The 130,991-nt window shown below is 43.5% G+C and overlaps 1 protein-coding gene and 2 long non-coding RNA genes across 7 annotated transcripts; 2 read left to right on the top strand and 1 right to left on the bottom strand.

Annotated features, from left to right (window-relative positions):
- The first annotated feature begins 9,025 nt into the window (after positions 1-9,025).
- LOC135301534 (uncharacterized) lies at positions 9,026-22,629 on the top strand. 5 transcript variants are annotated; one of them, XR_010363281.1, is made up of 4 exons: positions 9,058-9,254; positions 18,846-19,107; positions 21,742-21,792; positions 22,202-22,621. It is a non-coding gene; the product is annotated as an uncharacterized LOC135301534 (long non-coding RNA). The 5 variants fall into 5 exon arrangements; XR_010363283.1 differs by having other exon boundaries at positions 9,059-9,254; positions 18,846-19,046; positions 22,202-22,629; XR_010363282.1 differs by lacking the exon at positions 21,742-21,792 and having other exon boundaries at positions 9,060-9,254; positions 22,202-22,613.
- A 35,762-nt stretch (positions 22,630-58,391) lies between these two features.
- LOC135301215 (uncharacterized) lies at positions 58,392-62,487 on the bottom strand. Its single transcript, XR_010362946.1, has 3 exons — positions 62,375-62,487; positions 59,018-59,177; positions 58,392-58,473 (listed from the first exon to the last, which is right to left on the bottom strand). It is a non-coding gene; the product is annotated as an uncharacterized LOC135301215 (long non-coding RNA).
- Positions 62,488-71,012: 8,525 nt separating this feature from the next.
- On the top strand, positions 71,013-123,008 carry PRKCQ (protein kinase C theta). Its single transcript, XM_064421711.1, has 19 exons — positions 71,013-71,167; positions 86,937-87,325; positions 88,471-88,596; positions 92,844-93,043; positions 94,262-94,322; positions 95,884-96,046; positions 96,636-96,667; positions 96,763-96,848; positions 97,935-98,064; positions 98,706-98,815; positions 99,366-99,483; positions 100,503-100,678; positions 103,743-103,916; positions 112,850-112,941; positions 114,394-114,456; positions 118,007-118,145; positions 121,165-121,353; positions 121,889-122,017; positions 122,648-123,008. Exons 3-19 carry the CDS (start codon positions 88,479-88,481, stop codon positions 122,801-122,803), a joined length of 2,136 nt encoding a protein of 711 aa, XP_064277781.1. The 5' UTR covers positions 71,013-71,167; positions 86,937-87,325; positions 88,471-88,478; the 3' UTR covers positions 122,804-123,008.
- Positions 123,009-130,991: the final 7,983 nt, after the last annotated feature.

The raw sequence follows: 130,991 nt of genomic DNA, 5'->3' as shown, positions 1-130,991 counted from the left end.
TGCTTTAGTGTGTGTGTCTGGACTTCATATTATGGGATAGTGAGCTCTGTGCACAGAGCAGGGAGACAAAACAATTCCTGCTCCAGCTGGGCACCAAGGACAAATGATCCCAATCCCAGCCCAGGAGCACAAACCCCGTGGGCTGCAGAGAGAAAAACAAGGATGGGAGTGCAGGGGCTGCAGCTGGGCTTGGACACTGAACTGCAATGTGCACATGGAGCAGAGCTGAGCCCAGGGAGAGACCCCGGCAGCGCTCGTGCATTTTGGGACCATTTGGGTTCATCTTGGGTGCAGCCCTGGCTGGGCTCTGGTGCTGCCCAAGGTGCATCCATGGAGGAGATCCTTTCAATCAATCCCTACTTTATTCTTTAACTCGATCAAGCCTCTGTTGCAGGTCAGCCTTCCCAAGGCATCAGTTCCCAAACATCTTCCATGACAGAATCCACCCAATCCTCAAAAGTTAACTGCAAGCACCCAGCCCCAAAGGCCTTCTGCTTTCAACTGGGTGAAGGTTTACCCACTTGTGTGGCCCCAAAACCTTTCTCTCTGCAGAGCAGTCACCCTTAGGAGCTCCCCAGGATTCCTTTTGTCTGCTGGGTGTCATTGTCTTTGGCAGTGCAGCCTCCTGGAGGTAGAACTGCCAGGGAGACCCAAAGCAGATCCATGTGGATGGAAATAAAGTTAAATAACTGCTCAGGCAGCACTGGGCAGATCTAAAGGTGACCCCTGTATTACAGCAATTGTCACATCCAAAGGCCACAGGAACCCCATGAGGAAGGAAAGCTCGTGGAGGATGTGCTAGAAATGGATTTATCCTGATTTTGACATTGTAGTGGATGTGAAATGAAGAAAAGGATCATGCTCAGAAGCTGTGTCATAAAGGGAAGCACTGTCTTGTAAGTTGTAACTAAATATGCTTGGATTCAATGATCTTGGAGGCATTTTCCAATGATTAATGATTATATAATTATTTATTAGGGTCAGTGAAAGACTTTTCTGCAGCTTGCAAACACTTGCCTGGAACATCATTTGCAGAAAGCAGCAGTTTTCAAGTTTCCAGATGCCAAACATGCATTTTCCACCCTCCAAGGAAAGATCTTCCCTCCATTGGGCAAATTTTGTGGAACAGAGAACAAAACAGACAAAGAAACAAAAATCAGAATAGACCTAGATATGGCCATTCTGAGATTCATCGATCAAATGATAACTCTAAAAAAGAGCCTTTAAAATCTAAATAATGACCAGAGACCCAAAAGCTGTAAAATCAAAGTAAATGGAAGGTTCTGGAGGGAGAAAGATACACTTCATGATCCCTAATTCTGACATGGGTTGTTACCAGGGAAGATTCCTTTCTGTCCCAGTCCCTCTGGTGTTTCCTACAGGCAGTGATTTAGATGCCAAAAAACACTTGCATTCCAGAAATGTTTTTAAAGATTCTGAATGAAATGAAATTGGAATCATCCAATAAAGCCACAGCAGAAATGGAATGACAGATATGTTTGGTTGGCAATGAAAGGGTGGTTCCTACCCATTCAAACAGTGACATTTCAGAGCAGTCTTTTGTTGATTTGAAGATGGAACTGGTTATTTTTATGGAAGATTTATGTTTTCTCAGCTATATTTTCCTGCCGTATTTTTTTCTATTATTATTTCCAAGCCTCAGATTGCTCTAATCAGCCTCATGTTGTGGTACAGAACCAGTCACCACTTAAAACAAGATCCTCAGCCCCCCCATTGCTCCACCAAGGTTATTTTGTTCCTGGGCAGAGCTCAGAGATGACTTGAGGCTAAAAAGTCTTGATAATAACTTTACATGTAAACTCATATAAGTAATTACAGAAGGAGGTTATAGAGGGATTTCCCAGGTCACCTTTCCACTGCATGAAACCAGGGTCAGTGCAAAGACCTTTGGGACACCATGAGAAGGTGATTTCATCTCTGCCTTGCTGTTTCTGCAGAACACCCCACGTAGCCCAGGTGCTCAGCTGGGTGAGGCTTTGCTGCTTGGGGCTCTCTGATCTCCAGGAGCAGCTGCCAGGTACAGGAAAGGGATTATTTTGATGTGAAAAGCTGATGAAGCCTAAAAATGTCACTGCCCTACCAGACAGCTGTGAGAAAGGAAAGTGTGAGGATGTATGAGAGGAGGCAGGAAAGAAAAAAACCTGTTTACAAGAGCTTGGTGAGTCACATCATCTCAATAACTCAGAGATAGACGTAGTTATGCAAATGTCAGGCATCATGTTTGAACAAAAGGTTACTCACTCACATAACCTGAAGCTTTTACTGCTAATGAAGCATTAACTTCCCTCTCAATATGGGACCATGAGGAATTTAGGACTTTTTATAGCTCAAGTCATGAATGATTGAGCGATATAAAAATAACAATATCCTGTATCTCACTCGTCTGAGGCAGAGGCTTTAGTTTCTTCTTTTCTTCCTACCTGGAGTTTCTAATTGACAGGAAAACTTAAATCTTGATTTTTGTTTGTCACTTTACATTGTGGGACGAGGCAGTTAGAGAACAGTGACAGCATGAGATGCAGGTTGTGCAAAATGCTGCCAAGCATGTCTTACACCAGTGAGAAAGCTGGGACATGGGCAATTATAGACCTGTTTTAGGCACAGAAAAAAATATGTTTTCTAAATGACTTAATTAAAAATATAGAATAGAATAGAATAGAATAGAATAGAATAGAATAGAATAGAATAGAATGGACTATTTGGAAGAGTCAAGAGTCCTACATCAATCAACTAGTCCAAATGTCTGACTACTTCAGGGCTGGCCAAAGGATAAATCAAGTTATTAAGGGCATTTTTCAAATCCCTCCTTAACACTGTCAGGCCTGGGATGTTGAGTACAGGCTCTAGGGAGCCTGTTCCTGTGTTTGGCCACACTCTGAGTGAGGAAATGCTTCCTCATGTCCAGTTTAAACCTTTCCTGGTGCAGCTTTGAACATTCCCACATGTCAACACTGTATTCCAAGGAGAAGGTATCAGCATCTCCCTTCCCTGCTGAGTGTCTGCCAACCAGCACCTCAGATCCCTTCCTGCAGGGCTGCTCTCTTGCCCCTCCTCCCCCAGTTTACCTTTGTGCCTGGTATTTCTCCATCCCAAGTGCAGAATCCTGAATTTGGCTTGTACATGGAATAGAGGCAGTTGTTTTCCAGGAGAACTTCACCTGCGAGTCATTACTTCAGTCCAAACCATGGCCCAGGGGACTGCCCTTTGTGGTCTGAAGCTTTTATGCAAAATCAAATTAAGCACAGCAATTTGCACAACTTGTCAGTTCTAATGAGCCTGAACCATGGGGAATTTTAGAGTTCACTGAGATCTGTGGTTGCTCAGAGGTTTGGGAGCCACTGGCACAGGGAATGCACTGACTTCATCCAATGGCAATCAGTGAGGAGGTGCTGATTTGGAAAGGTTTGTTTGTTTGTTTTTGTCAGATTTAAAAATAAGAAGTAGGTAACAGAAGCTGTCTTTACTCATGACTTTTAGATGACTGAGCCTCACTGCAGGCTCCAAACCTTCCTACCCCTGCAGGGGGATGTAGACAAATCTTCCTGGTCACCTTGTGCAAAAAAAAGAGATCAAATCCTAACCCAACACCCCCTCCCCAGCATGGCATCACTGCTTGATGAGAGCTCATATTGCTGAGATATAGAGTTTGCAGAGAAAATATATCTTCTTTAGCACCTTTGCACTGAAGGTGATGTGTTGGCAGAAGGGAAAATGAAGTGGTAGTTTTAAAGGAGAGATATTAAACAGAAACAGTTTTGAGGGGATAATGATGGAAGGAGAAGGGGGGAAAATGAGTTAGATCTTAGCAGGAGCTACCTGGGTCAGGAGGTTAATGAGATTTTGAGTAAGGCAAGAGGTCTGCACACAAACATATCTGTGTCAGGGACTTGGCTGTCAACCTGCTCAGCCCACTGGGCACACCAAACATTGTGCTCTGAGGCTGCAGCCTCACACCAGCCTGGCTCAGTCTGATAATTGGTGGCTGCAAGTTGTCCCCCTCCTTTCCCTCCTCCAGCTGCCCATTCCTATCCATTCCTTTTGGGCCAGCCCCAGATTTCACCAGGTTCTGCTTCTGGTGTATAAGTGCAGGACTAAATCTAGTATCACCTTAAAAAAGATTTTTTTTTAAAAAAAGGGAATTGGTTTTGGAATGTGAGAATTGTTTTTGGAGCACAAGGTTACCATGTAGTCATCCTAGTGTGATATAAACTTATGCTGAAGCTCAAAAGGTTGTATGGTAGCACAACCCTCCAGTTCCCAGCCCTGCCCACTCCCCTAGGTGGATACTTCTGCTCCTGTAAGCACATAAACTTAAACTTGGAGGTAAATTGGGATTTGTCTGACCATCCATGCTCCTTATTTGTTAGCACATTCCCTGGTGGATTCTTAGCAGAGCCTCAGTTTTAGCAACAGTTTGTAAGTGAAAAAGTCTTGAACTTTATTTGGAGGAGACAAATTTAATTCTGTTGCTGAGAGAGAAATATTCATTTAGACAGAGGTGGCTTAAAAGAGAAATCTCTCAATTTAAAGGTCACTCTCACACGCATAATGTTAGAAAACCTGCACAGGCAAAAGGGAAACCACCTACATTACAGTGATGGTTTCCAGGTTCTTTAGAATTTGCACAGAAACTGTCAGAGTTTCTGCAGGAGGTCAAATAAGAGGGAAAAAGAAGCATTACATATTTTAAAGAGTCAAACCCCAGCAAGAGTCAGCAGTTCAGCAGATTTTCTTTTAGGTCAACATAAGAAAGACCTAATTTGAGCAACACAGAATCAAGCAAGTTTTTGCAGGATGTTTTATCCCATGCTGGTAGGATAGCATGGAAAACAGGGTGAGGGCTGCAGGTTTAGAGAAGATCCAGGGTGGCAACAAAGGTCAAAGCTGAAGGCATCTCCTTCAGAGAGATGAAGTGTGGGGATTCTTTCCGCCTTTGTCCATAGAAAAGTACCCCCAAGATTTAGGTCTTTTACAATGCATGGATCAGCTTCTCAGCATTTGGAGTCTTTGGCCAATTTTTTGTTGTAATGGCTGTTTTTTCTTAATCTGGGTGATAACATGAGTCTGTGACACAGGGAGCAGGGTGAGGCACACCAGTGCATTTACAAGACATCCATTTTCCCTCCCAGAGAGGGAATTAGGCTTTGGAAAAGCCTAATTCAGGGGTTTGGGAATAATTTGTTCTCCTGCCAAACTAAATGGAGGTGACTAAACAAATGCCCAGATTGGATGGGTTAGGTGTACAAAGCTAGGTGAGTCCCAGCCCTAGGAGTTCAGATCTCCTGAGTGGAAGCACTTTTTCTGTGTCCAGCCAGGGAAACGGGACTGGAATGCTGAGGTGATGACAGCACAGTGAGTTCTGGGTCAGGAATGGGGTTTCCATGGTGCACTAACACAAACAGGAATTTGAACAGGAGATAAGTGCCATAAAGCCTTCAAAAAAAGGTCATCTTTAGAGATGGAATGAGCCTAAGAGCTTAAATCCTGCTCTCATCAGCGTTTTTTCCTTAAGGTGAATCACTGTGATCCTCTTCAAATCCATGAGAAGCTAAATGTTTTCTTTAGTAGCCCATAGAAAGACATTAGAGTCAGGCTGTTCTTTAATAGCAATGATGACAGTCACTTAAGAGAAATATTTAGCATTTGCTAAAGACTACAGATGGTCTTTATCTTAGCTAATAGCTAAAACTTGCAAATATTCAAGCAGAGAAAGACCCAAGCTGGTAATTTCTCAGACTCCTATTGCCTGAAGTCCAGAGCCTTGGTCTGAGTAAAGCCAGCTGGAGACTTCCTTCAGATTTTCTGCATCTCATTGAAAAGTTTTAAAATAGAGTAGGAGAGACTGTGTTGATCCTCCTTCACATAATCTTTGTGCCAAGGTAAGATCTTTACAAGTAATGGAGTTACTCCTCATTACTTCTAAGAAGCTGAGTGATTTTATTCATTTTAACCTTTTTCTGGGTGTTAGGAAGTGCCATTTCTCTAGGTATGACCTTTATCTTGATGAGAGTTATGAAAGTTATAGTAAATACATTTTTTACAGTAAATAATTTTAAAGTATCTCTTTATTATATAGTTATACCCAGGCTGTGTAACAGCAACTCAGTGAAATTTTGTCTGTGGTGTCCACTGAGCAATATTCCATCTTTACTTCTCCAGACTGCTCATGATGCAGACTGAGGGAAGAAAAAACAAGTATTTTGTGCTGTCCTACTACACAAGACACAGATCTATCAAAGGTGACACTCAAACCATGAGATCTTTATTGGAGATTCTGACTGCTGGCTACCAAAACCACCTGCTAACCACCTAAGCACCTGGCACTGAGTGTCTAGAGTAGCAGCTGGGAAGACATAAATTATAAACTTTCAAAAGCAAAGCTTTGAAAGTCAGTCTTGAGGCTGTCATGTCCCAGAAACCACAAGAATCTCTGATGCAGAAATGAAGACCCTGAGTGGGAGGGAAGGCAAGGAGTCCGTTCTGCTCTTCAGGAAGATGCTCAGGCTGAGGAGCACAAAAATAACCCTGGGAGTGTCTCTCTCAGTGCCACTTGGAGAGGGCAAGCAGCAGTGCTGCTTCCTGAGAAGAGCTGAGTGCCAGGTGTGAGCTTGTAACTTATACATTCTAAAAATTATCCTCATCAAGGCTGTTCTGATTTTTTTTTCTTTTAAAAACTTCTCCTGTGCTTTGTTGTTGGTAGGAAACTGTAAGAAGTGGCCAGAAGTGAACACAGTGAGCCTTTGGGGTCTTCTGCCTTGTTCCAGTCAAGTGATTCTGATGAGAACACATAAGAAATTATAAGGAAATCATAAGAAATTACTTATTTTGTAATTATTATTACTCATTTTGAGTTATGGCTTAGGAGACTTGGCCAGCTGATTTATCCTGAGGTCTGATAGGAAGATGGGAGCTGGGAGGTCTCCATCACTTGTACTTTGAGATGAACCCTCAAACCACCACAAGACTGGTAGAGATGAAAAACAAAGGCATTCTACAATGGACTTCACCTGGGAGTGTTTTTTCTGACTTGTTCAAGCTTCCCAATGGTACCAAATTAATCTTTCTTGTACTTTCTACCCTGCTAAGAAAGAGAATTTAGGGTTCCTTGTCTCTGCAGTACAGAGAAAATAGAGCTGAACAGTTGTAAGAACAGTTCAACCCTATGACCCAAAAACCACTGGCTTTACTTTTTGGCCACTTGGAAACCTAGTTCAGATTTTGGGCTGAGTTCTGCCCTATTTATATTTGAGATGCAGTAAAGAGAGGCAGAAAAGCAGTGACATTTCCCCAGGGGTGGTTCTTCAGAGTGCACAGGGGTGGTTCTTCAGAGTGCACAGGGGTGGCCTACCCACCTGTGGATGCTTTTATGTATTGGATGATATTGATCATGGATCTGATCAAACTCTCTGCAAAACCTCTGCTCTGAGTGGGAAACCCTTCCCACTTCATGCTTCATCAGGAATTTTAACACACCCTCCCTGTTACATTTCCTTATCCCACAAAGGATTCAGCTGGAGCATCTGCAGCCAGAATTACCCAGGAGGGCACATTTCACACTGAGGGTTTTAAAAGGAATTCCAAACTGTGAGCTGATGCCTCCCGACAGGGGGGAAATTATCATGCACAGAGGTCCCTCCCTGGCTCTAAATCATCCTGCTGAGATGCAGGGATCCAGCCACAAATCCTGTTAGCTCCAGAGAAATCAATGCCTAATGTTTCTATACCTTAAATTGTACACTGCCATGCAGAGCCACACCTTGAAATTGTTTGTAAGTGTATTTAGTTGTACATATAATTACACAGATACATCTAATATATGCATGAATGTATGTGTCACACAGGGTCATCAAATCATTGATATTTTATACTTGTAGAAACACATATATATCTAGGATATAGATATTTGTCCTTCTTTATATATATATATATATATAAAAGCATACATGTAAAGCATGTATAAATAAATATAAATAAAATATATTGTTATATATTAGTATATAAATATATAACAGATTACATATGTTATACATAAAACAATTTTAAATATATAATATGTATGTTTTATATATTATATATACATATAAAAAGATATATAATACATATCTATTTTATATATCTATAGTATATATGGTTAATAGGCAATCTTGTAGAAGTACATGGATATCTACGATATAGATATTTGTCCCTCTTGTTATATATATATATAAGTATACATATAAAGAATATATAAATAAATATAAATAAAATATATAGTTATATATTAGCATATAAAATATAATATATTACATATGTTGTATATAAACCATATTAAATATATTATATGTATATTTTATATATTATATGTACATATAAAAATATATATAATGTAATACATACCTATTGTATATATCTATAATACATATTATTTATAGGTAATCTTGTAGAAATTAGCTTCACTCTTCTGCTTCATAATTTCATGCTGTTGAATTTCTCAGGTTTGTTTTTTTTTTGTTTGTTTGGGTTTTTTGGTTTTTTTTTTAATATGAAGGAGTCTATGGAGAAATTCAAGATCCTTTTGCAGCTGCCCAAATTTAAGTTTTTTATTTTTATGGAGTAGGAAAGTTTGCCAACCCAGGCAGCTTCCCACTAGAAGCACCAGGGAATGGAAATTCTTAATCACTGTGTGCAAAACCAATGGATTTTTGCAATGGATATTTCTCTGGGTCTTGGTTTATAATTTCTGAGCCATCCCAATTAAAGATCTTGTCAGCGGAAATGATGTGTATTGAGCTGATGCCAGTGGAGAAGGATCTCTGCAGCTGAATTCAGCAGGGAAGGATGCACAATCCTGATGCAATTCCCTCCTCCAGAAGCCGCACAGTGTGGAGACTTTTCTAAAAGAATTGCTGACAAGTTTCTTTTTTTCTTTAGAAAGTTTTTCTGCTTTATAAAGAACAGTCGCTTGTTCCTGGTGCTCCCCAGGGTAAGGCTGACACAAGAAGGTTCTGCAAATCTTAACTACAGTTGTGGCATATCCAAGTGATGTCACAGTGCCAGGGAACACACCAAAGATTTCCTCCTGCTTGAAAACTTCTGTTGACACGGGCTTCTGTCTCCAAAGCCTCTTCTGACACCACACCAGTGGTAGCTGCACAGCACAAGCATGAAGGCCCAGAATCCTTCTGAAATACTTATCCAAACCTAAACTAGCTAAGCCATTAGTCTCCAAGTAAAATCGTCTTCAGCTCAGACAGGTGAGACTTAAACTTTTTTATATGCTTCTAAAGTTAAACCCAATTAAACTCAAAGAATGGACATCCTGTGACATCAATTTTCTCATGTAGAAAAGCCTTGAGATATCTGTTCTCTGAGACTGAAGTGCAGGAAAGGATGTTAAAGTAGCGGAAAATGTTTGAATTTCTGTTAAAGTTTCTAAACCTCTCAAGTATTACCCAAATCTGTAATAATTTCACTGTCCTTGTGCACTCAAGTTTGATGTATCAACACAGATGCCTCTGATTTTTCCTTTTAACCTGTGAGTTTTACTCTGTGATCCATGGGTTTATTCTGGTGTGTTAACTGTATAAAAAATGAAAGGTCATTAGGAAGATCAATGTTATATTTAATTGGCCAGAATTTTGCTTAGATGGGATTTTTCCAGTGAGAAAATATCAGGAGTCTATAAATAATGAAAACGAAAGAGAGAAAATCTCGACAAATTAGGCAAAAGACCCAGCTTGTGTTTTCTGCAATTCCATCCATATCAACAGATCACTCCATAAAATCTCCTATTTATAGCCATGTGCAAGAAAGAAAAAAGCGAATTTTAATGACCACAAGGGTCTGCAGAGATCCAGAGTGCAGTGAAGTAAATGGAATTTCCTTCCACAAAGGCAAACAGAGCCAATAGTGGGAGCAGAGGAAGTTGTGTGAAGTTGAACATTTAATAAGCTTGGGATAAGATGATTTCACAGGGACTTCTCCAGAGCAGTGCCCAGGTTCCTGAGGAGCAATCCTGGGATTTAACCTCAGACACCTGCAGGTTATAAGGATCATAACTCTGCTCAGTCTTCTGGAGGTACCTTCAGTCCTTCAGTACTAATAATTCTGGATGTGCTAAAATTAGTAATTCTCACTGTTTTGATCATTCTCTGGCTGCTGGGTGCAGCTTCATCCTTTTTCCACCCAGTACTTCCAACTCATCACTTCCCTCATACATTTATTTATTTCTGTCTGACCATTCTAAAACACCAGGAAGATATGTTCTGCTAATTACTTGTCAATTATTTAATTGCTATTTAACACTGGAGCAGTGCAGTGCTGTCCTCCTCCTGTTTCTGAACATGCTGGGTCACATGCTCAACCTGTTTCTATGTTCTGCTGTTTTGATTAATCCTTCAGGTTGGAAATAGGGGTAGTAACCAGAGTAACTGTAGTAACTACACTGCTCTGATGTAGCACAGAAATGTCTGAACAATCTTCTGTGGAAAGAAAAAAGAAAATCAAGGGGATAACCACTGCCTTTGTGTTTTGCAGCTAGTAATCTTCAACAGTTCATTTTAAAAAATATTAAAAGAAGTTAAGCTGCATCACAAATATCTGGAAGACAAAAAAGCCTGTGAGTTATCATGCACATGCTGGAAGTTCATGGATAGAGGTGCTCACAGGAAGGTCTGTCTTCAGGCTCAGTAAAACCAGTTCAGGAGAAAGCAGAAAACCACCAGAATTGGCATTATCTGAAATTTTCTTTATACTTCATGATGATTCTTTATTATGGTGAAAATCGAGCAGTGATGCCGCTTGGTGTAGTAGAAAATGAGTATAGAGTGAGCAAACTTTTCACATCAAGAAATACATAGAAAGAAGAGAAACAGCAAACCAGAAAATTGAAGAGATGAGATCCTGCAGAGATGTTAAACACAGTCTTTGTTTTGCAGAGATTTATGATGCAGTTTAAGTTAATACAGCTTTTCCTACAACTCAAAAGATACCATAAATACTTATATTGGCTTCCTGAACCACCCTCTCCACATGCAGTTTCTTTTCAGGGATGCAAATTCCCCTGACTGAACCTCTTAACTTCAAAGTGGAATATATAAGTATTCAGCAAGAGAAGCATCTCCAATATTTAGTACTGAAATGGGAAAAAAAAAAAAAGACTGACCATTAAGACAAACCCAGGAAACTTCCAGTTCTTTTAAATTCCATCCTCATCTCAGGCTGGGAGTTATTATCCATGACATGTGTCATTATGTCACATGAGGTTGCCTAGAGTTTTTCTGACACTTAAATAATTAGTTATCTGCTATTCCCAGCTATTTATAGTCACTGTAAATGCCTGTTTTATTGGGTGTGTGTGCTCTTTGAATGGTGCACGAGCAGCTGCTTCAGATGCTTAGCATTTTATATCTTTATATCATACTAAGATCACTGTCTCACATGTCACACAAAGCCAGTGAGCAATAAGAGGCTGCAGCACAGTGAGATTAACCCATGAAAAGACAGGTTTCCCAGGGATGTGGATGGTGTTTCTGTGATGTCACCTGATGGCAAACATGGTCAGTGGTGTGAGGAGGAGTCCCAGCTCTCCCTTGGGTTTCTCAGCAATATTTCAAAAACAAAATCCATCACCCCCCAGAAAAGGATTTTCAAGATGCTATGCCAAGGCTGAGGAGTGCTCGAAGAAGGTGTGGGTTTTGCTGAAGGGATAAATTGATTGGAGAGATAAGAAAGGATGCTGCCAGGAGAAGAGGCTGCATCTCTGTCAGCTTTAATTTACACTGCCCTTGCTGGACTTGATAATTTCTTTGAAAATGCTTCTTAACTCTAGCAAATAAAACAGGCCATAGCTGATTTCTCAGCTTCAGGGAAACACAGTGACACCTGAACTCTCTTCTTCTGAACCCAGAATGGGCCAAGCTCTTCTGTGCTGTATCCACACCCTCCTTGGTGTGAGGTGAGACCTGGTACAGGAACAAGTCAGAGCTAAAACATCCAAACAGTGACTCTATCTGGCCTGAGTAATCTCCTGGACATTTTTAGTTCACTATCAAATGTAGCCTGAGAGACACAGCACTGGAAGGTGATGGATGCTGACCTACAAGTTGCAATCCTTCTCATACCCTTCTCTTAGGACATAAATCCATGTGTTTGTCACCTCCCTTTTCCCACTGCATTTTCTGTGCAAGCCCCAAAGTCCAGCTGAGGTCTTTTCTTTGCCTTTTGCAGCTACAAAAGAAACAGTTTATTCTCACTAATGGTGAGAATTTTTTTGGCATTATTCCCTACAGCAGCAGGGTTGTGTATCCTGGAAAAACAAAGAAGAGCTAAGTGGCTTTGCTGAGCTCTCTTTAAAATAATAAGTCTGGCCACAAAAGTTGAAGAGTGATTGCACCTTCCTTCATCCCAAACATCGCTGCTGCCTCTGGTCCAGTTCCAACAGGGATGGCTGAGTGCCAGGAACATCAAAAAAAAGCATATTAGAGTTGGTTTATAATGAGATTTTTCCTTCATAATAAATTTGCAGGATATTCCACAGCTCTTGTCCAAAATGTGATCCCTCAAGTCCATGTGGGAAACTGAACTGAAGGCAGCCCGTTCCACCCTGCCTTGTGGCCCTAGTTAATCAAAAAATCACTGCATATGACCACATTTTTTGCATACTGTTATTATGGATGCAGATTACCTGATGCAATGTGGAAGCTGTTTATTATCCCCAAGGCCAGAATTGGGATCAGACCCTGTTCAATCCCACCACATCTGTATGATCAGGAGAGGAGCAGTGCTGCAAAACCTTAAACTGCAGCTGCAAGCCAGCAGGGGAAGCAGGCAGAGCTGCCATTCTCTGAAGAGAACTGACAGAAGTTGCATTTTAATACCTGATTTTACACCACTGCTCCGTGTTTAATCAGATCAACACAGATCAGGCTGATCATACTGGGAAAGGGAAAAAAAAAGCCCAACCAGCCAAGAACAAACACTTTTGTTGAAAAACATCAGAGTGTTTGGCAGATTATATAATGTTGCAGTAAGTAACTGCATAGCTTAATTTTATGGTTTCCATAGAAACCATCAAAATGAAAGGTAAGAGTTCAGTGTTCTTGGCTCTGAGGAGCAAATCTCTTCATCGAGACGTGCGTTTGGGGGTGAAGGGATTTCATCTGTCTTGCCTGGCTTTGCAGTGAAGGGAACCTTTTGGAGGCTGTGGAGATGAGGTGGTCTGGGAGGTGCCTGAGCCATTCCCAGCCCCAGCTGGGCTGCACAAGTGCCTGAGATGCACATAGAGCCTCATGCATTTTGCATGTGCTGTGACGTGCTGGAAATCCCAGCTGTGCTCACACAGGCTCTTGGTGTGACAGTGGGCAGCTTGTTTTCCTGTGGAAACTTCTTGCTAATGCAAAAAACATCCATTCTCACCTCGTCCAGGGGGGAAAAAACAAAAAACACTAAAGCTGCCAAGGGTCACTGTAGAAGCAAAGGTTTCTGGCTGTTTCTGTTGGTTTTGGGAAAGAGCAGAGCCAGTTATGCTCTTCTATTTGCTGGGGCTTAGCCCTGCAGATCTCAGTGGTGCTGACCCTTGTGAGTTGTGGATCTGATGCCCTTGGGTGAGATAGTTTAGGTCTATAATTATATTTAATACAAGATGGAGACAGGGCTGAGAAGGGGCTTGGGCAGGTCAGACCCATCTGTCCTCCCATGGCTTTGTGCCTGACATAGACACAGAGAGAGACTGGCAGGTGGAGGGAGAGGCTGTAACACACTGACCCAGCCTCCAGGCAACATGGGCAAGAAGAGGCTCTGTTTCTGTCATAAAATCATGTAATTCTTAAGGGTTGGAAGGGATTTTTGTGTTGTCTCATTCCACACCCCTGCCAAGGGCAGGGACACCTTCCATTGGACCAAGCTGGACTCAGAGCTCAATCCACCCTCGTCTTAAACATTTCCAGGGATCCACAACTTCTCTGGACAACCTATTCCATCAGTTTGTCATTCCTGGTGTTGTGTCCCTTTCTACAGTGCCTGTACCCAGCTCCCCTTTGTTACGTGATGCTGCCAGCAAACAAATAAACTGTTTTTCTGGAACTTTGAAACTCATCCAAACCATGTACACAGGTGGATCTGCAAGGAATTTGGGGCCCAGCTGTCCTTGCCTCTGCTGAGCAGTGACAAATGAGTAAAGCAGCTCACGAGTGCTTCTAGAACCAAGCCCTAAGGGGTTAATTCCTCACTCCAAATTGCCACGTGCCTCCTCACTGTGCATTCAGCTCACTTCTTGCTCTACCCTGTTTTCATCAGAGCTGCAAGCGAGCCACCACTTTAACAAGTTTTCTTTTTCAAATAACAAAATCATGAGGCAATACCACTTATTAGGCTGTGTTAGAACATATTTTTCATGGAGCCAGAAGAGACAGGCTGGCTGTAAGACAAATAGCTGGTCTGGGAGCTCCCCAAGCCATGTTGAGTCCTTCCTGCATCTGAAACCTTGGGTTGGAGCCTCTTTCCAAGTGAACAGAGGAAAGCAGCTGTATTACATTTGCATTCTGCCTTTAGCTGCTGTGAAGCACCTCTCTCCTTGTTAGTGCTGTGCTCTGATATATTTTCTTGGAGTGTGGGAAGTAGATGCCCAAAACCATCTGAGTGTCTGAGCTGTAATACCTACACTTGCAATTACTATTTTAAAAGGCTGCGAAAATTGGATTGAAGCAGATGTGCAAGTATTTTGATCCTTATTTACATAATATATCTGCCAGTCTATCCCCCTGTGTAACTCTGATGGCTGAGAAGTGCAAATCTTTAAATCTGACACAGGTTTGATCAGGGTTTTTTTGCTCTGAAGCCATGTCTTGCTTCATCATTCAGTGTTACTGCACTCTTGTCTCCTCTTCTGCTGCTAACTCTCTTCTTCTTGCCCTGTTAATGTATTAAAAATCCAAAATGCATGATGCTCAAAGTCACACGATAATCTGGTGTAAAAATGTAAAAATCTTAAATGAAGATCAGTTGTGTCCTTTGGCAGCCTCGTGGCTCTGGATGGAGCCTCTGCTCCTTCTCCCTTGCATTCATTTAGGTAGGAAAAGAGCTCAAAGTTCAGCAAGTCCAACCATCAACCCAGAACTGCCGCAGCTACCACTAAATCATGTCCCCAAGAGCCACTTAAATCTCTCTAGGAATGGTGACTCCAGTGCTTGACCATCCTCGCAGTGAAGAAATTTTTCCTGCTATCCAACCTAAATCTCCCTTGGTGGAATTTGAGCCAGTTTCCTCCTGTCCTGTCCCTTGGTGCCTGGAAGCAAAGCCTGACCCCCACCTGGCTGCAGCCTCCTGTCAGGGAGTTGTGGAGAATGTTTCAGTATCAGTTGGGGGATTCTTTTTATCACCTTTTATTTGGAGTTAATCAAAGTTCCTCTTCCAATCCCAGCAAAAACAGCAAGTCTGGTGTTGGATGTAAGCAATGAAGTTATTTCTAGGGGGGGTGGGCCCTGGAACCAACACATCTGTGTGCCAGAATCAGAAACTGCTTCCCTATTTGCACAGAATAAAACAAAACTAATGGGAAAAAATATCTGACAGAAACCTGATGGTGTATCTGTAGCAAGTGCACTTTGCAGCCAACCCAAAATAAACACTCACAATTAGCCTGTTTATAATGCAGAAAGGGTTTCAGTAAGAGATGGTCAGCCACTGGTGCTGCTAAGCATTGGGAACTTTTACTGATCTCCAGAAAAACTCTACAAAGCTGAAGCTTTCAGCAAAATAAAATGACAGATGCCAGTGGGATCCTAGGAGAGGAGAAATGTGCAGCTTTTCTCAGAATCTGTACCAAGTTCTGCAATATTTTCCTCATAAGGATGTGGAAGTCATAATGTTACATGGGGTCAAAAAAGTAGCAGGAAAAACTCATGGGAGAAAAAGGCATTGAGGGCAGCTAAATATGAAGAGTGATTCTGGCTTGTAATACTTTGAGGAGCAAGCTGTTGGAGGGAAAAAGGAATATCTGGGGAGACTACCTCTGTGAAATATCACAAGGGATTTGTGCTTGACTTAGTGGTGGAGATGAACTGCTGTCTCAGGACAGAATTAGCTCTGGAAAAGTGAGTCCTGCACTACCCTACTTCCCTTTAGAAATAGCTTTGAAATCCTCAGAGCACAAAAGGGGCTAAAATGTACCTTAAGCCAGGTGGGTTATCTTAGCCAGGCAGGCTCTTCCACTCACTCCTCGTTTCAGAAGGTCTCACCCAACTAACTCCAAATACTAACTCCAAATACCCACTTAAGAGGTCTCAAAGGAAGGGCACAGATGGTAATGCTGGAGGTGAGAGTGTTCCTGTCTCTACCTAGTCTTGTTCACCCATCAACCTCATTTTATGGATGGGAGGGGTTATTGTCTTCCTCAAGAAATTTCACATGCATGATGGATGCTTTGCCAGGGAAAATTAGATCATATGTTCACACCATCCTCCATGGAATACACGGCCTTGTTGCAAAACATTTGCTGCCAGATATTAAGGCGGGGGATCTCTTCTGCCAGTGGCATTATTAAGCAGCATGGGGAGAGTTTTGCATCCAAAATCCACCTTAATATTGATGTGTTTGTAGGAACAGATGTCTGCTTGCTTCCTGCACAATGTGTTATCAGATTAGAGATTTTACAGCAACAGCCTTAATTAGAAGCATGTTATTATTCAGTACTAAAAGCCTCTTTTGGAGGTGTAAATCCCTGCAACACAGGGATCCAAGCCTGCCTCCTATCCAGTCCATCTACAGCGAGCAAGAGACTTTTGTCCAAACATTTTGCACTTCAGAGATACATATATCCTTATTTTCAAGGTGGGTCTGGGATTGAATCTGATCTTGTCCAGGATGGGAGAGAAAATCAGTGTACAGCAGGGCAAGGAATTAAGATCCATGACCCAGAAGGGCTGGGGATGCTCTGGGAGTTTCCTGTTGTTGAATAAAGTCAACCCCAAGTAAAGGGCCAGTGCTGCACTGTTGGGATGGTAGCAGTGAATTCTTCTTTGCAGGTGGGACTGCCCTGACTTTATTCTGTCCTTGCTGTGAGTATTAGAAAGCTGCTCCCTATTACCTGTTCTTTCAGTCTCTGCAGTTGCTTCTTTGCTTTCTTTCAAGGAACAGTCTCTGGAAGAAAATCTGGCAATAGTGCAAATGATGGGCAGAAAGGAAAGACATTTAACACCAACTAATTCTGTAAGGTAGGGAATAGTGTATGTTAGCTTGAGTAAGAAGCCTTTTTTGTGTGTGTCCCAACTGAAAAGATTTCAAGGCAGGAAAAGTAATTTCCTTGTTTTTCCTGCAGCAGCCAGTAGCTCTAATGCTGTGTAGTGCCTCTAGACATGACCAAAATATAAACTTCAAGACTTTTTTTCTCTTTAAAAACATCAGCTCGGCACATGGATACAAAGACATGAGGAAAATTGAAGAAATGCATCAGGTGACTTGGCAAACTTCTTTTTTTTTTGTTTTATCTTCTTTCTGCGGGTAGGTTTGACAGTTTGTATCATGGAATTTTGTAAGAAGCTGCTCTTAGTTAGAAAGGATGTCAGATGGACATGTGTAAAAGAAGAAGATTCTACTTCTCAAATGGGTTTTTAGCTCAGATATCTTTCCAGAGTTCATTTTCTCAAGTTCAAAAATGCCTTTCCATCTAAAAAAAAAAAAAAAATCCTTTTGACCTTAAGGAATTTATTTGCTGTTGTGAACTACAACACAACTGAACATCAAGAAAACAAAACAAATAAAAAACTTAGGTGAGAAAAAACACCAAAAATATCAAGAGAAGGAGTCAAGAGAAATATTTCTGGAGATGTTCTGCAAAATGTTTTGATCGAATTTGTTACCTGAAACAACCTGGAATCACCAGAAGCTGTCTGAGCATTTACCACTCTAAGATGGCATCAAGAAAAGAGAGTCCAAGCACTGCATGTTGTGTCTGGGTGGGAAGATGGGGATGTTCCTTGGAGGGAGAAAGATTTTCAACCCCATGGGAGCAAATCTTGCTTTGAGGGCAAAAGGTTCCATGAAGTCTGAAAAGGAGAAAAGCCTGGCATGACTCTCAGTCAGAAGGGAAACATCTTCACAGATATTTTCCACATGCACTTTCCAGTCCCAGCACAGAAAGAACAGGAGCAAGTTCCATTGAAGCATTGAGACCTCCAGCCAGGAATGAGGCAGGATTTGCTGTCTCCAAGAGACTTTCATCCTGCAGAAGTCTCTTTTTTCCTGGGGTTGCATAGGCTTGGTAGATGCTCTGCTCTTCTGGATCTTGACCTGTGCTCCTGGTGCCTATATTGAGGTTCAGGTCCAAGGAATGGCTCCATATGGAACCAGGTGAGCCTGAAAAGGGCTCATAGGGAGGTCTGAAGGCTTCGTGGAAACACATATCCTGATCCAGGGCTGAACTGGTGGCCTGAGCAGAGCCAGCTCTGTTCTCAGTGTATGGTTTATCACCACAAGTTATCTCTTGCTGTGTTTATCATGGCAATCTAGACTTCATTTCTTCACTGGCAAGTTTCCAAACCCTGATGTGTTTTCCTTGAAAACATTAAGATTCAGTGCTTACATTGGCTGAGTCCTTGGAAGAATGCTGTCTTCTCCTCTCAAAAACCATCTAAGATATGCTGTTTATTTGATTTTCTTTTCTTGTTTTTAATCCAAACCGGTTTCTTATTCCAAATCTGTGACAATCCTGGTAGCTCCCTTACAAATGCACTTTATAAATAGCCCTGAAGGAAAGCTGTGTTGTCTTAGACTTTCAGAAGAAGCTTGTTCATTTGAATAGTACTTAAAATGCATTTGCATTTCCAAAATGTCTTCAAATGATTTCACAGATGCCAGGAAAGCATCAGCTGTTTCAACCTCCTTCTGACTCCTGCTCTTCATGCAGAAGCTGTGAGAGGAGCAGCTCCATCACTTCCCATCATCCTGAAGCCAGAGGAAAACTGTAGCTGGTGGTTTCTCTGCTGGCCTTGCACTGAACTCTCCTTTCAGAAGTGCTGAATGGCCTCACCTCCCACCAAAGTCAAGGCAAGGTGAAGATGCTCAGCCCCTTTGCTGGATCAACTCCCTGGTTTCCAAGGCAACTGTTCTTGGGTGAGATTTAATGAGAAAGTGAGGACAACCACGAGGCCCTTTGAACAGGCAGGGGAATGCAGAGCTCACAGAAATGATTGTGCTTTCTAAGGGAAAAGGACAGGCAGGTGGATGGAATGGACAATAAATTATCTGATTTTTAATGGGTTAACATGATATTGCAGAAAATTACGTGAATAAAGTGGCTCAATCCCTGTGGAGAAAAGTAAAATAAAAGAGGCATAATGGGAAGAGGGCCCATAAAAGGCTGAAATGGGGGTTTATTCAAACTGTTTGAATAGAAGTGAAAGGAGCAAGTTGCAACCCTTGTTACAGCCTCTTAGCAGCAGTTGGTCTCAAAATGAATTGGAAAAAAATGTATCTGTGATAACCTGACATAGCAAAGCTGGTTGGGTAAGCCCCATAAAACACAGCCTTTATATCAGTGCCACAAATCAGAAGCTATTTGCAAGAGATTTTACAGCAGAGGCAACAGGTACTTCTTGTTCTAATGTCAGGCGGTGTCATCTGTTACAAGAAAAGTGGAATTGTTGCTTGTATCCGAAATGTCTCAGGTCATGTTTATGCTGTCTCATGCATTTCTTCACCCTGGAATTTTCCAGGTTTATTATAAGATGAGTAGACTTACCTTTTAACATCAAGAAAGATCTTGTGAAAATAAAGACCCATCCATCCTGTGTGTGGTGCAGGAAGGTTAAGGAACTATGGACTTCTAATTCTACAAGAAATACTGATATTTTAGTACTTTTCCCATTGTAATCATTCACCTTTTTCACTAGGATAAAGTCTGAGCCTTTTCAATTTAGTATTAGAAACGTTCTTTATTTAAAATCAATCTTGACATGAAAGTAGCTCTGTCCACCACACCTCAAAAGGTTTGAGCAAACTGTAAGAGTAATTGATTCTAACCTTAATAATAATAATGATTTCATGATTTTGAAAACTCTATTTTTGGGAGATGAAGGGAGGATGGTCATATAATATCAACTTAGAGATGAAAAAAGCATTTTTTAAAATTAATTAAGAGATGTTCCAAGTTAAAACATTTTGTATGGCTAATGGGGCATTTATAATGATTTTTGTACCCCTTTTGAATGAAGTACTGGCTCTTTCAGACTTGAAAACAATTATTTCACAACTCAAAAGGAAGTATATATACTTTCAGAAATGCTGAAATAAAATGTGCTAACAGATGCCTGGCTGGAAAAATTTTTAAAAAGAGAATTTTTGACAGAAAGGTCTTCATCTATTCCACCCAATCAGAAATAATTACAGCCCCATTGTCACCCTCTGCTACTCTGGAGTTGGGTTTCGATGAATGAAGTGTTTATAGAGCTTTAAATAAAGTCAGGAGCATCAACCTTGTGACAGAAAGACATGAAGCCATTGTAAAGGAAACTACAGAGCCAGTCTGCCTGGTGATAACCACAAATTTTTGGGGGAATGGTAACTATACGCCACCCTGAGCCAACAGCAGAATTATCCAACTACAATTTCCACCCAAGAGCCACAGCCCTGCACAGGTTAAAACTCCAGGTGCTGCCAAGGTGTAATAAGAGCAAAGATGGAGATGAATAAACAGCTTTTCTATTGTTTTGGTGACTCTGGTACCGCTGAGCCCAGGTAAGATGTCACCTCCTTTGCTTCACAGACAGACCCAGAATACCCAGAGACTCCTGCAGGTTTCAGTGCTCTTTCAATTTGCAGGCCAGGCTTTACCTCCTTGCTTTCAATCTGATATTTCATGTATTTTTATGGAGGGCTCCTTGTTACCAGTTCCACAGAGGGGGTCGTGCTTTAATACAGTCGTTGCAGGGAGAGAAGTGAACAGCTCTCCCTTCAAGCACAGTCCTGAAGGTCACAATTTTAGCATCTAGGAAATGTTTTTTTTTGACCATGTCAGCATTTTTTTTTGCTCATGGTCCTTTATGGATGACTTTAAAACAGTGTCTCCAACCGTAAAATTCCACCAGTGTTTAATCTCATTGAGTATTTTCTTGGATGCCGTAGCTGAGATCACTTGAGTAATTCAGCTTGCAAAGTACGACTGGGAAGGAGTATTTATGGTAGTCCCAGCAAGGACAACCAAATTAGCTGTAGCAGGCAGCCAGCTTGAAGAAGAAATAAAACGAGGGAGCCAGATAATTTGGAACAAAATGTAAAAGACACACAAATCATTTAATAAAGGTTTTCCCCGGAGGAAACTTTCCAAGCAACTGAACACCAGGACAGCTGAGAGAAATGAGGTCAATTGTGTTTAGACACAATGTGTACATTTTATTTTTTAAAATGATCATCATTTGTCAAACTTTATGGGCCAGGTTCTTTCCTCAGATTAGCTGATACTGGAATTTAACTCATTACAATAAGGTTTTGTCTTTAGTAGACAGGAAGGTCTGAGAGGGTGATTTATTTCAAAGAAACTGTAAAATATTCACTGAGGTGGAGTTGTATTGTCTAGAACTGGGAAATAAAAATGGAGTCTAAACAGGATAGAATAACTCTGCTTTCCCAAGAAGTGCAACAAACAAACAACAAATGCCTGTAATTCTTAAGCAGGAGCCTGGGTTAGAGAACTCTCTTGCTTACAGGTTCAACATTACATATTTCACATTCTTCTCATTGAACTAATAGGTCCAAGTCCAGACACACATAATAGAAGCATTGGAGTCCAGAAGTGCAAAGGTAAAAGGAACAAATACCCTCATTCTCAGAGTAAAAATGCCTTTTCCATTTGCAGTGGAAAGGGAGCATTTGAAGACTTGCTTTTATACAATGCTTTTATATTGCATTAGCCTAATAGTAAACTCTGATAAAAAAAAAAAAAACAACAACAACAAAAAAAACCAAACCAAAACAAAACAAAAAAACCCAAAAAAACCCACAAAAAACCCAAGAACCAGAGCTGAAGCTCATTCATCCTCTCTGAAGCTGAGATAACACAATCTTCAGCAGAAAGAACACTGGTATCCATGAGACAGATCTGCTGCAAGATTCCAGCATGATTTTATCCTTTCTGATTTGCATCCTCCTTCAATTGCCCCTCCTCTAAAATGAAAACAAATCAAACTCTTTTTTTTTTTTTTCCATACAGAATATGGGGGATCATATCCACAAACATGCACTGGGACAATCACAGGATGGCTTTGATTGGAAGGGACCTTAAAAATCATCCAGTTCCACCCCCTGCCATGGGCAGGGACATTTTCCACTGTCTCAGGTTACTCCAAGGCCCATCCAGCCTGGCCTTGGACACTTCCAGGGATCCAGGGGTAGCCACACCTTCTCTGGGCATCCTGTAACAGGGCCTCACCACCCTCACAAAGAAGAAATTTTTGGTCTCAGCAAGAGAAACTTGAGAAGTTTATGGCATGGATATATGGATGGACTGGACCCCACAACACCTACCAGAGGGATCAGGCCATGGAGAGTGGGATCCCTGCACAAGTAGAGACATTTCAGCAAGGGAGTCTCCTTGGGGATTGTTCAGCAGAGAGATGAAAAGCTGTGAAATACAGAGCAGACAAAGCCAAGGCATAGCTGGGACTCATTACTGCGAGTTTTTCCTCTTTTCTGGGCCACAGGGAAACAGCCAGTGAGAGTCCTGTTAATTAAAGAGGCTTTGCTGGCCATAAATCACATGGGCATTCCTGGGAAGGGGAAAACTCCTTCATCAGCCATGGATTCTCCTGTCTCCTGTTGGAGCTGCATGGCCAAAGTGGCATGAAGATGAGTCCATGTTTGGCACAGAGGGTGAACTCTGATGGAAATCCATGGAGAAGGGAAGGGTTCTCACAGGGAAGAAACAAAAGCCAACAGCATCACTCCAACCCCACATTCCCCTGTTATTCTCTTGCCCACTGCCTTGTTGAACACGCTGTGTGTGCGTTTGTTTTCTCTTTGAGGCCCATTTTTATTTAATGCCACAAAGATGTGCTGCTTGCAGAGAGCAGGAATCCTTTGAACGTGTAATTAGGGATGAGGGGGGTACTCTCTCCCTCTGCCCACAGACTCTCAGCTCACATCTGGGTGTGCCAGCTTCCCCAGGCTCTGGGGGGAATAGGGATACCCTTGAGACTGGGAAATGAAAGCAAAGCAGCCTCAGATCTGCACCCACACCAAGCTGCTGAGAAACAGCAGTTTAGCTATGCTGATTTTTTTTTTTCTTCTTTTTAATTGACATAGCCCTACATCCTTTGATCTTTGAAGGGCATGTTTATCCAACATTGTTCAGTGCAGCTATACTGCTTCTGGTTACAAATTGTGAGAGTCATGTTCTGTTTCAGTGAAACAATAGGATTTAATTATTAGCAGCCTTCAAAGACAAATGCAGGGCTCAGAGTCTTCTCTGATTACAAGGTCAGAGCAGCAGATCAGTTGGGAGCAACATAGTTAACAGTATTGTTTACATTATTCTGGGGGAAAAGAATTCACTTCCTAATTTTACATTCACTTTTCAAATTTTCTGTATTTGTAAAAAAAAAAAAACCCAAAAAAAAAACCCCCAACAATCCAAGTAATCAACACATAAATCAGAATCTTGATTAGATTTCACTTAAAGGTGAGATTTATTAAAGGTTGGTAGTCCTTATGAAATGCATGTACTGTGTCTGGATGCTAAATACAGGAATAGAGGGGACAGTTGCTGTCAGGAAGTCAAACAAGGTGGGCAAAATATTTATTCTGGGCTTTAAAGATGGGGAAAGCATTAGTTAAAAACTTTAGAAATTCTGCTTAAAGGGGAAGGTACTGACATATTCTCTATTTAGAGGAGTAATTCACCACAAAATTATTGTAGGCCTAGTATTAAGTCACCCACATGTGATGGATTCTCCATTACTGGAATTTTTAAGAATAGGCAAGGTAAAGATCCTCCAGGAGCAGCTTGGGAAGGGACCTGTACTGTGGATGTGTGGGTACAGATTTCTGAAGTGAAGCTTGACTCAGGTTCCCCGACATAAACAGGCTTGGCATGTCCTGATAACCCAAGGAATATCAGCTTTTACTGCTAATAATTGTAGATCCTAATGATTTAGGCTTATGTGTCATTCCAAGCACAAGATGTGCTCGGTTTATGGCCCAGTGAGACATTAAATTAAAGATAAATCATCTTAGACATCAGCCTCTGGAGAAGTGTGTGTTTTCCCTCTGTCTGTGGCTACTAAAGGTAGAGGTAGTCTAGGCTAAAATCCACTAAAGAAAGTGAAATGAATCTGAAACTTAGCTTGCAAATTTTGGTTTCCAACTAATTTTTGGCTTGAAAGTTTTCATAAATTTTCATTTATTGTCCTTTTTCATTTATTTTCCTTTTTCTCTTAATGAGACAAGGCCTGAACACAGCAAACAAGGAGCACAGAGTATGAGATAAAGCACAGAAAACCAAAAACAATTATAAAAGTTCCTTAACTCAGAAAAAAGGTATATTTTAGATTAATATTTCACTTTATTGGAGTTACTGGAATAATTAATCTTGTCTTTGACAATCCTGCTGTGATAATAACATGGGGTGAGGAGAGAGTGTCCTTTCCAGATGTGAGAGTTCACCATCCTCATCACAGAGCCCAGTAAGGATTTTGTCCATTGGCTCAGGGACTCCATTCTAACCTGTTTTTCACCATTGAGTGGCACCCAGTGCTACCCTCAAAGCATAAAAGAACAGCAAAAAAAGAAGCTTGTCTGGATAAACCTGGTGTAGAGTGTAAATAAAATGAGAAAAATAGGAAAAAAGTGAGCAGGAAATGAAAGAATTTGCACCTAGTCCAAACCTCAGTTTCTGGTAACACCAAAAGTGTGAGGAATGACAAATATCAGGGGGAAAATGGTGATGAAATGTTTAAGTTCCTGTGGTTGGCTGAGAGTTCCTGTGTGTTTATTGGTTTATTGCTTCCCTCTGTACGCTGAATTGTGTTCTCAGTTTATAAGGTTTGGACTTGACGATGGAGGATGAAGGTTAGACTTGATCTTGGAATCTTTTCAGCCTTAATGATTCAGTGAATCTATGAAGTTTTGGGTTTTGCTGTTTTTGTTTTTTTGCTTGTTTTTTTTTTTTGTTTGTTTGGTTTGATTTGGTTTTTTGCTTGTTTGTGGGTTTTTGTTTAGGTTTTTTTGGTTGTTTTTACCATTTTTTTGTTTTGTTTGGCTTTTTTGGGTTTTTTTTGGGGGGGGTTCCCTTTGGTTTTTTGGGTTTTGTTTGTTTTTTTTTGGTTGTTGGTTTTTTTTTTTTATTTGGGGGTTTTTTGGTGGTTTTTTTTGGTTTGGTTTTTTTGGTTTTTTTTTTGGGTTTTTTTTTTGTTTGTTTTGTTTTGTTGTTGTTGTTTTTTTTTGTTGCTGTTGGTTTTTTGTTTGTTTTGTTGGTTTTTTTTTAATTTCCAGCTGAGAGAAATGGGAAATTGTTGCACTTCCTGCTTTTTTAACTTGACTGAGAGCACAAACAGAAGTCTGGGCATGGGGGTATTTGGAAGGAACAAGATCTGGTGTATCTTCGGGTCTTCAGGCTGGTAAATAGCTAACAAAATGTTGTTTCTATGTCATCATATTAGGCAGAGGTGTCTAGTTTCCACTCAGACAAGCACCTTTCCCCACTTCCTTCCTCATCTCTGCAAATCTTTGGACCTGTTTGAAGATATCCACAGTATAGTGTCTTGTTCTGGGATTAGTCCCACTGACCTGCTGGGCTAGAGGAAATCAGGTTAAAGTAAATCAGGTAATTAAGACCCCAATCCACTGAGATTCTTTATTCATTAGCTGCCCAAAGCCTGGTCCAGCAATTAACATTGTATTCCCAGTACAGGCACCAGAGCAAACCGTGCCAGGGATTTTATTTCAACACACTGAGATGGTTCCCATACTGCTGGCACACCCAACATCCACATTTCTGTTTCAGGAGGTGAAGTCCTCAAATCAGCATTCATAGCTTGGGCTGCAACTCCGTGGCAGAAGGCAGGATGAAACTTTGAGATAAAGCAAAATCCCCAATCGTATTTATTGCCGTGAAACCACAGCTGGACAACGTCTGGGTTTTGCTTGGTCAGGCTTTTCTTCATTGTGTGTTTTGTCTTAGAGGAGTCCTGTGACACAAACCAGCCTCATTCCACAGAGCATCTCTCATAATCCCAGTCCCCAGAGACATTATCACAGGGGAGATTGCAGCAACAGGCAGCGTTGCTGTTTCAAACACTTCAGTCACTTTCCCACCGTGATTTTTGATGCCTGTTGTTTGTGCTGGGATTGCTCTGTGTGTGTCAGGCTGTGAAATCTCACAGCATGAGTGATTATTCTCAGTTGATTACACCAGTTCACAGATCTGTGTTCAGCTCCTGTCACACATTTGCCAACAGGATTGTGGGCAGAAAGATCAACTCTGTTGGGTTTTTCCTTTCAAGCACGTAGGTTCCTAAATCTCATTAATTTCAGTGCTCAAAAATCTTGTAAAATTTGGCTTTTGGGCACAAAGCACCCTATGGAATTTTAAGCACCTACCTGAGGACATTATTTTTGAAAACCCCTCCCTGCTGCTGGAGAGAACAGCTATTTTCAGAGGGCAGTGCAAACTACCCAAGAGATCACTGTGCTCTTGGTCTATAGGTGTGCTTTGCACACCAGATATGTACCAACAGACTCATAAATAAAGTTAAATGGAAAGAAAATGTGGGGGTTTTCCCTCAGAATTCATCCTACATTTAGATTGAAGAAGGGTCTGGAGCACCAGAAGAGGCTGAGGGAGCTGGGAAAGGGGCTCAGCCTGGAGAAAAGGAGGCTCAGGGGGGACCTTGTGTCTCTGCACAGCTCCTGACAGGAGGGGACAGCCAGGGTGGGGTCAGGATCTGCTGCCAGAGAGAAAGTGAGGACAAGAGGAAAGGGCCTCAAGTCATACCAGGGAGGCTGAGATGGAATATTAGGGGAAAATTCTTCACAAGAAAGGGTTTCCAAGCATTGGAACTGGCTGTTCAGGGAAGTGGTGGAGTCACTATCCCTGGAGGGATTTGAGTAAGTCATGCAGATGTGGTGCTTAGAGATATGGTCTAGGGGTGGGTTTGGCAGTGCTGGGGGAATGGTTGGACTCAAGGATATTAGATTCCTTTTCCAGCCTCAATGGTTCTATGATTCTGTGAAATGGGAAGGTTGAGACATCACTGACACCTCTTGCAGTCACTGAGAATGTGGAGGGGAGCTCAGCTCAGCTTGGACACCCATCCTCAACTCCTTGCAGGCAGCTGAAGAGAACCCAAGCACATAGCAATTAGTACTTTAATTAGGATCAGCCTGAGCAAACACTTAGGCAAAATACACTGCTCTGCCTGAAAAGCTTCAATCTGAGCTGGCATCAATGTCAGTGTGCAGAATTGTTTGTGCTGGATCATGGACAAAGTTACCAAGAAGCCAAATTCAAAGGAATGAATGGAGCTGGGCTGGGAGCAGGAAGAAGGCAGTGAGTATTTTTGCAGGCTAAAGACAATTGCTTTAATTATGCCCACTCACCATAAAAAAAAAAAAAAAAAAAAGGAAACGTTGCTGAGAAACACTCTCTTTCAGGCTTCTGTTTTCCAGACCTAAATAATGATTTTCATATTCACTGACAAGCTTCATTAACTGGAATTAGAGGGTGTTTCTTACACACTCTCCTGTTCCCCCATCCCCAGTACATTGTTCATCAAGAAACAAGGGGAGAGAGATGTTTGAGATTCCTGTGTCAGCATCTCAATAGGAAAAATAGAAGTGTGTTTTTCCTGGAGAATGAAACCCATGGCAGTAACTTACACAAAAAATAGCAAACACTCAATAAAATGAACTAGAGAGAAGAAAGGAATATCCTGAGATAATTTGGTGGGGGTTGAATTTAGCCCAACAGCAGGAAAAAATTACTAAGAGCTTTGTCCTAACAGTGAAATGTGCGCTGTGTCTAATTACAGCAACTTTGGAGGTTTTTTTATGTTTTTTTTAGCCGGCATCCATCCATCCATCCATCCATCCATCCATCCATCCATCCATCCATCCATCCATCCATCCCCTCGTGCTGACGGACAGCTCACACTGTCCTAGATTTGTATCAGGCAAGGGACTGCGGTGCCAAACGCTGAGTAAATGTCTGCTGCCCTCCTGTGTGCATCCACAAAAAGACACAGGCGAGGATGCCAGAGCCCTGCATTCATCTCCCAACACTTCCAGCTCCCGGGGGAGCGGCTGGCGTGCAGTGCCTGTTGTGTATTTACCCTGATTTGTGTGCCTGATTCATCCCCGAGCTGGTCCAGATTTCTGCTAATGGATCCGGGCCCTTGTTCTGCCACCATCTGCTTGTTGTGCCCGCCGTGTGTTTAGATGCCATTTGTTGCTCCATGTGTGCAGTGGGGGAAAAGGGCTGGGAGTGGGAGAAAGGCTGCTCTGGATTGTGCTCTGCCACCGCAGACACAGTAAGGGTGGGTTTAGAGCCAGCACCAGCATCCTCCAGCTGTCCAGAGGGCTTTTTCCCAGGGGAATGGGCAGCAGTTTCCATCAGGAGACTGATAAAGCACAGAAATCACATACCCAAGGCAGTTTTGGTGTCTCCACTGCTGGAAAAAACTCCTCAAGTCATATTTTCAGGAGCCACTTCAACAGAATTCACCAGGTACATCACTGCCCCTCATCCCTGTTCTCTGAGATTTGCTGTGATTATTTATTTGCAACACAATGAAATGGAAACTGAGTGTTCTGCGTGTTAATTTCTGACTGTGAGAACTCCTGCATGAAGTTCCCTGCTCACCTAAGCTCAGATCAGGGTTTAGGGTGAGTGCCTTGATGGTGGCCATGTGGCATATTATTCTTAGCACTGGTTGGCAGTAAGAAAATAACATGATGTCCAAAAATACTATGCCAGTGAAAATGCCTTTTAGACCTTATTTAATCTAGGCTATGTGTTCATTTTCTGCATCCTTTCAGTGCTTAAATTTGGCTTATGAAAAATAGGGAGAGTGAATTTTCACATGAACAGATATATGAGGAAGTAAAAGAGGAGATATTTAGATTGAAATTAGGAAGAAATTCTTCCCTGTGAGGGTGGGGAGGACCTGGAAGAGGCTGCCCAGAGAAGCTGTGGCTGCTCCTGGATCCCTGGCAGTATCCAAGGCCAGGTTGGACAGGGCTTGGAGCAACCTGGGATAGTGGAAGGTGTCCTTGCCTGTGGCAAGGGGTAAAACTGGGTGATCTTTAAAGTTATTTCCAATCCAAATCATTCTCTGTTTCTGTGATTTTTCTCAGGATAAACACACACACACACACAAAGTTGTATTACATCATGAAAACAAATTTCTCTTCTCCTTATTGTTTCCCAACCATGGGGAAAATTTATTTTATTCAAGACACTTCCCTTCTGCATGGTTTCATCTCTGGAAAGGTTTTGAACAGTTAATTATAAAGCTCCTGTTTGAGGAGCGTGAGACCAAATCTTGGTTTTAGATGTGCTACCCCCCTTGGTTTCAGCTGAGTGATTTCAATAGGAAATCCAGTCATGCAGGTGTAATCATGGAAAAGAAAAGCACAGCCTAAGGGTTCAACAGTCCTAAAATATCCTTTAAAATTATGACAGGTAAAAAACCCCAAAAGCAGTAAGCCTGGGAACCTGGGTTTTCCTGTTTGTTCCTGTGTGGTTGAGATAAATTCAAGTGTTTCATCACAAATACATCTAAAATGAAAATAAAACTAAACTTGCACTTTTATTTTATTTTATTTTGGTTTCAAAATTCATGGGTTAGATGGTTTTCTTTTATAAAATAATTGTTTACATGGCAGAGCTCTGCAAAACACCGAGACCTGGCAGTTTGATCCATGAATTTCCTGAGCTGAAAAGCTTCCCTGTGGAATAAGATCAGGACAGAACAGCATGACATTACACAACTGTCGTGTAGAGTTAAATAAACAGTGTGGGGATTAAATGCCATTTCTCAGATAGGAGTAAGCTGTAATGGTGCTGGCTGCTTTCATGTAGGGCTTTTTATGAGTTGTTGGACGGAGAACCCAGCTGACAAGGACAAGTTTCCAGCTCCATCCCATTTCCTATTCAGCTGCTTTGGCTGAGGGAGTTTGCAGGGCTCTGCTGGGGCAGAGTTATGGAGCTGACACTTTCTTGGCTCCACGTCCCTGCAGAGGGAAGGAAAAAAAGGAATCAGGAGTTCTGTGCCAAGGCTTTGCAATCTTGTCACATCCTCCTGGCGCTTCTGCCAAGGGTGACAGGGAGGAGAGGGGTGAAGGGAGGGACCAAGAGAAGACATGGCAGTGCCTGTCTCTCTTCTCCAAGGGCTCACCCAGGTTCTGTGATCTCCATGTCCGAGGTGGGGGGTGAGGATGAACAGTGAAAAGCCTTGAGTAAGGCACCCAGAGTTGAGGGGAGTGAAAGGGCAGGTCAGTTCCTCACACTGGCTAAAATTCTTGGTCCCTTTAATGTCCTCAGAAGATAAAGTGACACTGCTTTGGGCTCAGAGATGCACAGGGATTGCCTCTACCTCAGAAGATCTTTGCCCTGGATTTTTTAGGGGGTTTGGTGGAGCTGGCTGACAAAGGTCAATATATCCTTCCAGCAGTATCTGCCTGCATTGAGCTTAGAATGCAACTGGGTGAAGCAAGCCTGGAATCTCCAATTTGTTCTTTCATGCAGCAGTGCTCAAACATTCTGCTCAAAAATTCAATTCAAATTGAAATTCTGCTCTGAGGGAGCCCGTCCTGAAGGAAAACTGTTCTGTGGTTGATGTGCAGACTTCTGCAACGGAAGAATTAAAAGTATTGCTTTTCTTCTCCCAAGTACACAGAAATGTCCATAGGGAGTTTTCCATGGAAAACAGCAGTAAGTGAACTCTGGGGAGCACAATACTGAATTCAATGGGGCAGCCTATGTCATGAAAACCAGAGTTTTCATCAGGACATTAGATGTGGTGGGACTTGAGCCCTCTTCTCCATTTGTCAACCAATTTGGGATAATTCTGAATCAGAATGAGGGGAGTCACATGAGGAATTTTTAAAATGGCTCAAAACTGTTGACATGGCTACAGAAATAAGAAAGCTGGTTGAATTTCAGAGGGATTAAATTCTATTTATTTATCTCCTGCCTCCCCAGGAAGGAAGTATTTTGGTTCTGTTGCCTTCTCTTGCTCACTCACATGGTCCTGTCTTTACTGGAAAGACCTTCCTATTACTTTTGGGTGTAGTTTAGTACCCACACATAAAAGACTTCAATCTTTCTCTTTTGAAATGTAATTCCCTCATGACTAGGACACTCCTTTACTCTCAGACTGGTGTGAGGTTTCTCAACATGACAGGCAAGATTTTACCACCTTGGAAGTGAAGGAGCAAGGACAGGACAGGCTCTTCGAGTCAGGGAAGTAGAAGAAGGAGATGAAAGCAGGAATAGAGACCCAGGATGAATCCGAAAGGAATGGGTGGCTTCTCTCCTTGTCATGGGCATGATGATTGTTACTGCAGGTGGCCACACTTCAGCAATGGTCACCAGCCCAAAAGTCCTGGCTGTGCCTTCAGCAGCAGCTGTTTTCCTACCTACTTCACCTAAACAAGTCCTCTGGTCACTTCTGATTGCCTTTATTTCCGTTGGAGCTGGAAATACACATATGGGATTCTATCACACCCACTGGGAGCATCCTGTGGGGGTAGGGTATAGCTGAAGGCAAATCAGGTACTCAAAGGATGGTCCAGTCACATGAAAATAATTCCACACATATGTTCTCTCAGGGTGACTCCTTCCTCTTCTCTCTCTGCTCTGGTTTGAATAAGAAAAACTTGCTGAACAGGCACTCCAGGGGGTTGATGTATTCCACAACCAATGGAAAGCAATGCCAGCATCTTCCCAACAAATGTTTTTTCCTGCACATGCAGCTCTTTCTTCCAGCAACTGGTTGCAAATAGGCTTTATTGCTCAATGGCTGGCTCAAGTAGACGTTTAACAGGCTTTAATTCTTCATCAGGCTTCAGATTTTCCACCCAGGAAATCTTCCTTCTTTTTATCGCCTCTCTTTTCTTTCCCTTTGTTAAAAGCGGGACATGACAGCCTGCAGGGTGATGTCTATTGTTGTGAGTTGAAAGATCTAGCACACTCCAGAGTCTGAGAGCATGAATGAATTATTAACATCCTTCCCCACTGCTATGGGTAATGTATGCAGCACTTGAAAAGCCTTTTCTTCCCGCTTAAAGCAGCGTAGATGTTTAGCAGCTATTCAAAACAGCCTGGCAGATGCTGTGTTAATATTGCTCAACCAGAGCTTGACAGGGGTGAATTTTGGATCCTTCTAGTTGAACAGGAGAAAGACCATGGCCTAAGAGTGGAAACAGCAGCATTCCAGCAGTAATGAAACAGCTTGCCCCAACAGCCCTGCTAATTAGTGTGAGAGAAGGAAGGGTTGCACTACCCAGTTTTCAACCATGGCTGCTGCTGTCCAGCTTCTCTCAGATGACCAGGACAGGCTAAACAACCTGTAGATCACTCTGTGGTCAAAGGGGTGGTAATTTACAGAATCACAGAATAATGGAAAGGTTTGGGTTGGAAGGAACCTTAAAAATCATCTCATTCCACGGCAGGGACACCTTCCACTATCCCAGGCTGCTCCAAGCTCCAACCAACCTGCCCCTGAACACATCCAGGGGTGTGGCAGCAACAGCTTCTCTGGGCAACCTGTGCCAGGGGCTCTCCACCCTCTTAGCAAAGAACTTCTTCCTCATCTAATCTAAATCTACTCTTCAGTTTAAAGCCATTCCCTCTTGTCCAGTCACCCCATGCTGCTGTAGAAAGTCCTTCTCCTTCCCTCTTGCAAGCCTCCTTTAGGTTCTGGAAGGCTAATTATCTCCCAAAAATGTTTTGCATCATTCTCCAGTTTTATCTGCCCCTCTCCACTGAGTTTATGGAGTCTCATTGTCACAGTTGTCTCATCCTCCTTACTGATCCTCTTGCACCACATCTCCAGCTCCTGCTCTGCTTCAGCTATGGTTGTCCTCTCTGATGCTCATTTGCTGAGCCCCCCTGCCTGTGGGGATGGTGACTCCAGGGAGCCTGAGCTGCAAACCTTTCCTGGAAGCAGTGGGATGAAAGCCACCAGACTTAAGTTGGTTGATGTCCCTTCCATCGGGCTGCCAGGCATGCTGGCAAGGTTGTCACATCTCAGTGGTTGAGGACAGAGGATTCCAAACATAATTATAGCACTTTCTAGCACATGTTTTGAAATCAAAACACAGCAATTGTCTCATACATCAAGAAAGGAAAAGGCCGAAAAGTTTGTATTGCAAGGGAGGGACACAAGTGTTATCCTGTAGGTAGCAAAAAAAATACCATGAGAAAAATCGTCCCATGGGTTCTTTGTTCCTGAATTTCTAGGCAAATGTGAGATATAAGAAAACATCAATCATGATCTCTTCAGGACAATTATTCTGAATAAATGTCTGATTCCTTGCAGTTTGGTGTCATTGCCCTCACATTCTCTCTTCCACAGTCAGCCCCATTTACTGTCCAGTCCTCTATAAACCTCATTCTCCAAAAGTTTCTTGCCTACCCTCTGCTACCTTCATTTTCTTCCTCCATCACATTTTTGCTCTGAAACACCTCAGCTCTCCTCATGTCATGAGCTATTTACTCATGGGTTGTGGAGAGTAAGTGTGATGATCAGGGGATGCAATCACAGCAGAAAATCCAAACTGCTTGTGTTCTTCTCTGCCCCCAACTATGAACACTGGCAGGGCTGCTTGGTAGCATTTCTGAGGCTGCTGTCCTGGTGTTAAGGTCAATTCCACCTTGTTGGTGGTCCCACATGTTATCAGGGAGGGCTGGAAGCAGATATGTGCTCTGACAGGCACTCTGTGCTCTCAACCACATTTCTGTCAGAAAGAGATTAAAGAAGTTGAATTCCCCTCAGTTTGTCTCTCTGTGAGAGATGCTGTTAGCTGACCTGCTGGACCAGAAAGTTTTGTTCCTCAGACCTTCAACACTTCACTTAGCTGCCTGGTCAGAAACATTTCTGCTCCCTGAGCTTTCCTTGTAAGTGGGAATAATTTAAACATTTTCTTGAGAGAAGAGGCTGGGAATGGGAAAAGAAAAAAAAAATACGAGCCAGAAACATCTGCATTTTTTTCATGCTGGTTTTCATGCTGAAAACCAAATCAGCTCAGCAGCAGCTGAGTGTTGACTTGGTCTGTGATTTCACTTTGAGAGCTGAATTTGTCAAGGCTCCATGAGGGTTTAAACCCCCAGGCTGAAAGCTCTTGTGGTAGTAAAGGAGGATGGTGTCAGACCAGCAGGTGATATCTGAAAGGTTTATTATTCCCATGGTGCCATGAAAGAGGGTCGTGTGTGCACTGCCCTGACCTCTCTGCTGTGGCACAAACAGAAAAGTCCAGTGTTTCTGGTCACAGACATGTGGGTCAGGATGTCACAGTGAGATGTGACACTCCCTGTGTTCCTGCTCCACCCTTGATCCAGATCACAGGTGCAAGAATTACTGAGAGCTTCCCCCAACAAAGCTAAATTGGCCTCTCCAATGGCTCTCACCAGTGCTTGCTCATGGCCAAGCAGGCAACCCCAACACAGATATTCTTACACAGGGACAGAGCTGTTCTTGTCCCTTGCAATGTCCATGAAGGTGCAGCTGCTTTGTGCTGCAGGAAGGTGACGCCAGGTGTCACCAGCTTCGTTGTGTGTGACAGTCTAGAGACACAAAGATAGGGCTGGTGAGTGGGGACCCTGATCCACCTCACTTTGGGGATCCCCTGCATGCTGTGGATGTTTGGACTCCCAGCCTCTCTGCGGTGCCTTGTAGATAGCAGTGCCAAAAATTGTTTCTTTCTCTTTCTAAAGAGGATGTAAAATACACAGGAAAATAGTGGGGTTTGTTCTTCAAACATGCTCAGCCTTAAATCCTTGTTGGAATCACAAATTCTCCTTCTCGGTGCCCTGTGGACTTAAAGCTCGTAATACACATGAGAACTTGGTTAACAAACATCTCACCCAGACTACACAAATCATCAAGTTTCCTGAAGAAATCTGGATTTTCCCTGCTGCTTCAGGTCAAGGTAAAGCATTTGGAGGACACAGTGGCTTAAGAAGGCTCCTTGAGAGTGCACAGGCTGTATGAGATGGAGCAGCATGAAGCTGCCTGGGATCAGAGCAAAGATCTGCTCAGCCAAGCTCTGCCTCCAGCAATGTCCAACAGAAAATGTTTAAAAACCAAGAATATCCCGACATCAAGCAGCTCTGAGTTGTTAGCAGCTACCAAGATGATAAGTCCTTAATTATGTTTTTTTTCCCAGAATATGTTCTATCACATTATGAAATCTTCTAGGTGTTCTCATCCCCTTGACTTTTGGCAAAGTGTATCAGAGCTGTACTTCACCCTGCTACAAGAAATAAGTCTTTTTTTTCTGAACTAATCAGACAGCAATGCTATTTGGTGTCCCCCTGGGGTTTAGTGTTAGCAAAATTAGATACAAGTTCCTGTATTCATTTGTATCAGATACCCCCTCAGCTACCTTTCTTTTTTTTTTTAAGACAAATAAGATCCTAGAGTTTGTAATTCTTCATTACAGATAAATAATTCTAAAATTTAAAATTTTGTCACACTGCCACTATTTTCAGTCCTGGGATATTTTGTTCTCAGGTGGGGAGACAGGACAGCAACAATAAATAACATCAGCTGAAGGCCATGGAAAGATTTATACAGTAGTGTAATGATGATTTCTGTTGTTCTCTTAGCAAAGGCTGCATCACAGAACACAAATGGCATTTTCTTGATCATAAAATTTTTGTCTTAGAACAATTAAAAACCCGAAATTACTCTCACATCCACCATGAGCCTTGCAGAAGTGCCACAATTAGTGAGCAGGAGTTGTGGTTGCCCATCAATTTCACTGATCTGTTTGAGAGTCCTCAGTAGCCCCAGATGGTTTTTCCCTGCCACAGCAAAAATTCTGGATTAATAGAAGTCCTCAGGTCAGTGCAGCTCTGGAGCCTGTCTTCCCTTCCTCCCAAAGCTAGTAAGAAAATCTCTTTTTAATGATTTTAAAAAAAGATATTTTTCATTAAAAAACAAGCATCAAGACAGCATGCTGAAGAACATAGAACCAGAAATCCAGAGGACACATCTCAATACCTAGACACAGATACACACAAGACAGTAATGCTGTGACTCTCTATATTTTCTAACTCCCAAGGGCTTCATATTTTTCAGACAGTCCCATATTGTCCCTTTTGTCTGAAACATCAGCCTTGTGTCTCATCAGCTAAAATAGCTTCATTTTCAGAGACATTGGGGGTAGAATTCATCCCACCTAATATCATCTCTGTAGGTGTTAGTCACTCTTTCCCCACTTACAATTTAAGAAAAATATGGTCATTTTTAAGGCATGATTCATCTGACCTGATTTCCATGTCTACAATTGTCTGAGTTTTATGTGTTCTGGAGGGGCCTGTTTCTCTCAGGATAAAAACCCTAAACTGCAGTGGATGCTGAGCACCCATCAAATTCATGGGCTGGCACTTGCGCTCCAAATTTGAACATCTGCATCTCTCAGGGTTCCAAAAAAAAAAAGATGCACCATCTCCTTTTGCTCTCTGTATTATTAGCTTTTCCAGGTGGTTTGATCTAATTTCACCTAGATTTCTGTGTGACAGAAACAGTCTTTCCCGAAGCAAAAAAAAAAAAAAACCAAAAAAACCAAACCAACTTCCCTCCAATGCACAGACACATTCCCTCAGTGCCAATGCATGTTTTATGTCAGGTAGTAAAACCCTCGTGTGTCACTGTTTACACATCAACACGATGTACAGGATTAGGCTGTAAAAGGAACGTGCTGATTTCAGTTCCTTTTGCCAACAGGGGTAAATTACTCCATATGTCAAGTGGCAGGGAAGTCTTGGTGTAGAGCATTAGTGGAACTATCCTTTAATACCTGTGGGCTGTGGCCAGAAGAGGATAAACATTTTGCTTCTTGATTGTCGGGCAACAGCTGGGAATTAACAGAATTAACAGTGCTCAGAGAAAGAAATATTAAAGGAAATCACAGGGATAAAATGAACATAAGGATTTTAATAGTATTTTCAGCTAATTTTTTTTTTTTATTTTATGGTAGGATATACAATCCAGAACAAATCCAAGCAGGAGGTGACATCAATCCCTCCCTGAGATAGCCTGGAGCCACTGGCTCTTACCCACTGCCATTTATACTCTGGTCTAGTTCTGAGCCAGGACTAGTTAGGATTGACTCAGACCCTCCCAGTACAAGAGTTTTTCAATAATTGTGAGCTACTGAGGGAAAACCAGATGCGTTACTCAGAGAATTGTGATAAACTAGCACAAGTTTGCTATGGTGGAAAACAAGATAAAAGTACAACTTAAACAATCACAGATCCAACGTGTGGTTCTGGCTCCAGCATCACTGACGTTCATGTTTGAAATTGTCCTCTTCCAATTTGCTGAAACTACAAGTCCACACCTCAGACTTATTTCCACTAGCCATTGGCTCCCCAACAACCATTTAATTTATTTTCAGAAATCTAGGAATAACTCTGGGAGCCCCAGCTGTTAGGAAGGTTCATGCATCCAGATTGCCATGAAGATGATAACCTAAAGAACAAACAGCTTGGAACAAGGTCCTCCTCTTGGCCCTCAGGAAAATCAGTCTTTTAAGTGAAAGCAAGCCACACACATTATTAGTATTCCTTTAAAGGAAAATAAAGCTGGCATGTTTTTGAGAAAATTAGAGACACCTAGGGAAAAACATGTTCTCTTTTTCTCAGTCTGAAGAGGAGACGACTTCAGATTTTGAATGTACAATTTTTTGACCTGTGAAATGCAGCATATCAGATCTGTGGCACAGCTTTCATTTCAAGTTCTCATTTTATAGGATGATTACTAACATACCATAGGTTTGTTTGCACTGAAATTAAATACATGGCAACATAAAGGATGCAACACTTTAAAATTATCACAGGCCTTGCCTGAAGTGCAGGCCTCCCTAGCTCATGTTATCTACTTTTGTTTTCACTTATAAAAGAAAATGTGACTGTGCATCAAGGAATTTACCTATATTGTCTGATAAACACCTATTTTATTTTTTTTTACTGCAACAGTGAGTGCCTGTAACAGAGTTGAATACATGAGGAAAACTATGGAGAAAAATCAGGAGGGTGGTCTTAAGAAATAAGTGTAATGTTATTGTTATCATAGCGCCCCAACAAAGGCAGGAATGATGCATCTGACTCCATGTTCTCAGAAGGTTAATTTATTACTTTATTATACTATATTATATTAAAGAATACTATACTATACTAAAGAATACAGGAAAGATACTTACACAATGCTAAAAAGATAATAATGAAAACCCATGACTCTTTCCAGAGTCCCAACACAGCTAGGCCCTGATTGGCCAAAAAGTCAAAACAATTCACACTGGAGTCCAATAAGGCAATCATCTTTGGGAAAACAATCTCCAAACACATTCCACATGAGCACAACACAGGAGAAGCAACTGAGATAAGAATTGTTTTCCTTTTCTCTTAGGCCTCTCTCGCTGCCTTTCAGCTTCCCAGGAGAAAAACCCTGGGCGAAGGGATTTTTGCAGAGAATGTGAATGCCACATTATGTAAGGAGAAAAAACTCTGCTGGTGCTCAGCTGAGCTCCACACTGCTGTGAGCTTCAAGCATCCTTTTCTTTGGAGACATCACCCAGGGGCATTACAAGTGAGGTGAGGGCACACCTCAAGGGCTGGGCCCAGCTCTGGCCCCTCACCTTGGGAAGGACCTGGGGACACTGAGAACATCCAGAGGGGACAGCGAGGTTGGAGAGGGGCTGGGAGCACAAACCCTGAGAGGAACCCCTGAGGGAGCTGGGGGTGCTCCCCTGGAGAAAAGGAGCCTCAGGGCTGGCCCCAGCTCTGCCCAGCTCCTGAAAGGTGCCTGTGCTCAGCTGGGGCTGGGCTCTGCCTCCAGCAGCACTGACACAGCCACAGCACAGCCCTGAGCTGGGCCAAGGGAAATTCAGGTTGGAGAGCAGGAAAAAGCTTTTCCAGCAAGGGGGATAAAGCTCTGGGATGGCTGCCCGGGGAGGTGGTGCAGTCACCATCCCTGGGGGTGTTTGACCAGCCTGGATGTGGCACTGGGGCCAGGCTCTGCCTGAGCTGTTGGGCTGGGCTGGACTCCATGGGCTGGAAGGTCTCTCCCAACTCAGTCATTCTGGGAATTCTGTGAAGTACCAGCTTAGGCAAGAGAGAGGTGGCCTGTGTGAGGGTAAAAGGAGGTGATTCACTGAATCATGTTCTAAGAAAGGGAATCTTGTGCCCTGACAGCCAGAGGTGTGGCTCAGACCACCAACTACCCTCCTGCAGACCTTCATCACCTCCTCATGTATTTTGGTCGGAGGCTGGATGTCCTTTCTCTGCTCACACCCTGCACTGATCAATTCTCATCCCACTCCCATATCAGCCCAAGTATGCAGTCCCTGGGTCCAAAACTGCTTAAGCTAAATTGATTCCTGATGCACCTTTCCCTGCTCTTGTCTTTGTGCCTCCCTGGCATCTCTGGGAATACAAATGCTTCCATTTGCCATGATCCTTTCATCTTCCAGCGGGTGAGGCCCTGCTATTACAACCCTCTGCATGTTGTGTAATTATTGTAACAGCTCCCTTCGGGCTCGAGTCATTAGAGCTGTCATTTGATTAGGTTTTTGTCACGGGTCTTTTAAAGAATGGCTGTACCCTTCACACATAACATATGTTAATTTATTTCCACAAACATCCAAGTGTCTCTCCTCAGCTTGACAGTGACTTGCTTAGATTTTGTGTTTCTTTTGCACACATTACTCTCCTTTAACTGATGACCAGATGGAAAAGACAATCCCATGCTTGATCATATTTTTGTTTATAATTTAGTCTTATCAACAGATCCAACACATGCATTTAACTTACACATTTGAATCAGCATGGGTTCTTCAGACAGCTCTTTAATCATAAGATTAACATTTAACGATTAGTAGTTTTCCTACAAAATTTTATTTGTAGGAAGAAGAAATTCCTCTTTCTCATTTCTAAGCTATCTCAGTGTGCTTTTATAGGATGTTTAAGTTTCCACTGGCTTCAGTAAGTGTCCAACTCTTTCAGCTGTGGCTATCAGCTCTTTGATGGAGTCACACCTGGAAAATCAGTAAGCAAAACACACTCAATTCCTACATCATCTTCTACTATTGATGTTATTGAAGAGCTTCATATATTTGAGAAATGCTCATTTCACTTATGCCATCTTGGTAATTATTAACCTACTACACTCTGACCATAATACCAGTCACTTAAAAGTTGTATAATATTCCTTTATCTGTGTTTTGACCCTGTTTGTTACTAAGGTATCATAAATCCATCACAGAATTTATACTGTCCTGACCTGTATACTCAAGTTATTGACCTGTGGGGAGAAATTCTTCCTGTGTTCTGAGCTTTTGTGGTCATTCAGTTTTATACAACATTTTCTATTCAAGCAGCTGTTGCCAAAGAACAATTTGGAGTAGAAAAAAATCAAAGGAACGGAGCTAATTCCCTCCAGCCATCACAACTCAGCACCATGACATTGTGACCATCACAGCTTGGTAAGAAGATAAAAAGCTAAACAGGATGGTTTGGATGTCTGGTATCATTTCCTCCTAAGGAAAATACAGGAACTCACAAAGTGACTCAGTGGCTCACAGGGTCAATAACTGTCCAGCCACTAAGAACTTCCTGCACAAATAGACAGAATGGATTTGCTATTTTGGTATCCCGCACTGCCAGTGACAACGCCCAGCACAACAAAATACTCATAACCCAGGTGCATCTGCCTTTGGCTTCATGTTGTGATGCCTTGTGAAGGCTGACCTAGAACAGAGACTAAATGGAGTTACAGAATACAGTAGGGATTTATTAGAAGGCCTCAACAGATCCACCTTGGGCAGCACAAGAGCCCAGCCAGGGCTGCATCCAAGATGAACCCAAATGGTCCCAAAATGCACGAGCGCTGCCGGGGTCTCTCCCTGGGCTCAGCTCTGCTCCATGTGCACATTGCAGTTCAGTGTCCAAGCCCAGCTGCAGCCCCTGCACTCCCATCTTGCTTGTTTTTCTCTCTGCAGCCCACGGGGTTTGTGCTCCTGGGCTGGCATTGGGATCATTTGTCCTTGGTGCCCAGCTGGAGCAGGAATTGTTTTGTCTCCCTGCTCTGTGCAGAGAGCTCACCATCCCCTGATATGAAGCTCAGAACTACACACTAAATCAGCACAGAGTCTGAAAAAGATAAAAGCTAAAACCTGAAGCATCAGTTGTCCAAGCTCACTGTATCAGGATCAGGGAAATACAACAGGAATTTACAAAATGGTCCCCGCTGAATCTTCAGGCCCCCAAAAGGGCTGAAGAAAAATGGTTCCTTTAACTTTTTTCACTGATGTGGATGGGTGAGGTGGCAGCACTGAGGGTTTTTGTCATCTGTTCAGCTGCAGAACAAAAATTGTGGTGGCTTCCTGTAAAGGAACCGTCTGCTGCAGCAGAACATGACAATCTGTGCCCACTTCAAACACTGCGCGCTCCCTCCTGCAGCTTTTGTTCCAGACACCCAACAGTAAGTTGGGAGGAAATTTTAGGCTGTTGTTTTTTTTAGAAGTGCTAATTTTATTTTCATTGACATATTTAGGAGCAGACCTTGCTGCATACTCGTTATCTCAACCAGTTATCGCTGTTTGCTGTTGAAAGAAAACTTGGAGTATAGGTATTGTCCTTTCTTCTGGGTCCTGGGTCATGTAGAGTCCCAGTAAGGGAGCCAATTAAAGGAAATAGCTTAAAAGAGACCCCACAAAACCAAGACAACATAAAATCAATTATTAAGGAATTATTAAGGCTGGAAAAGCCCTCTTAGGTCATCAAGTCCAACCATAACCCAGTACTGCCAGGGCCACCACTAAACCATGGTGCCAAGTGCCGCCTTAAGTGCCACACGTCCTTTGAACACTTCCAGAAATGGCAATTCCATCACTTCCCTAGGCAGATTGTTCCAGTTCTTGAGCACCTTTTTGATGAAAAAAGTTTTCCTGGTATCCAATCTAAACCTCCCCTGGTGCAACTCGATGCCATTTCCTCTTGTTCTATTTCCTCTCCTCCTGTCCCTGTTCCCTGGGAGCAGAGCCCAACATCCTGGCTGCCTCCTCCTGTCAGGGAGTTGTGCAGAGCCACAAGGTCTCCCCTGAGCCTTCTTTTCTCCAGGCTGAACCTCCCCAGCCCCATCAGCTCCTCCTGGGGCTCCAAACCCTTCCCCAGCTCCATTCGCTGGACTTGCTCCAGCACCTCTGCGTCTTTCTTCCAGTGAGGGGCCCAGAGCTGAACTGAAGATACAGTCCTGCACCTGTAGCAGTGAGATAAATAGGTCAGGACACCTCCTCTGCCTGTTGGTATGGCCTGTCTGGTGTCTATGATGCCTTGTGAAGGCTGACCTAGAACAGAGGCTAGATGGAGTTAAAGAATAAAGTAGGGATTTATTAAGAGGCCTCAATAAATACACCTTGGGCAGCACAAGAGCTCAGCCAGGGCTGCACCCAAGATGGACCCAAAATGATCACAAAATGGACAACCTTTCACTTTTACAAATTCTGCTCCATTTGCATATTAGAGTTAATTGTCCAATTCCAGCTGCAGCCCCTGCAGTCCCATCCTGCTTGTTTTTCTCTCTTCAGCCCACGTTGTTTGTACTCTTGGGCTGAGATTGGGATCATTTGTTCTTGTTTCCCAGCTGGGGAAGGATTTGTTTTATCTCCCTACTCTGTGAAGAAAGCTCACCATTCCCTAATATGAAGCCCAGACCCACATTCTAAAGCAGTACAAAATCTGAAAAAGATAAAAGCTAAAACCTGAAGCATCATTTAAACCAAGCACACAAAGACAGACCAACACCTCACATACTACATCAGCACAGGGAACATCTGTTTGGGATGGTAAACAGCTCTGCACAGAGCTGGCAGTTGGGGACCATGGTGGGAAGGATGTTGCTCTAGTCCATGTGACAAAATAATTACAGACAGCTCATGCCTGTGTAATGCAAATTGATTGTGTGCCAGACCATGCTTATTTATCTCACCCTGATTTGGTTTCACACATTGAAAAAAGGAAAAAAAAAAAGAAAGACCAAACACTTCTTTTTCTTAAAAGCAAAGTCTGATTTTCAGGGAGCTGCTTTGTTCCTACTGCCTGTCCCGTTCCTCCAGCGCCTTGGGCTGCACATCAGGGAGGAGACACACCTGAAACCCCCGAAGGTGGGAAAGTTTGCAAGTATCCTTCTTCAGGAGGCAAACAGCTACATTTAGGTGTTACAATTTTCCACCTCAAACCAGCCCTCGGTGGGCCCAGCAGATAAAGCTCCACCGCAAGCTAAGGTGCAGCTCATGTGACAATTTTTTCTACTGAAGACTCAAAGGCAAACGTTTGACACATGTCTGGTTCTCTAACCACAAAGACAATATCTCCTTCCCCTGGGCTCCGTGGGGAGGCAGAGGCTGGAGAGTTTCTCACTCTTCCCTCAAGTCCCCTGAATCATTCACCCTCGGAGATACCTGAGCAAGAGGAAAACAAACTCAAGAAGAAAACTCAGGGGCAGATGGTTTGTGGTCTCCCATCTCAATCAGTCCCAGCTATGTTTTGGGGCCTTGATCCATGGGACTCTGCAGTTTTCCCAGGTGCAGAAGTCCCAAGCCCCAGTGAATCCACAGTATGGATCCATCTTCTGGTTTCCATCTTCCCCCTCATGCCTTCACCCCAGGAAGAGTAATGCAGCGCACGAGAGGCTGTTGGGGTCTGATAGGTGCTACTGAATCATCATAAACAGGGTCAAAGAAAAACAATAAAAATGTGTTCCCATACTTCTTTTCTTTTGTTTTTACTTGCCACAGGAAATAGGCATCAAAGGGCTGCTCTGAAGAGGCAGAGTGAAAGCAGAGCTGCTCTCATAACAAAGGCCCTTTGTGATTCACGATCTTCTGCTTTTCCTAGAAGGAAAGTCAAATATTATAGTACTTGTTTATGAGGAAGTTGAAGAAGAGCCAGCCTCCTGGAGGCCTGGTCAGAGGATTTGAACCCTGTGGAAAAGTCTGCGACTCAGAGACTTCATGCCCAAATTTGCTGTGGTCACACCATGCCACCAGCTCTTGCATGGTCCCTGCACAAAAACATCAGATCACATAATCTCAGAATATCCTGATTTTGAAGGGACTCACAAGATATTTCACTTGGTTCTGGGCATTATACTCCCAAGAGAGTCTTGAAGAGTAAAGAATGGGAGATCATCATCTCAGGAGAGGCCCTGACTCTTGGTCCCTGGACCAGGTCCTTCCAGACCTTTGCAGCCCCCAAGCCAGGTGGTGCCAGTTCAGACTCAGGATGAGTGGGACAAGAAGTGATGACTGAGACTGGTGGGGTGACAAAGACATGGAAATGGGCTCTGGCTGATGAGTGGGAGTGTGTCAGGAAGATAAAAGGAAAAATTGTGTGGCCAAAAGTGCATAGCAACCTGGGCAGAATTCAACAAAGAAACTCACCTTTAAAAAAACAGGAATAAAAGTGTTAAAATTTTGTATTTCTGCTTCTCTAAAAATGAAATGTTGGGGCTCTGAGCAACCTGTTTTCTTTGAGAAGCAGAGTTAACTGTGAACACAGACAGGGGGTTAAGTACAGGGGAAATAAAAGAAACCACTGAACCTGACAAGGAACAAAACATTTCAACCTGACTTAAAGAGACCTTCTCTGGGCAGCTTTGTTGATTTCCAAAGAACTCCCCTCAACACCTTCCTTCTATGAAATCATCTCTCACTCCCTGCCTCTACGGGTTTTTTTATTAATTTCATTTACTGAGCCCAGAAATTTATGAGTGCCCTGGTTCCATCCACTTCTTAACTCAACTTGAACTCCTTTTCTTTGCTGCTGGAGGGGCAGCTGGGAGGTAAAAGCCCTTCTGCACCTCTTCAAAACACAATTCTGCACATATTCTTTCCCAGGCCCAGATGTCCACAATACCAACAGAAGAATGACAAGATTACCTATAGTCAGTAGCAACAGAAACAGAACTTGAAATGACCTCAACTGGTCATGGGGATTCATGATGTCAACTTCACGCTGTCAGACAGTTCTGGTTGTGTCTCCCAATTTTTCCTTAATGTGTCCTAACCACATTTTCAAGTCTTGATTCTCAATCTGCCAATACTTTTCTCTTTCTGATGTTTCAGTTTCTGATTACCACCACACTCTGAGCTCCTATCATGGGATCTAGCCTCCCACAAAGCAAGAATTTCTTTTCAATCTTAGATGAGCCATAAAGTCTGGCATGTTTTCAGTTTCTTTTGATAATAGCTGGTTTAAAGGATCACTCTCACATGTCTTGATGTGGAGTGCAGTACTCCTTCCATCCCTGCTGCACACTTTTGTTGTTAACTTCCTCTGTCTGAGTTAGCTGAAAAGCATTAAAAGAATGAAGTGTTTCACAGCCAGCTGCTGTCAGAAATGTTTTCCTTCCATGGCATGCTTATCTAGGTGATGCAAAATGAAGCAGTCGCTCTCCTCTCTCCCTAAAGATGTAGTTCCATTAGTGCTCATCTTCCAGGCACTGCTTTACTCCTTTACATTACTTTAGTTCATTCCTTACACCATTAAATGTTCACTAGTCACTCTCAGTGGCTGTGCCAGGGCCCTGCTTTCTCCAGGGTCTGAGTTTCAGTAATTTCTCACTGTGGAACCAGGAGGTTTTCACACTTGGGGATTACTGTGAAAACATCCTGTTACTATACATTAGCTGCTTCTGATCGATTGCTTGTGTTTCCACGTTTTCCAGTTCATGGGAGCTTGCCAAACCAGAGCTTTCCAAATGCAAGGCCCTTTGTTTCCTTTATTTAGAACCACTGAGGTGTCTCACCCATACCTGGTGGTTTTCAGTAGCTGAAATCTCCGTGTTCATCCTAGAATATTGATTGCAGGATAAAGGCTCTCATTGTTGGGAAAAACGTGTAAAATTCGCTTGGTGTATCGATTGGCTTGTTACTGTCTTGTGAAATGAGATTCATGACCTGACTTCTGCTGCTGTGTTCAATACACATGTGCATGAGACTGCTGCTGGAATAATGTTTGAGCTGCCTGCCAGCCCTGTCAGACAATAAATCAAGGCCACAAGAGATCTCCAAAGTTTGAAAACCTGAGAAGAGTTTCAGCCCTTCATTCCCAGTTCCTTGGTCCCTGTAAAGATAATCTTAACAAGGATTCTCCTCCAGCACATCTCCCAAGATCTGATAAGCTGCCAGTGCTCAGGAAAACTTTAGCAAAGAGTTTTAAGAAAGCCTCATTTTCAGGTGTTGACACTCAGCCTTTTTTGAAGATTATCCCCATCATACCCACAAAAATCCATCAGCAGCTTCAATGAATTTATGAAAGTCCTATCCTAAGAGGACTGCTCAGGTTCCTACTTTTTGCTTTGACTTCCAGGACTGGAGCTCTGGCTCTCCAGACATGTTCATTTCATGGTCGATCTATTTCAATGACAATTTCAGTGTGACCTCAGTGCTGCTGACCATGTCCCTTTAATGCTGCCACTTCCTCTCTAGTGCCCATCTTTCTCAAACATCACTCTTCATAATAAGGTCAAAAAGTAGAAACTCTCCCTCGTTGTCAGGAGAGAAACTTTATGAAGGTCAGAAAGCAATTGAGTCATTTACATACTGCAGTAGGTTTTTCATGCAGTGCTCCTCTGTCCCATTTAACTTTTGACAAGTTTAATATTACCAGTTTTCGGATTTTCAATGCAGGATTTACCACTCACAGGCTAACAACAAAATTTTGTTGCATTAGTTGTAATTGAAACTTTTCTTAATTCAACATCCAGATGTACAGGCAGTCTGCAAACATCTTTTCTGTGGTGTAGTTTGGCCTGTAACTGGGATGCATAATTTCCACTGAATGTGACGTGGGTTGGAACCTTACATTGCCAATTGAAACCCACTGAGATTCCCATCTACAGTAATTGCTCTTATTTGTGCTGTACATAAATATTTACAGAAAAATATAAACCCAAACTCAGAGGTGGTGTGAGTGTGTTCAGAAAAATCACAGAATCACATTAAATTGGGATCTTAAGAGATCACTTCTTCCATCATCTCTCTCAGAGTGGGATCAACCTACCTGTTTCAGTTCTCTGCACACAGAATCACAGATGGTTTGTGCTGGAAGGGACCTTAAACACCCTCCAGTTCCACCCCCTACCATGGGCAAGGACATCTTCCAGTGTCCCTGGTTGCTCCAAGCCCCATCCAACCTGGCCTTGGACACTTCCAGGGATGGGGCAGCCACAGCTTCTGTGGGCACCCTGTGCCAGGGCCTCCTCACCCTCACAGGAAAGGATTTCTTCATAGTATCTACCCCAAATCTCCCCTTTTCTGGCTTGAAGCCATCCTCCCTTGCCCTATCACTGTCTGACCTTGCTTAATTCCTCATTGAACTAACTCTCCCACAAGTTTTTGTACACGTGCAGATTCACCTGACTTGTTCTTCAGTCCTCAGGTGATGGAACCTCTCCAACCAGCCTGCTCAGATTGTCTTGGTCACCTCTGAAGAAACAGCCCCAGTGTGTGGTCTAATTCCCCCTTGTGGAATTTAAACCCATTACTGCCAGCCCTGTTCTTGTCATCAGAGCCAGTGAATGCACCTCACAGCAAATGCCCTTTTGGTGTTTTAGGGTAATAATTGCCTTATTGTGGATTCTTTTTTCACTAAGGAAGAATATATAAGGCACCATTTTTTCCTCTTAAGCACTTGCTGTCAAAGAGAGACAGAAAGTGATACTCTGACAGCAAGGTGGTGTGTCATACATTACCCTATATGACTTCTAATCTAATTAATAGCTCCATCCTGCAAATATTTGCACAATTTTATTCCAGTAAGCTTGTGGACACATAAATATTGGCAACATTCATTCAAATAAACATCTTTCTTCCTTTTTTTAGGATGATGTGCTGCTCATGTACTTTAGGATTTAGAAGTCCAAACAGCTGAAGTCTGAATTGATCCTCATATTTCTGTAGAAATGTGCTAGAAAGCAGCCTTTCCTTGAATTATTGCATTAAAAAAATGTATACACATTTATACAAAACCCTACATGAATAATAGGTTACCAGGATGTGCCCTTATCCAGTCAGTTTTAGAGCTTGCATCACCTGTTTTATTTTGGCATGACGTACTGTCAAACAATCTTCAAAATTTCACATTTGAGATCTACCTCAAACATAAATCCTCTTTAAGTGGTGCATTTCAAGATTCTGTCAAAAAAGCCCCAGGATTCAATGTGTTTTACTGAAATTCAAAAGAAAGTACACATCCATACACATGCAAACATATATATGTATATGCATATAAATGTGTGTATACATATATAAATATCTAATTTATGCAGTTTGAAATCCAGATTTAGCCATAAAAACTCAATTCACTGTTTTTCTCTTTGTGTGGGAGAAGATGAGTCAATCATCAACCCAGTGCTTGGGTCGGAATCTCTTCTCCCCAAATCTGGCACAAACAGAAGTAAAACAAATGAATTATTTGGAGCTACACCAACATGAAAGTATAGCAATGGAGAAAAGAATAATAATCCTCTGTGCATGAAGCTGAAGAGGTTTATTTTAGTTTCATTTATTCCCAGGCTTTTCAGCTGGGAGTGCTGGAGTTTTTTAACTTCATATGGTGTAACTTGAGGCTGCTGTAAAGACTCCTTTATTCTTTTAAATATTCTTTCTTCTTCCTTTGTGTCATCTGTAACCCTTGACTCTCTCATGGAAAATGTGTCCCTCCAAGACTCCTCACAAGAGGGATTGATTTGACGTTGGTTTCATCTTGATTGCATTTTGTAGGACAGGAAATATAAGCAAAGTTGACCTAATCCTATGACCCGAGGTATGAAAAAACAAACTAAAGGGAAAGATTTGCATTTGACTTTTTGCCCATGGGGCCAGTTTTAAGGACATGATGGCCCCACATCCTGCAGGACCTGGGAGCAATATCTCCATGGCTTTTGCATAACCCAGGTCTGATTTATCCAGTTTGGATCCACTGCACCCAGTGCAGATATCCAGAACCCAGCTCACTCAGCACCCTGCTGTTACTTGGTTCATTGGCATGTCCCAAAAATTACCCATGCCACCTTCCTCCAATTATATCCCAGCATTGTTTAAGGCCATTCCTGCAATTTCAGGCCAAAATGTCTTGTCCTCGGCAGACACAGGGAAGAGATACATCTCTTCTTTGCTTCTATTGACTAATTTGAAGGAAATTGGTGTATTATGCTTTGCTGTTCACTTCTCTTGACCTGAACATCCTCCATGGTTTCCATCTATTTCCATGGCCATGTTCTCTACACCCTAATCCCTGTTACCATCCTCTGGCCTCCTCAAAAAACCCATTGGACCCAATCTGGGACTCACTGCAGTCAAAGTAAAGGTGACACCTAAATGGTCCAACCTTTTAATACAGGTTTCCCAGTCTGCATTAAAAGAGAAGTTTTTCCTTTCCATGGAGCCTGTTTCAATGGGACTTGTCTCTTACATCCAGCCTGGCTGGATTTTCACTGTTCAAGCTGAAAACTAAGCTTTGGTTGAAAGTATGTCCCTGGTATTTTGCTTTCCTCTTCTGTTTCTGACTCCCTTGTTTATTTTGCTTAATTTAATATCTCAGGATGATTCAGGAACTCACAGGAGCCCAAGGGAATTCCAGCCACCAAGACTGATCTGTTGCAGCAGCCTTGGGGCAGCACAGATCACCAAGCTGAGTGCTGTGCTGTGTTCCAGATCCTGCCCTCTCTTCCTGCCTGTTGCTCTGTTTCCACCAGATATTCCCATCCCTGGAGCAGAGCTGGTGGAATGAATGGCAGGACAGGTCCTTTTCCTGTGAAATCACACTCTGCAGTGATGTCATCTAGTCTAAAAATCTCTGTAGTGAAAGCTGTGGGGTAAGGGGGTAAAAGCAGATGGAGTTTTTCCGCTTTTGAAAGGTTTATGATCATAGGATCAAGCAAGGATTTGGGACTTTTGGGACCTAGGCCATCTAGCTCCAAGCCCTGGCCATAGGCAGGGACTAGACCAGGTTGCTTCAAGTTGGATTGATATAGCATACAAAAATAATTCATCCCAAACATCAGAAAAAAAACCCCAAAATGGAATCTCATTACCAAGGAATGTGCACTTTAAGCAGATTCATACACTGTGGATATTTTTTCTTTATTTATTGTATTTTAAAATACCACTAATTTTATTTTCTTATCTTCTGACATGACATTCTTAGAGTATGACATGCATTCATCTCATCACCACTTAATACCAACAGTGCAGATCCACAGGTCCAAATTACTCAGAATGAGGATGCCCCTGTGACAGTGCTGAAGGTGCAAATGGAAATCAACAGAGTAAAATCAGTACAAATTTTGAAATGGATAGTTATTTTGATGCAGGTAATCTTCCCTGGCAGAGTAAATCCATTAGAAGAGGCTAATGGCAACCCAAAATACATCAGCCTGTCAATGAAAGACATGCAGCATCCCAGCAGTTTGCATTGACAGGAGTATGAGGTTAATTAGCTCGGTAGCCAACAGCACTGCACAGCTTTTAACCTTTGCATTGAGCACCTCTTCTCTGTAAATACAAGGAAAAAGCAATGTTGGGGAATGATGTCAAATCCTGTATGACTCCAGCCAGCAACTGGAATATAGATGAGTTCATACTAACAAAAACCTTTCTCAAAAGGGTTTCAAGTTGGGCTTCTCTGTTGGTGTGGTGTGGTTTACCCTGGCAGGGTGAGTGAGTTGAACTGCTCACTCACTCTCAGATGGATGGGGGACAGAATCAGAAAAAGGGTTAAATTAATGGTTAAGATAAGGACAGTTTCATAGCACAGAAAAGGGAGCGAAGAATAAGGAGATAAGGATAAGGATAAGGATAAGGATAAGAATAAGAATAAGAATAAGAATAAGAATAAGAATAAGAATAAGAATAAGAATAAGAATAAGAATAAGAATAAGAATAAGAATAAGAATAAGTGATGCACATTGCAATTGTCACCTCTTACTGACCCAGCAAGAGTTGGAGCAGCAGCTCCCACCCCCTGGACAATTCCCCCCTGTTCAGTTTTCCTGTTCAGAGAGATGCTGTATGGTCTGGAATATCCCTTTGCCCACTTTGGGTCTCCTGGCTGTGTTCCCTCCCACTTGCTTGTGCCCACCAAGCTCCTCCCTGCCAGGACAGTATGAGAAGCTGAAATGTCCTTGACTTAGTGGAAGCACTGCTCAGCAACAACTAAAACATCAGTATGCTATTAAATCATCTCATCCTAAATACAAAATGCAGCCCTGCACCAGCTACCAGAAAGAAAAATAACTCTATCCCACCCAAACCCAAAATACATCCACAACTTGGTGGTTTTTTACCTCTTTAAATCTATCCATTGCTCTAATAAAAACATTACCTCTGTCTACAAACCTTGTGTTACTGATATCCTCAGGACATCAGGGCTACAGAAACACTTCTAGTAAAAAGTCAAATGAATAATACATTAAGGAGAATTTCTCTGTAAATATGTCTTTCAGGTCTTGTGTTTACTCACTTGTAAAAAAACATGAAAGAGAGCTTTGCTTTACAGCTCAAGAAAGGTGCAGAGAAAGATGACAAAGATGATAAAAAAAATAACCTTGGACTCACTTCCAGACTGAGGAGGTGGCTGAGGAGTACAAGAAGGGTCTATCACACGTCTATCCCTCTCCTAAATGTTTTTCCCTTGTTTGACATCAAACTAATACACTGCAGGAACTCCCACAGCATCTCTCCTGGCCCCGTAGATGTTGTAAAAATGAAAGAGAGATGGGGAATAAGCTCAAGAACGGGCTGCTGCTTGCCAGCTTCATGCCCACCAATATATCCTCATGCCACATCCCAGGGACAAAACACTTGTTGACAGGTTCCTGCTGTGGGGCACAAGGACATCAGACCCCACTGAGTATGATTGTTGTGACCTTGGCCTGAAAACAAAAGGGACATCTCAGGACCACAGGAACATAAGACATGTCATGGAGAAGAGCCAGGCCCAAGGGCAATGCAGTGTGGACATGGCCAGGAACATGTCCAGGACAGGCAAACAGTGCCTGCTTTGGTTAGGTATTAATAAACATTTTTAGGTGTTTCTCCACAGAGCAACAACCTCAGATGCTGTCTGGGAGAGACCAGAATTTGGTCCAAAACCCCAAACTTAGTGAGACGACTCTACAGCAGAAAATATCTTTTATTCCCATCCCTGTGGTCTGAAGACTCTTCTAGGTGCTGAAGTTGACTCCCAGCTCCTCCTTCCAAGCCACTGCTATTTTTAAAATGTTACTTTCCTGTGTTTCCAGCCACTTCTATGTGTGCCACATCTGGCCATGCAAACATTTTGCCTCCTTAAAACAGACCCATGGTCCTGGGCATCTGTTTTTTATTTCAGCCTCACAAGGGGGCCTGTGATACTGTAGCAGTGGAAACAATTCATTATCACAATTAAATCAGTGTTTCATCTCTTGGTTTAATCTGATTTTTTCCTTGCCTGCAAAGGCACCTCTGGGATTTATTTCAGTGTTAGACATGGATGAGGAATTTTTCTTTACTGTGTCCATGACTTACAGGACAATAATTCCTCTAGAACACAGGCTTGGAGCCATGTCTCAGCTTCATTCCATAAAAAAATGGGGCACGTGGAGCCATATCCTGTGTGCATTCCTTGCTGCACACCTTTGGGTCAGTTTGAAGATCAGCCTGGTGGCTCTAAGAATTTCACATTTCACAGAAATGCAGAAGATGAGGATTCATCCCCACCCACAAATATTGTAGCTGCAAACACAACCTTTATTATACCTTGGAGAATCCACACAGGCAAAACCTCTGTGTTGCTCCTTGCACCTTGCAAGAGGGTGAAAGAAACAAAATCCCTACAGCAAACCCACAGGTAATTAATGGAATGACTTCTTGCCTCCTCAAACTGTCAGCTCTGAAATAACCCGGCCCACCACAATCTGTTTCTGTGGGAAAGGGGGAAATGGGGAAGGGGAAAACTGAGACAGGGATGTGCTTTATCCCTCACCTCATCCCACTGTGCAACACCTTGAGCTGTACAATTGCCATCTCTGTTTTTGTAGGACAGTGGTGCAGGGGGTGGTTACAGAGAACAGCCCCAAAAATCCCTTTTGGCAGCTCTCCTGTCTCTGCCAGCACCAGGACAGCCCACAGCTTCCCCTGTCTGAAACAATTCCCCCACCAACATCAAATACTCATTTCCTTGAGCTGGGGGGAGGCCAGTTGCCTTTTGTGGAGAGGAGGAAGGCAGTGCTTGGCTAGAACGTGGGAGGAGGCCAAACATGAAAGATCATGGTAGGAATTGTGGGTGAAAACCCAGAAGAAGACAGGATGTTATCTTCACCAGACATGGGTAAGAGCTTTGTTTGGATGTCAAAGAATTGGTCAATCAAATTTTTTTTTGCCTTCCAGGAAAATTACATTGCAGGATTTTGGTTTGTACCTGAGAAAACAAAGTTATTTCTAACTGCAGGTGTAAGACTGTGAGGTGTGACGGACTTATGAACCCAAGTGATATCCTGCATATTCATGGAGCACCAGGGAGCCTTTGTGCAAGGGAGTTTGTGTCATTCCCTTCCAAGACTCTCTGAAGCTTAGTGATGACAGGCTAGAATCAAAAAGTGTGGGGAAACATCTGGAGATTATAATTTCAATGAAGAAGATGGATCATGTTTTAATTGCCTGTTTTATTTCTATATTTCAGTGGAATGCTCCTAAAGTAATCATTAACAAATTGAATTCTCATGAGAAAGAGGCAGGGCTTCTTTCACTGACCTAAACTTAGATGCCTAGAAGCATCTGAGGATACCTGAGACCCTCAGGTGAGGCTGGCTATGTAGGACCTCTGCCTTTCCGGACATGTGGCACTCAGGAACACCTAAAACTGCATCAGACACCTAAAGAGAACAACAGTCTGGCACCCTCAGAGTCCAGGCCCCACAAAATCATCTCCATTTTCTGCTGAGGATGTGACATTTCAGTGCAATGCCGCAAGTGCTGAGCCTCTAAATGCCAAGGAAAGTTAAAGAGCAGTCTGGCACTTCACAGCCAGCCAGCAAATCCCTAAAGCAAAGTATTCTACTTTTATTTTAAGCTTTTCTTTAGCAAACATAGCATGTCTGTATACAAATTATCACAAAGATCAAGATGTTCAGATCTGAAAATACCTCAAAACAACTGTCTGCTTTAACCTTTGCATATTTTACATATTTTTTCCTGATAATCAGATTCCACCCACTAAAGGATTTCAGAAGAACTGGAAGGCAATACTTCTATAGAGGGTATTTGTTGGAACATCATATCTCCTATAAAATGTATCTGGGAATTATTAAATAGCATCCTGAAATAGATGTTCCTCATTAGACCTATGCTAATTCAGAGAATCATGCCATTTTTAAACAAGATTGTACATGCAAATAACATCTCTTTCATTTCTAGAAAATGGCTTAAAATTTTGAGTCTGGATCTAGAACTTACACCTCGGGAACTGTCAAGAGCTCCAGGCTCGAGATCTTGCTGAATAAAAATAAAAAAGAATAGAAATAATATTAACACAGAGGTCCCAGCACCCAAGGTCTCTGATGAGCCCAGCAAGAAAGACAGGTGTGGAGTCACAGGTACCAGATAAATTCAGTGATCAGGAGCTCAGCCATTGAGTCTTTTTCAGCTGCAGGAATTAGTTGCAGATGTGCTGTACCTCCCTACTGGGTTTTTCACCATGTAAGTGACATTTCTTCCCAGATTTACCAGAGATGAGGTGATATGGGATGAGGACAGCTGGAGGTGGATGACTACACCTTCCCAGGAATGGAAAAAGAGAAACCTGGTAAATTCACAGGACTTCAAATCCCTCTCTTTTTTCCCCCCATCAGCTTTAAAAAAAAAAAAAAAAAAACAAAAACAAAAAAACACCAAAAAAAAGGAAAACCAAACCAGAAGGTGAGATAATCCTCTTGTTTGTGGTGTTTTCTTGGTAGCCATGGAGGGTGAGGTCCACCCTGGAGCCTGCTCTTTGAGAAAGATATGGAAAAGGAAAGGATGGCAAAAACACCTCAGAGGCTAAGGAAGCATCACCTACAAGAAAAAGTAGAATGAGTTGAAGCAATTTAGTGTTAAGACAAGACAAATCCAGTGCAGGCAAGATGGTTTCCACTCTTTGAGAATTACTAATGCCCAAAGAACTAAGAAAAATTATAATAAACCAAACACACATATTTCCTTTGCTATTTTCCACCTCCAGGAACTTGCATTTCCAGGATTTCCTAAACTAGAGAGTCTGCTGGAATTTAATAACCCTCAATGGATTTTTATCTGTGCATTTGTCTAAGTGCTTTTTGAACCTGCCACAGCTTTCAGTAGTCACAACATCCTCCAGTGAGAGGTTTCATTATTCAATTACAAGCTTTGCATGCCACAAGAAGAACTGCATCTGCACGTTTGTCTCAACCTATTTCTTTCATATAATTTGATGGCAATTTGGTGTTCTTGTGCTAGAAAAGACTGTGGGCAATAATTTCTTACATGTTGTCTCAATGGCACTCATGGTTTTTAGAGGTCTACATCACAGGAAGAGAAGTCAAAGGCTTATCATGATGGATTTGGATTGCATGTTAATGATAAATTGTCTTTCTAGTGGTAAAGGGAATGAGGTGGTGAAACAGATTGTATGGTAGGAGGATAAGCTTGATTGCATGTGTCAAGAAGGCAGACAATCAATGCTGTTCATGATGCAGTTTATCCCATTCTGAAGTAAATGTCCACATTCAGTCAATTAAATTGCACTTTAAATTCCACTGACTATTGACTGGGTCTTCAGTGACAACCATGAAGCTCCAGAAGCCTTACCTACAGAGAGATAACTAAAGTTAGAGGAGTAAAAAACCACCCATTTGGGTCCACCCAGGCAAAGCAGGACTGCCAAACTTTCATCTTTAGCAATGCTAAACTGTAGAATCATTGGATTCTACAAAAATGCCATGAGGATAATTTGAGTTATTGCGACAAAGACCAGCTTTTCCTGTGTGTTCTTTGATGCCAGGCTCACACCGCCAGATCAACTCCCATATATTTTGACTTTGCAAATTGTGCAGGGCAGCAGAAAACAGTGGCTGAGCTCTGCCAGGTCATGGAGTGGAAGTGAAGCCAAGAAACTGAACTGTGGCAGGAAAAGATGGAATCACTTGAGTTCCTTGCTCTCAGCAAAGCCTGTAACAGGTATTTTTCCCATTGACAGCCCAGTGCTGTGGCTCTGCACACCAGGATGCTCCTTCCTTTTTCCTTTCCCAGATCTCCAGACTTGAGGGATCAACAGCTGACCTTCCCTCACAAGGGCAGGCATTGACTTTGGGTGGGCTTAGCTTACCCAAAATTATTTCCATTAAGTAGAAATTACTAAAAGATGACCTTGGTTTTTCCAGGCACCACCATCTCAGCCGTGACACAGCCATGGAGATCAGCAGCAAGGGCTGACCTGGATCCCACAGCTCACATTCACACGAGTGCTCAGGTTCCTAAACCAGGGCTACATTCACAGCAGCACACAGGTGAAGCCTCAACAGTTCCATGTCCAAAGTCCCTCATGGAGCTAATTCCTCAGCCAGTGCCATCACAGTGGCTAATTCCATGCCAGCTGGTTAATTCACCACCTTTCCACTCCTTCCAGGTGCATTTCATTATCCCTACATCTAATTAGCCAGATGTAAAGAAATGCTATTTTTTTAATATTTTAATTTTTTTTTTTTTTTGGTGAATAATGGCCACTCTTAAATCTATGTACCACAATAATGGCAAGTAATATGAGCAGCATTTAACAGCCATTGAGCTCGGCACAAGCCCAATTGACATGCAGGAGCCTTTTATAACCAGGTACTCTCTGCACTATCATCAATTATCTCCTAATTAAACAACAAAATTCCCTTGAAATGCCCCGGTTAGACATCATTACTAAACATTTTGCCATCACTTAGTGGATTAATGTGTCTAATTAAATAACTTGCAGCGTGGAGGCAGGATCATGGCACGATACTTGAAATGAGGTGTGCAAACCTCTATAAATTGTTTGAAGTCAAAACCTGCTTGGCTTGTATTGACACAAAGGATTACTTTAAAAATCAATAGCTTTCTTCTGTTATTTTTTTTCCCATCTGGGTGAATAAAAAAAAAAAAAAGAAGCTGCACACAAACTCCAATGATAAATTGCCACTGGAAATGTTGGATTTTACATGCTCAGAGGAGAGACAGCTCATTTGCTCAGTGTTTTCAGGGATGGGAGTCTGAGGATTTTACAGCAAGGATTTGATAAAATTTTCCAGTTACTTTTTCATCAGTGATGAAATCTGAATCCTTTATACACCTTCTGGGATGTCACTCCATACTGGAGCCTAATTTCACCTATAAGAAGGATTTCCTGCACTGTTCATATGATACTATGTACACCAGAAAGAATTTGGGAATTATCTTCTCCTGGGAGCGAAAAAAACCCAGGCTACTGGGTTGTTTCTAGATCCAATCTACGTCCAGGAAACTTGTGGGTTTGCAGGTCCACCTTCAGCAGCTTCCCAGTTATTGATGCAGACTGTAAAAGAGCTCTTTGAGGATGAGATTCCCCTTTGGAGCTGGGGGTTATTCAAATGTCACAGTGACCCTGATGACAATGTTGACTCTCAAATCCATGACAACAAAGGGCAAACCCAAATCACTCTTCCTCTATCCTAGGAAGCAATAAACCAACAGCCTCTCAGTGAAAAAAAAATTTAAAAATCTGAGAAAAACATGATTAGGTGGTAAGATATTTTCGTGTCCTGAGGCTGTACAGAGGGTTCAGATTTGTATTCAGATAAAGTGATCACAGTGAAACTGAAACTCCCTGCATGGTAACTACTTCTGACTAATGTCAAGGATGTTGCCTGAATTATTATAAACTCTAAGGCACCTACCAGAAGCAAGTGTGTCCCAGATGCTGGTTGGTTGGATGGGGTCCTGAGCCCCCTGCTCTAGTGGAAGGTGTCCCTGCCCCCAGCAGAAAGCTGGAACCAGATGATCTTTAAGGTCCCTTCAAACCCAAGGCATTCTGTGATTGATTATTTTGTTGGCTGGCACTCCAAAAATACTGATGTCATGGCTGACACACTCTCCATCAGGAGGCAGACATTAAATCCCTTTATTTTGCAGTTGATGACCTTGAATTTTCACTTAATCTGCCCCGCTGGGTTGAGCAGAGCCTTCTCTGTTCTTCTCTTTCTGCCAAATTGAGAGCAGAAGGATTCAAAGTGAAAGTCACACACACACACATATGAAAATGATCCCTTTGGCTTTCCTGTGGTCTGCAGCTTGATCACTGAACTGCTTTGGAAGATTGATTGGCACACGAGTGCACTTCTGGCAGGTTGCACAGAGATATCCAGGTAATCCCTCAATGTTCTGCTGTGGTTTTCAGTGTCCCTACTACCCTAGGATGCCACTGCCTGCCCTCAGGCCAGCATGGTCATAGGTCACATGAGTTAGAATCAAACCCACTCATCTCCAAACAAGCACTTCCTGCCTCCCCTTCAGCCTCGTATGTGATGTGTCATCATCTTCTGCTTATTCTACTGCCCAGTGCCCGTCACAAGGGATCAGTTCCCCTTTCTCCCCCTGCACTGAACATACCACACCAAGAGAAAACCAGGCCCTGCCCAGAGGGGACAAACTGCTCACAGGGAGGTGGCATTTCATCTGGCCAAGGGGTAAAAGCTCTTGCTAGTGGGCTTAGCAGAGCAGCCTGATGAAAAGCAGGCAAACAAACCCGTGCAATAATCCAAGGGATGCCTTAGGGTTTAGGCTGGAGGAAGGAGTCACATCCAGGCCGTGGCAGAGCAAGTCAGAGGCACAACTCCTCCAATGTGTAGGTGACAGCCCTCTCTTCAGTCAGATGGAGAGACAGTGCCACCTCTGCTGCAAGGAACCTGGAGAACAGAGTGTGAAAAAGAACTGCAGAGGGACTTTTGACAAGGGCTTGTAGTGATAGAACAAGGCACATTGGCTTCAAACTGAAAAAGAAGATATTTAGGTCAGATATTAGGAAGAAATTCTTTCCTGGGAGGGAGGTGAGGCCCTGGCACACGTTTCCCAGAGAAGCTGTGGCTGCCCCATCCCTGGGAGTGTCCAAGGTCATGTTGGATGAAGCTTTGAGCAACCTGGGATAGTGGAAGATGTCCTTGCCCATGTCATGGTGTTGAAACAGAAAGCTGTTTAAGGTCCCTTCCAACCCAAACCATTCTGTGTTTGGGGACACTTGGCCTGGTTAGACAGGAGTGGCCACCTCCTCCACAGCCCCACAGACCTCAGCAGGAACAGCAAAAGCAAAATTACATCAACCCTGTTCAAGTGGGAAGAAAATAGCTCTGCACCTCCAAGATGGATTAAAGCTATAGTTGTTGGTCCTCTTCACCTCCTGCTCCACATTGTCTAGATTATCTCCTCAAAAGCAGACTCTTACCTTCTGAAATTCCTCCTAGCAGCACATGGCTGTGCCCATCTCTGCATTTTTTCTCATTTTCCCTCGTGTCCATCAGACTCCTCAGCTGAGGGACTGCAGCTAACTCAGACCTTCAGCAAGGACAGCAGGTTCAAGCATGGAAGAGTCAGTCCATCCACTTCTACAATTCTTTCACGTTAGAGGGGGGGAAATGTCTGCACAGGAATAAGAGCCTAGAACAGCTCCCCTGGCTCCATGTCACTGCCATGGCTCAGCACATCCCCCCTGGCTTCCAATATCAGGGCAAATGCATTGAGAACATTTGCAAAATTAATAGTGAGACTGGGGGGGAATACAAATAAACACATGCATAAATACTCACATGGGCAGATGGGACAGAAGACTGTTCTGTTCCTGCAACTCTCTGTTATCATCTGGGCATCTCTGACTTGCTGTCACCTCCTGCTTGCCCTGCTGCTGCAGGTGACAAGAACCTCTCCTTGGTTTTAGATGCAGACACCTGTGGTCATTCCCTGAGGTGTCTGCGGGTGTACATCTGTAGGACTTTCTGATATCCTATGTAGATTATGTCCCTGCTGCATCCCTGCATATAAACATTTCTGCAGAGTGCATATGGATGTGGCTTGGCAGTGTTAGGGTTACAGCTGGACTCGATGATTTAAAAACTGTTTCTCCAACCTAAGTGACTCCATGTATGAATATGGATTTGCATGCCTAAATACCTTGGGGTTTGTTACTTGTATGCCTCCAGATTAATGCATAATTATTTCAGCATTTGGTTTTCTGGCTCCTAAAAAGCATGTTTTTTACTCTTAAATTCAGCTCTTGACCTTAACTCTTAAGTTAAGATCTCACTCTTAAATTAAGCTCTTAACTTGCTCTTCCAGCAAACCTCATATAGAAATCAGTCCATGTAACTTTTTGTTTCAGTACATTCCTTCTGTCCCCAGACTCAAACAAAACAAACCCTTACAGTGACTCTGAAGTAAACTCATACAAGTATTCCTCTTGATCCAGACTTCTAAAATGATTGGAGATGTTCATGCTGTGGTTTAAATGAGCACAAAGCCCCTCAAGTCAATGAACTTTTTCTGATTTGCAAGGAGCTGCCTCTTTGACTTCATCTTCTTCACAAGATGGATCTGATTCTGACTGGCAGCTCTCCATGGAAGTGAAATTCTACATGAATTTCAGAAGGAAAATACATAATTCCTAAAGAGAATTCATACTGCCTTAGCATCACAGTTATTATTTAGCATTTGTATTTCACCAGCACCTTGGTTAAAAACCCTCATGCTAGGATGAGTCCAGACCCGTAGAGGTGAAAATTCTGCCCCAAAGAGCCCAGAGATCCAAATCAAAAGAACTGGGAGAAGAAAGATGCACCACTGGAATGAAATATCAAAAATAGATGCATAGTCTTCATACCCAGTGTTAAGTGTAGTGACATTACCAAAAGTCAAGGCCCTGTGCACCTCATGACCTTCCAATTGCAACACAGAGCTGATTCCCCATTACTGAATGTGCAAGGGCATAAGAAATAACAGGAATTAGGAGTTTGTGCAGTGACATTTTTAAACATTCACTGACTTTTAAGGAAAGCCCACAATGAATATTAAACAACCCCCTGCCTTTCCTAGGGTTGGTAGGTAAAACTTGACTTTCTCAGTTATGTGAGGTGACCTTTCAAAATCATTTTTGTCGCTGCACCATTCCCCTGTTCCCCTGGTTCTGCAGCCTTATACACTCTAGGACTTCAAAGAATTAAGTCTCTTTTGCTGTTAATAAATGGGGCCCTGCATTCCCTCACCTAGAAAAGGACTTTTGACAAATGCTACTGTGCACAGAAGAGTGCTCACAAATTATAAGAGCATTTGAGTGCAAAGCAGAGGTACCAATATAAAGAATTGCTGGTTTCAATTGTTACATTTAGTGCTACAGCACCTTGATGCTTCACACAACACCCAGATTAAGTCCAAATCTGCAATGCTGTACTGGAAGATAAAACACAAAGCCTTCTTATCACCAAAGTCCCACTTGAGCCTTCAAAATAGATTTCAGGTACAACTGGAGTGCTGCACTCAACTCCTGTGTGGGGGACCCTCTATAATGCAGTCATTTAATTTCAGGGCATGTTTGAGCTTTTTCTTATGTATCCTGAAGGAAATCATAGAATCAACCACTTGGGATCAGAAAGCAAGAAACAGATTGTAGTTTTGTTTTTGCTCTGTATCTTTTGTTTCTCCTCTCATTAGCAAGCACTGCCAAGCAGCCTTCCAGCCACCTAATCCTCTCTGAGAGCTCTCTAAGAATCATTCAAAGCAGGAGGTAAAAAGTGATTCATACACAGATGTGTCTGTCATTGTCTGGAAAGCAAAATGTTCAAATCCACCAGAGACAAAACAGCCTGAGCTGACACTGTGATGACCTACTTTTAATAATAAATGAAAGCTTCAGGATTGTGTGTTTGGGGTAAATCTGTGAGGTCCCTAGAGCACAGCTAGGAGATATCCTACAAGAAGGATGCTCTGGGATATTTTCACCCTTCAGGTCCTGGCCTTCTGCAGAAAGAGAAGATAATGCAGCAATACCATGGCTTTCATTTGTTACCAACAGACAAAAGGAGCAGAGAGGGACAGAGAATCACTTAATGCTGGAAAATACCTCCAAAACCACCAAGTCCAACTTTCAGTGAAGCAGCCCAGGATGTTTTTCATGCCAGGGGTCCAGAAATTGCAACCATTTGTTAGGTTATCCCAAAGCTGCATTTCCATTGCTGTAGTGTCAAGGACGATATACAAGGATTGTGATGCAATGCACAGATACCAGTGATCAACCAGCCCTTCCTCCACATCTGCAGTGTCACAGAGCAGCTCCCTGAGCTGGTTTCAGCTGAGCTCAGGTATTTCTGCACTGTACTGAGGGCAGCAGCACCGGCATCCCCAAAACCACCCTGAGTGAGGTGACATCCTCTGTTCACACCTGCCCACGGCAGTGTCCCTGCTGTGTGCTGCCCCAAACTCTCACCTCCTGACAGGAGCTCTTCCTGTGCCTCCCTCACAGCCCTCTGCTCACACAGGGTACTGGAGGCCACTTACAGCAATAATTTGTCCTTAATTTCTTTCCCTTTTTTCTCCCCCTGGTCTCCTTATAGGAAAGTGGAGGTTTCAGTGCTTCTGTCCACGCTGCAATACCCCTTGGCCAGAGTGGGCATGAATGTCACACCAAGCTGTGTTTCAAAGGGGTTGATGGAGTGGCCTTCAGCCATTTGTAGGAAAATAGAAACAGTGAGCACCACAGCCACGAAATGCCTGGAGATCTCCCATTTACTTTTACCTTTGCCAAAATCCCATTTCTACTGCAGCTAGCAATGCTGCAGACACTTGGGCACCTAGGTGGGTTACAATCAGTTGGCTGTGGACAGTGAGAGGATCATGGCTTACTTTAACTTCAGGTACCTGCCTAAAGCTGGAATTGCTCAGGACATTGACCCAGGTGTCTCTTCCTGAGTTGAGAACTCTGGAGCATCTCCCTCTGAGGGCCTGCTCTCCTGGCTGCCAGAGCTGGTCTGAGGGCACTTGGTTTTCAGAGTGACACATTTGACACCATCTTATTTTGTTCTTTTCCATACTGCTGAAAATTGAGTCCATTTTGTCTCTTTCTGTGTGTCCCAAAGCTGAGATTGATGGAAAAAGTATCCTGGATACCCAGTGTCTTCCAGGGAACTGAGGTTACTGTGGGAAGTGATCATTTTGAGAAATTTATGGCCATAATAGAAAGGATCACAGAATCACAGAACCACAAAACCACTTAGGTTGCAAAAGACCTCTGAGATCTTCAAGTCCAACCTATGACCACAATCACCACCTTCAACACAGAATCCCAGAATCAATTAATGCAGGGTCACAGAATTGATTAAAATGCGTGACAATGATGTGACAGTGGTTCCCTTAACCAAACCCTGATGTGTTTCCACCAGCCAGCCCTGATGGTAAATGCGCTCACATCAGAAATCTTGATAGCACCGAGAAAACGTTTTGACCTTTCACCTTAACCACTAAGAAAAAGCAAGCCAGCAAACCCACTCCTCACCCAAAATATTCACCACACAGAGGTCAGGCATGAAAAGTTACCTTCAGCAGCCTCTGCTCAGCCTGACTTACATTAACCCTGCAGCAGAGGGGGATGATTTCTGGGAAACTTAGAGGGAGTGTGCAGACAACAGCACCCAACTGAATAACCCATTACTAGCACAATTTCACTGGGAAACAACAGTCTGGCAGCGCCTTTGTTTCTTGTGAACAGGGCACTTCACAAGAATTAATAAGTGAGCTCACGTGAGAAACACAGAGAGAATTCGGAGAAATAAAACGAGCACCCTCACAGATCATCTTTGGCTCTCAGCTGCCCGTGGTGGGTCACAGAGGAGAGGTAAAACTCACAGGAAGGGCTGGGCTTTGTGTGGCTGGCCCTAGCTGAGGGGTGGCACTGGCAAAGCAAGCAAGGGGGGGAAGATCAAAACTCATTTTGCAGCACACAGAGAGGTAGCGGGATGGGAGTGGAGCAAGGGGCTGCTCAGCACCCTGTGTTGGGTTGGGGGAGGCAGAATGGGCTGAGTCAGGGTTAGCACCTTCCAAACTCTGTCTCAGTATCAAAGACCCGTTTCCTAAACTACTGATGACTTGTCTCAAAGCCTTTCTTGGAAAAAGCACTACTGAGAGTGTGAAGGAGTGTGAAGGCCTCTATAGGACCTGATGCCATTTTGGTGAAGAGGTCAGTTTGGTGCTTACATCTTCATCAGTGCTGTGTGCACACCTACCAGCTCCCACTACATCTCCTCAAGATTTCCCTTGCTAAATCAGCTCTTCCTTTGCCTAAATCTGCATCAGTTTCCCTCATTCTTTAAGCAGAGGGTGGTGAGGTGTCGCCCTGATTTTTCAAGATTTTCTAAGCCTTCTGATGTTTACATTCTTGTAACAAACTTTATTAAGTACTTTCTGTAAATAATGTGTTGATTTGCATTCTTTTATGGAGGAGGAGAAACTTGATGAACTGTTGGTTTGTCCAGTGTCATTGGAGAGGTGGCACTGGCACCCTCCAATCCACTGTCACTTTTGGAAATCTATAAATGTTGGAGTCAGGAATTAAAAGTGACTTTTTTACCTTGAGAGATCTGTGGACCTTGAGTGTCTGTGTTGCATTATTTTGTGTCCTACAGTGACAGTGAGGCCCTGGCACAAGTTCCCAGAGAAGCTGCCCCATCCCTGAAAGTGTTCAAGGCCAGGTTGGACAGGGCTTGGAGCAACCTGGGATAGTGGAAGGTGTCCCTGTCCATGGCAAAGGGGTTGGAAAGATCTTCAAGGTCTTTTCTGACACAAACCGTTCTGGGATTCTGTCATTAACTTGTGCCACACCTCAGGAAAGACTCTCCAGTGGGACAAGTCTCCACCTTTCTCCTGTCAGGCCTGATGTCAGTTCTCACCACGTGCCTTACAGACGTGTCCAAGTGAAAAGACACCTGGAAATAAAATGTCCTGGGACTTATAAGGTGGAGAGTGTGCCTGACTACCCAAGAGCCAGACACTGCCCTTCTGTGTCCCAAGATTTTGATCCCTTGTCTATAAAAGAGGAAAGGCTGATCCTTTCCAGGAAAATTAAGGATAAATGCATTAAAACCTAGGAGATATTAATATAGTGGATGTGAAAACCTTTAGTCCTGCCTTAAACATCTTATTCTCTCCGGCTTTGCCCATCCAGATTATTTGCTGTTAGAAGCAAACAGCAATAACAAAAAAGGGTTTCTTTTAGGACCCAGCACAAGAGGTTTCTGTACACTCAGCACTTCACAATTATGAGTGATAAACTGCTTTGATTTACTACAGTGTATAGCCCAGAATCAAAGTTATCAGACAAAACTTCCCACCTCCTCACCATTACATGAGATGGGCAAGCATCTAAGATCCAAATTTGGTGTCTTACTGCTCTTTCTGACAAACTATTTCAACTGTGTGTCTGCTAAAATAGTAAAGATTAAACAAAAAAAAAATTTGGATTCCTGGGAGTAGTTTTCAAACCTGCTGTGAGTGCACACTCACTACAAGTGCAAGAGTCCTTATCAGATTTGAATTTGAAGAAGGTGACTCCAAGAACCTCTGTCCCACCTCTGCAAGCATTAGCAGCATCCTCCAGACATGATGTTCATTTCAGATTCCACTTATGCTGCAGATTCAATCTTGGTATGGACCTCAGACATGAGAGGACACAATGGTGTGAATTGTCAGCAGAAAGGAACAAAATTCAGACACCCAAATCTAAAACTGAAAATAAAAAAATAAAAAAAAATCAGCCTCACAATCATCTTGCCTTTAGAGTACCTTCTAGAGGGGTAAAAAGGATAACAAAGACAAATGTAAGCATACTGGAAACCTTGCTGATCTCTTAGCCTCTGTGACCTCCCTGGGCAATGCCTTCCATTGATTCCAAATGAAACCAACCAAAAGGTCTTTTAATTGGCAAGGCAGAGGACATATAAATACACAACAAATAGATCCCAATGCCATTCTCCATCCTTGGAGGCATTCAGAAGCTGCCTGGGCATGGTCCTGGGCAGTCAGGTCTCTGTGGCCCTGCTTGAGCAAAGAGGTTGGACAGAGGTCCCTTCCCAGATGTTCTTCAGATGTTCTGTGTCTCTGAGATATCTAAGTTGATTTTTGTCTGTTGATTTTGCTTCAGGTTTCCCTGTGTTGTTAGCTAATGTCACCAAAAGACATAGAAGTGGTCCTGCAGCCCTCCAGGACCAGGCACTTTGTCTCCAATTGTGGTCAAGAATAATGTTTGGATTGGCTTTCCATGGTTCCCATTTCAGGGAGAATTATTAGGGGTGGTGGATCAGGAGTCAGAGGGGGGATGTTGTTTTCACACAAGCAATGGGAGACTGTTCTCCAGGACAGCAGAGGAGCTTTCAATCACAAGTGACTTTGCATTTTTCCAGCAGTTCCAGAGCAGCTGACCTCTCAGGCAGTGTCACCTGGAGTGCATGCTCTCACACCACGAACCTTTTGTGGAGGCCTTCACCCAGTCCCACCTCTCCACCCCTTTCCCCCCATCACTCTGATCACTCAGCCCTTCATGTGGCCATTTCCTGTGAGAATGATGCCTCTTACAGGCAAAAGGGCAACCCCTTTTTTTTTTTCTTTTTTTTTTTTTTTTTTGTTTTCTTTTGGGGTTTTGTTGGGTTGGTTTTTATTTTTTTTTTTTTCCTTTTCAGTTTTGCTTTGCTTGTGTTTCTCACATCCAGGCTGTTGTGCTGCTCTGGCTGAGAGCACTGAGGTGATGGGTTGAGTCAGCAAAGTGAAGAAACCATAGCCTGGAGTGGTTGGAGACAGGCAGAGTGTGGAAACCAGCAGGTGAAGGCAGGCAGAGGCTTTGCTTCCCTCAGCCTGTGCCCTAAAATGCATTTTATACCCCTCCTTAAATTGATTATCTTGAGTGCTGCTGACAAACCAGAGTACTGAGCCCAAAATGACAGATAAAAAGCTTTGAAACTTTACAAAATCAGAGGTGAGCAAACTTTATGGGCTGGGAACATATTTAGCACCATATGCTCAGCTGATCCTTGGCGTGAGACTAACAACCTGAAGGATTTTTTTAACACCAGCACTACAGTTGATTTATTTCTCTTTATAGCTTGAAAGGGACAGCACAAACCTCCAGTCAAGGAGTTCCAAGGAAGTAAAGTCAGGCTGGACCCTGCAGAAAGATTTACTCAACGTTTCCTGGTGAAGCCTGGCAGATGGGCATCGTCACACAGCGTTTTGCAAGGGTTTGGTTTGCTCACTGCATTTCCTGTCCTCTTCTGGGCAGGCCAGGGACCTCCCGAGCTGGAATTGTGTAACCTCCAGCTGGGCAGACATCTCATAGGAACAGGGGGTTTGGGAACCTGCTGTATGGTAAAAGGGATGAAGTGACTTCTCTGCTGCTTTCCAAGCAGGTTTTGGGTGGGTTTTTTTGGTGTTTGGTTTTTGTTGTTGTTGTGTTTTTTTTTTTGTTTTTTTTTTTTTTTTTTTTTTTTTTAATCACTGCTAGAAGAGACTGAAATGTAAATTAAACCTCATGATAACATGCAGTGCACTCTTGTGGAAGAAGTGGAAACCTTTGAGGGTGGAAAGGAAAAAATCCCAAAAATACAAAAAACTCTGATAACAACTTGACCTGTTGTATTTTTTCTTTATTTTTCAAACACATTAATTCATTCATTTCAATGAATTCAAAGCACAGACCAAGAGGAATATTATATCTCCTTTCACAGCAGTTTTCAAATACGTTCTCTTGTTCCACCTCCTTCTCTAAATTAACAACGAATTACAAACAACTTAAAAAACAAACAACAGAGCCCAAATATTTTGAGAATGAAGCTCTTCAGAAAGGCCCACTGCCCAGGCGAAACGCTCAATCAGTTTTGGATTTTTTTTTTTTTCTTACTGAAAATGTGGGTGGTTTTCAAATACAGGAAAGAAAACACGAAGGCTTGTGGTGATATTTTCCACCAGAAAGATGCAGCTTTAAGGGCTTTTGGTTTCCAGATGCCTCCACCCACAGGAGTGGCCTCATCTGCTGTAGAAGGTGACGCCTGATTAGTTGTAGAGTCAAGTTAAATGACAATAACAATGCTCAGCAGTCATTGTGTGTTTCAGTGGAAGCTCTGTGTCAGCTAGGTAATTATCCTGAGTCTGGGTAATTAATATGGCAGCTGCCTCCCAGACCACAGAGCTTTTAAATGTGATTAAAAGCTGCTGTGGGGAAGAGAAAAAAAAAGAGTGGAAAGAAGTGGAGAATCTGTTCTTTGTATCTGTGGTAGACAGGATGGAGTTGAAGATGTCCCTGCTCGTTGCAGGTGGTGTGGATTTGACAGCCTTTAAAGATCCTTTCCAGCCCAACCCATGCTCTCGTTCTGTGATCCCATAGCAAGGAATGGGCTCAAATCCCAGCAAGGAAGGTTTGCACATGAAGGGCAGTGAAGGACAACTTTGGGACAGGCTGTGGCAGGGTGTGGACCTCACCAGAGGTCTGGAGTGGCAAGATGGGTGAATGTCCCTTCAGAAAGGGCTCATGTTGATTTCCCTTGCAGCGGGTGTTGGAATCCTTGGCTTGTCTTACCAGCAATTTTCCCTGATCTGAGATCTGGTTGTTGCACAGTCAAATGTTTTGCTGGGGGACGATGCAGGGTCAAACCAGTTGCCAGACTGGAAGGAAGTGGCCTGGTGCACTGTCTTGTGTGTGATACGTGGTCAGTAACCCTGAGCCGAAACATCTGCACATCTGCCAAGCTCCTAAAGGCAAAGGGATCCTCATGGAACCCCCTGCTGTGCCATGCTCTGACCCCCAGATCACACAATCACAGAATCCTAGAAAGGTTTGGGTTGGAAAGGACCTTAAAAATAATTTCATTCCAACCCCCTGCCATGGTCAGGGACACTTTCCACTAGACCAGGTTACTCAGAGCCCCATCCAACCTGGTCCACAACACTTCCAGGGATGGGATGTGACCTGTGTGAGTGAAGCAATGGGGTCAGGGAATGGGGGTCAGACCATGGGGCTGCATCCCAGCTGGGGACATGGCAGTACACCACCCAAAGCTTGCACCCAGCCTCAGTGCAGGTAGATATGGCCCTCTAAACATCAGCTTCCTGTGCAAATTTCAGCAACAGCTTCAGCAACCAACAGAGCTGAAAATTGAAGCTTGGAATGGCAATACATGGAGTTTTGATTATCTACAGCTCGCCTTCAGCTGGGGTGAAAGAACCTATTCTTTTTATATAGTTTTGGTATCAACAGCCCAGTATAATGGACTCAGAGGCAGACAGGAAGGATGATGTGTAAGTTAATGGGGTGTGAGCAATTAAAATGCAAAATCATCTGCCTCACTAAATGTCTTTTTGTCTCCTGCCAGTGACAGGAATAGGTATTACAGACCAATTGTCCCAGAAAATAGGAAAGCACCACTTCTTGAAAGCAATTAATTTCCCCTGATTTCCAAAATCCCAGCAGCCTTTCCCTTTGCCTCGCCTCCTTTCTCTTTATTTTAACGTATAATTTACATTTTAGAGTTCAGCATCAAGGGGAAAATAATCACAGTAATACTCAAAGGGCTGTCCCAGCCTGCTCAAAGTGAACACTTACAGGCCCTAAAATTTTCTGAGCACCTCATTTGGGTGATCTCAAACAAAAAATCTTTCACAGAACTGGCAGGTGTCCTGTTCTGTACATTGGCCTTTTAGAGAAACACTATTTGAGATTCTTCACTGGAGCCTTTGGAGCCACAGAAGGTGGCTGAACATGGTCTCATATTTTCTGTGGGTACACCAGGGAGCTGAAGGACATCTTTAGGTCTCCTTGCTATAGCTGTGATCAGCTTTGTCTGTCAGCAAAGCCCACGAGCCCCACAGAGCTGGTGTGGCCCTGGAGAATAGGGGAATTTCCCACTGTCTTCTCCAGAATCCCTTGCCACCACATTTCTGGGGTTTCCTTTCCTTCTTGTGGCTTCTCTCCCATGTTCCTGGGCCAGTTTCCTGCTCCAGATCCACCCATCCATGACGGCCAGCATCTCACCTTTTCCGACAGCACAGGAGGAAACCATGATTCCTGTGGGGCTGAGAAGATCTCCTAGGGAGTATCCTGAGCAAAACTCACTTTTGACACCCTCAGCCCCTGAAAGGGATGCACCAAACAGGCACCACCCATCCTCCTTCCACACTACAACCTGGTGTGGGGTTCCTGACACCCATGTCCAAGGACATAACACAGTGGGAGAGATGAATGAGGAAAGGACTTGTCTGCAGACACTCCCTCTGCACCCCTCAGCAGCCCCACGACAACAACGCTTTGCAGCCTGGACGACAAAAAAAAAAAAAAAAAAAAAAAAAAAAAAAAAAAAAAAAACCACAAAAATCAGGTTGTCGTATTTCATTATTTTGGGAGAGGGTTTCACTGCAGCCAGACTCCCTGGCGGCAACAGGGACCCCAGCCCTGAGGCAGGCTGCTGTGCAGGACGGACACCGGGCCGGGCTGCGTGGGGACACACGGAGGGGACACCGGGGCGGGGAGGGGGTGGTGCTGAGGACGAGGAGGGGACGAGGAGGAGGAGGAGGAGGAGGAAGAGCGGCCAGGGCAGCCCCGGTGGTGCCTGCGGACAGCCCAGATAGCGCTGCTTCCTTGCGGGGGCGGCGGGAGCGCTGAGCCGGGCTGGGCTGGGCTGTGCCGAGCCGGGCTGTGCTGTGCCGGGCGGAGCTCAGCAGAGCCGGGCTGGGCTGGGCTGTGCCGAGCCGGGCTGTGCTGTGCCGGGCGGAGCTCAGCAGAGCCGGGCTGGGCTGTGCCGGGCGGGACTGGGCTCAAGCCAAGCCGAGCTGAACTGAGCCGAGCAGGACTGATCCGAGCCGAGCCGCGCTGCGCGGGCAGCAGGTACCGCCGGCGGAGCGGAGCGGGATGCGCGGGGATGCGCGGGGATGCGCGGGGGATGCGCGGGGATGCGCGGGGATGCGCGGGGGATGCGCGGGGGATGCGCGGGGATGCGCGGGGATGCGCGGGGATGCGCGGGGGATGCGCGGGGGATGCGCGGGGGATGCGCGGGCAGGGCCGGGCAGGGTGTCCCGCTGCAGGGCGACGTGCCAGGGACGGGTGGGACCTCCGAGGGAGAACCTGAGCAGCACCACCGGGAAAGTTGAGGGCACTGCTTGGTGCATTTCAGTGTCCCTGGAAGCTCCGCTGCAGCCATCGGCGCTGCTCTTACGGGGTTTAAAGGTGACAACTTGGCATTTGTCCGGAGAGTTGTGGGTTTTTTTGGTTTTTTGGGGTTTTTTTTTATCTTCTTACCCTTAAATAAGCGTATAAATTGCTCTCAGCTTCTCCACCTGATGTCTCTTGCGAATGTTTGCGGTTTCGCCGTCGCGTTTTCCTGCCTTTAAAAAAGAGCGTTGTTTTCTCCCGTGTATCTTCGCGTAACAGAGAAAAGGGGAAAGTGAGAAACATAATGAAACAACTGCAGTGAAACAGCGACTACAAACAGTTTTAGCCAACAGAGTGAATAAACTGGGGGAGATATAGAGGGAAAACCCTTTCTCCTGCTGGGCTTAGTGATGATTTGTAGGAGTTTTATGGTTACAGCAGTGAGGAATAGGACGGCCGGCCAGAAGAGCGGTTTTAGATGCGATGCTGCATCTCAGCGGCTGGGTATGTACCACTCTGGGGTCGAGTTTGCAATGTTCTAGAAAGAAGAGCAGATTTGAAGGGGAATGAACGGCCTCCATCCCTCCTCCTCTCCGCAGTGCTCGAGCTGCATTTCCTTTCGGAGGAGGGGACTGGAAGCCCCAGCCCGGCTGAGTTCTCTGCCGCACGTTGAACTCGAACAGAGTTAAACTCTTGGGTGTAATCAGATCCTTTCTACAAGGCAAGTAACCAACTTGTCGGCTGCACTTTAATCTCCAGGAGTGTGATACTTTTCAGCGAGGAAAGTTTTTACAAGCTTCCTTTTTTTAAATTTTTTTTTTAAATTATTTGCACTGATAAAAGAACAGTAGCAAAAAAAAAAAAAAACACCCGACTTCAGCAGCTGAAAGCCACTCAGTTGAGTCATGCTAACAGCAGATTATTTAGTAGGGTTACTAGGGCAGGAAGAGATAAAGTTTCACTGAACTTTTTATTAAAAAAAAAAATTAACAAAGGCAGGGGGAGCAGCAGAACTATTTGCAGTGAAAAGGGCAATGTTCGAACTTTTGCATTCTTGAACAGCCAAGTCCTTGAGGCCCTGCACGTGTGGGGTTTTTTATATTTCTCTTTTTATCCTTCTTTTTAATTGAAAAAAGGACTTCACAACCCTTTTGAAGCCACCAGGCATTGTGGGTTTATGGAGAATGAGCTCTAGGAGCGGAGTTGAGGGACCAGCGAGGAGCACCTGCTCCAAGGAGGCTCCTGTCCCACCTGGTTGTGGTGGAGCAGGACTGCATCCAGCTGGAAGTACCAGACAGCCTCCTAGGATGCTGCTTTCCTGCAGTTCACCAGGGAGCTGCCCTTGCCTGAGCTCCTGACATCAGAGCAGAAGCTGAGTCCCAGTGTTGTTGCCTCCGTCTCTTTTTTGCTGTCTGGGCTGGACATGAGACTTTGGTGTCTGCCAGCCTTTACTTTCCAAGGCTCCCTGAGCCCTGCTGGACCCCTCGTTTTCCTCTCATGACTTTTTACCCAAGCCCTGTGTGGACATGAGGTGAATTAGGCAAGTGATGCTCAGCCTGTGCAGAGGTTTTGGCCTGGAAAGAATCCCTGCCTTAAGATGATGCCACAGTTGCACTGGCACCAGGCAATGCTGAGTTTGGTTAGGCTTTCCCCTCACTCTTACATGTATTTTATGATTTATTTTTTAAGGCCCTATTGAAGATTTAGATCTCTCTCCTGAACCTCTCCCCTGCAGCTCAGCAGCCCCCTGTGCCCAGCTGGTTTTGTGCTCATGTTGCTACACTGGGGAAACCTTCTCAATTTTTTTTTCCCACCTCAAGGAGAGCTGTGAGGGTTATTACACTGCCAGGGTGGAGCTAACTGAGCTCTTTTTTTCGTGCCTCAAGTGTGTTTCCTTTCAAAGAAAGTTACTTGGTTGACTCTCAGAGCTTCTCACAGAAGCAACACGTGCCTCAGTATCCCATCAGAGGTGGAGAGCTCAAAGGAACGAGGGAGAGGCAAGGAAGGAGGGATGGAGGGAACAAGAGAAGCAGCTTAGCTTTCCCAGCATGCCAAATTTTTATTTTTCTTCCTTGGGATCTTTTGCTGGTTAGTCTCTGTTTCCACATTGTTCTGAAGGAAATGATATGGTGAATATAACTTCTGATGGCAACTTTTTGGTTTCTTCTCTTATTACCTGAGTTTAATTGCAAAGAACTCTGCAGCAGCCTGGGTGGGAGGTGAAGTGTGAAGCACCTTCCAGGCCTTTGTCAGGAGAACAAATGCATATTCTGTTCTGCTCTTGGCTTTTTTAATGCATGTTTGTGGATCCAAGTTAAAACACTTGGCTGCAACTTCTGCTGCTGCTTCCCATTTTGCTGAAGCCAGGATTTGTGTAAACAGAGTGTTGTTCTTTGCCCAAGCTTCGAGAAAGTGGCTCTTAAAATAGAAAAGGAAGAGAAAGTCAATAGAGGAGTATGAACATCCAAAACCTGCATGTGTGAAACCATGGAAAGGATTAATCAGAGCCTTGAGCCTGTAGTCACAGGTACCAGGAGCTTTGCACAGCTCCCTCCCAGGGCTGCTCACGGGCCTGTTCTCACACAAAAATGTTCCCCAGATCACGCTGGTGATTGACATTGGAAGCAGCCTGCAAACACTCACTGACAGTTTGTTTCCATCCCATGCTGTTGTTCTCTGTTTGCCTCCTTGCCTTGCATCCAGCTCCTGGCTGGGAGGAAAACATTGGCAAAGGCAGCCCAAGCTGCAAACCCTTGTCTGTAGCCAATTGCACAGTGTTTTTATTGTAGTTGTGTCAATTTTGTGATTTATCTGCATCGCTGTTTCCTTGTATTAATATTGTTATTTATTGGGCCTGTTGGAGATTTTTTATCTCTCACCACCAGCCAGATCACACCCAGCAGCAGAGATAACATTTATTAACTGTGATGGTGAGAGTGGAAGGGACCCAAATTACTTTTCAAATCACACCCAGCTGTCTTAGCAATTGATAATTTCTCTGGTTTGCATCTTACCTTTTAGTAACACCACTGCTTTGGAGTGGTTTTCTGGGGCAGAGTGGTGACATCCCTTTTGGGAGTATTTTTATTTATTTTTATTTTATCTATGCATTAGAACATGTGCTGTGTTTGCTCCTTTGGAGCAGAAATGCTGAGTGGAGTAAATGCAGTTTTAAAGGATGTACCCAGGGTGAGATGGAAAGAAGCTGGTGCAGCTTTCATTAAACTGTGCCCCATCTCTGTCACCACAGTGCCATGTGTAGTGAGGATGTAGGGCTCAGTTACCTCTCAAGTGAATTTCTGATATTTATCTGAGCTGTAAAGACCCATGAGATGTCCAGGGGATAAGCTCAACGTGCCATCTTTCTGTTTTGTTTCTGTTTTAAATGGTCATTTCCACCTTACATTTGACCCATTTTGGGCTGGATTGTTTCTCAGCAATCAACTGCCCCAATTGTTATGGCATTTAATTTGCTTGGCATTCATTGTGAAGCAGTGTATCCTCCTTTCCTGATCATCCCACTTATCTGCAGGAAATAAAAATAGTCAGAGCATTTGCATAGGAAATACCAGTGCTAAAGACGAAAAAGTTTCTGGTTGATAAACAAGCGAGGAGAGGGAGGGGATGAGTCTTGGGCCCATCCATGTATGATATTCAGCCTGATTATTTGGAATCATAGATCACAGAAGGGTTTGGGTCAGAAGGGACCTTAAAGATCATCCTGTTCCAGCCCCTGCCATGGGCAGGGACACCTTCCCCTAGACCAGATTGTTCCATCCAACCTGGCCTCAGACATTTCCAGGGGTTCTTAGTGAGAAATCTGCATTCATTTACCAAAATATCACCTCCTGACATAGGGAACCCACAGTGACGAAAAAGATGAGTTTTCATCCAAGGTTACCAGACCATGGAGAGTTAAAGGAAAGTATTTGATGTGACGTCTAGAGGAGAAAGTTAGAACACCTTCCATGATACTTAAATCCAAAATGGCATTAAAAAACTTTTTGTACTTTTCACATTATAATAATCAATGAATTTGTCAGTGGGAGGGCTGTTCCCATAATTAAAACTGCCCTGACAGGACAGGGAGATGAGACTGCACATGAATCCATAAAAATAAGTTAATTCTATATACATTCTTATCTACAGTGTGTATGAGTGAAAGCAAACTTAGCAAAGAAAATGGTACATAAGGAAGTAGAAAAGGTGAAAGAAGGAGATGGAAACAAGGGGAGGTGTTGAAGCCTTGTGTGTAGCCAAATTCCAGCTCTTCCTGGGCACACTGACCTGCTCCCTGGTGAAGTGTTACGAGAGCAGGATCTAAGCTGGAAGCATCAGGGTTTACAGACCCAGATGGCTTTAGAGGACAAGAGAGATGGAGGAGGTTTCCTTTCCAAAACACAGAAGATGGTCAGGGTTTTATAAGTTCTTTAATGGAAAATATTTTGGTCCACAGCAAAGATGTTTTGATTCTGAACTGTTATTGGGTCTTATAGGAATGTAGTTAAAGATGATCCATGCATTTCCATTCAGTTGATTCCAGGAGCTTCCAAAGTGCAAAGTGACACCTTCATGTGGTGCAGAAAGGTGTTGGCTCTGTCTCCAGTGTCCATGGAAATAGTGATCAGGGAAGATGTGGATCTGTGGGTAAACCTGGTTGACAGAAAGAATGAGGAACCTTATGGAAGCAAACATTACGATTAGTTTGCTTTATCAAAATATTTCAGACCCTATAGCAAAACCCATCACTTTGCTTCAGAAAATACCCTTATTTTTTAGTTGAAAGTCATTCTTTATGCTTGCCAGAATTTTCTATAGCAACAAAAAGCACTTCTCACCACCTGCTTCTCATGGGTTTCATAATTTAGAAAGGTAGGAAAATGATGTTTGAAACTGGTTTGAAAAGGTGATCCTAGACATTGGTAGTAACGTGAGGGAGGGTGTGAGTGTGCCTGCAGAAGTGGACCCCTGAGCTGAGGGGGTGGGATAGACCTCAGACTCATCAGGACTGCAATCTGAGGCAGGAAAACACCTGAGTGGGAAAAAAAAAAAAAAACTGAGAAAAAGATGCTGGTAAGGAGGTGGGTATAAGATAAGTCTGTGGTGAGAGGGATGTGTGGGGCTGGAACAGCTCGTACAGGCCTCCCTCCTGCAGAAGGATGAAGGTTTAAGGTACATATTCAGCTGTGTTTAGGTCTGGCACGTGTTACTGAAGGGCTTTGGTGGTAAAGGTGTGGCTGATGAAGGAGTGGGGGATCAGTGCAATGTACAGGAGCAGCCTGGTCTAGTGGAAAGCATCCCTGCCCATGGCAAATGATCTTTAAGATCTTTTCCAACCCAAACCATTCTATGATTCTGTGACATATGAGGCATTTGGAAGGTGCAGGAAGAGTACAGCAGACAGCTTAAACCCTGAAGAACAGCTCTAAATCAAGAACAGAGTCCTCCTCTGTCATCACTAGGGTATTTTATTGCAGAGCAGCTGCCCACCCAGGCCAGGAAGTGCAATTCCTGCCTCAGATATCATTGCACCACATGTTTCTGGACAAGCAAATAAACCCAGTCCATCCCAACAAGCAGGAGGGCTGTCTCACCACTGTAAATGCAGCCATTTGCTGAGAGTGTGGATTTAGTGCAGCTCATCTCAGGGATGCAGGGGTTGAGCGTGGAAGAGGAGTCTCCAAGCAGACTGGTTGTAGGGCTTTGGCTGAGTTGTTTTGTGAAGTTATTCTGGGTTTTTTTTCTGAATAAGGAACCCTTCTGACAAATGTACTCCTAGCTCTGGGCTGACAGCAAGGTTTTTCTTGGGTTTAGTAGGGGAATATTTTATCTCTGTCTGTTCTCATTGATGCAATAACTCATCATTTTGTACCCAGTTCTTTCCTTGGGATCAAACACACAACAGCACTTGCCTCATTTGGGCTAAATGACTGTTGGAAAGGTCCTGATCAATACAAACTACCCACATATGTGGCCTTAATTTTATTTTTTAACCCAAAAAACCCTGAAAAAAGTAAAGCAGAGAGAATTGCTAGAGAGTGACAGCAGAATTGTCATAGAACCATTGAATCACAGAATGGTTTGGGTTGGAAGGCTTCTTCAAGATTGTTCCAACCTCCCTGCCATGGTCAAGGATGCCTTCCACTAGACCAGGTTGCTCAGATGCTGGCCTGGAACCCTTCCAGGGATGGGGAGGGAGATCACACTCTCACATAAAGCTGGAGTGACTTTTCTGAACCACGCAGGTGTGCCGCAGCTTTGCCTTGGTGCAAGTGAAGCCCTGATTCAGCTGGGTCATTTAATGACCCTTTTAATGATTTTGTAAATAGCAGGTAATTTGTAAATACCACTTGTAAATAAACAATCCCCAGGGATACTCGGGGACACCACAGCCAGCAGCAGGATGGCTGTCACCTTCCCATTGGGGCCAAATTTTGGGATCACCTGTTGCCATTAAATCCCCAGGAACCTGACTCCAGGATTGTGCTGGGAGCAGGGGCTTAACTTCTATTTTGTTTCAAATCTAAACTTATACATGATTAATTTTTCACTTGGATCTGAGCATTTTCTTCTGAGGAGGTTTTTGATGTGGTCGTTTCACTTTGCTGTGCAGTTTCTGTGTGCTGGTGAGGCTGCTCCTCTTTCTCACCTAAATCAGCAGCAAAATCAGGGACAGCTGAGGTGGGAGAAGAATCTGAGTGAGAGGAGAGGCATTTTGGGGCTGATATGTCAAGAACAGAAGGAGCATCTGAGGCTTATGGAGATCTGCTCTGACTTGTGAATGGGATTTGAAAAAGGTTATCCATGGAAAACAAAGAAAAAAGTGCAGTTGTGGGAGTCACTGTTGCTTGTCTTGAAGGACTGAGCATGTGCTGAGGGCTGAATTTACCCAGGTTTTCCCCTCCCACCCTTACCGTAACACTTGCTATTTATGTTTTGATTTACAACACGGGTGAAGTAGTAAAAAAACGTGCATCCTCCAGCTTCCATTTTCAGCTCCCCTGTCCCTCCTCCCCCTCATGCCCAGTGAGGGTGTCAGGACAACTACAGACATTGTTATTCAAACAATTAAAACATTGGTTAAGTAAATAAAAACTTCAGAGAATAGCCCTTTTTCTCCCTGTGTCCCCACCTCCATCAAAACAAGATGATTCTCTGCAATGTATTTTGTAGTGAAATTGGAAATTGGTGTTTTTACCAAGTCTCTTCATGGGAAAATTCAATTATACAGCTTCTGTCAGTTTTCCCAGTTCTTAGACATTAGCATTGTCCTTCTGCCTTTTTTATAGACCAGATTCAGACCTTATGGAAAATAAATAAAGGTTTCAGTGCATTTTGATTCAGTCTGTTGTACTTAGGGAGGGCTGTAAACCATTCTGTCCTCAGCATTTTTTGGCTCTGTCTGCAATACCTGTGTTAGCTCCTGGGGGTTTCAATGCAGATAAAACACCCATAAGCTGATCTCTGAATTAACTCAGCTTCTGGCAGGTGGGAGCCATCCTCTCTGGTGTCAGAAGCTGGGGTTCCAGACACACATCTCCACCTGAACCAGGCTTCCCTCAGCCCTGGGGAAGGAGGCATTTGAGGTCACCAGGCATTTGACCCATTTCAGTCAGCGAAAAGGGGATAATGGAAATTGAAAACCCAGCAGATCTCTTTCTTTCTGCTGTTTGTGAAGGGGCCTGGGGTGAACAGTCCGCATGCAAATGTGTGTGGAGGAGGTAGGAGAGTGAATGTCTAAAGCTGGCTGTCAGGAATTGGTTCATTTGGGTGAAGAGGAGAGGGAAGGGGCCTTCAGTGTGTCCCAGTTTGGGATTTTGTGAGTGTACCTGGATGTCTGGGTGTGTGACTGAGCTTTTTCTGTGGCCAGTGGTCTGTGAGGAGGAGCAGCACATTCCCTGTGCTCTGCACAACTTAGCTGAGCTGGGACAGTGATGGTGAAGCAGGTATTGTCTGCATGTTCATGATTTCTCTTTTCTCACAGTGTCAAGATGAACTCATGAAGGTTTGCTTAAGCAGCCATATGGTGGTATTAAAAAAAAAAAAAAAAAAAAAAAAACAAACTAAAACAAAACCCCCAGAAACTAAATTAGAAACTAAAACAACAACAAAACATCCCAAATACCTGATTCTCACCACTTCTGTCTAAAATTAATTTTCTCTGTGTTTTGTATTTCATTCTTCCTTCCATTCTGTGTCCTATATCCCTACCAGTCAGGGAGATAGCTAAAAGCAGAAGCACAGAAAAGAAACTGGTGGATAAATGATAACGTTGATGTGAGTTAAATGGTGAGTGGAGTGGGAAGATATGGAGAGCTGGAAAGTCTCCCAGGAACTGATCTGGAGCTCTGACACTGAGAATGGGACACCAGAATATAAATGGGAAGAGGACTTTCAGCATAACTGGAGCCAGAGCTTCTTTATTTAAGTAGAAGTACAGTTTAAGTTGAATATGACTAAGAAGAAGAAATTATATATCAGAGTTTATTTAAGGCTGGAGTCCAGGGAAAGAGACAGAAGATGGAGTTGGGATAGTGCTGATGAGAGATTGCACAGATGTGGCACCTGGAATTGATGGAAGCAACAACAAGAAATTGGGGGTGATTTTGGTGAAGCCATGGCAGCAAAAACTGAGGGAGCAGAGAATGAAGGCAGAAACTGTAGATCTGCCAACATCTGCTGTGCAAAAGAAAGATTTCTGATATATATTTATGTAATTATATTTAGCAGAATAAGCATGAAGTTTCAAAGGGGTGGAAAAGGCTGGATTACCTGAGATACCCCTGGTGCTTTTCACTGTAAAATGTGAGCTGGGCCAGGTGCTCACAGGAGCAGAGGTTGCTGCAGACTTCCAGGGAGGATTTCAGGCAAGGAGGAGGCAGCTGAGGGCTGTGGGTCAGAGCTGGGCTCGTGGTGTTGGGGGGCCTAAAATAAATTACCTTCATGGTCAGACATATTTTTGCAATTCCTATCAGCTGAACCTGATGAAAAGAACCATCCAGTGCTGCAGATGAGTGAGGAGGAAACAGTGATTCTCTTTAAATAACGGTGCAAACTCTGGAGAAACACGGAACAATCCTAGATTGAAGTTAGTTTCCTAAAATACATACAATTATAGAATGGTTTGGGTTGGGAGGGACCTTAAAGATCATCTCATTCCAAGCCTCTGCCATGGGCAAGGTCACCTTCCACTGTCCCATGTTGCTCCAAGCCCACTCCAGCCTGGCCTACGTCTCCAAATTCCATTTTGTCACACAGAAATCAGGTGTGCATGTCCAGTGTGGACTCCAGTTATGATCTGAGTCTCCTGTGACAAATTTGCCCATTTTTTGAGGAGTGTGTGGTAACACCAAGCACAGGAGAAGCTTCACTGCTGACAGATGGCCAGACAGATACCTCAAGGATGAGGTAGGCACAGTGTGCTGGGTGGCAGAGAGGTGAATTAAATGCTCTTTTCCAGCCCAACATTTCTGTAATCCAGGGTCCAAATACCCTGAGAAAATTCCTGGATTAAACAAAGACCTTAAATACCTCCACTGCTGAATTAAGTTCATCACAGCATGAAACTGTGCCTGCACATGGAGGGATGTTCTTAAGTCTCTACCCTTCTTTGGGATTTTTTTCTTTGTTTTTAAGAGAAAGAAAATTTTTTAAAAAGGTGCAGATGCTGGCACTGGCAGGAAGTCAGTGCATTAAAAAACATCCTGGTACAAGATGGTGAAGTATTTAAGGAACACTACACCTGTGTCATTAAAAAAAGCACCAGAGCAAGAAATCTGTGAACCAGTGCCAAAATCATGCAGAAATAGAGAAATTGCTGTGCTAATGAACAAGAGGCAAAAGCAAAGGACATATTGTAGCTACATCTCAGTTTGGGGCAATTTTATTTCCTCATTACATTGAAAAGCTCTTGAAATAATTTTGTGCTCAGTTTTTGTTAAACAGTGTTCTGCCAGTCTGGTTTGGTCAGTGTTTGTTAGCAGACAATTAAAATCTGAAGATATAGTATAAAAATTATAGATGAGTACAATAGGGATAATAACTTTGAAAACATTTCTTTTGAGCTTGTGTGGTCCAGGTGTTACAGACATGCAGTGATACAGGAAAATAAATTAACCATAAGTTTTCCAGGAAAATAAGGAAGCAAAATTGACAATTTACTCCTAATACACTGGACCCCAAAAATGCACCAAAAAAAAGAGAAAAGTTTTACAAAGGAGAGTAAACTGAATAGTTGGGCATTTTCCCAACAGTACAAGTGAGAAAGATTGCTTTGTTTCAGGACCACATGTGACAAAAATTCATTAAATGTGAGGAAAAAAAGGGATCTGACCTGGCTTGAGGGATAGGACCTGGAGGGGTTTAATCCAAATAAAGATTTGGTGGGTCTGCTCTGGTTCTCTTTCCAGTTTGCACAAATAACAAGGATTTCAGCTTTAAACACCCTGCCAAGGTAGATAAATTCACATTATCTGCTGGAAAACAAAAGGCATGTCTGAGAGAGGTTCTCCTTCTGTTGTAAGAATTTGTATCCTTTATGAGCAAATTAAAAAGTGCTCAGGGGTGTTCCTGTGCATTGGACTCTTTTTCCATTTCTAAGCACATTCCAGAGTGGATGGTTTTGGTGTGGGGCCCTCCCCCAGATGTTTTTCACTGTCTCTCCAAGCTGTCATCACTGTTAGACATGAATGCATCTGCTCCTGGATCAAACCCTAAAATCTGGATCCTTTTTCACTGGGCAGCTGAACACCAGACTGACCTTGGCCATCTTTGTGTAATCCTGGGGCAGAAACAGCAATTCCAGGATGGATTTGGCTTTGTTTGAAATGCCCTTTTTGGGATGGGAAGGCACAGCCCTAGAGATGGTTATACCTCTGTCCTGGGTGTTCTGGGAGCTGGGCTGGCAGCTCGTGTGTGCAGTGCATTTGTCTCTGTACATTCATGTGAGTCCACCCTTAATCTCTTCACAGGTAGCCAGGCTGTGATTTCCCATCCTCTTTATCCTAACCAAAAGGCAGTTGCTGCACACCACCCCCCAACACATCACCATCATCATCATCACCATCATCATCACTCCTGCTTAGGACAGGCCCACATCCCTGCAGGGTCAGTCAGAACAGGGAGTGGATGCAGCTGCAAACTCGCTGGTCAAGCAGAAAAATAGAGAGGTTGCTTTTAGAGAAATCTGCTCTACAGAGACCTCAGGCTGTGCTGGAGGAGATTGGGAAGCTGCAGCGTGACAGGGGGTGAAAATCTGAACAAAATCCTTGGGCACAGCCTGTGTTTAGGTCAGGCTGAAGGAATTGTTGTGTGGAGGCCCAAGGGGATAGCAAAGCACAAATTCCCTGGTTTTTAGGCCCAGCTATACATGTACCTCTAGAAAGGTTGAGGATTCCATCCTAGAGTCCATGTAGTGACCACTGGCATTCCCAGCAGCTATTCCTGCAATTCCCCAGTGGGGTGGACACCAATCCTTCTACAGCTGTAAATCTGTTCACCTGTATTAACTCCACTGTGGCTTAATCATGTTTAAGATCTGAAGATAGACCTGAGGCTCCATTCTTGCCTTGTGCATCACAAATGCAACAAAAGGAAACCCCTGAGCTCAGCAGAGTCCAGACAGAGTTTGGAGGGTTTGTATAGGAGGTAGGTCCTGTTACCAATACACACCACTCGCACCAAACACAGCTTCACAAGACATCACAGGGGGTTTTAAACAAAAAATGTGCTTCCCTGTGCCTGACACTGGTCCTAGAAAAGTCTGCAAGCCTCATTTCCAGAGGGGAAAGAAATGCTTTGCCCAGGTCTTCTGCATCTGCAAGTGGTGGGAAAGGGTTTGTGTGGGGAGCATCACCTCTGTTTTGAAATCAAGTGGTTCCAGGAAGTTTTGGGAGGCTCTTCAGTTGCATGGAGTCTGGTGTTGTACCAATCCCATCAGATACTGCTGGTCCTGGCTTGCCTCACTCTCCCCCTCCTCTGCCTTTGTGAGATGTTGAAGATGGGGTGGCTGAGTACAGAGAGAGAGAGAGAGAAAATCAAAGGGCTCTGCAACTTCCCCTCCTTTTCCTCCTCTGATCCACATCCTTGTCAAAGGAAAGTGTGAGAAATGTTGGATGGCATCCAGAGGGGTTCTGAACTTCCTCCTTCATGAGCAGGCTGGTTTGATCTCCTTTGAAATAACAGCTGATAGGGGCACCCAAAATGAGTCACTCAGGGGAGCTATTTAGATCCCCATTCCCTCCTGTTTGGTCTGTGGGATATGAGGAGTCAGGGGATGGGGAAAGAGACTTCAGCCATCCCTGCTGGTGTTCAGTGTTGCTCTTGAAATCTGCAGGAAGGCCTTGAGGTGTGTAGTGCTCATGTGCAGGTCTCCACCAGCCTTACAAACAGATCTCTGCAGGGTCAGGACCTGCCTTTTTGCTGGGAGATGCCTTGGAAAAGGGGTGAAAGAAAGTTCATACCCTCCAGCTATAACTCCTGGATCTTTTCCCTCTTAGTGATGCTGATCTGGAGATTATGAACTCATTTTGCAAGCAGTTTTGCCTCAAAAAAAAAAAAAAAAGAGAGAGAGAGAGCTGGAAATGTTCCCTCTGACCTTGAGAAAATGACAGTTTGATGACATTAGGAAAGCAGCATCTCAAATCCAGAAATATTTCCCTTTTCAGCTGGCCCTTGTTCAGTAAATTGCCATCTTTACTGTGTCATACATGCATCCATTTTCAGTCAGTGAAAGGCAAAAGCACAAATCCCATCACAGGCAGCTGTCCTCCATCCAGATCTTCTGCTGAGTGGGAGCAGGAACTCATTTCTTCCTCTCTACTTAACCACAATTGATTAAGGATGTTAAAGAGTTTATTACTTCCTAATATAATGGTTTCCTTATGTTGTATTATTCTCCAGAGTGGGCAGAGCTCCCCTGTGCCAGCAAAGTGGGGTGCAGCATTGCTGAACCCCAATTACTGGAGTTTCACTGTAGGAGAGGTTGCAGGTGGCCTCTTACAGAAAGCTGCATTTCATCCTTGGTTTCCAGAAACCTCACAGTATCCCTTCCACTGGGAAATTAAGCAGACACTCTCCATACCCAGTGCAGCTGTTTCTGGTGTTAAATTAAACTGCCGCTATTACAGTGAGCCGTGTTGGAGCTGAGCTCTGTTGTTGCTTAATTGTTTATGGCCATGGATGCCAGCCAAGCAGCAGTCCTGTAGTGGCAAACGCTGGAAATCTGACCTGGAAAACAGATGTTTGGGCCAAAGCCAACGTGGTTTCAGGAAAGACAGTGTGAGAAAAGAGAGAAAAGCAGGAAACCAGTTATCTGTCTGATTTATTGGGCAGGGTAAAGAAATCCACCCCAGAGCAGAGTGCTCACACAAGGCTGGTACAGCAGTAAACTCTGGTTTTAGCAAGCTTGAGCCAGCCTTTGCAAGGCTTAGGAGGGCAGCTGTTGGTTTATCAGTGCTGACTTCTGCTCTGCCAAACCCACGTGCTTTGCAGCTGGTGGAAAGTTCTCACCTGTTTGCTGGAGGCTGCAGAGCATCTCCTGCAATAAACTGGTTTATGTGAAGTCCCAGCACATGTCTCTCAGATTTGATACATTGAAGGGATCCAATGAAATTTTAATGGTTTGAGGAACCTGATCAGAACCAGATCTTGCAGTGAAGGTGCTTCATGTGAGCAGATCATCCCCAGGTATTCCCATTGGCTCTCAAAGGAGGGAGTTCTCACACTGGTGGTTCCAGATCAGGATCTGAGGGTGCCGATTTCCCTCTGTTCCTCTCTCAGGAGCCCAGGTGATTGCCTGACATGGCAGGTGCTGCAGACATCTGGGTCTTGGTGAGATCTATCCCCCTGTGTCTTCACAGAATCACAGGCTGCTTGAGCTTTAAAGTGACCTCTTTTTGTCCCCCTCCCCTGCCCAAGCAGGGACACCAGGAGCTGCCCTGGATCTTGGCCAGATGGCTTTTGAATATTTCAGGAGTGAAGATTCCATAACATCTCTGGGATACCTGATCAGGAGGTACTTGATTGCACAGAGCCAAATGAAATGTTGCTCTGGAGGGAGGCAGGGAATGTCCAGCATTTAAGATGAAGGAAAGTTTTAAATGTCACTGCTCAGGGAGCTGACCCTCAGACCTGAGCAGGTGCCTTGCAGCACATCCAAGCAGTGATTTTTGGAGCAGTGATAGGAGTATTTAGCAGGACAAGAGATTTCACAATTCCACCTATGTTGTGAATATATTGATTTATTTGAAGTGTGATGAATTGCAGCTCAAACATTTAGTCCTAATTTTATTTCTTTAGTGCCTGAGTCAATAGTGTCTCCACATTTTATTGCTGAGGAAACATCAAGAGAACTTCGGATTCTTGTAGCAGTACTCATGTTTTTAGATGCCCAACACACTGACTAATAATTCTGATTGCCACTCTGAGCTTTGAAAGGTGAATTTGGAAAGTCTTGGTAAGGGAATGCTTAACCCCGTGCACTTCCTTCTGCTTGTGGAACAACAGGTTCCTAAAGCCAGAGATGTAGGAGTTAAGATCTTAATTTGGAATAAGATCTTAATTTCCTCTTGCCCAGCAGTGACCAGAATTGGTGGAGTATGGTAGAGGCAAAGAGGACATTTCTGTTCACACACAGAGGTACAATTAAGATGTTTTGGCTGTTGGTTTTAGTCTTTGGCTATCTTTAGCTTTCCACACTGATGATACAGAATATACAGCTCCTTGGATTTCACTTCTGCTGCCAGAGACCCTTTGATTTGTTTTTTCTTTTGTCTTTAAACTTCATAGGCTTCTTGTTTTTTGAAACAAAGGAAATGTCTAAGTAATAATAAATGTCTGCATTGCACAGAGGTGGGAAAAAAATATACATATATTTCTTTCCACTTCTTAATTTGATAAGGTTTCTCTGCTTCTGACATTGAGGCAGAACCTTTAGCCTTTTCTTGCCATGGAGCACTCACAAACCACTCACTGTACTTCTCTGCAGTGCCACAGGTCTAGCTGTGCTTGAGGATCTATCTAAATGCAAGTGGCTCTCCAAAGCAGCTTCATCAGGCACTTGGCTAATGTGAAACTTCCTAGAGATACACAACAGACATGAGTCACAGGATATTTTCTCTTTCTCTGCCCCATCCTCTCTTCCCCAGACACCTGATGGTTTTCTTCTCTTTTGAGTGCAGTATCCAAGAGAGTCTGTGACTTTTTTGCTGTTTTCCTGAAAACTCAGCCTGATTGTTGGCTAACACAGCCAGGAGCTCAAATGGGAACGAGAGTCTTCAGATGCTGTTTATTGTATAAATTGGCCTGATGTAGAGTAGTAAATTTAGGGAAACCTTCTGGGAAGGCAAGTTCTTTCTCAGAGAACACGGACAGTTGGCTTCATGAGCCATCTGTGTCGGAAAATGTTGGAATGTGAGTGCTCAGTGCTTGTGAATACTTAGCCAGAAGATTTGGTGTTCCAGTCCCAGTGATAACTGCAGCAGTTTGTCTCTGTTTTATAACACAGGAGGAAGGAGAAGATCTCATCAGATCCAAGATACAAGTGGAATAACAAGCTGCAACCTGGCCATGTGCTGACAAAAAGTTGTTCTGGGTTTGTAGCAGCCCCAGACTTTTGTACGAGGGGCTGATGGAAACTCATCATTCCACACTGCTGGGGAAGAGAGAAGACACTCAAGCAAAGGGCTACATCTTGGTTCCTCAACTTCCCCTCTCTCCTTGATGGTCTTGCCTCCTGTGTCCTTGAACAGAGAGGCAAGTTTTGAAGTCAACCTGGCCAGAGGAGCAGATATTCCTTCAGCTGAGAAAAACCTTTCCATGCTGCCCACAAGAGTGATGAAAAGAAAAGCCCCTCTCAGAGACTGAACTTACCTGTCAGGAAAATACCATTTGCAGGTAAGAAAATGCTATTCCCAGCAAAAAACCCCTGGAACTTCTTCCATGTGGGGCTAGAGAAGCTTCCCTTCAGAAAGATCATTTTTATGTGTAAAATACAGAAGAGACTTGGCTGCATCCCACACCACAAGTCATTCATCCTTTTGCAGTTGTGCTTGAACAATGTGTCACTGTCAATATATTTGACAGATAACAGCTGGTGATAGCACTGGTGGCTTTTAACTCTGGTGGTCCAAGACAGACATCTGCAGCTGAGTTCAAAGTGCCTCTTGCTCCCCATTGACTGGAGGAGAAGCCAGGAATGACAAGCTCAGATGCTGAGACAAAAGTTGGGTGGTAAATCCCAGTTTGGGGCCCAGATGGTAAAATGATGGGCACTAGCTACAACAGTTAATAATTTCTGGTTTCACTAAATCTTCTTTCTGAAAGCTTTGAAAGATCTTGCAGAGAAAGTTTTGTAGTGTTTCAACCCAAAGGTTTTGTAATGTTTCCTGGCACCTTGACTGTATTTGTTTTCAGCTGCTTAAAATCAATCCTGAGGTGCTGTTTTTTCTGGGGAGGTATTTTGTTTCACTGTCTGTACAGTGTGGTTCATATGAGCTGAACTTTCTCTTTATAGCTTCACTTGTGAATACGGTTCAGCACCCAAGAATGCCTGAGCTCCTTTCCATGCCGTGTATAAATAGTGCACAGTTATTTCACAGTTTCACATTCCGCCTGCAGGCTTCCAACAGTATTCCCAAACCCTTCTCTAGTCCCATAGCATTCAGGTTCTTGATGTGACTCAACATCAATTACAGCAGAGGTTTATCCCAGGCCAAGCAAACTCTGATTTGTGACTCCTGTGCATTGTCATCCTCGTTCCTGGCGGTTGGCGTGAAGTCGGCAGTGCTCAGGGCTGCTCCTGTGGGTTTTCCCAGCCCTGTGATGAGTTCAGCTCCGTGGTTAAGCCGACAGCTGAGTTCCAGTACCTTGGGCACATCCAGCAGTGCTGGCTCAGTCTGTGGAAGGAAGTCAGAGAGGCTCCAGCTGGATGGATAACTAGCGGCCGGCGTCCCGCTGCCCGACGGAGATAAGGGGCTGGTCAAAACCAGGGGAATTTTTAGACTCTCTCCCAAGTGTCGCCTGTCTTTTGTTTGGCACAGGACTTGTCATGTCTCCCTTCCTGCGTATTGGTTTGTCCAACTATGACAGTGGCCCTTACCTGCCGTCCCAGGGGGAGGTGATTAACCCCTACTGCGCCGTGATGGTTAAAGAAGCCGTGGAGTCAGGTAAGAAGGGAGGGGTTAAGTGTGGATGGGGGCTTCTCTAAGTCATGTCTGTGCTTTTCTGTGTCATTTCCTCTGTGTAGATAACTAGAATGAACCATAAAATATGTTGGCTTGGAAGAGACCTCGATCATCCATGTCCCACCCCACTTTATAAAGATTTGTGAACCCCTTTGTGTGTCCCAGCACAGTGCAAGTTTGGGTTTGGCGTGGTCTGCAAGGCAATCTGATTTTAAGATGGTGGCAAACAAATGTGTATCTCCAATTTGAGGATATTATCAGCTGCATTACAAGCCCCAGCATGTGACAGAGCAGATGAGCCGAGCTGTACTTGGTTTCACCCTTCCATGACCAGTTGTTGGTTTGTCAGTGGGACTCCAGGCAGGTGAAATCTGAGTGTGCTAAAATATTCTGGCAGGGCCATCTTTGTTAATCACTTTTTGGGGGGAAACTGACAGACCCAGCCACTTCCATAATTTGAAAAAAAAAAATAGCTACTCAAACAGCCCAGTCTCTGCAGAATTAGTTAATTTATCCATGTCATTGCTGTGCTGTGCAAAAGATTTGAAAGTGAAACCTCCTGAGAAGCTGTTTGCTGAGTTTGAATCTATGGATTGTTGCACATTTATCCTGATTGAACAACACTGATGAATCCTCCTTTTGGAAAACATTTATTATATGTCTTATGCATGAAAATAATTCCAGTGAAAGGATGAAGAGTTCTCCAGTTGTGCTTTCAAGGATCACGAAGAGCAAGACCTTCAGTGTTAGGGAGTTACTCATATTGGCTGATATTTAGCTTAAATCTTTGATAAAGTTCTAATTTGACTGCTGTGATTCTTTGAAAAATAAAATCCCCTCAGAAATCCCTATTTATTGAGAATCCCCATGACTGTAATCCCCAGAGGATGTTAAAGTAGTTTTAAAAAATTAGAATTTTAAAATAGTACCGTAATTCACTGGGGTTCATTTTTTGTTTAAGATTCAGCATTTATCTCATTGAACTTTGTCTTGCCTTAAATGATACTTCAAATAATAATGGAAGATTTGGTGAATAGTAAATTCAAAAGGAAAGAAAATACTGCATGACAAGATATCCCTAAGATCTTACTTTTATCAGAAAATACATTCTATTTTAGCTCTGTGCAGAGCTTGGCTGTTTGCTTTGATGAGGCTTTTGAAAGCCATAACTCAAATTGAAATCTGTGTCAGTTCAAAAATTAATAAAATCAACCTTGTCAGAACAGCCCTATATTTATTTGTCTGACACAGAGCTGAAAGTGTTTTCTCGTATCCAACAAACACAAAAGTATTTTCTAAGGGATATAATTTTTGTGCTCCTCAGAGTCAATAACCATTATAGTAATTATATTTATTTTAATTATTACTGTAATAATTATAATTATTTCAATTATTATTATAATAAATCTTCTACCAACAAGAAATAAAAAATTCTGTTTGGGGGAACTTTTCTCCGTTAGTGAGGGCTGAGCATAGGAAAGTGACTTTCTGCCACTAGGAGATTTCTGTTTGCTGGGATGTAATTTCATCTGGTGATGGCTCACATCATGGTGTGACAGACAGAGGCACTTATCTCATCAGTAAACCTCCTGGGGCTGATTCACCTCACACTCCCCTATTAGAGTGGGCTGAAGCACCTGTGGGAGGTGTTAACCTGCTGGAGGGTGTTTAAATGTGTGGATGGACAATTTTACCTTAGGGGGACTGAGGAAAGTGAGGCCGCCACAGAATCCATCCACCCTTTAATTCCCTGATACTGATGTGTGAGTAATCCCAGCCTGAGGAGCACATCCATGATGAGTGTGGTGAATCACACCCGGAAAAGCTCCCCCTGACCAGACAGACCACTCAGAGGTCTCTGTCTGACGTGCAGGGAGATGAGCCTGACTCCAAATGCCAGGAATGCTCTCCGTGACCATCCCAAGGAGCTGTCATGCTCTAACAGGCTTCAAGAAGGCAAAAGGTCTCCAGACAAACATTAACTAAATATATTTGGTAGAATCATGGAATCATTAAGATTGGGAAAGACCTCCAATAACGTCAAGTCCAGCTGTTAATCCAACGCTGCCAGTTCCACCACTAAACTGTGTCTTATCCCTGCTTCATACTTATTTTTCTTTTGGTCATAATTTACTCTCCAGTTCCTTGGTTTGACAAAGCAATTGCTACTCAGTTGTAATTGGATGAAATTTTTTTTTTTTAATTTTTAAAAATATATATGTCACTGATATACAAATTTTGGCTAAAATTTTGGCATGACCAAGGAGTAGGAGTGGACCAGCTGCACAGCTGGTGGGAGATGCAAATCACCCTGGCCTTGTGCACTGACACTTGGCCCTGAAGAAGTTTTTCAGGGCAGAAATGCTGAGCAGGGCAGGACATGCCTACATGTTCAAGGCCAAGGAACAACCTGGTCTAGTGGAAGTTATCCCTGCCTACAGCAGGGGGATGGAACTGGATGGTTTTTAAGGTCCCTTCCAACCTAAACCATTCTGTGGTTCTATGTTTAGCACTGGCAAAGTGTGGGGCTTTTTGGTTTTGTTTTTGTTTGGTTGGTTGACTTTGTTTTTGCAAACAGAACAGTGGTAGATGATAAATGTATTTCCAAAAACAGGGAGTTTGACTTTGGGTTCTTGCCAAAGGCTGTCCATTGTCAACCAGCCATAATGAAAAGGTCATTGGTCCCCAGGGATCTGGGGGTGATGAACATCCTCTGTGGACACAGGGATGTCACAGCAAGACCACAGTGAAGAATTTCAGAAGTTCTGGATAGATCTTGGGCAGCCTTGTAAATTTTTCTACTTGCTTATTTTGTAAAAAGGACCTTGTCACATTATAATACAATCTGAAAAAAAAAACCCAACCAAAAAAAAACCATTAAAAACAAACCACACCTCCATACAGTTGGAGGTGTTACAGCAATTTATAACTGATGACAAAATATTTCAGAAATTATATGTGCCTCTGAGATATAAAAAGAGTCTGCCCTTTAAAAGTGGCTTCTGCCTTCACAAGCCACCTGGCTGGGTGCCATTTTGCCACCTGCCTTGGTGACATTTGCTTCATGAATGCTCCTGCTCTGTGTTTGAACACAGCAAAGCCTCCAGGAAAAGCACTCCCAGCCACGATGGAAGCTGCTCCCTGGGAAAGACAGTTGCAATTTCGTTTTCAGGAACCTGGGGTTGGATTAATCCCTGGCAGAATTCCACAGCCGTCAGCAGGGATGCACCAGGGTGAATGTCTGATCCCATATATTGGGCAGTTCATTCACATTCCAGGGCTTGTTTGTTTAAGCCTGGTGTCCTGGAGTGTGACACAAATGAAAGCACTTGTTTTGCAAGTGCTGTGTTCCACATCTGTGGCTTTTTCACTGATGCAGCAAAGAAATGATGGTCCTTTGCTGAGATTTCTGTTTTCCAGGATGCTGGAAAGTTTATGTCTCATTTTTGTCTCTGATTTTTTGTGAACTAGTCCTCTCATTTAGGGAAAAATTTTCTTCAGCATGTGTTACCTTCCAGCTGCATGTTCTTTTCCATCTGGAATTATTGAAAATAGCAGCAGGGTCTTTAGACAGGTGTCACAGATCTGCTGCTTTTTTCTCTTTCTCCTTCAGCTTCAGCATTTGTTGGCTTGAACATTTGCAGAGGGTAACTGTGATATAGAATTTACCTTGAGTAAGCATCCAGGACTTTTATAGGGCTGTATGAAGTAAAACTGGCTCTGTGAGATAGATCTGGCTGAGACTCTTTTCAGAGAGACCCAGCTGGAGAAAAACCTCTGCAAACCTCAGAGACACCCATTTTTTTTACCCATCACCATATTAAGATGCTGTGAAGGAAGAGGAATTAAAGCATTAGGAAAGTTTGCTTTGTTGAAAACTCTACATCCCTGCAGGATAGTTACAGGTCTGCATGACAGTTCATGTTTTAACATCCCTTAGTTAGCTACTGGGCTGGACATTAATCCCAAAGTGCACCCAGATTTTTAGGGGTTTTAAGCAAACCTGTCTCATTTTGCAGTGCCTTGGGACAAGTGATAAACAAGGTAATTGTCTGGGATGAGATTCACCTGATTAGAAGTGGTGTTTATGGTGTTGGGGTCAGCATTAGACATCTCCTGAACAGAACTGGTGGGGTCTAGGGTGGAAATTACCTTTTTTAGGGTAGATGTCTGTATTTGGTCTCAAAAAGCATCCTCACTGCATGGATTTGTGTTCTCCCTCTCAACAGAGAATGGCCAAGTGTATGTGCAGAAGAAGCCCACCATGTACCCACCCTGGAACAGCACTTTTGATGCCCACATCAACAATGGCCGGGTCATGCACATCGTGGTCAAGGACAAAAGTGCTGAAATGGTCTCAGAGACCACAGTGGAGCTGAAGGTGCTGGCAGAGAGGTGCAAAAAGAGCAATGGGAAGACAGAGATATGGGTGAGCATCACTCTCTTCTCCTGCAGGATGGGCTGGGGAGCTGCTGCAGGGTAAGGGGATGTGTCCTTGTGTCCATACTGGGCTGTGGCTGTCACCAGCAGCACAGTGGGGACTGCCTGGAATAATGTTTTGAGACTACTTGGGTGTGACTTGAGGGAGAGACTTGTCAGAAGAGAAGAGTTTGGTACTTTTATTTTAGTTGAAATCTGCCCTGTGCTAGTGAAGATTCTGCTTCAGGTGAGCTGTGCCCACGTATTAATCTTTGCTGAGGAAACCCACTGGGAACAAGTGTTATTATGACTGGCTGAACATGAGTTATTTTATGTTCTCTGGGGAAACAGCTTTAAAAATTTTATCTGATATCAAGTAGCTGATTCACAGCTGCCTGAATTTAGAGTTAAGTCAGAGCAACTCCTTAAAAATCACTGAAGTTATGGTGGTGTAAATTTGAACAGTCTTCACAAGAATGATAAGGTAAGGTTGTGTTCCCTGCTAGTCCAAACAAGAAAGATCCTGGCAGAAATCTTTAAAATGCAGTATCCAGCTTATACATAGTCCAGTGGATTCAGATTTCCAAAGGCACTTATGGATGATGAGTCTGGCAGGTGGGAATTGCCAAGTCCAGAGGGGAACCCCCAAAAATTCTTGAATTACACAGAATCACACAGAATGACTAGATAGGAAGAGACCTCCAGGATCATTGAGTCCAACCCAGCCCCAACACCTCAACTAGACCATGGCACCACAATAATAAGCTTGTAGCATCCCTCAGGTTGACTGTAAAGAAGTTAGACTTGCAGAACTGAGTGCCTGAAAGATTTCAGCATCACCTGTCTGAAGCTGGCTGGGTTTTTTGAACTGCTCCCACCTTCCCCTTGCAGGATCCATTGGGAACAAGTTTTCTCTGTGGATAGTGGTGGTCCTAATTTGGTGTCTAAAAAGCTGCCTACATTTCTGTGGTTTAATCACATTCATCTCTCCTATCATGCTGCTCTGAGTGTTTGATATGAGGTGACCAACCCTCCTCTCTCTGTAGTTGCTCCTACCCTACCTTGCTGCCTCACATGGGTATGAGCAACCTGAAAATTGGCATTCATTGCTGTTCATCAGTTCCCACTGGGAAAAGGAGATCGCTTGAAAGTCATCTGAAAAGATTTTTCCTTCTCTGAATGACTGTTTAATGGACTTTTTTCCCTGTTTTTTACTTATCTCAACCAGCTAGAACTGAAGCCTCAAGGGCGAATGCTGATGAATGCAAGATACTTCCTGGAAATAAGTGGCAAGTGATTCTGTTTGTTAATTTATAGCTGTGATTTCTGGGCTGTGGGGCAGACACGGTGTCTTCACTAAAAGCAGTGCCTATGTTATTACTGACTGATCCATAACAACAAACATAACTGCTTGAAACAAAAACTCCAGAAAAGTAATTTTTATTGTGTGGTGACTGTTCTTCTGTGATTTGCAAGGCAGATTTTTTGGCTGGTTTACCACTAAATGGCAGACATTCCCATTCTGCTAAACAAGACAGAACAGATACATAAGGAGGCAGCTCCCTCTGAAATAATTCTGCTTTATGTACTACAAGAAATTAATGGAAGGGCATGGAGCTGGGGAAGGGACTGAAGCACCAGGAGGGGCTGAGGGAGCTGGGAAGGGGCTCAGCCTGGAGAAAAAGAGGCTCAGGGGGGACCTTGTGGTTCTGCACAGCTCCCTGATGGGAGGGGACAGACAGGGAGTTGGGCTGTGCTTCCAGGGAACAGGGACAGGAGGAGAGGGAATGGCCTCAGGATGGCTGTTAGGGAAAATTTCTCCTAGAAAGGGCTGCATTCTGCTTTGTTGAAAGAAATGGGTTTAATTCAAATGCTTGGTCTTTTTCTCCCCTCTTTGTTGCCAAAATTATCATATCTTCAGGTGTAGGGTGAAGCTGTGAGGTGCAGATACCTGGAAGGCTCTTCCATTTGTAGAAACAGAGAAGCACTGAAAGCAGCCATGGCCATGCTGATATTTTCTTAACCATCCCTACCTTTAATGTAGACTGGACTGCTGTTCGTGTGTTAAAAGGTGTTAGGGAGGCCGAAGCACAGAAAATGCAAGTTGTGCTTCTATAACAAATATCAAGATCAGCATCAGATCACACAGGGGGCCAATTCCCACGGGTTACCTGTGTAACTCACTGTGCACAGGAGTGAAACTAAACAGAGATTGATTTTCGGTGTGAATTTCAGATTTGTAGGCACAAGCACATATAGAAGTGCACGTCAAGTCAGAATTGGTTTGTTTGCTGTCCCAAAAAGCTTAAATAACTGTGAATTACAGCAAGGACACAGCAAACAGCAAGGCAAGTGTTGGCATGGAAAAATAACAAGGAGAATATCCTGGGACATAAATATCTGCTTACTGACACGTATATTGACACAGAAAGGATTCTGTTAAATACCCATAAATATATATACACGTGTGTTTGTGTCCATATATCAGTAATTAATAATTTTTATGTAATTTCATCCTTTTTAGGGTGTGATTCTTCAGTGTTGTACAAAGTCAGAGTTTTATGTTTAAATTACCTCTCCTTGGGAATTTTTTGTTCTAGGTTTCAAGAGCAGTGTTATGAATAGTCAAGACATCTCAGTGTCCCAAGTCTAAAGTCATTTTACTGTAGGAATGGTAGATAAAACCCATCCAAATGAGACTTTTGTGGGTTTCATAAAATGGTATTTCTTTGAGTATTCGTTACCATGAGTGAATCATCAGCTTCAGTCACATAGTATTTGGGCAACTGCATTTTCTGAAGGCACCTGATCAGGACAGGGTGCACTTAAATCTCTTTCCTCCCCTCCCAGATGCAAAGGACCTGGCTGACTGTGAGACTGAAGGCTTCTTCTCCTTGCACCAGCGCAGGGGAGCCATCAAACAGGCCAAAATCCACAACGTCAAGTGCCACGAGTTCACAGCCACCTTCTTTCCACAGCCCACCTTCTGCTCTGTGTGCCACGAGTTTGTATGGTAAATGGAAAAGGATCTGTGCTTCTTCTCCTTTTAACCCCAGGAACCAGTTCTGGTGTCCGTGTGGCACTTGGGAGCGTGGTTTAGTGTTGGATGTGGCAGATCTGGGTTAGTGGTTGGAATGGATGATTTTAAAGGTCCTTTCCAACCTAAAAGATTCCATGATTCCCTGTTAAATATCTGTGCTCCTCCTGCAAGACCCTTGGCATCTTACTTGTACAGCTATTGCATCACTTTAAGGATGTGGTTTGCAGTTGTAATTCCAACTGTGAAAAATTCCCCACACTTTGTAATTTATTTTTTACAAATATTTTTGGGTTTGGCAAAATGCACAGGCATTTCTTGTCAGTCCAGTTTGCTGTTTGGATATCATGAAATTCAGGATGTGAATGTATGCTGAAAAGGCTGTGAAAACCATAGAGAATCACTCCACCATTAGATTAAATGAGGATAATGAAATTGAATATCTCTACAAAGAGTGATAAAAAGCAAAACTATTTCGTTCTCCTTCTTTGATAATTATTGCTCTCCTTTCTTCCACTGAGGCTTTCAGACAACTCAGGATTAACCACTGCTCTGTTCATTTCAGGGGTCTGAATAAACAAGGCTATCAATGCAGACGTAAGAAACTTTTTTTGTTTTCTTATTGTCATTATTTACTTAATCTTTTCTGAAGGAATTTATTTATTAACACCATGACACCTTTGCTGTTGCAGAATGTAACGCTGCCATTCATAAGAAGTGCATTGATAAAGTAATAGCCAAGTGTACAGGATCAGCAGTCAATAGCAGAGAAACCATGGTAGGTTGTATTACTATTATTATTATTATTGTTGTTGCTGTTATTTTATTTTATTTTGTTATCATGATTTCCTTTAAAAAAACTTCAGTGTCATTCAGTCTCTCCTACACCACTACAAAGCAACTTCTGATGAAGCAAAAGGACCTACTGAGCTAAGGACTCTGTGATCTGATCTGTGCCCTTTGCTTTTTATGTTCCCAGTGATTTCATTACCTCCTACTTAAGATTTACTCAAATGCAGCTGCAGAATCAGAATAAGCAGTTGCTGAATCAGAACTGACATTTTTCTAATGCATAAAGTGTAACTCAGAGGGAAGTCACGGACATGAGGTGGGGATTTACTGGAGAAAACTCTTCACTATCCAGTGTCAGGCTGGACATCAGGCTGAATTTTCAGATTTGTGCTTGAACAAATCTGTGCTTGGTTATCTGAAACAGTCAGTGGGAGATCTGATATCTCTGCTGTTATTTACTTTGTTTTTCTCATGTCAGTTTATTCTAAAATTTTCTTTTTGGTAGGCAAAACGAGATCTTAAACTCCTGGTAGGACTATTCCCTTTACCTTGTGTCCTACAACTTCTGTTTCCTCTCAGTACCACCCTGGCTCCTGTTCTCCTTCTACAATTTTTATAGATCAGATTGTTCTCCCTTCTCTTCTGACATCTCCAGGGTAGATGTAACCAACTTTGTCATCACCTTTCGTACTAAAAGAATTACAACAGGCTCTTCCAAGGAGTGATTCATGACAACAAATGTAGACATCCATTGCAGAATGAGGTGAATAATGTTTAAAAGCACCAGTGTTTTCCCACTGAGCATTAGGGGAGCCTGGGTATGTAAATGAGGCACAAGCAGTCCTTTGGTCAAGGCCAGGGATGAAATGACCCAATTCCCTCTGAATTGCAGTCACTGTATATCAAAATTTGGGTTTGTGTGCCTGATAAGCAATTTCTGCTTGGCACCATATCCATACCCAAGGATAAGAGGGCAGTAGACAAACCAATTTCCATGGTACACCTTTGGTTTTCCACACGGAACCGAGGTGGAAATGAGGAGTGAGTTTTCAGCCTGGCTTTTGTCTTGCAGTTCCACAAGGAGAGGTTCAAGATCGACATGCCCCACCGCTTCAAAGTGTACAACTACAAGAGCCCCACCTTCTGTGAGCACTGTGGCACCCTCCTCTGGGGCCTGGCACGGCAGGGGCTGAAGTGTGACGGTGAGTCCCTGGCCAAGCTGGCACCAGCTGAGCATGGGAGGGATCATTGTCTTTGGAGGGTGGCAGTCTGAAAATCCAAATCTCATTTATCGCCCTTCTCTGCAAAAGCAGAATGAGGTAGCACCCAGGAGGGAGAAGGAGTGGTCCACAGGACTGTCCTTCAGGGAGGATTGTTCTTCAAGAATGAGAACTGTCCATGTGCTGAGAGATATTTGGTCCAGCAGGATGATGAGTTTCTTCTCAAAGAGACAAAGAGCATCACAGTGGCACTGTTCATCTTCCCAAATCACCCCCAGTATGAACTTGCAAGCTCTGTCTCTACTATCAGACCCAAGACATTTCACTGTCTTCATAATTCCAAACCAATGGGAGGATTCTCTTCTGTGATTACACTTTATCTCTGAGAAAATGGCTTGTAGTTTTAGTAGCCTGTACCTGCAGAGGCTGATGGATGTGGAAATGCAACCTCTGGCCAGAAGAAAATACAAAAATAGTCTCCATAGGGAACCAAAAAACTACCTGAGTGCCATCTCTAGAACTCTTTGGGTGGCTGATATCTGTCTCTGGCCAGCAGCAGCACTTGCTCCTGCCCAACCCTTCACAGCCTTCATTGTCCTGACACCTTGTGTTCTCTCTTTCAGAGTGTGGCATGAATGTCCACCACAAGTGCCAGGCAAAAGTAGCAAATCTTTGTGGAGTGAACCAGAAACTGATGGCTGAAGCTCTGGCAATGATAGAGAGCACTCAGCAGGTAAATAGTTGAAGCATATTTTTTAGATGCTCTTCTACATTTTGGCTTTTGTGAGTCACACTGAAGAAGTCACAGTGTTGTTCATAAGCTTGGCATGTGATTTTGTGTCACCATCACATTTTCTGGAAAAATCCCTTGCCCAGGATTTCTCTCCTGGGAAGCTGAGAAGCCTCAGAGAAAAAAGAAACCAATATTATCTCATTTGCTTCTCCTGTGTTTTTCTGCTTTGGAATGTGGTAGGTGATTGTTTCATTGGTTTCATGTTAATTGTTTTTACTTATTGGACAATTGCAGCCAAGTTGTGTCAAGGCTCTGGAAAGAGTCACAAGTTTTTCAGTAGTATCTTTTAGCCTTCTGTCTGTATCCTTTCTGTATTCATTAGTATAGTTTAGTATAGTTTAGTATAGTATTCTTTAATATAATATAGATCATAAAATAATAAATTAGCCTTCTAAGAACATGGAGTTGGATTCATCATTCCTTCATTCGTCTGAGAACCCTGCAAATTCAAGAATTTTGGCTCAAAAATTTGCTGGTTTCTGTGTCCCAGGCTCGCTGCCAACGTGATAGTGAACAGATCTCCAGGGATGGACCTCTGGAAATCGGCTTCCCTGTTCCTGTGAAGGATGTGACACCACTTCAGGCCTTACCAGGATCAGGGAAAAAAGGTAATTCCTCCTGGTCATACAGGGCAGAGCTTTGTTGTTGTTTGGTTGGTACATGGTGAGTTGGAGGTGATGCAAGTGGGGAATTTATTGCCAAGCTCTAGACAGGATATTTGGAATCCTTCTGATCACCATGGCCAATTTTGTTTCTGATTTCATATTTTTGGGTGGAGGTTGACTTCTGGTAGCTTTGAAAACCCCTGATGGACCTCACTTCACTCACTAGCAGCTGATCTAGGTGTCACAGCCCTCTATGGTACAAGAACAGATGTTTAGGAGGGCAAATGAGACTGTGCCCTTTGGACCCCAAGGAGAAATAAATGATGTCCCCATCTGTGTTTATTTGTGTTCTGTTCTACAAGTAGAACTGGCTGTGCTGATGTGACACAGTAAAGCCTCAGGTGGTTTCACATCTGTTTCCCATGTGGGTCAGTTTGTCTGCTGAGTAGTGTTCAGCATTTTAGACCAGTTACAGCAACGGGATAAATCCAATGAGGGACAAAATCTCTTAGTAGTTCTTACAAATCCAGGTTAGTGGAGTACTGAAAAAACTCAGAGCAATTCCACTCCAGGCTGGTTGATCTGGAATGCTTCACATCCAGAGCAGCAGCACAGTATGAAAATGTCATCCCACCTTTTCATCTAGCTTTGCCCAGGGTTTTGAAAAGACCTTGAAAAAATGAAACCACATCATAATGGCAAACAGCAAGAAGGACTGGAGAAGACAGGTGGCCAGAAATTAAGGATTTGGTGCCACAGAACAGAAAGACAGATGAAGGAGTTTGTAAAGTGGTTTGTAAATTTTAAAAAAGCTACTGAAGAAGATGCAGTTTCCACTGGAGTGAAGATTCCTCTGGAGAGAAAGCAGTGTGGGAGCAGAGCCAATCTACTCAGAGATGGCCACCACACTTGCATTTGTCTAAAATACCCTTTTAAATCTCTGAGCAGAATACCCATGAGTGTTCTGGGGATTTTCTGCTCCTGTCCAGGGGTTTATTTGAGTGCTTTGATGTCTGTTGCAGAGCCACAAGGGATCTCCTGGGAGACTCCAGTGGAGGGCACAGTGAAGGGAGAGTCTCTCATAGAATCAGACTTGGGAGAACAATCCCAGGAACAGCAGGAGCACCAAGTGCAGTTAAAACTGACCATTGAAGATTTTGTCCTGCACAAGATGCTGGGGAAGGGCAGTTTTGGCAAGGTAAGCATTGGGACTGGGACACCACTGTGTGCATTTGCATGTTGCTTTGTGTGGCACAATAACATCTGGATTGAAGGGACACTTAGGGAAAAAATGGAATCATTTAGGTTGTAAAAGACCTCCAAGGTTTTTGCATCCAACTGCTAACCCAGCACTGCCACGTCCACCACTAACTCTGTCCCCAAGTGCCACATCCACATTTTTTTGGAACACTTTCAGGGATGGTGACTCCACCACTTTCTTGGGCAACCCCTTCCAATGCCTGACCAGTGAAGAAATTTTTTATAATATCCCATCTCAACCTCCCCTGGAACAACTTGAGGCCATTTCCTCTTGTCCTGCCCCTGTTCTCTGGGAGCAGAGCCTGACCCCCACCTGGCTGTCCCCTCCTGTCAGGAATTGTGCAGAGCCATAAGATCCCCCCTGAGCCTCCTTTTCTCCAGGCTGAGCCCCTTTCCAGCTCCCTCAGCCCCTGCTGCTGCTCCAGACCCTTCCCCTGCTCTGTTCCCTTCTCTGGACACACCCCAGCACCTCTGTGTCTTTCTTGTAGTGATGGACCCAAAACTGAACCCAGGATTTGAGGTGTAGCCTCACCAGTGCCCAGAACAGGTCACTGCCCTGGTCCTGCTGTCACACAGTGGCTGATAATCTCCAAGTCTTCAAAGAATCCTTGCTCTGGCATGGCTGGATCCTGAACTCCATCTTCTCCTTGCCTTGTCCTTCTGCCTGTCCCATTAGTTGCTCTCTCATGACTGCCCATGGCAGGACAGGAATGCCCCAGGCAGGGTTTCAACTCCCTCTTCTGTGCAGGTTGATGGATCCAGGATATGCCCAGAGAGCTGGTGGAAAAGGTCTCTGTGCTCTCCCTCTTCACAGGGAGGTGGAAGCCTGAGCTGAGAAGCTGAGTGTGGATCAGCTCTGCTCTCCAGAGCAGCAGGTCTCAGCTGGGAGCAGCAACTGCTCTTTCCAGCTCTGATCTGTGCTGGAGCCCAAAGCAAATTTTGCAGCAGCCAGGAATTTGTGCTTTTGAAACAAGAACCACCTGTTTTCAGTGGCTTCTTTAATCCTGCTGAATTGTGGATTGTTCTTCCCTATTGCAGATATCCCCTGAGAGGGGACTCATGTTACTCAGTGCCAGCACAAAGCTGAGAGAAGCAATTTCAGAGGGACTCCCTATGGCATTTTCACAGCCAATAAGGAGAAAGAGTATGGATCACATTGCCCACATCCCACATCTTTCCTAGGGGGAAATTGTGCCTTGACAAAGAGCTCCTTCTTGCCTGCTAAATGATCTGGAGCAATTGCTGCATCCAGTTCTTCCACTGGTGAAATAATTCCTGTGTCCACCTTTTTATACTAGAAAGTAATAGAATCATAGAATGGTTTGGGTTGAAAGGGACATTAAAGACCATCCATTTCCAACTCAATGGACAGGGAAATTTTCCACCAGAAAGTGTTGTGTCTACTTGTCATGTCCACAGTTTGCATGGGAACCAGAGCTGAGGCATCTCACAGCTAAACCAGAGTACCCCAATCCAACATTCCAGACTAACCTGAAATCAAGAGCATGGATATAATAGAAACATTTTTATTGGAAGGAAAGGATCTCTGGAGGTCTTCTTATCTAAACCATTCCTCAAAACAGGTCTCATGAGATGAGGTTGCTCAGGTGTTCATCTATTCAAGTCCTGAATGCCTCCACTGAAGCACATTCTGTGCCTTGTTTTAGCCCTCATGCTGACATGGACTCTCCAAGCCTGCAAGCTTCTGCATCTCTTTGAAGTGCACGTTGTGGGTGTGGAGAGGATGGGCCATTTTGTGCCTTTCTGCAACAAAAACTCACCCACGAGTTTCCTGTGCTGGTGTCACTCCTGGTGCCCTCATTTGCTTGGAGAGAGATTCACTTCCCCATAGTGGGGACAGGGTGTACACATCTCTGTGCCTGAGGGGTCCCTCCACCTCTGGGTGATCCTGGGAGGTTGAGGGGCAGATCCATGAGGATATCCCCCACCACCACTTCTGTATGTAGTCTGGCATTGCCTGCCTGCTCCTTGGAAGCCACAGCTTCAAAATGCAGCACATTCATTCCCCAGCTTCCCCAGGACAGCAGTGCCCAGCACAAACGTGAGGGTAAAAAGGGTGCCTGCAGCATCAGCACTGTGAGCATTTCTGGTCATTCACTGCAGAGACAGAGGGAGGCTCTACCCTCTGTCTGGTGCTACAAAGTGAAATGCAGCAGTAGCCAAAAGGGTAAATAAAACTTTTGTCAGGGCTAAAACATGTCTGAGCTTACTCAGTAAATAGTGTCTGGCAGAGAACTTCAAAGACCTCTTTGATGAATCTTACACATTTATTCAGTCTATAGAAACAGGGTCAGCAGGCTGTTAGTGTGAAGATCAGGACTGTCACTGCCTTCCAGGAGAGACTTCTTTGCTCTGAGCTCTCTAGAAAACCCTTCTCTGCTGCTCTGGGTTTCATTTTCCCTGCCTATAAAAACAGACAGAGGTTGTAACTACTCTGGGAGGTGTTTTCCCATTCCCAGAGAAGAATTCTTGCAAAAGCATGGAGGACCCAGCCTGCTCAGACCTGAAAACTGAGGAAGGAAAGACATCTGATATAAAATCAGTCCAACTACTGGTGGACATAATTTTCCACCTGCTGAAGATCTGGTGCAGGGTATTTGCATTTCAAATGCTGACAAAGCAATATTCTGTGTTTTATTATTTGAAGTCAGAAAACAGGAAATGTATCTCAGGAGCATTTGCATGAGGATGGTTTCTGTTATCAGAGGTGCTTGGCTCTCTGGCATGTCCTGTCCATCCAGGCATGTAGGACCCTGGTCCTGTAATTGCCAAGAACTTCACCTCCTTCTCCAGGGCTCAACTTCATAAAAGTGTTCTGGGTGTGGGGAGCAAACTCAAAGTCTTTAATGGCAGAATGGGGACTTAAGCATCAAGGTTTTTGAGGTGTATCCCAGTGAATTCCCGGGAGCTCAGCTCCAACCCTCACATGGCTGTTGTGATAGGAGATAATCCCTCTTTCTGAGCAGCTGTTTTCATTTTAGGTGTTCCTGGCCGAGCTGAAGAGCACAGACCAGTATTTTGCTGTGAAAGCCCTGAAGAAGGACGTGGTGCTGATGGATGATGACGTTGAGTGTACGATGGTGGAGAAGAGAGTCCTCTCCTTGGCTTGGGAGCACCCATTCCTCACTCATGTCTTCTGCACGTTCCAGACCAAGGTAAGACAAGGATCTGCCGCCCCCTTCCACAGGCTGAGAATGCTTTACTGAAATACAGATGCTTGGTGAAGGGCTTCAGCCTGCTGGGGCCCGCTTGGGACATGAAGTGGTGTTCAGGGAAGGGATCTTCAGATTAAGCACTGGGGAAATGGCTCCAAAAATTTAATCTACTTTCCCCACATCAGTCTGGGGATGGAATGGTGTATTTGAGGATTATGGCATCCCAGACTCATTGAAATAAAATCTGCTGTTAAAATCTGCATCCTGGTACCCTGGGCCAAGGATGTGCCAAGGCCACACCCAAGCCAGGGTAAGGATGTGCCCACACTGACATGTTACCTGAACCTTTTGGCCCATGGAGCATTGTGCTGCAGCTGGCCTGGATCAAAGCCAACTCAAGAAACCCTGGTTCTGGAGGATAAACGTGCTATGATTCACTTCTTTGCCCCAGTTACTGTTAAATGGCATCAGGCACTGGTGGTGCTGCAGTTCAGAGCACCTCCTGAAATCTTGCTTTTGACTCCAACCCAAAACTGAAGTGACATTTAAGTAATACACATATTTTCATGGTCCTACATGCCAACAACTGCTCAGCTTCCCAGAGCCGCAACCAATAGCCTTAACACCAAAGCACACACAAGGCATAGAAAGAAACAATGGAAGTTTGAGAGTTTGTCTTCTCTGTCCAACCCACTCAAACCATTCCTGAGAGATGGTTGATATCTCTTAGCTCTAAATCAGAGCAGCATTGCCTCATGGCTGCTTGTTCAGGGTTTTGTTTGGATGCTCCCAGTCCCTGCTCAGCTCCAGGGTCTGGTGGCACAAGGCACTGCTCAGTGTAAGGTTAGGACCTGCTCTGTGGGAGGTTCTGCAGGGCCAGGAGAAACAAACACAACCTCTGTGGTACATCCCAATCATCTGTGGGATGTGGCACCTGTTTAAAGACAGGTTAGATTTATAACAGGCAACGTCTGGGAACTGCTGGAGGTGATGTGACACTGAGCCCAGGCATTCATGTTTAACCCCTTTGGGACTGACAGTGGGGATAATGTCTCCTGGGAATGGATCCTTGCCTGGCAAGGAAAGGAATTAATTCCCTACTTGAGGAGGGCTGGTTTTCAGAGGAAAATATAAATGCCACAACTCCAAAAGCAAAGATCGAGATTTAATTGAAGAGATAAAACATTCACAACATTCACAGCTCTGTGAGGGAGCTTTTGCTCCAGGGATTGCTCCTGCATCTCCAGAGGGATGCTGACTGAAGCCAGCAGCAGAGCCATGTTGTCTGTGCTCCAGCCTGGTCTGGGAGCTGTAGGTCAGGTTCAGGATGGTACAGCAAGGCCAGTCTGGAGCACTGGCTTCAGGCAGTGCAGGCATGCAAGCATCCCCTTCCCTCACGAGACCAAAAGAGGAGAGACAAAATGGAGTCATGTCAGGATCCAGGTGGGATTTACTGACTGTTTAAGGGGAAAAGCTGAAGGATGGAAAAGCAATAAGTGCCTGAAAAATTCATGAGTGCCAGGCTTGAAAAGCCAGATGATTTTTTTCCTACACTTCAGGGCAGTGGCGCAGAATTTCTCTGCTGTCATGGAGAAAGAATTCCCATCCATCTCATCCCAAGCCATCACTGCCACTTTAAAGCCATCTTCCCACCTTGGCTCCGCAGAGAGAGGAGCTGGGATGGGGCTGCCACAGCCAAAGCTGCTCTGGGCTCTGATTGATTTCCAGCTCCTGCTTTTTCTCCCCTGACCTTTGGAAGCCAGCAGTGATCACTCAGTGCAGGAAAGTCACCCGGAGCTGGGAGCTGTGACAACCTTGGATGGTCTTCCAGGGATAAAGGCACTGTGGTTGGCAGAATGTCTTTTATGGCAATCATTTTAGGATGGTTTGGGTTGGAAAGGACCTTAAAAATCACATATTTCCAATGACCCTGCCATGGGTAGAAACCACAGGACCGCTGTATAGAGTCCTTCCATGGATTTTAATATTGAAAATATGACTTTTTTTGTTTCTTGAAATTTCACTGGGTAGATAAGTAGTTTCAAACTGAAACATATGTGCCAATGGCTTTCTGAATCCCTCATTCTTTGGCTTACCTGAGCTGATCCACGTGCTGAGTGTCTCTGCAAGGACACTAAAAACAGGAATATTCCTGCACCAAAACAAGGACCTCAATAGTTCACATGTCTCCAGAGGGTGAAAAAAACCTTTAATCTGCTGACAGCTCTCTGAGCTCTGGGATGAGTTTCTTCCTCACCTCCACCCAGGTAATGAGTGACTGCTCAATTATATAAATCAATTATATTAAAAAATAGCTCTTCAGACATGTTTTAGATGGCACCAGGCACTTAATGCCCCTCTCTGTTTCAGTGGAGTCTGAATGATCAATGCTTTCAAAACTCAGAATACTTTTCTTGTTTTATTGCATGAGAATAAATGCAAGCCCACAGTGTTTAGGTTTGTTGGTTTTTTTTTGGTTTTTTTTTTGTCCCATCTCTTTTTGAATTTTTCTGGTTTATTTTACTGCAGTCATCTTTGTATCCAGATATTCAGCTGACATAATTACATACTCTGAATTTTAACAATAAGCTCAAAGAGCTATTTTGCTATTCTGCTGTATTAGATTTAAAGGGATGCTGTTATGTTAAAGAGGAGAAAAATATGTTTATAATTCTGTGAAATCCCAAAATCAGTGATGCCAAAAGAGTAACTAGCATCCCAGAGCTTATGTTTTATTCTTTTTTGCATTTCACTGATCTTCTGCCATAAAAATAGGCTTTCCCTTTTTGAAAGTCACTTTTATTTCTGTTTCTTTACTTCATTGACCAAGTTTTATTAAGACCCTTTACCTAAATGCAAATTAAATCTTGAGGCATTTTGACTTGCAGCACAAAATAGCAACAGAGAAGATTATCTGAACCCAAAAAAGAAGTAATCGTTACTGCAATTTAAAAGAAAATATTACAGAAATGTTTATTTTCTGCTTTACTGCTGTATTATATGTTTCCTTCTGGTGGTGAGCCTTTTTCACATCCTCTGTTGCCTTTGTGTGCTTAATACTGACTGAAAAATTTCTTACACTGGCAAGAAGGAAAAAAGAATCATAAAACAGAAGTGTGGTCCTAATTTGAAAATACTTTGTCGCTGTTTTCCATGGGTATTTTCAGATTTCTCAGTAAAATATCCCCTCAGAGCTTACTTCAATTCCTGAATTATTTTTTTCCCAAGCATGATTTCAGTTTTCTTCTCTCTCTGACTGGCTCTTGATGGGCAGGGCTGATTTCTTTGCCCTGAATCAGAGCATGGGGTTGGCACATGGGCATTTCACACCCTTTGGATGTTCAGCTCCTCTGCCTGCTGGTGCCATGGACTTCCTGAACAGCCCTAGCTCCATCCTCCTACTTTTTCTTGGAAACATCTGTCCATCCTGGTAGTATTCTGAGTACTTTGAGCTTGGAAAAAAATATTCAAGGCCAAATTTGAAGCAGCTGATGGGAAATTTTAGGAAAGCTTTGAGGATTTTGCCTCTTGCAACCAACAGGCAGGAAAACTGGCAAGGTCTCTTTGGATCCTGGCCAAAATTTCAACGTGGTTTAGCAGAAATAGCAGCACCTCAGCAGAGCTTTGGGATTTCTACGAGGTTGTGCCAGAGGAGGTGTGAGCAGCTGTAATTAAAACATCAAATATGTGAAGTTTCTGCAAGATACTTTGAGGTGGTGTCAGCCCATGTGGTGTGAACTGGGGGGAGGCATTGGCCAGGAAAAGAGGACAGCTCACCAGTGGGGTTTTTTAAGTAAAAGATGGTTGCCATATTTAATACACATATTGTCATTGCCTCCCCATTGTCCAGCCTGAGGGAAATCAGCCCAAAATGCATTCAAGCTTTGCCTGAGATTTCTGAGAATCTGCAGTCTAGCTGCACTTTATCCTGAAAAAAAATTACTTCCTAAAATAAAAATATTTAAATTTTTTTCTGCTTTTCAACTGCTAAAATGTTTATGTTTCATGCATTTGGCTACTTTTTGTTTCGTTTTTGGTCTGGTGATTTTTTTTTAAATTTTTTTTTATCCACAAATCTTTCTCTAGCCTTGAGAAAATTAGCCTCTCTCCAAGATTCTGCTGGACACTGATAGGGAAAACCACTTCCTCTTGCAAGACATTGGCTGATAGTGCCTCAGTTTATCAGTGAGTGATGGACTCTGTCTGCTCTGAGTGTGAGTAAAGGTCTTGGGATCTCAGAGCTCAAGTGGAAGCCAAGCCTGCACCTTCCTCTCTGCAAATGTATTTCATTTATGTGTATAAATGTATCCCTGTGCTTTGTACCAGGCAGATGGGGACACCACGCTGAGCATCCCAAATGAGCAGCTCAACACGCAGCTAGGAATGCTGACAGTGCAAGGACTAGAACAAGGAACAAACAGAGAGAGCAGGGGCTGGGCTGGATTATTGGGCAGCTGTAAGAAATGCTGCCATCTCCAGAAGATAGGCTGATATTACACAAATGAGGGGAGAAAAGTATTTAAACCAGAGAATTAAAGTTTGGATTGCTCTGGTGTAAATTCCAGTGCAGGTAAATGCCTGTAGCCATCTCCTAGGAAGGAATAACCCTGTGTTATTGTGACAGTGGACACAGTGAGGACTGCATTGCCCTCTTTCCCACTGGATGGGATGCTCTGATGGGATTGCAGCACTGACTGATGTGGTGGAAAAGGCTTGAGAGGCTTTTGGCTGCCAACTGTCCCATGAAATAGATCCAATGAGTGGATCTGCACCCAGACTGTGCTGAGCTGCATGAAAAGGTGAGACCAGAATCAGCTGCAGGAATTGCATCATGTCCAGCCTTTCTCTTGGCCAGGGACAGCCTAGTTCAGTGGGAATGCAGCAGGATTAGGTCACTTAATCTGGAGCCTTCTCCATGTGGAGACATTCATTAGGGTAATTGATCTAAACACAGCTAAAGCCACACTGTCCTGCAGCATTAATTATTCTGACATTCATCCTCCTGGAAGCCCTGGGAAGAAGAATTTCTGCTCCTCAGTAAATGGTGTTAAATTGTGTATTTGTATGTATGCAAGTGCTTTCAAAATGCAAAGAAAACAAAATCTGAAAATCTCTGCAGAAAAGTGCTCTGGAGGGCTTCCAGCTGGTTAAAGGATTTTAAGAGCCTGTTAAAGGATGTACCTTCAAAAGATCAATTTAAATGCTGCCTGCTTTATACTCATTGTTTATAAAGTTGAAAGCATCTCTGATAGTGCCTATTCATTCTCACAGCAGCAGAGCAGGAGCAGGTTGGTTTAACTCCATCCCTGCCGTGTCCTGGAGAGGCAGAGGGAGCAGGTGCCTCTGTGGGGAGGAGCTCAGCTCAGCACGGGCACTGAGGGATTGAAAGGGCAGGAAACTGAGTTCCTGCAGTAATGCAGGCTTTCAGCATCTGGCAGGACTGGCTGGGCTGGGGAACAGTGTTATTTTGTGTGCAGGAGCTGTGTTATTTTGTGCAGGACACTGCTGCCATGTCTGTGTGTTGTACAGCCTCGTGTTGTAGGGCTCTGTCTGCTGTAGGAGCAGCACTTCACCCTCCCACAGAAGGGTTTGTCCTGTTCCCAGTACTATAATGGAGAAAGCCCCTGGGAGATGGTCTAGAAGTAGGGAATGCCTGATACATGGAAATTCTTAAGATGACTGGTGTTAAATACAGCAGGATGTGTTTGGACAATGATCCCAGGCACATGGTGTGATTCTCAAGGATGTCCTGTGCAGGACCAGGAGTTGGACTTTGATGATCCTTGTTGGTCCCTTCCAGCTCAGAATTTCTATGATTTTATAACTACCCTGGTGCAGTGTCCATCCCCGAGTGCAGGAAGGGCCTTTGCAATCCTCCTTGAGCTCTGTGGTCACAAAAGATGGTCCTGAGGTCTGCCAAGAGACCAAACTTTTTCTGTTGTGCGAGTCCAGAACCATGACCAAAAAAGTTAGACTTGAGCATTTGCTACCCAGGGATGCTCCCACAGGTGGTCAGCAAGCTGTCTGTCACCTTTCCAAGCCTGCTGCAGAGCTGTGTGGGTCTTACCACTGAGGAACAACATTCCTGCTTGTTTGCTCAACATCCACAGGCAGGTCCACTGCAGGGGATAAGGGCATGGCAGAGCCTTGAGAATCAGAGAACAGTTTGGGTCAGAAAGGACCTTTAAAGGTCATCTAGTCCAGCTGCCCTGCAGTCAGCAGGGACATTTTCAACCAGATAAAACCCCCTTGCCTGCTCCAAGTGCTGACAGGCTCCAGGGCCTCCCAGCAGCAGGCAGGAGACATCAGCTAACTTTCCCAGGACAGGAGGAAGTGAAGCTGGAGCCTGTGTGCAAGAACGTCCTCCGCGCCACTCCGACCCTTTGACCTCCAGCACTCTCTTGAATTTTTGGTGGTTTCAAGAATGGGTTTTGCCACTTCCCATATTTAATGTGTTCTGTGGCTCTGTAGATCTCAGACCTAGGAAGCTGACTCCATAAGTTGTTGCACTTTGCCTTTCTTGGTTGCACCTCACCACTCATAGTGACGCAGGGCTGATCTCAACCAGTTCTCCTCCACGAGCTATTCCAGACATCTGCACTTCTTAAGAAGCAAGGGGAACTCCAAGCCCCACAGCAGGAAAGTCAGAGTGATCCTGTCTGTCTTTTCAATAGGGATTATGTTCCAGTCTATAGCACCTGATATATCATAACCTTTAGTACTAAACATTCCTAAGTAAAGTTTGTGTCCTCCAGCTCCATAGCTTAAGGAAGTTGAGCAACAGGGTTTGTATATGTGTATGTAAATTAATCTGAGGCATTGCTCCACCTTTTTTTCCCTCAAGGATGCTGCCAAAGTCCCCAGTTTCAAGTCAGAGTCCCTGGGTTCAGTTAAACAGCTACATCAGATGATTGCTCAAGTCCATGAGCAAGCAGAGCGTGACTGTTCATTCTGCTGGATAAACATGGATTTCAGGTTACAGTTAGAGGTGTGTGATGAGGTGTAGCCAAAATCAGTGGACTTTACAGGGGAACTGAGAGGTTTTCTCCTTCCCAGCCCACTGAAGCTGAGTCTGGCCCATTTCAAGACCCATGAGGTTTCTTCAGTCCCAGCAGGACACGTGTGGTTGCTGGTGTGTTTTTGGCTAAACCCCATCACCTCCCTGTGTACCTTCTCAAAGAGCATCTGTTCAAGTATTTTCCTGAATGGGCTCCTGAGCTCACGTTGCTTCCAAGATTTATACATTTCTTCACTAAATTTCCCACCTTCCTCTGGCCTTTTTACTTGCTGGAACTCATTTATGTGCACAGCCCCCTGCAGGTGCAAGAAACACTGAAAACCTGCACCCATTTGGTTTAGTGATGGAATTTGTATTCTTTCCCCAGGAGGCCAGATCTGGCTTTGAGCTTGTTGGATGACAGGTGGGGTTTCCAGTGAGTCCATTTAAACAGAGTGCTGTAATTAAGAGGATCTGGCTAAAGAAATTGCACAAATTAGAGCAGACAGCTGTTGTTTGAAAGGAACAAGCACTTTTGTGGTTTTTTTAACATAGCCAGTTCTTGGCTTGCTTCCAGAGATACTTCCATTAGATCTTATGGATAAAAACCTTCAACTGTTAAAAATATAAGTGAAAATAACTCTATTTTCCCCCCAGAAAAAAAAGTAATGAGCAATAGGCAACATAAGGAAGATATTCATAAACTTTATAGCATACCTAGAGATGACTGACTTCAGGTGTGTACAGAACAGAGAGAGGCTTTTGAGGGGAAAAAAATACGACATCCATTTTGTTTTATTCCTACATTTATGCACAAAAGGTGAGATTCCCAAAACAGAGGTTTAAACTGGGACCATAACTCAGTGTGCAAATCCTTTTCCTTCAGAAAAAGGTGTTCTTTCTGCTTTGTAGAGACAATTCAGCGTGGAAGGGATTGATCCAAACCAGCTTCTGCAGGGTGCTGGTGGTGAGTTTTGGCTCTTGAAGCTGTGAGAGGATCAGTGCCATGTACATGAGCAACTTGGTCTAGTGGGAGGTATCCCTGCCCAGGGCAGGGGGTTGGAACTTTAGGGGTCTTTAAGGTCCCTTCCCACCCAAACCATTCTGTGATTCCATGGTTCTGTATCAAGGGTTGTAAAAGAAACCTCAGTGATCAGTTCTGCACATTATATATTGACAGATTCCATCATTTCTATGTACCAGGAGGAGAGTTTTTCACTGCCCTGGTCAGTGCAACTGGGGACAAAAATTCAGCTTTTTCCAGGTTTCTCTAACATGCAGGTGCTCAGTGGGCATCTAGAGATATTGAAAGTAATGATTAATTCATTTATTCAATTACTTTCCCCACTAGCAAGTTACATAGGGCAGCTTTCAGGCTTAAAATCAAGCATGAGCTTAAAACAAAATGCTGTGTCTGGTTGGTGTCTCTGATGAGTTGAAAAAGTCAGACCCAGGTGCTCCACAGAAGCTGTGCAGGAATGCAGGTGACACCAGCTTGAAGTCACACCACTGGATGGGTACAGTACTGGGATGGGGACCAGAGGAGAGCTGGGAGTGACTTTTGCCTTTTCCACTAGAAGCTTGTCCATTTGTCCTTCTGCTGTACAGGCACTGTAAAGTTACTGAGCCCTTTCTGTGAGCCTGGAGCTCTGCTGGCTAAAATCCACAGCCCCAGCTGGTTATGAAGTGGCTTTGCAGTGTTTGCTAATGGTGTTTATAGAAATTAGAGCAGGGAGTGTGAGTATGGGCTTGGGGAGCCAAGAGGAGAAATGAGGAATGTAAAAAAGGAGCTGTTTTCTTTCCAAAACCCTCACGGTAATACTTTCCTTCCTCTTTTTGAGTGCTTTCTGTGTGGTTTGATTTTTTAAAAAAAATTTAAACTTTTATCTCGCTCCTCACCACCCCTTATTTATTCTCACCTTGTCTCCTTTTCTAGGAAAACCTCTTTTTTGTGATGGAATACCTCAATGGAGGAGACCTCATGTTCCACATCCAGAGCTGCCATAAGTTCGACCTTCCCAGAGCAACGTAAGACATTTATCATTGCCTTTGGGCCTGGCTTGGTTTTATTCCCAGCTCTGCCACTGCCCTGTAGAGGAAATCTTAGGCAGATTATCTGACCTCTCTTCACCTTGCCCAGCTGAAAAGTGGGGATGATGCTTGTGCTGGAAGCCTCTCTATCCCAGCTGTCTCCAAACTCAACAAAACCATACAGGCCATCCTCCCAGCTCAGTGAAGGACTGGAGTGAGTCACTCCCCATCCTCTTTTCCCTCCCACTGAAGACTTTCAGACTCCATCCACACACTTGGTTTCACTCAGACATGACCTTGCATCTTTACAACACTCTGTAGCCAAGCTGCAGGACCTGCTTAAGCTGAGGTTCCCAGCCCAGTGGTCAGAGGTGAAGCTATTGTTTGTTAGAAGTAATGGGATTTTCACTTTTTCCCCTTCAAGTTCAAGGGGGTGGGGTGAAAACCTATCAAAAGCACAAAAGGTAAATTTAAACAAAAAATTAATATACCAGCAGAGAATTAAATATGTATTTAACTTTGATTAAAGTAAATAGAAGAACTGGAATAAATGAAAGTTGCTTTTGATCCTTCTGCAAGCAAAAGGTATTTTGAAAGTCAATATTGAAACCACTAGAGGAATTACTTTTATTTAATAATTTAATAACAAAAAACCTACACCATCTTTTAAATCAGTGTTTGATGATATTTTTCAAATGCATTTGAATGTCCAGAATTAAGGGCCAATGCATTGAAGACTGAGGGAGCAGCGCTGTGCCACACTGGAGGGGGATATGATCCTCTGGTTTCATTCCCTTCTGGGACAGCACTTTCATTCTTCACATTGATGCTGCCTCTTGGCAGCAGGATGTGGTGGAGTCCTTTGGATAAAAATGTGGAGTCCTTTGGGTAAAAATGTACTGAGAACAGCAATTTCAAGCTCAAAAACACTCCAGAGAAAGGCCACCAGCCTGCTGGATAGCCCATATTATGGACAAACTTTCCAAATCAGAATAAATTCTTCACTGAAATTGTGGTCAGTCATTGGAACAGGCTGTGCAGGGAAGTGGTGGGATCGCTGTCCCTGGAAGTACTCAATAAATGTGGATGTGGCACTTGGAGATGTGGTTTTTAGTGATGGTTTTGGCACTGCTGGGTCAATGGCTGGACTCGATGCTAGATGGGTTTTCCAGCCTAAATAATTTCAGAATTCCAGGATTCTTTGAAAAGTAGGTCATAAATCTGAGCAGGGAGTCTGTCTGTGCTCCCCATCCCAGATTCCCCCTGCTTTTGGGAATCTTACATCACCCATCAGGAAAACACAGTCACCCCAAGACTTCTGGAGACACTCCGAACCTTCTGGGAACCTAAGGAAATTTTGGCTGTGGGGACAAGGTTTCCCTCTTTTTTGGTGTAGTTGAAAAAACCTTTGGGAAGCTCCTGTTCTGACCTGTGCCTTCTGTCATTCAGGTTTTATGCTGCTGAAATAATTTGTGGGCTCCAGTTCCTCCATTCCAAGGGCATAATATACAGGTAATTTTATTCTTTAGTGTAATTAATATGCTAAATGCTAAACCTTTTCTGCTTTTCCCTGCAAGCACCAATGGCAGCAGAGAGGCTGTTTCTTGGCTGTACTTACTGGCATTGCAATTCCCTGCAGATTTCCCTTTTACATAGTTTGGGTGTTTTATTTTAAAGAAAGATCAAAACTGCCTTTTCTACACTCTTTCTTTCAGAACCCAGTTCTATTTTAGTTAACAGTAAAACAAATTAATTTATTTGGATTTATTTTTTACATTTTGCATTTACACAGAGCCATTTACACAGCACCCAGTGTAGGCACCTTGTTTAAGCTTTCAACATATCAAGGTATATTAAGGTCAAGTAAGACACAAGAAATTTGGTACATCTGCCATGCTGGTTACTTTGGGACAGTGGTGACAAGCTCAACTCAAGTACCAAAAGCAGGGAGACAGTGGTATATCTTGATTTTTGATTAATTTTGTGCACAGTGGGGAGATGGGGTTCATCTCACCATCATGAATCTGAGTTGTCTGTCAAGTTCTTGTAGTAAGCAGAGAGTAGAGGGCATCTTTAGGTTAATCAAGCCTGAGTTAAAATGTGTATGGGAAGTGCCCAGTTCTACCAGAAATTAGGCCACAGTCTGATTTCCCATGGCCAAAAGGAGGAACTGAATTTCTGGGGAGCTCTGGTGAAGCTCATCTTCATGGTAAAATTCAGTTACTACATTGCAGCCTTCTTTAAAAGCAGAAAACGAATACCTTGTCACAAATAAATGGGAAAGCTCCCTACAGCAACGATGTTTGCTGAACCCAAAATGAGCTTATTTCAGTGTTTGTCATGTAGCATGAGCATTAGAGCAAATGCTGAAAGTGGATGCCTTGCTCACAAGCCATTCTCCCTTTAAAACACGAGCTTTGATTCTTATTAGTACCCATGTGGGAGCCATTTATAGTCTTTATTGACCAGTGATGGTGATTGCATAAACATGAGATCAATATCAGTGGCATTAAGCTAAGATCATCTCTGGGCCCTCAGCAACTTTTCCTGCTCTAATTATTATTCTCCATGAGTGAAGGGAAAAATTTTCTGAAGTGCCCAAATCACTTGGCCATGTCTGTTATTTTTAGTCAGTCTTCTCAGAAAATCTGATTAAAAATATCTGCAGGACATGGTGATTTTATGGCAGGGCTGCTAATGCTGACATTTTATTTATAATTCACATTTTTACTTGGAATCACTGTGCCAGTGCCGTGTTGGGGTTTGGGACCCATTTCCTCCTGAAAGGAGAGGGGTGCTTAGAATCTGGAGCCTTGGGAATTGAGGGAAAATTGGGACATCTGGGCACTGGGTAGCATGTGGATAGGAAGCAATATCTCATTCCCAGGAATTGGTGATATTGCTTTGGGTATCAAGCATTGAGAGAAAAGGTTTAACCAGTCCTACTTTCTTTTCCCTTTTTCACTGAAGACAATGACAACGAGGTCAGCTGAGAACACAGAGTCATCAGTATCTCTGTCAGAGCAAACTAAGCACTTAGGAAAGTGAATAGAAATAATTTTTGAAGCTACATCTCTTGCGATGTCGCAAGAATAATGAATCCAGCTGTTCTGTCTCATGCGCCCACGTTTGGAAACATTGGCTGAAATTTTAACGAATGAGACAAGGTATTTTTTGGCAGAAACCCCAGTCCCTGGGGCCAATGAGTTTGAGACTCATCAAAATAATGAAAGCAAACTGTAGGTGATGGGGTTTTTTTGTTTTGCTTCGATCTACCGGATGAATAAAAGCAGTGCTGGCAGCCCGAGATTGATCTCAACATTGTAACTAAAATAAGTCATTCCAGCTGGAAATTGTGACAACATGAGTGTCTGCCACTTGGAAGGCAAATGTCTCGGTTTTCTCTGTATTTCTCTTTGATTGATGACTCCCATTTTGTCTGGGGCCATATTCTTGCAGCAGTGAACAATTGCCCTGTGACAGCAATTCAGTGTGTGAACACTACAGTGTCCCCCACCCTGATGGGGACCTGGCCCAAGCAAGACAAGGAGCTTTGCACAGAGGGATTCTGAAGAATCATCTTCCCTGCAATTGCAGGCCATTATCTCAAGAGCATCAAGAAATTACCTTTTTTGAGGAACATTTCTGAAAAAAACCCACATTGTGCAGCAGTTGTCAGAGGGAGGGTGTCCCTGCAGTAGCCTCGTTGTTAGACCTCTTGCCTGAGATGTGGAAAATCACAGAAAATCACAGATTCAGAGTGGTTTGGGTTGGAAGGAACTCTAAAGATCACCAGCCCACTCACCATGGGCAGGGATGCCATCCACAGGATCCGCCCCATCCAACTTGGCCTTTTGGCCAAAATATGTGCAGGCTGTGAATTAGCATGAAAAATAACAGTTACACCCTCAGCTGTGGGTACAAGCAAATGTGTCTGGGTGCTTTGGGAGCCCTGAGAAGGAGCAGTGATTGCTAGCACAAACCAGGCAGTGCAGGAATGTCTGTGCTCATAGACCAGGTGACCCAAATTCCACCCACATCCCCAGTTAAGAGCAGCATCACTGATACAAACATTTTACCTGGGCCGTTGTATCAGTTAAAACAAAACCTTTAGGTAAGATTTAAGAAAATTGACATAGAAACCATGCCAGCCTTCCTTTCTTTCTGCCTTTTCTACTTTACATGCTTTTCTCTCCTTTCAGAGGTAGCTCCCACTTGAGGACCTCTTTGTTCTCCACCAATGGTCATGATTCATCAGCTTGTTTGCTTTTATTTCCTTCTCTGTCCATTTCTGTTTTCTTCCTCTCTTGGGGCTCTTTGCTTCCCAGAGTAGCTCAGAGCCTGAAAACTCAGACAGCAGCCTGGCAGCTGAGTGTGAAAGGTTTTGTAAATCCCAGGGTTCAGCTGGTGCAGCCCAGCAGTGGCGGGGGCTCTGCTGATGTCTGGGGTTATTCTGACCCTCTGCAGGGCTTGTGGGTCCTTACCTCTTGTGGCATTTGTAGAGTCTGCACTACAAGGGAGATCTGGCAGCAGCTTCAGAGAGAATATTGAGATTCCCAGGGGAGGAGAGAGTGAGAATTACCTGCTCTCATTCTCCAGGTTGTGTTAGGGCAGAAGCAGCAGCTGGCACAAAGCCCTTCTTAGCTTCACTATTGTGCATCCTCAAAGGAAACAGATTTTAGAACATGTCTTGGCTGATGTGATCCCTGGAAATGTTCAAGGCCAGGCTGGATGTAGCTTGGAGCACCCTGGGATAGTGGGAGGTGTCCCTGCCCATGGCAGGGGATTGGAACTGGGGGATCTTTACGGTCCCTTCCAAGTCAAACCATTCTGTGATTCCATGATTCTGTGTCTTCTCCAGCAGATAAATCAGTGCTGCAACAAGAGAAATGCAGGAGAGGGATGCTGAAGCCCAAGAGAGCAGTTCCTCATTTATCCCTCAGCCTTCCTTTGTATTTCCAGCATGGAGGCACTACACAGAGGCAGAGAACAAGTGTAACCTGCTAAAATAACTTGTGTGCTTTACATTTGAAGAACGGGATTTTCTTCTCTTCCTCCACAGAGACTTGAAGCTGGACAATGTCCTCCTGGACAATGAGGGGCACATCAAAATTGCTGACTTTGGGATGTGCAAGGAGAACATGTTTGGAGATGCAAAGACAAGCACTTTCTGTGGGACTCCTGACTATATTGCCCCTGAGGTAGGTGTGGGGCACAGGGAGGTCAACAAGTGCTCTGGGACAGGGAACACATCTCCAGACATGGCTGTTGTGCAGTGGTGGAGGCTGCAAAGAGCAATCACCTGGTTTGGAGCAGTTCCAGCCAGAAACTGGATTTCAGCGTGGCTCAGAGTCTGTGTTGCTGTTTGGCATTGCTTATTTTTATGGCTAATTCATTTTTTGTTGCAAGTGGAACTTTGGCTTAAACCAAGAATGAGAATGCTTAATGGAAATTCTTTTTGGGCCATGGCAGAAGAAACTCCAAGAGGTCCTTCAGCTGAGGGACAGACACAGCCTGATGAATGCTGTGTCCTTTCCCTTATTTCTTTCAATTTTTAACCAGAAACTTGTTCTTTTTTTCCCCCCTAGAAAATTTATGTATTTTAAACTAGATCCCTCCAGAAAAGAGACAGTTTCCTTAACCTGATGACTTCACACAATGATAGATCTTGCTGTGGAGAGGCTTTGACTAATTAGGTGGCCAAAGAAAATATTTTTTTACCTCAGAGAAAAACCTACAAGTCATCCATGCATCATGTCTGACATTGGTTTGGAATCCATTTATTTACCTTTCAAGATCCCATTTTGTAATTTTAGTGTTTTCATGATGGATATTGGTATTTTCCAAAGAGTTGCCAAAGCCTTTAGGGGTTTTTTTCCCTCTGCTATAATTCACTGGTCCTTCACTGTGCACTAAGGGCTTGAGTCTGGCTGAGGTTACACCACTGCTGGCTCAAGGGTCTCTTCAAATCAATTGGATTTCTATTGCCTAAGAATGGGTGTAAATGTGCTCTGCAATCAAGCTGCAATTGTCTTTTATTCCACTTCAGTATGCCTTTATTTAAGAAAAAAAAAGAAAGCTATTTTTTGCTCCTAAAAAAAAAGATAGCCAAGCGTTGATCCATTATCTGTGATTTGATTTTATTTTATAGAAAAGAGAAAAACTGAAATAGCTCAGAGTTTTATTTCTACACCATGTTTATTTTAGGGATTCAACGAGTGCATATAAAACATTTTATCTCTAAATTGAAAGCACTTCTGGAGTTTATGGATCATCTCTCCTGCCACAGGCAGGAGCACTGGACTCTGTCAGTATTTCACTGCAGCTGCTGCCACTGTAATTTGTTACAGACCCAGCACCTTGCCACAGCCATGCAAATAAGGGGGGTATGGGTCAGTAGACAAGCAATTTTTTTCATTTCAAAAAAATCTGACCAGAAAATAAGGCAACCTGAAATTTATTACTGAGTTTATTTTTGTCCCAGAGAATTTCAAACAAAATAAACTTTTATTTCTGACTGATTATTTAAAACACTTTAATTTCAATTTCCACATACTTTAGACTTTTAAAGATAAAGCCTTATAAAAATAATTTCTCTTCTCAGAGAGAAAGGTTTGGATGATTTTATTTGTGATCCAGAGAAAAAATATATTAAGGGGTTTTGCTCATTATTTTTTTTTTGGCTCTGAGTGGAACTTATTGCATATATTACAGCATATATTCAAATCTATTTTTTGTACTTTTGGCATCTCCTCTTTTGGAGAGAGATGTAGGATAGAGCATCCCATTGCAACCAAGATGTGGGCTCAAAGACTGTGCCTCGAAATGAAATTTTCCAGTCTACAGCTCTAAAATTCTGCTAAGAATCTTACACACCACAGTCATCATGTGAACCTTTAGATATCTGCCATGTAAAAATCTATATATGAGCAGGTTTTGAGGCTCTTTGAGAACCAAAGGAGACAAACGGGTTGTATTTTACAGCAGGTGGGTATTTAATTAGATGTTTAAAACTGGTGAATTTCCTTCCTTGGCTATAAAAGGAGCTAGTGAGAAGTGGTCCAGCTCTAGATATCTCCACAACAGATATCTAAAGGCAGGTGAGATTAATTTTGCTTCTCCAGAGAGGAAGTTTGAGCACTTGGTTATGGTCCTTTAGGCCCTGGGGAGGCTGTCATTCCAGCTGGATGTCACTTTATAGGTGACACTGAAGGGCACAAGCCAAGGGACTGGCTGAGGACAAATTCCCATTCCTCCATCTAAAACCCAGTTGGTCTCAAGAGCACAGATCAGCAACTCCTTTCATGTTTTTCCTGGGGAAGATTTTGCTGGGGTAGAGTCACACCATTTTAAGTGACTGGTAGTCCTGAACTACCTTTAAGCTGCCACATTTGTAATTTTAAAACTTGTGTCACTGGAATCAATCCCAAGATGCTGATTCCTGACCATTTGTCTTCTTGGACTTCACAAGCCTGATTTGAACCCTTGGAGAGCAGGCTAAAGATGTCTTGTCTCATCTTCCATATTTGAGATCTCTCTGGTAGCCAAGGATTTGTTCAAGTCACACAAGAATTACATGTAGCCTGCTGTCTGCAGTGCCAGGGGCTGTTTTGGCACCCAGGCGTGGCTGTGCCTCGTCGCTCCAGATTTCCACTGGCAGAATTCTGGGTCCTGCTGCAGGCAGGGGGAAGTGTGGTATTTTCTGAGACCCCCGTTGAAGGGAGGAAAGGATGAAATTTGACTCTATGTTTTTATAAGGTTAATTTATTATTATATTATATTATATTATATTATATTATATTATATTATATTATATTGTATTATACTGTACTAAAACTATTCTGAAGAATACAGAAAGTTAGAAAGATATTAATCAGAAGTCATAACTTTCTCTTCTAGAGTTTGACACAGTTTGTCTGTCATTGGCCAATAAGTTAAAGCAATTCACACGTTGGCTAAACAATCTCTAAACTACGTTCTAAAGTAGCAAAACACAGGAGAAGCAAATGAGATAATATTGTTTTCATTTTTCTCTGAGGCTTCTCAGGTTCCCAGGAGAGAAATCCTGGGCAAAGAGATTTTTTAGGAAATATGACAGTGGCAGGGAAGCACCTCTGATAGAGCAGCTGTTGCAAGGCCATTGTCTGGCCACCCTCCTGAAGTTGAAAAACTCATGTCAGACATTTTACTTCTGCCTTTGTGCCTCTTCTTTCTGGGCAGATACTGCTGGGGCAGAAGTACAACACCTCCGTGGACTGGTGGTCCTTTGGTGTCCTGCTGTATGAGATGCTCATTGGCCAATCCCCTTTCCATGGCCAAGATGAGGAGGAGCTTTTCCAGTCCATCCGTATGGACAACCCCTTCTACCCTCGCTGGCTGGACAAGGATGCAAAGGACATTTTGGTGAAGGTGAGGATCACCACCAATCAAATGAAAGTCTTTCTGCCAGAATTATTACCTTAAATTTGTTTATCTTCAGCTGTTGTAGAGAGGAGCAGATTTAGTTTAGTCGCTGACTTTCCTGTGGGCATCAAACCACACCTCTCCCATAAGGAGATTTGGGTGTCTTCCTTCTCTTGATTTGTGATGGTGGCTCCTCACAGACACCAGCAGAGATCAGTTTATTTGCAGAGCAGTCCCTAAGGTGCAAAGCTTGTTAACTCCTGGGAAAAATACTTCAGTCTAAGGGTTACATCAGACTGAGATGTTGAACATCTCTTTTTTGGGGCACATGCTGCCAAAACAGTCTATACTTCTGTCAGGATTAGAGGTAGTAATCATCTTAATACCAATCAGTAAACTTCCTTTTTTAGCAAAAAATATCCCAACTTTTTCTCCATTATGGTCTCTTCTCATTGCACTGACTCTGGATAATTACATATTCCACCCTGCTTTATGCCTGTATTATCATCAGAGAATTTAACCTATGGGATCAACATTCCAGCTTTTTGTAAGGGAGCCTGAGAGGAGGCTGGGAGCGAGAGGGAACATCCGCCAGCATGCCTTTTTCCGGGAAATCAACTGGGAAGCTTTAGAAGAGAGAAGGATGGAGCCTCCTTTCAAACCAAGAGTGGTAAGGATGGATCTTCTTTCAGTTCCACCCATCTCAGGTCTTCTGAACTGTGCATTTCTACTGGCTGCCCGAGCTGATCCTCACAGTATTGCTTTAGCTGCAAGCCCAGGTCTGGCACGCCCACACCTGAGAAACCATGAATTACTCATTGCTTTCTCAGTTACTGCAGCAGGGTAACACCTTCCCTTCACCACAGAACTGCAGCCATTCTGAAGGGATTATCTTTCGTTGCACTGCAGAAGGTAAAACAGTTCAGGAACCAAGTGTTTGGCTACATCAGAATAATTCTGACTATTAATAACAGTCTTGTTAAATTATTAAAGTCCCATGAATAATAATAACAACATAATTTAATTTGACAAGCACATCATACGTTCATTTTACAGTCTTCCACAACTGTTATACAAATGATGAGTTCAGTCTGCCATGTTACAAAGCTGTAACATCCCTGCCTGGCAGAATTCCTGGATCACAGGCTCAGTGCCTCCTTTATAATATTTATATTTACTGGCTCCCAACTGAAGGTTGAGCTGAGCCCATAGGAAGCTGTCTGATAGGGCCAGTACCATGGTAATAAAGATTTAACTATTAGTGGTTTGACATCAAATTTTTTTTTTCCTTTTATTGAAGAAATCTCCAAGTGACTGTAGCAACTTCGACAAGGAATTCCTGAATGAAAAACCCAGACTGTCCTGTGCTGACAGAGCACTGATTAACAGCATGGACCAAAATATGTTCAGCAACTTCTCTTTTGTGAACCCTAAAATGGAGAAAATATTTTCCTGAGATCTGCCTTACTGAAGGAATTTTCTGTAATGATTTGAGTAGCACTTTGTCAACTGGAGACTGTGCATGGTTGTTTTTATCAAGAACCCTCAAGAAAGAAAGCACCTCAGTGAAAGTTTGTACCATGCCTGGAGGCTTCTGACTTTTTCCAGTCCATAACAGATGCCAGCCCACTCTTCATTGATGATAAAGTTTCTTTGTGGTATCTTTTGGTCTCTCTTCTCTCTCTTCCCAATGTTCTTGAAGTTGAAAGCATCTGAAAATGAGGAGGTCCCAAAACCTGTTCCCCACTACTTGTACACAGAGCCAACAGGTTTCTCTGTAAGGAAAAATGAGTATATTTGAGCTTCTGGTGATGCCAGTGCCCATTTCTGCAACTCTGACCCAGACCCACCTTCTTCTGAAGGAAAAGTGGTTTGCTCAAGGTCTGAGGGTATCAGGGAAGAATCAGGTTGGATGCTTTGGTAACCTCCACTTGTATGTGTGCAGAATTGCCAAAGTGTGCACAGCTTTGAAGAAGTAATTTTACTACCTTTAAAAATGCTCCATACACCCTTTAAAAATGCTGTTCACAAGTGTTAGGACTCAATTTTTCTCCTTGGGACAAAGTGACTTTTTTCAGGTGCCCATTCCACCATCTGCACATCTCAATGGATTGTTACCAAAGGGAGTGCCAAGATTGGTACAGAAAACCAGAGGTTTACACTTAGTGCTTGAGCAGGAAGGATGGGAAGTTGCAGAACGTTTCAAGAACCCTGTTCTAAAGCTTTAAGTGTCTTCTGACACACCAGACTCAGGGCAAGATCTCAGTGGAGCTTTCTGATATTTTAACCTAAAATCACATGAGAAAAATGCAACATTTCCTCAAACCATTGTTTAAGCATTGTGAAAGTGGCCTTCCAGTCGCAGAATTGGGGTATTTCACTTGAAAGGTACTAACTGGTCCTGCAAAGGCTGATTTGCTTTCTCTAAATGATGTCCTAGCTCTTTGGCACAGGTCAATGAGCTGCACACAATGGTCACAGGGCAGGAGGCACATCAGGTGAGGGTGGCCCTCACCCCACCTTGTGACATCTTGCTGTGTGTTCTGTCCCTTTGCAGTCTGTGGGAATGTGGGTGGGTTTTAAAAAAAAAAAAAAAGAGTCTTTTCTGTGATCCTTTCATCATGGCATCCTTTTAAATAAAGGTGCACTGCTTTCTGAGGTTGGAGATTTGTGAAACCATCCAGTAAATAGTTGTCACTGAGATAACCATGCAAAGCTGGGTCAAAATCAAGTCAGACCCCAAAAAGAAGATTTTTTTAACAACTTGGGCTTAGGCAGTCACTCACATTGGTGTTGGGATCTATTTGAAGAGCATACATTTGGGGCTTTGTTGTATCAGCCTCCAGTCCATGGAGAAGAAAAGCTCTAGAAGGTGAGTTATCCCAAAATCAGGTTCCCTTCAGAGGTGCATTCTTGGTTCTGCTGATCCAGGCTGTCAATTTGGACCTCCCAACAGGATGAATGCAATCACTGGCAGTGACTGCAGGCACAGAGTCCAGCAGGAGCAAGGGCTGAAGTACCTGAAGTCAACAAGAAGAGCAGAACACCCTGCGAAAGGTTTCAGTCCAGTGACTCTGATGAAATCCTAGTTTGTGCTGTATGAAATGCAGGAGGGGGCAGCTGTGCTTGCAGTTTGTGGAGCTGGTCATCATGTTTAATTAGAACATGAATTTAGTTAACATGAATTTTTTAATGCCAGTGCTGTTTGTACAGTTTAATAAAATGTTGTGTATAATTGGCAAATGGGCATTGAAGTGATAAAATAGGGACAAAGAACAGAGGTGCTTAGAAAAGCCATTAAAATGGCTCTGTGCTGTCTGGGGAACATTCCCCAGGGGAATTTTGACCCATAAATACACAGCAGCAGCAAGCACTTGAACCACTACTACTCCACAGGGCAATATCTAAACCAAGGATGTGGTGCTGTGCAAAGGTACCCAGGAAGAGAGAGAAATGTTTCTTTTTACTACCAGAAGGTGACACAGCTCTGAATGGGGTCTGGTATCTCTGAGGGGTTGCAGGGGAGATGTGCAGAGGTTTTTATTAAAAGAGGGTGACGTAGGACATCTTCCTTTGACACCCAAATGAGGGTCAGCCAAGTCCTGTGAGGGCCTGAGTGTGTCCATGACTCTGATGGAGTCTGGCCAGCCTGATCCAGACTAGAGGCTGCATTTCTAAGTGTTTGAAGACTGGCAGTATCCCTGAAGGGCTTTTAGGGAAGTTCCCTTTGCTGCAGCACAGCAGTTTGGTCTTGACACCAATGCAGGGACAGCCCAAGAGCATAGACTGAGGAAGGAGGGTGCTGGTTCACCTCTTGTGGTTGAGTCACTGAAGAGAAACAGGTTTTAACACCTCTGATCAGAAGGAGGGCTCTCTGCACTCCAGCTGTGGTCCCATGGAACCACAAGCATGACTTGTGAAGGAACTCGTTGAGTAACTGCTAGAGCAGGCACAGCATTAGGATTAGTGTGAAGCTTTTGATGCAAACCACAAGAAGAAGCACCTGCTTCTCTCTGCAGGGCACCTTCAGCTTGAAAACCCAATAAACCCATGGAGGATGGGGGCAGGGAGATGGGGGAGGTGGGTACAATCCACCACAAGCGTGCTCGCTGTGTCCCAGCTGTGCCTCTGGGGTGTGAAGAGTGACGTGGGAAGCAGCAAATGCTTTCCTGTGGTGACAGTGATTGAGAGATATCAGCCTGGGAGGGCTGAAAGCCAAGCACCCACGCAGAAATGAGCAGGAGCCCAGGTACCCACAGAGATGTTCCTTTGCCTTAGCTGAACCTGGCACCTCCATTTTCACCTTATTTCTCTTTTTTCCCTCTCCCCTCCTCCATAAAGTGGTCTCTTTATGGCATAGTAGATGGCACTTGACAGGTTTGGTTACTTGTTTGCTGAAGGCTCAATCCTGCTCTAGAGCCCTGTGGGATCACAGCCCTGCTGCAGGACCATGGAACCAGCAAACATCAGGGTCTGACCTCCAGCACCACCTGCTTCAACTCCAGTTTTGGGAGTCCCCAGCACCCAAGTGCTCCTTTCTCAGTCTTGCTGTCTCACCTGATGGATGTATGGATTCCTACTTGCTGGCATCCACCAAATCAGGATGAGTGGCAGTCAGCTGCCAATGACAGCCCTGATTTCAGCATTCCTGCAAAGACTCCCAAGAGGATCTGGGTTGGTCTCACAGCTCCTCAGCTTTCAGAAGAGAAAACCAAGCTCTGTCTTGCACCCCACCATGCTCTTTGCAGCCTGTGCTGAAAGGAAAGACAACTTTGCCCAGTTGTTACAAGACACTCTTGCAGTACAAAGGTGTCATCAAAAGTCTGAATCTGACAACAAAACTCCAAAGAGTGGGTCCTGGCAGTTGAAACTGTGTAATTATCTTTGTACCTTAGACATGTAAAACCCACATTAGAGATCCCAGCTGGGACCTTACCTGCTCCCTCATCACCGGCAGCCACCAGATCATCATCAGTCAGTGTGTGGCTCAAAGTGTGTCTTGTGGCATGAAGCCAGCAGAGGTCTCAGTGCAGAGCTCAGGAAGCTTTTCTACCTTCCTTGCTTACACAGAAATTTTATCTCTGGTACATCACAGCACAAGCAGAGCTGGTGAAATGCAGGAAGTGTATTTTTAGCTCCTCTGTGACTGACACTGGGTGCAGCCCAGTGATTGTACCCACTGTACTGGGGTCCATTCCACTGTTGGTAAAAGGAACTTTGGAGTCCTTTATCTTCTACATCACCTCAATGTTTATGTACACAAAGATAGAATTGGAAAACAGATGAGATGTGAAACGAAGGAGAAAAACCAGCATTGAGTTGTAGAAGGTCAAGCAAGCACAGAAAAGGCAAGTAAGGAACAAAAGAGGGATACAGGTCAGTGTAATGTTATTTAACACTTCCCTTCATCCGCTGGTTTCAATTAGAGCTCTGCCATTTTCCTTCAAACCATCAGTACCATCCTAGAGTCGCTTTTGTAGCCAAAGCACAGAACTTTTGGAGATTTCAGAGGATGGGACAGCCTGAGACCAGAATGGCTCTGATCTGGCCTCCCAGGTAGCACAGGGCTGCCATTCCTGCTCTATCTCCCCCAGAAATCCAAATATTTCTGCTTTGAATCTGGATTCAGGACCCAATTCAAGTATTTTAAGTAGGCTGTCTATAGCAGAGGAATGCAGTTTAAGTGCTTGCTTTTAGTCAGGTAACAATCTGAGACACCTTGGGCTATCCTGGAGGACTTTTGCTAAGTTTGGGTCTGCCCTACAACCTGTGACTTACCCCACAGCCCTATTTCCCCCAAATACCCCCAACAGCTGTGGACGCCTCTCTGTAACCAGTGGAATCAGGCCTGGAGTTCACCCTCCAGCAGGACCTGCGCTCAACCAGTCAAGTGTTGTAAGAAGAAACATCAAAAATTAGTTATCAACATGTTTTCTGCAGTTGCTAAAGAAACTTCATGAAGGAAATTCTCCATCCTCATTAAGGGGGACCAGAGGGCACTGCATTCCCATTTTCACTGGCAAGCATATTCCCTGCTCCCATACTAAAGCAGTGATAATGAGAGAGACACCAAGCTCAGTAGTTATGGTGCTTTGAGAGCTGTCTTTGCTCTTGAAGGGGAACACTTTTAAGCTGAAAGAAGATAGGTTTAGACCAAATGTTAAGAAATTTTTATTTTTTTTTTTTATTCAGACGGAACTGAGGCCCTGGCACAGGGTGCCCAGAGAAGCTGTGGGTGCCCCTGGATCCCTGGTAGTGTCCAAGGCCAGGTTGGACAGGGCTTGGAGCACCCTGGGATAGTGGAAGGTGTCTCTGCCCATGGCAGGGGGTGGAATGAAATGGGCTTTAAGGTTCTTTCCAACCCAAACCATTCTGTGATTCAACCACAGGAGATGCTCAGTTACAATTAAGCTCAAGGGCATCAGCTCTTTCTCATTCTTCATTTTCACATGTTGAATTAAAAAAACCCCAACCCTTAATCTCTGTTCCAAGACTCAACTGGATTCTGCCTGTCTGGGACCCAGCAATCTCCCAAATCATGCTGCTCCTCTGCCTAAACAAAAACCTGCCAGTACACAGCAGCTGGGGAGGTGAATCATTATTTTAATAATCACCTAGAGGAAAACATGCTGCTTGAGTGGAGAGAAAATAAAAATTAAGTATCACATTTAATTTATGATGTGGCCTTTTATTTTAAAGGAACATAAACTGAAAATATTCAGACATCAAAGGAAGAATCTCAGCTTTCACTTCTAAATTCTATTTTATTATTGCTGTTAGCCTCCCAGTAGCAAAGGAAATGAGTTCTTTGGTAATCATTTCCATTTAATTTTCAGCTCCCTTCTGTTGATAGCATCGTGTGTAACCTTTTTTCTAACAGTTACTTTAAATTGTGTATTTTGGTATTCCATTCAGCTGGTGGAGAAAGAAAAATCAGTTCTAAAAAAGCCATTTTATCTCTGCTGTACGTGGGCTCAGCAGGATAATGTGATATCACAGTGAGCATATTTATTTTAAGTTATTGGTATTTTCCACCAGGGTGAAATTGTTCAAGATATAACCTCTCATTGCCTCCCCTCTTCCTGCCCAAAAAATGTCACGGGGCCAAAGCAGTGGAGAAAAAGGAACAAAATAGCAACGCTCATTGAAAAGGAACAATAATCCACCCAGCAAATCAACTCAGTTCTGGTCATTCTGGGCAGGATGAAAAGAGTGAAAAAACCTGACAAAATGGGGGAAATGGAGCACACAATCATCACAGGGATAATAAATCCCTGGGCACAGTTTTTGAGGTAGTGAGGGAGGGGTCAGCGGTGCCACCGAGCGACCTTTCTCATAAAGATGTTAAAGCTCAATAATGTGGTTTGGTCCTTCAGGAGATCCAGTGACACTGGAATTCAGATGGGAAGGGGAATGCTGTTTTTCCTTTGTGCTGAGCTCTCCCTATGCCAAATCACAGACTTGCTTCTTTTTCTTTGGGTGTACTGAAAAGAAAGGAATAAATAGAAAACCTCCACAAAAGACCACAGCAGCTTTGGCTGAAAAACAGCCAAAAGCAGGGCTTGAACCTTCTGAAATGAGGACTAAGTGCCTTAATATTCCAATTAAATTCCTTGTTGAGAATCAGCAACACTTTCACAGACTTATGTGGAACAACCACTGAAGAGAGACAGCTGTAGCAGCTCAAACCACTGCTTTTAGCAGCAGCATCCACCTTGCAGCACTTCCCATGTTCCAAATGGAGAGTCTCCAATGGAGCTCTGGGGAGCTGTGATGTGGTTCTTTATCAGCCCAGAAGCATATGGGAGATTAAGATCTCGTGCTTCCAAAGTCTTCCAAAATGTTATGTCTAGACATATGTGAGAAGGTGACAAGGAAAATTCAAGGCTGGGGCTGCAGAGGGCCACTGCAGGAGAAAACGTGCATTTTTTTTCTTGGTATAAAGAAATAATAAAGACTGGTCGCTGTGGAGTCACTCTCTGAAAAGCACAATTCTTACTCACCATCAGTGCTCAGCCAAACACTGACACTGGAGTGGTGAAACTATGACCAAGCTCTTCATTTTCAGAAGAAATAAGTCAGCACTGCAGTGGAAGCAGCTTTCCAGCATGACATCACAGGTGTAGCTCAGTGTCCCTGGCACAATTCCTGATTTACACCAGGGAATCAGCTCCAAACATCTGCCCCTTCATTTGATTAGAGATTTTGGATTAACCTTGTGCTTCTTCTGCTGTTAGAGAGGAGATGTCTGGAAAGTGTTTTTATTTGAGTGTGGTTCTGCAAACAGTATAAACCTTGCTTAATGTGTTAAAGGATCCCTTTTCTTCACAGTCTGTAGACCTGAGCTGGATTTTAAGTTTGGAATCTATTTTCCATGATAGGACAAGCCTTATTTTCTTCATCTGACTTTAGCTATAGGGATCATGGAATCATAGGATTATTTAGACTGAAGAAGACCTCTAATTCCATGGATTCCAGACATTAATCCAACACTGCCAGGTGCTCCAAGGGTCCAGCTCAACAGGACTGGGAGTTTTCCCACACAATCAGCAGAGGCACATGGAGAGGAAGGTTGATCCCATCCCAAAAAAGGGGATCAATAAAAAATTCCAACGAAACACTCTCCAGCTGCCTGTAAGACCAACACCAGGACTGAGCCAATATTGTGTCTGTGACACATTTGCAGCCCAGGTGACATTAAAGTGCTGCAGAAATCACATCTGTGATTTATACCTGCACCAGAGTGTGTGGAGTGTAGGTGTCTGTACCTGACTAAGCACAACCTCAGCTCCCTCTACAGTCACTGAGGACTAATTATTACTGTCAGAGAAACTTACAACCCTCTTACAGCCTGCCCATGGAGTGCTGAGGGTTTATTACCTTGACAGCAGGCACCAAAAATGCTGTGAAGTGTTGGAATCTGAAATGTAGGGAATTTTTAGAACTTTAGGCCTGTAAGCCAAAGCTTAGAATTAAACACAGGATTCAATCTGAGACTTTGGAAAAGACTTCCAAACGAAAGTACTAGAAGAAAGAATGTGGATTTATAGTCTAAAGCAGAGACACATTAAGTTAAGAAGAAGGAATTTTAGAGTTTTAGAGTTTAAGATATAGAAAAAATAAAAGTAATTACAAAGATAAACAGGAAGTTTAAAATACAGTACTGTAAGTTTGTGCATCCTAACATGATTGACTAAGACAACTTACACTAATATGAGTCTGTAAGAGAAAATATTTAAGGATTGGATCAAAACCACAGATATCCTTATTAGCAGTGTTTCATTAGTCAATAAATCCTTAAAAGGTCTTATAAATAAGGGTCTTGTGACCTTCTGAATGATACAGTAAAGATGTGAACCAAACTCACCCTTCCTGTCTGTATAGAAGATAAGAAAAATAAATCACATCACCTAAAAAACTCAGGGATCCCATCTCTAACTCATTCAAAATTCCTTCAAAAATCCCTATAGTGAAGTGAACCCAGGTGTGATCTCTGTGATATCCTGGCTAAGTTCCTGGTGCCAATGCCAACAGGCTGAAGATATTGCCCTGATCCCTCTCTTCCTACACCTGCCATCTCCAGATAAAGAGAAATCAGCCTATGCTGAAGTCCAAAACATTCAGTATTATTATTCCAGATTTAC

The sequence above is a fragment of the Passer domesticus genome, chromosome 5 (genome assembly GCF_036417665.1).
Source record: "Passer domesticus isolate bPasDom1 chromosome 5, bPasDom1.hap1, whole genome shotgun sequence".
NCBI lineage: Eukaryota > Metazoa > Chordata > Aves > Passeriformes > Passeridae > Passer > Passer domesticus.
Note: the sequence above shows the minus strand (reverse complement) of the source record. Positions and strands in the feature narration are given on the sequence as shown.

Coding starts and splice junctions, on each gene's coding strand:
- PRKCQ (XM_064421711.1), top strand. CDS start 88,479: ATGTCTCCCTTCCTGCGTATTGGTTTGTCCAACTATGACAGTGGCCCT. Junction 93,044..94,261: donor ATGGGAAGACAGAGATATGG/GTGAGCATCACT, acceptor TATCTCAACCAG/CTAGAACTGAAGCCTCAAGG. Junction 121,354..121,888: donor CAAAGGACATTTTGGTGAAG/GTGAGGATCACC, acceptor TCAACATTCCAG/CTTTTTGTAAGGGAGCCTGA.